We start from the raw sequence: 144,179 nt of genomic DNA, 5'->3' as shown, positions 1-144,179 counted from the left end.
AGTAAAATAAATATGTTTCATTCTCGTCGAACACATTCCTTAGATATTACTTTTTTGCACATATGCTTCACATAGCATGTTCAAGGATCAGCATGAAGTTTTCTTTATCAAATACGAAACAAACAAATAAATAAAACTGAAAATCATCATGATGTGATCTATATATATGAATGTGTATAAGTTAAACAGGAAGTACGTACCTAGCTAGACATCATCCCTATTATTTCTCTTTCTACAAATGGCGCTTAATTTACTTGTCTTGACCCAAAGTTCCTTTGGTGTATGTAGACCAAGGCAAAAATTCCCACACATTATAAAAAGAAATAGTAGAGAAAAAAATTTCATAACCTGCATATCCAAAACTGAAGCTTCTCAAACCGATAGCTGCTTAGAAATCTACCAGCCAACTAGTTGGAGTCACAATTTCATCGAGGTCTTAGATGCAAGTATTCCGGTAAGCATTTGTATGCTTTTGATTTAATTACTAATTAAGACGACTTATTTTCCACAATTAACTGCTTTAGTGCAATTAATACATATGTAAATGGGGTCTTAAATATGCATATAACTTTGATATACTCTATATTTACTAGCTAACTATGTTACCTTTGATTATGGCAAATAGATCAACCTCAAGAGAAAGGTACTAGAGCTAGAAAAGAAACAACGTACATGTATTGTTCATGATGAAAATAGTAGTTTGACTACCTTGCAAGTGCTTGAAAATATTGATAATATAGAAAGGTTGGGCCTTGGCTATCGGTACCAAAACGATATCAGGAAGGCACTTGACAAAATCACGTCGATAAATGGAACTAATGTTGGAATTGAAGATAGTCTTCATGCGGCATCCCTTGGATTTCGCATTCTTAGACAACATGGTTATGACGTTTCACAAGGTACTTCTATATATATTTTTCATAGAACTCATTATCATTAATTCAGGATAAGTTAGAAGGACAAATGTACAACCAAAATGTACTCATTCATCTAATATTCTTTTGCCAATTTTTGTTCATGAATAACTTTAGATTATTTTAGATTTTGTTAGCAGATTCAAGGACAGTCATGGTGACTTCATGGGATGTCTACAAACTGATATCAAAGGATTGCTAAGTCTATATGAAGCATCATATCTTGCATTTGAAAGCGAAAGTGACCTGCACCAAGCCAAGTTATTTGCAACTACACATTTGATAAAACTAAAGGACAAAGAAAAACAAACCCTTGATAACATTAGTCATGCATTAGAATTGCCCTTGTACCGTAGGATGCTTAGACTACAAGCACGGTGGTATATTGAAGCTTATGGTAAACGAAAAGATGCAAATCCACTAATGCTAGAACTTGCTTCATTAGATTTCAACATGGTTCAATTAGAACATATCAAAGAACTTCAAGAAGTATCTGGGTACGTAAAACACGCCTCCTATTATTTCTAATAGTTTTATTAGTTCTCATGGAATGACAAAACACTTTAATCCTTTCGATATAACAGGTGGTGGGAAAATATAGGCCTGGCAAACAACTTAAGCTTTGTTAGGGACAGGCTCATGGAATGCTTCTTTTGGGCAGTTGGAATGGTATTTGAACCTCAATATCATGCTTGTCGTGTTGGATTAACAAAAATCGGCACGTTAATTACTGTCATTGATGACATCTATGATGTTTATGGTTCTCTAGATGAACTAAAAATATTCACAGAAGCTGTTAAGAGGTGTGCAATTCAAACCACAAATTGTATGAACTCTATGCTCGAAATTCTTGTTTATAACTAACATATTTCAAACTTATTTAGGTGGGATTTGAATGCAATTACACATATGCCTCTGTATTTACAAATTGGCTTCCGAGCTCTTTACAACACCATTACAGAAATTGGTTCTAGTACTTCAATTGTACAAGTGGACATCACATCAGTTCTAGTAAAAGTGGTTAGCATACTACTACCTCAATGCATATATTTTTTGTTTTAGTTAAGGAATCCTCGTAATCTTTTTATATATATATGATGATCATTAGTGGGGAGAATTGTTGGAAGCATTCCTTGTAGAAGCCAAATGGGCACATGACAAATACATTCCAGCAGTTGATGAATATCTTGATAATGGATGGCGTTCGGTCTCAGGAGTTCTTTTACTTACCCATGGCTATTTTCTAATCAATTATGATAAGCAAACCGATGTTGTTGAGTCCCTAGAGAAGTATCATGATCTAATGAAATGGTCATCGGTTGTTTTTCGACTTTGCAACGATTTGGGTACATCATCGGTATGTTAGTTTAATTAGTTCTTTAATTCAAAGGGATAAGTATCCTGGAATGTAACAAACTTTGGACGAATGTTTATAGTAGGAAATAACTAAAATTTTGTGTATTGTATGTAAACAACTTTAAAAAATGTTTATTGTATGTAAGAAAACATACGTGGCAACCATATAGAGGTGTCACTTGACTGATTTTAATTGGTTAAATACATTTTCTTACATACAATAAACATTATTTTCTAGTTGTTTACATACAATACACACAACTTTAGTTATTTCCTATTATAGACATTCATTCAAAGTTTGTTACATTACAAGATACTTATCCCTAATTCAAAATGTTCATCTAACTTTATATTTCATTTTTTTTAAATTTTGTATATTGATCTTTTTGGTTAGGATGAGATAGAAAGAGGAAAAACTGCAAATGTGTTATCATGTTACATGCACGAGAATGGTGTTTGTGAGGAAATTGCACGTAAAAAGATAGAAAGTTTAATAGACGAAGCTTGGAGGAACTTGACGAAAGCCCAAGTGGTTTTAAGTAAAGACTCGGCAGATCATCCATTAGTTAATATGGCCATTAATCTTGCAAGAGTTTCACATTGTACGTACCAATATGGGGATGGACATGGAGCTCCAGATGCTAAAGCAAAAGATCGAGTTTCAGCCGTGATAATTGAACCTATTACAACAAGACAAACGGAGCCCCAATATACACTTACATGATAAAAGGACCAATAGTACGAGGAAATAAAAGGAGATAACTTGCTATTTTCAAAAGCTTTCTTTGTTGCACATTTTTTATGTGGAGCCTACCGTACATCAACATGGATATCTATTAAAATAGAATAATGATAGTTAATTTGAGTTCTAAACTTTCTAACTTAATATTATATATAATATTAAAAGGAATGGAAACATAAATAGTAACTCGCCTACGTGACAAGTTATTATTAGTCCATGTAACATAACGTAATATTATTCGAATTTTGCCAAATCGCCTCCGTCCGGTCTTTCTATTAAGGGTTACTTATTGGTTTTTGCACACTCTTTTTCTTTTTGGGTTCTCAAACAGTTTATTGCAACTTTTTTTATGGTCATACCTTGTACCGTTATGTATCCTTATTTGGTTGTTGCACATTTTCATCTTTGGGGTTTCAACTAATATATTAAAAAAAAAAAATTCATTTTTTCATTTTTGGTTTATTGTGCATATTAAATATATGTATTTGTACCTATAAACTTTTAGATGCGTTAGTGGTATTGTTAATATTATGAAAGAAAAAATTTGTTTTGATTGTTATATTATCTATACATTATAATTAGATTAAATAATATATATACATATAACTATTTCTTATTTTTTAATTTTTATTGTAAATGACCTACAGTATATCGTTTTGAGCTCTTTATAACAAATTTCATGTTTGAGTTACATTAAGAATATGTTTGGCAAAGAACTTATGATCTTGGCTTGAGCTTATTGTTTTAAAAAAATTTTAAAGTTTTTAGCTGCTTTGTTTAAATATAATTTTTTTTTGAACGACATTCTAATCTACTCCTACTTCTAAATTACACGTATGTCTAGGATGAAACCCAAGACTCTCGAAAAATCTCTTTATTCCACCCCACAAATGTGGCAAGTGAGACTCGAACCCAGGTGGATCCTAGGGAGTCTTCACCTTCAATTCTTTATTAAGACTACAGATGCAACTTATGGCCCTCTTTTCTATAGATGCAACTTACAACTCTCTCTTCTATAGCTGGTACAACCCATCCTTGAAAGCTTGAAGCTGGCAAACCTTACCTTCAAGGTTTTAGCTTAGCTTAATTGGAATATTTGGGGAAAGAGGAATGAAAGAGGGAGCTTGTTTTAAAATACAAGCTCCTAAAATCATAAGCTAACTCAAATAGTTTATAAAAGTAACATAACTTTTAATACGTTACAAAAGTAAGTTACTAACATTTAAAAGGCGAGCACCTCTTGCGCCTAGGCGCAAAAGGCGGGCGAGGTGCACCTCCAGCGCCCTGAAAGCCTAGGCCCAAGTCGACCATGAAAAAGGCGGTCAACTATGGTGGTCAACGGCGGTCAAAATGGTCAAATGGGTCAAGATTCGACCAAATCGTTCAAGATCCGGCTAAATCGTGGCTAGATCTAATGTTTTCCGGCCAAAATGAGTGACCATAGTCGTTTAAGAAGATAAAAGAAGAGAGTGAAATATAAAATGGGGGGGGGGGAGTAAAAATTACGCTTTTTTTTATATATGTTTATAATAGTCTAATAATTTGAAGTTTTGGTTGAAAAGTTTATATTTTTTGAATGATATTTAGTTTTATAACTGACATCTGATTATTTTTACTATTATTTTTCACTGTATATAAATAAGTTATATTTATTTACTTAGTGCGCTTTTTTTTCCCCGGGCGTGCGCATTTTTTGCGCCTCCCACCTTCGCCCTATTTGGGGTATTTACGCTTTGAGCTCGCCTTCACTTTTGAAAACAATTGAAATTCAATTACAACTGTCTTTCCACATATCTATAATAAAATAAAAGTGTCACTTTCCAACTCTAAATATAAGTTCGACTATCAGCTTTCCTTTATCAAACTACCGGCTCTAATTTCAGCTTGTTTACAGTACATACTTTATGTACAACAAGAGGGATCCAAGAATTTGTGTAAGTGGGGGCAAAGAAAACTTACTCGGTGACTTGTGAGCAACGAAAACAACAGCATAGCTTCAAAACAGCAGCAAGGCCTCAAAACGATCTCCATAACTGCACAAAACAACAACAGAATTAGCCTCAAAGCAGCCACCAAATGAACACAAAACAACCTCAAAAGAGCTGCAAAAAACAGCAGCAAAATAACTTCAATATAGCCATGAAATTCTGCACAATACAGCATTCAAACAGCCGGCAAACGACCCCTCAAATAGCAATTAAAACAGCATTAAAAAAAAATAGCTTTAATACAGCCTCCAAATGACATTCAAACAACCCTCCAAATATCTTTTCTGTCACTCAGTTACTCATTTAATCTATTTGCTGATATTAAAAAAATAAATAAAGAACAATTTAGAAACAATTATTGAAGCCTTTTAAATAGGGGCATGCTCTGTTACCTTTTTTTTCCCTAAATTTTACACAATTTATTTAATATATTTCTAGTCTGCTAACTGATAGAATCATTAATCATACAAATAAAACAACAATTTAGATTTTTAGGATTTACAAAATTATAAATTATTTTAGAATTTCCACATACCTCTTTTCAGTGATTCCAGTTGTACCAACCTTATTCAAAAGCAGAATTGAGGAGGAAAAATACGATCATCCGATCGGTCTTTGTTAGTTTTGTGCTTTTGTTATTGATTCTTTTTTCTTTTCTTTTTTTCCAATTTCTTTCACGCACGCACAACACACATACATCAAACTTTAGACGGCATTCTTAGTTTTATTTAAAAAAATAAGAAAATAAAAAGTAAGAAACTTTTAGGGTGTGTTTAGTTCAAGAAAATTCTTTTGTTTTTCATTTTCAATTTTCAAGAAAACATGGAAAACAGGAAACGCGTTCAAATTGTAATTTTTTAGAAAAGTTTTCCTAAAAAATGAAAATTCCATTTTTCAACTTTTGCACTAAAATTAGAAAACTGTTTTTTTCAGTTTTTGTTTTTACTTTTCTATTTTCTAAACTTTTTATAAACTTAAAATTAGAAAACAAGTGAATTTGAACATGTTTTCTAGTTTTCTAATATTGAAAAATGAAAACTCTATCTTTTATTTTGAACGCGTTTTAATAAAAACTCGAGAATATAGTGTTAGTATGGAAATATGGATTTTTTTTTTTAGATTTTGAAGGGTTGGGCTTGGGCTATTAGAGGACATTACAAATTTTGATTGAGAACACCCTTAATAAACTTGGGCCGCCATAAAAATTTTTACACTAACTACTTTTAAAATTTTATATATATTTTCTTTTATCAAGAAACTTTTTAATTAATTTTGTTAAATCTCTATAATAATGTTGGTAGCCAATAAATTATTTTATTCCTTTATTTCATTTAAAATCTTTTATCTCAAAAACCTTAAATCGATAAATTATAAAAATTATATGGGTGTTCTTAAAATTTCATGCTCTTTCATTAGAGATGTCATTCGATATACTTTCGATGAATTTTTAAATCAAAAGGCGGAGCCCGTACCGTTAAGGTATTTGGCTATCACACTCTACGACCTATCACCTCTATGATATATCATATTCTATAACCTATCAACCCCACCATCACCGCCGCAAAGCGCAGATACTTTATCTCGTATATTAAAAATAGTTAAATGGTGATTGAGATTATCTTTTGTACGTAGGACGTACTGGGAAATATAGATTGGAGTAAAGGAATTTGTGGAAGGTTATTAACTACTACTTATTTAGACATCCTGAACACTTGCATTTCCTTTATTTGGCTCGTTTATGAAGAGTTGGTAAAAAGAAATGTAACTATGAATGATAGACAAATCGATCTTAAAATAAAACGTAATTTTTTTAAGAACTCTTAAATTATGTGATATCTTTCGACCACTTATGATCTTGGTATGCCTTACAATAACCCCCTTCCGCTTGATTTGACATTTAACTACAAATCAATCAATATGATATATTCCCATTACGTTACGTTCTCAAGTTCTTAATTTAAGCTTTTTTTTCCTAAGCTTAGGAATCATTAGAATAGGAAAGGCATTTTTATGTAATCTTTTATTCCATTTTAAGATGGAATGAGAAAATGAATCGCTTTAAAGGAATAGGATTATTAAAGTTCCATTACAAATAGCCAACCAAACACACCTCAGTTACACATTCCATTCAGATTTTCACTCCAGCAGTCCAGCACTCCAGCCTACCAATCATAAATGAACCGGGCCTATTTATCCCCTTTGAACAGATTTTGTCCAGCCCGAATATGTGGCCTTTGGCCCAACCAAATAGGAACCGGTGAGTTTTAGAATCTTAATATTAATATTATATTAATATATACTAAAAGACAACTGACCTAACCTCAATCGACCAATCACAATTCTCAATTTTACCAAATTAAATTATTAGACATGTGACCAAATTATGTTATTTAAAATAAAATAAAAAAACAAATCGATCATAATCCTTTAATTTTTATAAGATTAAATCACAAGCTTCAATTTCTACAAAATTAATTAAATCAACATATGTCGAAATTAATTTAAACTTTTTTGTTTTTCCATCACCAATATACACTTTAATCCAATTTAAAAATAATTCATTTACATTTTTTGATTTTTCCATGATAAATTTACATTTTAACCCAATTTTAAAATAACTGATTTACACATTTTGGTTTTCTATTGCCAATTTACACTTTAACCCAATTTTAAAAAAAAACTTTATTGCATAATGTGTATTAAATAACAGAATATAGCTAAAAGTTAGGTACAAACTCTCAATATCTTATATAATGGTCATTAAACTAATTGTAGTATTGTTGTTATTAGTAGTTTATTCGGATTATTATTAGGATAATCATTGTTATTAGTAGTTGTAATCAAATTATATATAGGAGACAGATTATTCTTCTGTAAACCGAACCCTACAAATAAATTCACAACTCACAAATCATTGAAAACCCACAAACCAACTGCTACTTTTATTGTTCTTAAGAACCATGACTAATGAAAATAGAATTATTTTTTTGCAAGATATCAATGAGAACTTGGTCAATTGTATAATCAATGTTAAAATATTGTTAATCTGGAAGAGTTTGTATAAAAGAAACTTTGCGACACCATCCAGCTTTTGTATGATTTAACATTTAGAGTTAATTGCAAGATTGGTCCCTGTGGTTTGTAATTTAGCAAGGAGAGTCTCTTTTCGAGAATCGTTGCAATAGGGGTCCCTATTTTGAGAATTTTTGCAAAATTGGTCCCTTTTTGACGGATCCGTTAAAGATGGCCGTCAAGTGTGCACGTGTGCCGCACGTGTGGGGGTATTTACTTACTTTCTACCCCACAGGGACCCCATGGCTAAAATGAAAAAACCACAGGGACCAATCTTGCAACTTTTTTAAAAATCCATCACTAAATAATATCTTTTAACTTTTCCAAAAAAAAAAAATAATTTTATTAAATTATTAACTTAAATATAATTTTTAACACTTTTTATCTTTTCATGATTATTTGTTGTTAAAAAACTAAAAACATATAACCACTAAAAATTAAAAGGTATCATTTAGTGATGGATTTTTAAAAATTGTAAGTTTATAAAACTTTTTTAAAAGTTAAAAGGTATTAGTTAGTGATGAATTTTTAAAATTTGTAAGTTTATAAAACTTTTCAAAAATTAAAAGGTATTATTTAGTGATGGATTTTTAAAAATTGTACGTTTATAAAACTTTTTAAAAAGTTAAAAGGTATTAGTTAGTGATGAATTTTTAAAAACTCTAAGTTTATAAAACTTACTTTTTAAACTTACAATTTTAAAAACGCACCACTAAATATTTAAAAATTTGTATAAACTTACAATTTTTAAAAATCCATCACTAAAATAATAACTTTTAGCCAATGATGATTAGTCCAACTGGTCAGAGGCATCCCAGGTTTTACTCAAGGTCTTGAGTTTGATCCCTAGGGATGTCAAATCTTGGGGTTTTTTCCTTCGAATACTTATAACGGCTCATGGTCAACATCTCGTTGTCTAGGGTACATGCAAGGCTTCACCATTATACGGTGAGGTTTCCGTGATGTTGCATACCGACTGAATGTTCGAAAAAAAAAAAACTTTTAAATTTTTAAAAAGTCTTATAAACTTACAATTTTTAAAAATTCATCACTAACTAATACCTTTTTAAAAAGTTTTATAAACTTTTACAATTTTTAAAAATTTATCACTAACTAATACCTTTTAACTTTTTAAAAAGTTTTATAAACTTACGATTTTTAAAAATCCATTACTAAATACGAGATGTTGACCATGGGCCGTGATGTCGCATACCAACTGAATGTTCGAAAAAAATAATAACTTTTAACTTTTTAAAAAGTCTTATAAACTTACAATTTTTAAAAATCCATCACTAACTAATACCTTTTAACTTTTTAAAAAGTTTTATAAACTTACGATTTTTAAAAATCCATTACTAAATACGAGATGTTGACCATGGGCCGTGATGTCGCATACCAACTGAATGTTCGAAAAAAATAATAACTTTTAACTTTTTAAAAAGTCTTATAAACTTACAATTTTTAAAAATCCATCACTAACTAATACCTTTTACCTTTTTAAAAAGTTTTATAAACTTACAATTTTTGAAAATCCATCACTAAATAATACCTTTTAATTTTTAGTGGTTATATGTTTTTAGTTTTTTAACAACAAATAATCATGAAAAGTTAAAAAGTGTTATAAATTATATTTAAATTAATAACTTAATAAAAAAAAATTTGGGAAAGTTAAAAGGTAGTATTATTTAGTGATGGATTTTTAAAAAAGTTGCAAGATTGGTCCCTGTGGTTTTTCCATTTTAGCAATGGGGGTCCCTGTGGGGTAGAAAGTACGTAAATACCCCCACACGTGCGGCACACGTGCACACTTAACGGCCACCTTTAACGGATCCGTCAAAAAGGGACCAAATTTGCAAAAAAATCTCAAAATAGGGACCCCCATTGCAACGATTCTCGAAAAGGGACCCTCCTTGCTAAATTGTACAAACCACAGGGACCGATCTTGCAATTAACTCTAACATTTAATATTTACATTTGAATAGCTCATTTTTTTAAGATATATTTTTACATTTTAACGTATATGTATTTTATTTCCATATACTAATTCTTATATTAATAATGTCATAAAATCCGTGTAGTTGACACGGGTCTAAAATCTAGTTTAAAACTAAGATGATAAAAAAAAAAACTGAGCTAAGAATATTACGGTATTACAAATTTAACACTTCGTAAAGTCTTTGCAACATGTCTTTTTTTAAAAGATTTATAATTTTACTATGATATATGCCAACAGAAATTCTTTCAAAAAAAAAAAATTTTTTTTTAGAACGACAAGTATTCAACTCACGGCAGTGACATCCAAGATTAGCAGTAAGTTGGAAGTTGTTATTCGCACACTCCTGCAGAGAAGCATGATAACACGTACCGTGAGTCTTTTAACATCATCATTTTCTGATTACCTTGACTCTGTAGCACAGACTACGAGTTTGTTTTGCTCACGAAATGTAATTTTATTTCGAAAATAGTGAAATTTTTTGTTAGGTCATTCCCAACGTGCTTTTTCTCACCCTCTTTCTTAACCTTTTTGGCTTTTTCTTAGAAATCATTGGCATCAAAACTTTCTCGCAAGTTTTCTCAAGAAAATATCATAATTACTCAATTCATGAGAAAATAGGCTACGAGTTTGTTCTGATCACAAAATGTAATTTTATTTTGAAAATAGTGAAATTTTTTGTTAGGTCATTCCCAACGGGCTTTTTCTCACCCTCTTTCTTAACCTTTTTCTTAGAAATCATTGGAATCAAAACTTTCTCGTAAGTTTTCGCAAGAAAATATCATAACTTTTCCTTGTGAGAAAACACTAGAAAAAGGGATGGTGGGGCTAAAGTACATTTTCAACCAATAACAAATAATAAAAGGGGTTTGTTCGTTCGTTTTTTTTTTTCATTTTATTCATAAATAAAATATTTAAGAAAGAGATAAGAAATGGGTATGGTTGGTAGTGATATTTTATGAAATATGAAATGTGAAAAAGATAATGTGACGTTGAGGTGGCAATGAAAAAAAAAGGGTAAAAATAGTTAGCGTTGGATAAGGCCTTAGTGTCTTAGTAAATTAGGCAACCCGTCTTCTTAATGGTAAGCCTTTTTCTTTAATTTGTATACCATATTCAATGAAATCGTATTTCTTGCGAAAAGTTTACTTTACACTACCATGCAGGTCATCAAAATTCCTGATACCGCCTCTGGATATCATGGTGGTCGTAGCAATCCTCAAGAAACTAGGTTGTTTTGGCATGCTTCTGGTTTCAAGTGAGGTACCAACTGTTAGAATATTATCACGTAAAATGAACGTATGTCCGAAAAGTATTTAAGCCTACGGGGTCACACGTTCAACACGAATGTAACTATAATTAATTACTATATTAAATGTAATCTATTAATTAATTAGATCACGAAAAACTAACGATTGTCCGTTAAAAGGTTAATGGTTAACGGTACTTAACTAACAGACTTAACGAAGGAGAGTTGTAATTAGGAAACAATTAGGAAACCCTCTAGAATAATCTAAAGGGGGGCCAGTCGAAATAGGAGATGGAGGGGTTTCACAAACCCTAAACTTGGTCATCAAATAAACCTAATCCTATAAATAGAGGCATAAGTTAATTGTTTTCAATACACAAAATCTTAAGGTTTTCTAAAACCCTAAAACCTTCTCCCTCTCTCTTGGCTTCGGCCGATTCTACCAACAACAAAGGGTTTCGGGTTTTTGTTTGGTTTTTAATTAAAGGGTATTGACAAAGGGTTGTTCGGTTCGTGATCAAGTACTAGCATACATACATTCTAACGTTGTGTGTGCGATCGTAGAGAGGTTTTATTTTAAACCTTTTTATAAAGTTTCTTACTTTATTCTCTTCAATTTAAGGTACACATTTTCTTTCTTAGTTAATTAATTAACTACATAGATTTTATTCCGTTGCGTGCTTTGTGATTTGATTCGATAATTTGTTATATAACCCAACAGTGGTATCACGAGCCTACTATGTATGTTTCTTGATTACCAATAAATCAAAACTTGAAGGGTGGTTAGGGTTCTTGATTTTTAAAATTTTCGGCTATATATATATATATATTTAAATTGATTTTGTATTTTGATTACATTATTTAAATAAGAAAAAGGTATTATTTAATATATATATATATATGGTTCAAAATTTTATAGAAAATAAAAAGAATGTTTTTTTAGGGTTCCTAATCCAAGTTTTGATTAATTGCATGTTTATGTAATAAATTGCATGTATTTATATGGTGTACCTTTATTTTTAATGGTTAAAAAGAAGTAAAAATCATGAGATTTCATGCAAATCATTCATGATTCTTACTTAGATATATTGATATGAAATCTTGATCATTAGGGTTAATTATGCTAGATAATTGGATAACTAATTGTGTGACTATGTGAATTTTTCGTGTGATTTTTCTGCTTTGCGACAGTTCACTAAAAAATTCATATCTTTTAATCCGTAATGAGTTAGAGGTCGTTCTTTGAACTGTAGATGATCAACACATAGGGCTAAAACTTTGTAGTTCTGGTCGAAGTCTGAATCGGACCAGAAATAGGTCTAAACAGGTCGTGAAGCTACTGGAAATTTCCAGTGAGCAACTATTTGCTTATATGATAATTGATTGTTTTATATATGTTTAAGGCTTACGCAATCAAGACAACTTGATGTATATCGTCCTCTTCTTTGAAGAGGGAGTCGACTTGGAAATAATTAAACCATAGTGACATGTTTAGGTTTTTGCATATTTATTATAATATAAATTGTGATGCAAAATTGTTTTTGAGAAAATATAAACTTGACTAAGCAATATCGAAATAGAGATTTTTTAATAAAATTGGAGTCTTACAACCTTGAGATACACCGGCTCACTCATTTGAACAAACTCTAAGAGAGGTATAAGTCGGAGTGCGCTAGCCTTCTAAAAGGGCGGGTTTTTAATTGCGTCCATCGCAAACCTTTGTCCTTGCGCTTCTTTGTACGTTCAAATGGAGCTACCGAGCTCTCTTGTGTTGTTAAGACTATAAAAATGATTTTATTAAGTATTATGTTTAGAAGATATGCATGAATCTTCGAAACATAACTTTTTGATCACACATTAAATTGAATGACTCAATAAACTTAAGTCATTTGCCATCCAATTTGTCAAGGACACATGTGGCTGTTGTTTAGTCACTGGTACACAGTGGTGAAATGGCAGTTGCATGGCAAAACTCATTCACTGGTACACAGTGGTGGACAATTTTGCGTGTTCTTAGTTGGACGACTTAAAGCGAGTTAAGCGGTGAGACCTTGACCCGTGGCAAAAGATGGGACAAAACATGACTACAAAGGATCACTTGATGAATCAAGTGTCATACGTAGGTCCCACACTTACTAGGAATTGCACTTGTAATGCAATTACTGATCGTCACTTACCTTTTGAGTGCAATCATTTCTAGCAGATCAACTGATGAAATGGTTGCATGTCAATTGGATCCTAGCCTTAATGAAATTAATTATTTATTTTGTAAACATTGGGTAATTAATTTCTTAAGGATTTATTATCGAAAATACTGATTTTTGAACTTAATCTGTTTTGTAGATGGCAATGAATCCTTCCGCAAACACCAATGCTTTTCGGCAAATGTTTGAAAGAGAAAAGCTTAATGGATCGAATTTCAATGATTGGTACCGTCAACTACGAATTGTTCTGCGAGTTGAGGAACGCATGGATGTCATTGAAAGACAATGGCCTAATGAACCGGCGGCTACTGCTTCAGTAGCTGAAAAAGCTGACTATAGAATTCAGTACACTAGATTCAATGAAGTTTGTTGTTTGATGCTTGCGAGTATGTCTCTCGAGCTACAAAAACAATTCGAACTTTACACTCCATATGATATGATCAGAGAGTTAAAATCCTTGTATGAAAAACAAGCCGGAGTGGAACTTTTTGACCTTGTCGTGGAACTCCATGACATGAAACTTGAATATGGAAAGTCGGTTAGTAGTCATGTGCTCAAGATGAAGAGCATTTTTGACAAAATGGAATCAATGGAGTATGCTTATCATAAAGAGGTTAAAGTTGGCATGATTCTTAAATCCCTTCCTAAGGAGTTTGAGAATTTTGTGCAAAACTTTAACATGCACTCTATGAAAAAGACTGTAAATGAACTCCATGTTATGCTCAATGAATTTGAGAAAACGATTCCAAAGAAGGCCAATGACCCAAATGTTCTTATGATTAGAGGGGGTCAGATCCAGAAAGCTGAAAGATCGCAACAAGCTAGAGGCAAGTTTGATGGTAAAGGCAAGGGTAAGCAAATTGCGAATCCTTCCAAACCAAAGCAGACTCCTCCGACTAAGAAAGAGCATCCGGCTAAAGACCAGAGCTGCCATCATTGTAATGAAGTCGGGAACTGGAAGAGGAACTGTCCTAAGTATCTTGCCGAGTTGAATGTGAAGAAAAAGCAAGCTAGCGACGCTAGTACTTGAATCTGTAATGAATTACAGGGACTTAGGAAAAGGAGGAAGCTGAAGCCCGGAGCTTTGCAGTTGGTCGTAGGCAATGGTCTACAAGCACCTGTTGAAGCAATTGGAGAATTTCATTTAGTTCTTTCTTCCGGTTTAATTATTGTTCTAGACAGTTGTCATTATGCACCTTCTATTACTAGAGGTGTCGTTTCAGTTTCTTTGTTGAAAGACAACGGATTCATTAATGTTTTTAATGATATTGGTATTTCAGTTTCTAAAAATAATGTTCATTATTTTGATGCTATTGCTTATGATGGTGATGAACGTCCATTTTGTGATAAAAACCCCTAAAGAAAGGCTTCATTTCTATGCTTAAATGAGTTAATATTCCAGAACTATCGATACTTAATGAATGATATGTCTTTGCAGGTTCCCGGAAGATGCGAGAGAGGGTAAATTACATCAACTGACTCAAGAAGGAAGCCTATGAAGTTACAAGACACAAGGAAGTGGTTCGGGAGCCAAACGAAGACTCAAGTGCAAGACAGCAGCCACCAGCGCCGCTGGTGCTCACCAGCGAACGCTCTCCAGACCACAAGCGCCGCTCGAAGCTTCACCAGCGGCCGCTCGAATTACACCAGCGCCGCTAGCCCATTAGCTAGCGCCGCTGGCAGGCCCACCAGCGCCGCTGGTCGGCCCAGATCAGTAACCGACTTAAACACCTATTTAAGTCGAACTAACCCTCAAAACCCTAAGAGAGAGCCGGTTCAGCAGCCCTAGCCGCCCAGGAATAACCCTAGATCGAAATTGCAGATTCCAAGAAGGTTTTGGAGCATCTAAACACCTTCCGATCTTCACTCTTGGTCTAAATCTTTCATCTTTATTTACTCTTTGTCTTTGAACTATGTCTTTTATATTCTCAGACTTTGTTATTCCTTTAATAATGCTAGGCTAGTAGGCTGAATACTTGTTTGGATCAATGTGATCATGTAGACGCTTATTGTTTTACTGTGTTTGTTTAGATTCTGTTGGAGTGTGCTTTACTGTTTATCGTAGATCCATGTTTATTAGTAATTCATGTTGCTATTGGTTTTATATCTGAACATATTAGTTTAATTCTTATGATTGTCTATGATCATGTACTAGGACTAATATGCTAGGACAGAAAACAACTAGTCGGTCTATAACTAGAAGTAAAAAGTGATTCACTTGTAACCGAGGGATCCAGAACCATAGTAACTAGGGTGAATTGAACATGAAGCTTAACAATACCAGACGCGATCCTTTGACTTGGAAACGAGTACTGTGGTCACCGGAGGGAATTATATCTGGTCATGGCTTAAGAGCCTGGTAATTAAAAGATGAATTAGTAACACAAACTTTAGGTCATAATACTTAAAACAATGAATCTAGCGAGAATTTGTTTTAAAGGGTAGTGTGAGTCTAGCGACAGCACTACTACTTAGGTAAAGTGAATCTAACGAGAATCTGAACCGTGATTAAGTTTCCAACAGGCTAACAAACCAGTAAGATAGTATTTGGTCGTACCATGAGATCGGAGATGCCAAACAAGTATTTTAATTTAATTACTGATATTCGTCCTTTCAAAACTATTTTCAGAGTAGCCTTTTGCTGCAAAGCATTTGGTTATATTTTCTTATTTAATTGCTAAATATTAGTTTATTAGGAGTTAGTGACAAACCTCCAAACAAACTAGAATTACACGTACTACTAGATTAGGTAACGCAACGCGTCCCTGCGAACGATCCTGTAATTTACCACTGGGCTATACTCAACTGACCGGGTTCGCTGCTCGTTAAAGTGTGTGTTAGTTTAGATAGTTACTTGTACAACATAAATTTTAAAGACTAGGAAATAAATAAAAAATCATACACCCATCAGATGGTATTTATGAAATTGATATGCGTGGTTGTGATTCAAATAATTCAATGTATAATGTTACCAAAAGAGCCAAGACGGACTTGGACTCTACCTATCTTTGGCACTGTCGTCTTGCACACATTGGCAAAAATCACATTGAAAGACTTCAACGTGAAGGGATCTTAAAATTAAATGATGAATCATTTGATAAATGCGAGTCATGTGTTTCTGGCAAGATGACACGAAAACTCTTTAAGTATTCGCCGGAAAGGGCTAAAGATCTTCTTGGACTCATTCATACCGATGTTTGCGGCCCATTTAGACATGTGTCAAGGAAAGGAGCTAGCTACTTCATAACTTTTACGGGTGATTTCAGTCGTCATGGTTATGTTTACTTGCTTAAACATAAACATGAAGTGTTTGAAACATTCAAAGAGTTTAACAATGAAGTAGAAAATTAACTCGGTAAAACCATCAAGATTCTTCGTTCGGATCGAGGTGGTGAATACTTAAGCCAAGAGTTTAAGGATTATCTTAAAGCATGTGGAATTGTCCAACAGCTTACTCCTCCATACACTCCTTAGCATAATGGAGTGTCTGAAAGGAGAAATCGAACCTTGCTAGACATGGTAAGATCAATGATGACCCATACAACTCTCCCATTTTTGTTTTGGGATTATGCTTTAAAGAGTGTTGTACGCATTCTCAATATGGTTCCAACCAAGAAGGTGGACAAGACGCCATATGAATTATGGTATGGAGATCTCCCTAATTTGTCTAACTTAAGAGTCTGGGGATATGAGGCACTGTTGAAGCGTGATACGCCTGACAAACTTGAACCCAGAACTACTAAGTGCATCTTTGTCGGAAACTCTAAGGAAACGATTGGTTACGAATTCTATGATCCCGCCAAAAACACTGTTCGTGTTGCTCGATATGCTGAATTCTTTGAAAAGAAATTAGTTCAAGAGAACAGTGGGAGGATTGTAGAACTTGATGAGACTCAAGAGGAAGATGTGTCACCTTCTGAAGCTCCTGGCAATCATCAACTTGGGAGGGAAAATGTTCAAAGTGATGAACCTCAAGTCGATGATAATGAAGCGATTCCACTTCGTAGGTCCGAAAGGACAAGACGTCCTACCGAAAGACTATGTATGATGGTAGAAGAAGACGTTGTTGGAGATCTCGATGAGCCTCCGAATTTCAAAGCTGCATTATCAGATCCGGAATTTGACAAATGGCTTGAAGCTACGAAGGTGGAAATGAAATCCATGAAAGACAATCAAGTCTGGAGCTTGGTTGATCTTCCACAAAATGCTCAAACTGTTGGGTGTAAGTGGATCTTCAAGAAGAAGATAGACATGGATGGAAATGTACACACCTATATAGCTCATCTCGTGGCGAAAGGTTATACTCAACGTTTCGGTGTTGATTATGATGAGACCTTTTCTCCAGTTGCGGACATTAGAGCTATTAGGATTCTCTTAGCTATAGCAGCGTACTATGACTTTGAGATATGGAAAATGGATGTTAAGACTGCCTTCTTAAATGGTTACTTGGATGAAGAAGTCTATATGGATCAACATGAAGGTTTTATTGATCCAAAACATCCCAACAAAGTATGCAAGCTTCAAAAGTCCATTTATGGACTAAAGCAAGCATCAAGAAGTTGGAATAAGCGGTTTGATGAAGAAATCAAAAAGTTTGGTTTCATTCAAAATCCCGATGAGCCATGTGTATATCGCAAAGCTAGTTGAAGTAATGTTACTTTCCTTATCTTATATGTTGATGACATATTGATCATAGGAAAACACATTCCAATGTTGCAAGATGTTAAATCTCATATTGGAAGCCATGAAAGATTTAGGAGAAGCGACATTTATTCTTGGAATCAAGATCTACCGAGATAGATCAAGGCGATTAATTGGACTAAGTCAAAGTGCTTATATTGATAAGATCTTGAAGCGATTCAAGATGGAGAATTCTAAACGTGGGTCTATACCTATGCAAGAAGGACTTAGTTTATCTGTCAAACAGGGTGCTACTACACCTAATGAGGTGGAGCGTATGCGTAGAATTCCTTATGCTTCGGCTATGGGATCTATTATGTATGCGGTTAGATGCACTAGACCCGATGTGGCGTTCGCGCAAAACATCGTTAGCCGATATCAACAGAATCCTGGTGAAAGCCATTGGACTGCTGTTAAAAACATTCTGAAGTACCTACGAGCTACTAAAGATATGTTTTTGGTGTATGGAGGAAATCCAGACTTAGAGCTCAAAGTGACTGGATATTGTGATGCTGGATTTCAAACTAATAAAGATGACACGAAGTCTTAATCAAGATTCGTCTTCGTTCTTAACGGAGGTGCTGTGGAGTGGAAAAGCAAGAAGCAAACCACAATCGCCATGTCTGCAACAGAGTCTAAGTACATTGCCGCCTTAAAAGCCGCGATGGAAACAACCTGGATAAGGAAGTTCATTAGCGGGCTAAACGTGATCCCCTCAAATGACTTACCCACTGATATGTACTATGATAACACTGGTGCATTAATCATTGCCAACGATCCCGGAGTTCAGAAAGGTGCTAGACATTATGCTAGACGATATCACTATGTTCGTGAGCAAATCGAACTATGGGAGATCAATTTACTCAAAGTTCACATAGATTTTAACTTAGTTGATCCTTTCACAAAAGCTTTGTCTAGGCCCAAGCTTGAAAGGCATGCCGAGGGCATAGGACTTAAATTTAGCTAGTTATTTCATGTAAATCTGTTGTTCGGTATTTGGATAAGGGATGTTAAACAATTTATATTTTTCATAATGAAATAAAGTACTTGATATGTTTGATTTCATTTAATATTAAATTGTGTCCTATATTTGCATGTTTAATCCTTGAATATTTTATTAAATATTTAATAATTATTCTAAATTGTCCATTATCAATTAATTATATGGAAATATAATTAAATTAAGACAAATCTGAGTGATTGGTTATATTCTTGGAATATATAATGGATGGTCCCACCAAACTCACATGATATCCATAGTTGATGCATATCGGACTACCCCACTAACGAATTATCACTTTATGGATCGACGTCATTAAGTGAAATTCGTAAATGGTTACTTTATTGATCCTCTGACTTGAGATGCAAGTAGTTCAGCATGTATGAATCGCACTTACTAGATATAGTTCTAACTCTCCTGAATAAGGGAATACATAAAGAGCTATTTTCAGAAAGCGTCGTGAAGTATGATGACTAACACGTGTAGTCAATACAGGATTTGTTCCTTCAACTTAAAATTTGAAGCATGATACCATCGGCGCCCTCATTAGGACTAATTAAGATGTTTGCATGGTCATGCCCAAATAAATCCAGATGGTTCTCGATTATATTTGGTAATCATTAATTAGTTATTGAATGAGAAACATAATCGTTAAATTATGAAATGACTTTGATCCATATTCATATTTAACAAGGTATCTGAACAAAGGGATAATAAAAGCCTCAATCATTTAAATATACTTTAAGAAACTATACTTAAATTTTTTTCGGGAGCATTGGCGTGTTGCTATACGCTAACCAATGTTATTACCTTCATTCATTACGAGCTCAAGTGGGAGCTGTTAGAATATGATCACATAAAATGAACATATGTCCGAAAAGTATTTAAGCCTACGGGGTCACACGTTCAACACGAATATAACTATAATTAATTAATATATTAAATGTAATTTATTAATTAATTAGATTACGAAAAACTAACGATTTTCCGTTAAAGGTTAATGGTTAACGGTACTTAATTAACGGACTTAACGAAGGAGAGTTGTAATTAGGAAACAATTAGGAAACCCTCTAGAAAAATCTAAAGGTGGGGCGGTCGAAATAAGAGAAGGAGGGGGTTTCACAAACCCTAAACTTGGTCATCAAGTAAACCTAATCCTATAAATAGAGACCTAAGTTAATTATTTTCAATACACAAAATATTAAGGTTTTCTAAAACCCTAAAAATCTCTACTTCTCCCTCTCTCTTAGCTTCGGCCGATTCTACCAACAACAAAGGGTTTCGGGTTTTTGTTTGGTTCGAATTAAAGGGTATTGACAAAGGGTTGTTCGGTTCGTGATAAAGTACTAGCATACATACATTCTAACGTTGTGTGTGCGATCATAGAGTGATTTTATTTTAAACCTTTTTATAAAGTTTCTTACTTTATTCTTTTCAAGTTAAGGTACACGTTTTCTTTCTTGGTTAATTAATTAACTACATAGATTTTATTCCGCTGCGTGCTTTGTGATTTGATTCGATAATTTGTTATATAACCCAATACCAACAATTTTATTAAAAAAATATGGGACATTTATTGAAAATTCAAATCAGACTCCAATTTCACTTTCATAACAATCCATTACACCAGCATCGTGGGCGTAATTTCTTTTCATATTCCTCATAATCCAACTAAATTTCGTTCCATCTCGTGAGGCTTTATAAATTTCATACAAGAATATGTTATTACTTACATTACATAAACCGGCTTCGTTGATTTTTCAGTACATGGCATACTTTTGAGTCCAACTCCGAGCCATGGCTTCATACTTGACCTTGTCTATCTTGTACATATGTGCGATTTCTGGGACCAACGGGTCATCTGGGTTCGGATCTGTCAGCAACGAACATATTGACAACAAAACCTGGATGAACCAATACACAGATTACATGCACTTTAGTATTAGTTAGTCGAGATTCAGACTTTACTGATATATAGAAAGATAAAATAAAATATTTAGAAGACAAATTGGAATTTATATTGTTATTTTAGATGATTATTTCTTATTATATTAAAAATACAATATTTTTTGTGTTAAAATTACGGTTAGCAAATTTATAAATATGTAAAAACAAAATAGAAAAAAACCTTGGATATGGTAAGGGCAGGACTCCACTGATCCTTGAGAATATCAAGACAAATGTTACCATTGTTGTTTATATTAGGATGAAACACTTTGGTCCTAAAGGCAACCTACAAGAATTATCAAAAAAACCATTAGCAAAACTCATAATATTCGCAACTTTTTAAGTGGTTTTTTGCTATGAAGATTGAGTGTACACCTTTGGGGGTTTGAAAGGATAGTCTGGAGGGAAGTGGATAGTAACTTGAAACACTCCACCGGCGTACGGACTATCGTTTGGCCCAATGATTGTTGCTTGCCAATGGAACATATCTTGAGCCACAGGACCAGCACTACATGAGGCGGGAGGGTCTCTTTGCAAGTCCTTGAGCTCTTTTAGAATCCTCCTAGAAGCCATTCTGTGAAACTATGGGGAGTATATGGAGATGAAAGAATTGAATGCAAGATGTTTTGGTGCATCTTATTATGTGTTTGGAGATGGATTTATATATGAGTGCTGGAGAGAGAGTTTGTGGAGAAGGTATATATTCTAGAAATATTTGAGTGAATAACAACTAGGTTATTTAAAGGCCATGATTCTTTTGTCAAGGTAGGTCAAGAGCCACAAGATTCTTTCACGTTACCTCTCCATTACAATAATTTCACATCAAACTACAAAACGAATATTGCTCACAATATACTAAGCGTTTACTTGAATCTATCTATGATCATTCTTTCTTACCGCGGAAGAATATTATCTTATACTACTCGTTTAGATTGATTTCTGCCAACACAAACTGTTTCCATTTGTAATTCTATATATCATTTCAATATGAAAGCAATGATCAAAACACTTGGCTGATTCAAAGTCAAATAAAATACAGCTATTGAATCACTATCAAAAAATTGAATCAAATATGCATCAAGTTCATTTTTCCAATATATACAATTAAACCAATGAGCAGTTTAGTCTGCTGCGGTGCTGCCAACCTTACTCCAGGAGTTTATCCGTCATTTTTTTTACACATATGCATGCTGGGCAATTTTGAAATTACTACTCTGGCAATAAGCATACATCTACTGAATCACTATTGGAAAATTAAATCAAATATCCATCAAGTTCAATTTACCAAACACAAGACCAGTTAAGTCTGCCGCCAACCTCAACTCCAGTGGAGTTGAGGTCGCATCATTTTTTCTTACACAGATATTTATGCTGGGAAATTCGAAATTGACTATTCTGGCAAGAAGCATACGTGTTAACCATATCATCTAACCCTACCACATTGTGCATGGGTGCCAAAGACACCTTTATCTAATGAAAAGGTTGAAACCTCAATCCACTAAAATTGAATCAAAATCTTGACCTATCAAACAGCATATGCTCCACTCAGAAGAAAAAACCGAAAAATCAATTCCAAAAATACTTATAAATCTTTATACAAACACTAGAAAACTTCTATTTGTGCAAGTGACAAGACATCAATACAATGTCCTGCTGGACCATTTAAAAGCCGCCCGTAACTTGGGTCAAAAGTAGGGAATATATGGTGTCACAACATGTTCATTATATATCAATCCAACACCAAGAGTTGAAAATGATAATCTGGCGCAATCATGACAAGTACAGGGTAGGGGAATAAGCTTTCAAAACCCCCTTAACACTAGACACAATTACAAAAACCAATAAAGGAAATTGCATAAGGTAAGGTGCATCATTTGGGCCAACTACAAATAAACAGATCTCCAGGTATTGTAGCATCAAATACAAAATCAAAGAATATAGGAGAAATGAATCCAAGACAATTTCATTAAGCTAACTGGATATCTGGTCGAAAGTATTACATGGAAGAAAAATGAAATCAAAACCTGACAAGGGATCACGGCTGATGGAGACACACGATAAGCTAACTGATGCTTCACATGGATGATCACTGCTAGCCTTGATGACTTTCTATGAAAAAGCGGGAAAAAGACAAAAGGAAAGAAAGGTAAAAACATAGCTAGATAATTTTTGTAAACCCCCATTAACTTTTCCAATCATAATATAGAGCAAGCCTTTTGACCAGCTTTCTTCTTTTTCTTTGACTTTGGAGGAGCGAGGACAACTTTAATTGCAGCATCAAAAACTCCCTTAACATTCTGATAAAAATAACACACACGTTAGCATAAAGAACTCATAACTTTCTATCCAGAAAGAATCTATGAAAACTTGTACATGCCTCCTGTGTTTTTGAGCTACATTCGATGTACTCGGGTGCTCCAATCGTCTTCTTAAGCTCCTCTCCCTGTAACAATTTTAAAGATGTAAATGTCTGGATTAAAGAAAATGTAATCTATTGCTCTAGCTAGAGGCAACTGTTTTAAAATGCTTGCTTATTAATGGATCATTCCGGATCAAACGGGTAAGATTTTTATTCGTAAAAAATATTTAAAAAATTAACTAAAATGGAAATGGGTGAAAAACCATAATTGATTGTGTTATTGATGAACAAATCTACTAATTATTTATTCACAAAAAACAAAAAACCCCTCGAAATTTTTGAACAAAAGGATTTTCAGTTCACAAGACCATATAACCAATTTTTCCTTTTTGAGTTGTTTACCCAACCCACCCAATTAGTCACCTCTACATCAAGCAATCTCAGGCATATGTTTATTGATGGTAACCTTTTACCTGAGCATTAGTTATGGGAGTTGCACCAGGATGGTCTACAAAGAACTGCTTATCATCCCGAAGATCTATAATCCACCAAGATTCAAATGTGTTTCATAATAAACCATATATTCTTAAGAAACAATTCAACTCAAACAACTCCATCCACAAAGATGAACATAAGAGAAAATGGCTAGGAAAGTAAGCATGTCTATTGCATAAAAGAAACTAATACTGATGCAGATAAAAATACGGATATAGCCTTCCTTGCCAAGAGCAATTTATAATTTTGCCCATAAACGTAAGAGATATTCGCCAAGCTCTAAAAGGCCCTAAGTCTTCTTTTAAATAGGGCAGGAACTTGTGGAAAAGATGGTAAGGCATAAGCAAACGTCTTCAACCATCAAGAGAAATATAGATAGAAAAGATTTCTATCTATATGTGGAGTCAAAAAGATTAAGAAGATAGCCTAAGAAAGTACAAGCACAATTGCACGAATGTAACATATGGTAGTATCAAAAGATTTCTCACCTGCACCTATATCCTAAAGACTAGGTCCTCAAGATCGGTGGTCATATACTGAATAAGAAAAGAAGCGAAATATCCAAGAAAACTGAAAATGACAACAAAAACACTGTTTCAAGATACACTTGGTTTCAAGCGACTTTTTCCAGCTAAATGTTATGCTTTTGAATATAAAGAACTTGTTTTAATAGCAATGCCTAGGCACTAGGCGAAAATGGTCGTTTGATGCATCTGTTATTAGGGTGGCAGTGTTACGTCAGGAAACAGTATGTGGTGTTCTATCGGAACCTACTCGTAAAGGCGCCTTTGGAGAATGCCTCATGATTTCCGTTTTCGTAGATTCAAAAGGTCAGCTTGTGAATTTTCTTAATAGAATAATGAGCCTCTGAGTCTTAATGGGCACTTTAAGCCTGTTTTGTAAAATAAAGGGGTGGGTCTTTTTGCCCTAGCATGCAGTAGCACAACTGGGCAAGGAAATTGAATGGCAACATTAACGTGTTTCCATACTTTCATGTCAAAATCTCCTAGTTTCTGCACATAAAAATGTTATGTATAAGTAATTCCTGAGATTGCTTAAAGCATTCGCTTAGTAGAAAAAGGTTTAAAAGTCCTACATATAATTTGTGAGAAAGGGGGGCATTAAATACAGGAGGCATACGACTAGCACCAATGCCTTACCTAGTTGACCCTTGTCACCTCGCAGTGCCTATAATCTTTCAAAACCAAGATAAAGAAGCGACTAAATCTATAAAACCATAAAAGAATCAACCAAAATGTGCATGAAGTTATCACTTCATTTTAGATCATTTACCTTGTGATTATGTATTTCAGAGATATTTATTACCAAAAAAAGAGGATATTGTCAGATAGGGGGGATCATCATGTTAGAATAAATGTATAAGGCCGATGACTATTTCCTTTTAGAGTATTTATCTTGAAATAAATTCGAGTCAGATCTAAATAAGAAATAGACAGCTGTTACGGTTGATAATATCCACAATACAGGAACATCAATTTGTATATCATAAGACAGATCATTTATTCATCAACTTACCGAGTTTGGTCCCAACAAGGACTATCGGAACCCCAGGGGCATAATGCTTCAACTCTGGAATCCACTGTAAATATAAAAAATTAAGAAAACGTTACAGCGACCATCAAGAGAATTTCGAATTAGAAAAAAAGGCTAAAAAATCATTCAAAACGACACAAGCTATTTACCTTCTTAGAAACATTTTCATAGCTAGCCTTGCTAATAAGAGAAAACGCCAAAATAAAAACATCAGCCCCACGATAACTCAACGGTCTTAATCTGTTATAATCCTCCTGTCCTGTTTCCAGTAAATCAAATTCACCCATCAATAAAATATCATTCATTTCCTTAACAAAAAAAACTAAAAAATCCCGACAACGCCCATAAACGTTTTCATAAGTTATTACCGGCAGTATCCCACAAGCCTAAATTGACCGTTGCACCATTAACAACAACATTGGCACTGAAATTATCAAACACCGTTGGCACGTAATCCTGTTTAAAACACGAACTAATTACTCAACCAACATTTTCGGGCGGTGTAAAACACGAAACAAATTCATTCACATTAAATTCGGGGGGAAGACGGAAAAATAAATAAATATACCGTGGGGAAAGTGTTGCTGGTGTAAGAAATCAAAAGACAAGTTTTTCCAACAGCACCATCACCAACTGTCACACATTTTATGAACCGAGAAGCGCTCATTTTTCCAAATCCTCAGATCTTCTCACAAGAAGACCCGACCCGAATCTGAACTGCTAATTTCTTCAATTTCTTTTTTTTTTAATTCTTTTTTTATATTTTACTTTCCAAATCTTTAATCTTCTGATATACCCTTAGAGAAAATTAAAGTTTGTGTAAGGGGGGAAAATGAAGGCAATACAATAACAATAATAATTAGAATTAGAATTATTAGAAGTTTGTGTAAGGGGGAAAATGAAGGCAAACCCTAGGGAAGATTGAAAGAAAAAAAAATAATTTTTTTTTAAAAATTGTTTAATTGGAATGGGTGAAAAAAAATTACAGAAAGAAACAAAATTGGTACCTTTAATTTAGGGCCGGTAAAAAATGCAGATGAAGCGCTCGCTTTGTGAGAGTATGTGGAATGGATGGTGTAAAATAGAAAAATTGATCGCAATTTCTGCAAGTATGAGTGAGTGGGGATGATAATGATTGTAGTAGAATTATACGGATGGTCCTTGTTGTTTGCTAAATGTTACTAGTTTCGTCCAAATTTTTAAAAAATTACACTCAACATGCAAATTTCCAATCGGGTTATCCCTCACCCCATTATACAAACCGTCTCAAGATGTGTATTTTTCACTCGTACCGTTTCTAAGATATGCACACGTTTGAAGATGGACTTTTGGGTGACGGACAATCCGCATGAAAAAGTACACCTTGGGAACGTTCAATGTAATTTTTAAAGATATGGAGGAGATCAATAATTAATATCAATAATATTTAATAAAGGGCAATGATTTAAGTACTTTCCCTACAACAATTTGTAGTCTCTTTCACTATGAAATGTGAATGGTTGTGTTCAAAAATTTTTGTCACTATATGGTGGTCCAATTTTTATCAACTACAAGGAGGTCGCTTGCACTATAAAATGTGACTAATTAGAGGTGTATGCTCTCAAGTATGATTACCACTTTTCCACAATCATTCCGTTCCATTACACCATGTATTATATCTTTCATATACCATTTTATTGAATTTAGAAAAGTTATCTACTTATCTTATTAAGTATAGCATAAAAATACTATAATAGTTTTTTTTATTTTTTAATTAAGGTATAATGTATTATTAGGTGGAAATTCTAAACACTTATGGCCAATCCATCTAGATATTTTACATTTTAATAAAAAAAACTTAAAAGTGATTTGTAATAACGACAATTAAATTACATTTCATTTCATTAAAAAAAAAACATTACTATCTCCATTTCCTACTAAAGGAGCTTAGGTGATGATCTCACCTTAAGCTTAGTTGTCAAGTGCTTAAAATATAGTTTTAAGAGATAATACACATATTATACACATAGTAGCTGATGTCATATGTGTGTTTTGGTATATGTATATGGTATTGAGAGAAAAGAGGTTTAAAGACTTCTCCAAGAAGCTTTATCAATATTGTTTTTGGCTTCTTTGAGAAGCCTTATATTATAATTCAAAAAAAAAGTCTTTGTCTTCATCACATTCAAATCACACTCTCTCTCTCTTACAAATCTGATCTACTTTTTCTTTTTCTTTCTTGTGAAGCTCTATGTCACAAATATATATATATATATATATATATATACACACCATCCGTGTCTATATATATAATACGTGAATGAATTTGGGGAAAAGATTCAGACACCATGGATATATCCGAAAATATAGCCTGAATGAGTTTCAGATCTATCGTTCATACTGTTCATATAGATCTTGTTTGGAAATTAGGGTTCAAGCTCATGGAAGTGAATCAAGATATATTTAAAATTCTATATTTCTTTTTTTGAATTTCTATCCTAAAGAAATTGATGATAAATTTGATACGAATCTTATTTTTTGCAATAGTAAAGTTGTTGATGTGTTAGATTTCTGTTCATAATCTTGCTCACAAATTGTTTGTGTAAATGTCTAAGTGAATTTGTTGAATTTGGTGTTTCTGTAAAATAAAAAAAAAAGTTTGTTCATAATGTGCTGTTAATTTTGGTTGTAGTTTATAGTTATTGTAACACCAAGGTTTTCTTAGGTAATATATGCTTATTTAACTGACGTTTACACTTCATGTTTTTATGCTTAGGTTCCAGGATATGGACAATGAAACTAAAGGACTTATTCCAATGATATGATGGTTCTTTTTTGATTGGCTATGATGATGTGTTTGTTAGATAAAAAAAAAAAAAAGTTGAGGTTATGAGTTCCCTTGGCTTGGCATTTGATCTTTCGTTTTCACATGACAACTTTCTTTGATGCAACCATGTTGAATCAATAGTCTTACTATAACATGTCTGAGCTTTTATAATGTTCATACCTAAATCTGTCTTTAAAAAGTTGAGGGTTTAAGGGATTTTATATGACCTTGAATACCTTAGTATGATGGTAGCTTCCTCTTGATTGGCTATGATGATTTGTTCAGATTCAAAGAAACGTGAGATTATGTGTTCCTTGGCATGGCATTTAAGGTGTGAATGTGACGTTGCTGACACATGCCAGTCCTTTTTGATGCAGCCATGATGAATCATCACTATTGCTTGAACATGTCTAAGCCTTCGTAATCTTAAAGAACATAATAACTGTTTTTGATGCAAAAAGAGACTTTTCTAAGCTTATGAACCTTCTTATTTCTCTTGCACAGGGTTTACTGTGTTTTCATTCGGAAGGCTTTGGAACAAGTCAAATGTATCAAATGAATTGGTTCTTTCTGGTCTTGACAATGATAAATTGTGAGAAAATGGTTCTATGGTATGACCCAACTTCGTTTGCTTTCAAATATATGTCATATATGTAATAGCTTTTTATGCAGATTTTCAAATTTAATTGCTTTAAACATATATATAATAAAATGTAAGTATTTTTTGGTATTAAGATATAGCCAAGTTTGCATTGAAAGATGAAGCCATGTTCTAAAGAATAATTGAATAATAATGAATCTATGGTCCAATGAAGAAATACCAAAATTTGCTTCTTTAAATGTCATAGATTCAGATATTAAACTTTAATTGATAAAAACAGACTACTAACATCTAACGCGTTAAAAACCATCCTTAAAACTTATCTTCACTGGCCAAAGACTCTCTTTGATGAATCCAGGAAGAACAAGATTTGTTTTTTATAAATTTCATTAGGTATGTTTCCATTGTACATGTAACATCCCGAACTTTTAATTAACGGTTGACTTGAGTCGTTAAGTCAACACAACATGTCCGTTAAGTCTCTAAGAGATTTAATGTTTATGTGTGATTAATGTGCATTATGTGTAAGGTTTTAAAGCCTTAATGATTCATGTGTTAATGTGTTTAAGATGATTAATTGTGATTAAAGTGTTCGTAAGTATTCCCATTAGGTTGTTTAAGCCTTAGATGTAAAGATGTGAAGTGAAGGGGCTTGAATGTAAGTTTAGAAAAGTGTGTACAGCAGGTTTAGGGGTAATTAGACCCTAATCCCTGTCATTATTCAGTTCCAAAAACACATTTTTCAAGCCCTAGGTCGTCCCTCCTCTCCTTGATCAATTCTTGTGCGACTTCATACGTTTTCGGGTGTGTTGATCAAGCCTTGTGCATCCTTTTTGTAATCTCCAGGTATCCAAGGTATAATAACATTGATTTTATGTCCTTTCAATCATATAATCAGATCCATAACTGGTCTAGGTTATTAGAAGATCAATTGATGTCAAAAACGTGTGTTTTGATCGATTCGGTAACCTAAAACGTTTAACTATGTGATGCAAATCAATTGGATGTTAAGGGTTGTTTTCATGACATCATTAGAGTCTTAAAATGATGAATTTTGAGGGTTAAAAGTCGTTCATAAGGTTTGGGGTCGTTTGGGGTGTGTTTGGTTAAGTTTTGGAGGTTAAACAATGAGGTTTGTGCAGAATCGGGGCTAGCTGCGGCGCAGCTACTAAGCTGCGGCGCAACTGGAAGCCAGTGACACATAGCTGCGACGCAACTAGGTAGTTGCGACGCAATAGCGACGGAATTTTCAAATGGCCATAACTTTTGAACCGTAACTCCGTTTTTGACAAATAAGATATCCACAGAATCGTGAGAGAGTCTACTTTCTAATGGAAATGTTTTTGAAAGATGATTGTAATTTCAAGTTTCCAGAAAGGTTAATTTAGTGAGTGTATCCCGAGTTTCGTCGAGTTATGTAAGCCTTAAAGTATTAATCGAATGTCCGATGCATCAAGCATTGTCATGAGTCATGTTTATAGGTATTTAGACGTGAGTCATGACCTTAAGTGAGTGGGTATTTATTAGCTCATTATGTCGTTTAATGATTATAGGTAGTCGGAATACTTGCAAAGCTCGGTAACTTACGTTATCATTTCTTGTGCACTCTATTGAGGTAAGATACACTACTTTGACATGCTAAGGGTTCAACAAAAACATAGTTTTCATAATAAACATCCCAAATGGTATCTTGTTTGTTTATGGGTACTCGGGATTATACGGGAGGTGATATGGGCTATGTAGATGCATATAAAAGCCTGAAATGCTACCCCAATGATATGTATTGCTATGAGATGATATAGATGCTTAATAGATGATATGATATGAAATGATGTACGATCTAAGATGATAAATGTTATGCAATGTTGTAATGATATACGATATGCAATGATGTATGACGATGTACGTGATGTAACAATGTATGCGATGTGATGATATGAAATGAAATGCTATGAAATGTGATGTATGATGATGATATGTGAAATGTGCATGGTTACATGGCTTGTTCATCTAGTTCACTAGACTTATTAAGTTGCCATGACACGTGCACGTTTAAGGGCCCAAACGTAAAAGATGATATGTGATGATGTTTAGGTAATGTGGACACCTAAACTATATGTGATGAAAACCGAGCTCGTATATGATATGAAAGTGTTAAGCTTAACCCGTACTTGCCCTTGCCCGGTGAGTGCGTATATGGTTGCTTGGGTGGCTCCTTGCAACATAATTACGTGATTTGAGTACCTCCGGGTGACGTGATTAACCACCAATGTCTTTGAACATACGGATTACTCCTGGATTGGCTTGTCATTCCTTAACGACATTGATGCACTACTGAATGGTGGTTCATCTAGTCGGGTGCGACTTATGTCACACTTAACGAGATGCATATGTTATATGAGACGCGTGACTTTTGTCACAATTATAAAGATGTTCAAATGTGATATCTGATGATACAAAAGATGACTAGGCACATTTAGGATGACCCATCCTAATATGAATGATGTTGATGATATGATATGTAAGTGTGATGATATGTTTGGGGATATGTGCCTTAACGAATTAATATGACTTTTATATAATGTTTTAAATGGACAAACGTTTCATAACTTATGTGTTATCTTACTTAGCTAATTCGTTAGCTAACACTTGCTCTTTTAAAATGTGTTGTGCCCTCAGGTCCAACAATAGTGAGCAGGTAAATGTGAGAAGATGTGAGGCATGGGTAGATGATCTTGAAGCTGGTTATAGTTTACCCATAGTGGCTGCTCGCTTTAGACATTTGCTTATTGTTTAGATAATAATGACTTGTATTGATGATGTGCTCGGTTGTTAATATTAGGCAACCGATGGATTTCCATTTAGACTTATTTTGATGATATGGCTAGTAACACCATTTAATGAATAAACCAAACAGATTTTACTAGTTTGGACTTTTAAAGTTAATTCCGCTTCTTTTAACGCCGTTAGGCAAAAGTTTTTGGAAATCCTTATTCTTAAATGTTGGGTGTTACAGTACATTTGGGGGTTTAATCTATAGCTTCTGAAATCTTTATTCTTTTCTTTCTTATTTGGTTTAGATCTAGAAGTGTTTTTTCTTTGTCGTCAAATGTTACATCTATTGAAGCTTATATAAATGTGTAAAGTGTCAATATATATAATAAGTTGGAGTAGCATTATAGACATTGTAACTTCTTGCTAAAATAGGAACCTCAATAAGATTGAAACTAATAAGATAAACGTACTGAAGCCATTTTGACCATATCAAGTTAGAAATAATGTAAATTCAAAACAGTTGAATCAAGCTGGATTTATACCGAGGATGATCAATACGTTTAGTGGTCTTAACTGATACGTTTAGTGGTCTCATGTTTCATTATTTTCATTCTATCAATGCGTTCTTTTTAATTAGGTTGTTATTTCCTTTGCAGATGAAGCTTCCTAAAGATCTGCCAAATGAATCTTGGTGAAAAACTTTATCTACCCTAAAGATCTGCCAAATGAACTATTTATGCGTTATTTTTAAGTAGCCAAGGTATTCTTTGATTATAATGCAGTGTTTAATGAATTAAAACTATTCTTTTAAAGTAGAATGGTGGAAGTGGCAAGATACGAGACTCGAGTGGGTTGGGTAGTGGGACAAAATAGGCTTGGGTTCTGACAAGTCAATTAAGATGAGAAACATGTTTTTTGGTAAGGTACCTTATGTTTCTCTCTTTTTGCTTGGGTTTGTAGAATTCTAGAATAGCTTAATATGATGGTTGTCCCTTTTGTAGGCTATAATGATGTGTTTAGATTTGAAGAAAGTTTAAGGTTATGTATATAGAAATAAGGAACAACTTGCTACATGGTCTCATTTAGATAGTTGAAAGTATTATATCTACATTTATATAACAACATGCTACATGGCTTTGACAATATATATTTGGTGGATTGAACTAAATGATGAAATGTATCATTTAGAAGACAGTGATAATAATTGTAAAAGAGAATTTGTTTCTGTTATTGATTGATATGAATTACATTAAGCTTTGCCTCAATTTATACAAGAAATTTATGAACTAAATAAGGAAACAAAATCGACGTAATTGATTGCTTGATTGCTAGCTTGCTGCCTACGATGAAAATCTTCTATTTTGGGAAATGATGAATTTGTTCTGATCCTGAATCTTTAATTCTAACACTCCCCCTCAAGTTCAATAGTGGGATCACCAAAATTCAACTTGTTCAAACACTTATTAAATATAATCGTCCCGACTGCTTTAGTCAAAATATTTGTAAGTTGATCTTCAGATCTGACAAATGGTAACTTAATGATTCCATCTTCAAGTTTTTCTTTGATGAAATGTCGATCAATCTCCACATGCTTAGTCCTGTCATGTTGCACAAGATTTTCTGAGATTTGAATTGCTGCTTCATTGTCACTCATAATCTGAATACTTTCTTTCGGAGCAAATCCTAATTCAGATACCAGTTTTTTCAGCCATAAAGCTTCTGCTAAACCTTTTGCTATACCTCGAAATTCAGCTTCTGCACTTGATAGAGAAACAACTTTTTGCTTCTTGCTTTTCCAAGTGACAAGATTACCTCCCACTAGAGAGAAATACCCTGAAGTTGACCTTCTGTTTCCTTTATCCCCAGCCCAATCAGCATCTGTATATATTTGACTATTAAGATGACCATTGGCTTTAAACAATACTCCATGACCAGAAATTCCTTTGAGGTATCTGATAAGCTATATCAGGACGAGTATGTGCCAGATAGATTAGTTTTCCTACCATCCATTGGTACCTATCTTTATCAGCCAGTTTGCCATCTAACTTCATGAACAACTTCTGATTGATAATCATAGGTGTATCTGCTGGCTTACAGTCAATCATCCCTGTCTCTGCTAAGAAATCCAGTATATACTTCCTTTGACAAATGAATATCCCTTGTTGTGATCTTAACACTTCAATTCCAAGGAAATATTTCAGATTTCCCAATTCTTTCATGTCAAACTCTGTACACAAATTCTCTTTTAATTTCTTGATTTCACCTTCATCATTCCCAGTAATAATCATGTCATCGACATAAATTATCAAACACGTCATTCGATCTCCCTTTTTACTGAGAAACAAAGTATGATCAGAATTACTTTGTTTGTATCCATACTTCTTCATTGCGAGTGTGAACCTGCCATACCATGCTCTAGGTGACTGTTTCAGCCCATATAAAGACTTTTTTAACTTGCAAACTTCTTCAGGTTTAAAATTCTCAACAAAACCAGGTGGGGGATCCATATACACTTCTTCTTTTAATTCTCCGTGTAAGAAGGCATTTTTAACATCAAACTGGTGAAGAGGCCATCCTTGATTAGCTGCTACAGAGAACAAAACTCTTATTGTATCCAGTTTTGCAACTAGAGAGAATGTTTCAGAATAATCAATTCCATATGTCTGAGTGTATCCTTTTGCAACCAATCGAGCTTTATACCGTTCTACTGCACCATCTAGCTTATATTTAATTGTATAGATCCACCGACACCCTACTGGTTTTTTTCCTTTAGGCAAAACACATTTGTCCCATGTTTCATTTTTATCAAGTGCATCCATTTCAGCCTCCATAGCATCCTTCCATCTCTTTATTTCCAATGCTTTTTCTACTTTTGATGGAATCTCTTCTGAATATAGCTTTGCTGTGAATGCTTTTGCTTCTTTAGACAGACTACCTCTCACCACATTAGCCATCGGATATCTAGAGTTTCTAGAAAACTTTTCAGGTGAGTATCTCTTTGTAGGAATTCCTCTGGTGGACCTTGGTGGAAGTACATATCCTTCTAGAACCTCAGTACTTATCTGTTCTCCATTTTCCTGCACACTTTCATTCGAGGAATTTGGTATGCTAGTTTCAAGTGTATCATTAGATGAAGAAACACATACCTCGGATACCAGGTTAGGACTCATATCTTCGGTGACACTGGTACTTTGAGGTTGAGGGGACTGTACTGGAGACTGTTCTTCTTCTCGTTGTTCTGTATCTACTGCATCAGAGTTCTCTCCCAAAGTATATCCTAGCCAACTCAGTGTGTCACATTGTTCCTCCCCCTGACCACTGTGTGGCGAGGAGTAGAAATACTTGGTTTCAAGAAAATCATAATTCATAGTGGTGAACATATGACGAGTTTTTGGATTATAGCACCTATAACCTTTTTGAGTTACTCCATATCCAACAAACACACACTTTTCAGCACATGGATCAAGTTTATCACGATACGATTTTGGAACATGGACAAAAACAGTACATCCAAAGACTTTAGGTGGAAGAGTGAGTACTGGTGGTAAGGTATGGTGTTCAGTAAGGATTTTAAGTGGAGTTTTCATTTTGAGGATTTTTGTTGGGAGTCGATTAATTAAGTAAGTGGCTGTAGATAAGGCTTCTGGCCAAAAAAGTTTTGGAACACATGATTCAATTATTAGAGCTCTAGCCATTTCTAATAAAAGTCTATTTTTCCTTTTTGCAACACCATTTTGTTCTGGGCATGTGGACATGTGGTTTGATGAACTATTCCTTTGGATTGAAAAAACAGATTCATTTGTGAGTTCACATATTCTCCCCCATTGTCTGTTCTAACAATTTTGATAGACTGTTGAAACTGGGTTTGGACCATGGCATAAAACACAGTAAACCTATCATAAACTTCAGCTTTATTTTTTAAGAAATAAATCCAAGTCATCCGAATGCAGTCATCAACAAATATCACATAATACCGAAAATTTTGACCTCCAATAACTGGGGCAGGACCCCACACATCCGAATGAATAAAAAAAAAAGGAACTTGAACTCTAGTATTGCTAGGTTTATAGGTTTGTCTATGACTTTTAGCTAAAATGCATGTTTCACAAGAAATAGGTTTATTTAACGGAAAAAGTTTAGGAAACAAAGTATGTAAATAACTAACTGAAGGATGTCTCAGTCTTCTATGCCATAACCATGCTTCCATTTCACTTGTTCCATGAGCAAGCATAACACTTCCAGTTGAATTCACTTCATCAACATAGTACAGTCCCTCTCGTTCAGTGTCACGCCCAATAATCCGTCCCGTCCTGATATCCTGTAAGAGACAAAAAGTTGGATGCATTAGAACTGAACAATTGAGTTCTTTTGTCACATGACTAATTGATAAGAGTTTGTGTGACAAAGAGGGAACATAAAGACAATTTGACAATTTTATGTCTGGTGAGATTTTAATTATTCCTCCAGTTTTTACATCCATTTTTCCTTTATTGGCTGCTTCAATATCAGTTTTCCTTGGCTTGGAGGTTTCTGAAAAATCGGATAACTCATACGTCATTGTATCTGTCACCCCACAATCAAAAATCCATGGCCCATTTGACCCATTATTATTTTCATGGGTATTAAGGGCCTGCCCATTTAGATCTGATGGGCTTGAGTTACTAACAATAAAATTGTTCGGCCCATAACTCGTTTGATTTGGCCCATCACTAGTTTTAAGTTCACACATATTATTATTATGATTAAACTTATTATAATAGATATTTTTTTTATAAAAGGAAAGAGTGGTTTTAGGGAAGCCAGGACCATATGTCTCGATCCCTTTTTCCCTGTTACCTTCCACCACCGAAAATTGTTCCTCTTTTCCCTTTTCTCCGGCCGCCGCTGCTACCCCACCGAATCCGGTTGATCGACGGTCACCACCACCATCTTTATTGGGTTTTGTAGCGGTGGTAGGTTTGATGTTCTTCTCGGTTTTGGCAGATCTGGTGCTCTTCTTGGGCCCGATCCACCAATTCGGGTAACCCACGAGTTCGAAGCATTGTTCTTTGGTATGCCTTGACATACCACACTCATCACACTGAAGATGTGATTTATCACCTGGTTCCTTTTTCTTGCCGTCAAATCGGCGAAAGCTTTTTGTTACAAATCCACCGCCGCCGCTGGTATGGTCTCCGGCGATTAAGCCGAAGGCAACCCCGTGTGTGTCGTTGACAGCTGCTCCCATAATTACTTGGTGAGCAGCTTCCTTTCGAACAGTGGCATATGCGGTCTCGACGGCTGGAAGTGGGTCGACTCAAAGAATCTCTCTAATAATCGGCTCAAACTTCCGATCTAAACCGTTCAAGAATTGGAACAGTTTTTAATCAGATCTTATCTTGGCATATTCTTTGATATCATCTGGACACTTCATCGGGTTGGGGTCGATTCGGTCGATTTCGCCCCATACTCCTTGTAGCAAGATCCAGAATTCTTAAAGGGTTTTATTGGATTGTTTGAGTTCATTGGCTTTGACGTGCAGATTAAAAGCTTGGAGTTTATCTTTGCCGCTACTGTAAGTAATCGCTAATGCATCCCACAGTTGCTTGGCAGTGGCAAACTCGGTAAGATTTCCGGCTAATGTTGGTTCAATATTTTGGATGAGCCACGAGAACACTATCAGGTCTTCTTGTTCCCATGACTCTTGTTTTTCAGATGTTGATTTTTCTGATTGTTTTTCGGTTAGATGTGATAACAAATTCTTTGATCTGCCGCCTATAGCGACCCAAATCATCCGGGTCCATAAGGCATAGTTTGTGCTATTTAACTTCAGATTAATCGGAAGGTTATCGGACAATTTTGGATTTTGAAACTGTTGGTTGGTATTATTTTGTAAAAGATTGGCTAATTGTAATGCCAAATCAGAATTAGAGCCGCCAGCATCTGCTGCCATGGTGGCTATATTCTTGGTTTAGGCGATACAAAGAAGATGTTTTACTCGGTAGATGATGAAGCCCTGAATTGTGGCTTTGATACCATGATAATAATTGTAAAAGAGAATTTGTTTCTGTTATTGATTGATATGAATTACATTAAGCTTTGCCTCAATTTATACAAGAAATTTATGAACTAAATAAGGAAACAAAATCGACGTAATTGATTGCTTGATTGCTAGCTTGCTGCCTACGATGAAAATCTTCTATTTTGGGAAATGATGAATTTGTTCTGATCCTGAATCTTTAATTCTAATAGATAGAACTTACAGTTAATACAATCTGGGGGGATAGAATCATGGGTTGAAAGGGGTTGACATTTTATATCCATTTAGTTAAGTGTTTGATTTGATTAGTCTCTTTTATATCCATTTAGTATAAGTGTTTGATTTGCAAAATAGCAGGATGAATCCATTAGCAAACATTCATTTGGGAAAGGCATTGTTATTGTGAATATTGGGAGATATGTGGGTGGTGTAGACTTGAAGTTGATTGATTAATTTGAATTTTGAACAATATGTGGCTATTTGATTTTAAGTATGTTACATCTAATCTTAATGTGAATTTTGACATAATATTTTCGGCTAGAAGGAAATGTCTCATGATCCCACCATGGAAAGTTTACAAAGTGGTTATGTGCTAAAAACTGAACAAAACACAGGTGGTTTGGGTTGTATGTAAATCTTTAGTTTTGTGTTCCTCTGTTTTTGAATCTTGAAACGTATGTATGTATGTATGTATGTATGTATATATATATATATAACAATTGTATTTATAATTATTACTTGTGTTGTTTATGTTGTTACTTAATTTGGGTTAAACTCTTTGATAATCTTTAGGGGGTATCACCTAGCAAAAGAAAGCTTAAAGGTGGAGAAACTAAAAGTCTAAATGAGAAACTAAAAACATCTTGACATAGTAGAATTTATTTTATTCCCTATGACATTATCGTTATACCGTATATGTAACGGTCTACATTGTTGGTAATTTTAAGTCAGTGCGTAACTTTGATACATCTTCACACATAATTTTTCAGGTTCCCATTTGCGAAGCTTCACAAGAAGGGCATGGCTGGACCTGAAGTCAAAGATGGAAGTGACACATAGGATGATGGCGAGGATGAGAAGGAGGTAGAAGAGCCAGAATATGATGCCAGAAATGAAGATTTCTCAGGTGTTTGAGCTCAGCTATATCAAGCAAGTGTTTCACTATAGGACCAGATTCAAACTAATGAAGTTGTTCCCGTAGAAAAATAATGTTTGATGGTCTTTTTTCATGTTAGTATTGTATCAATTTGGACATTCTTATGATCATGTCTCATTTTGGATGTGCTCAATTTTTTTGTTATTTTCTACGTACTATTGGGCATAGATGTTTAGGTAGTATATTTATTTAATAAAGCTGATTGTATAAATTTGGCTTGCTTTATCAAACGAACCAAAATATATGTTTTCTAAATATTTAAAATAACATACTTTAATTAATTAATAAATTAAAATTTCTTTTTAATTAATTATTAATCATTTTTTTCTAACATTATCTCGTGTTTTCACACGGGTTCTACATCTAGTTTTAACTCTATAGAATAAACTCTTAACATTAGTCTTGCACCTATTACAAAATTTAAACCATAAATTAATAAGTTTTACAATACATCCAAAAATAAGATAGGTCCCATATTGTAATGTAACAAGTCATAAAGTAGTCATCCATATTCCATATTCCCCTTTTTAACATGCCATTTTCTCATACACACAAAAACAAAAAACAAAGAATTCAGTTACAGTGAAAAAAACAAAACAAACCCACATGAAGGACCAGTCTATATTGAATTGAAGGAGGGGTGCTGAAAGTAAGGCTGACAATTTTGACACGAAACATGTTAACACGATACGACACGACCTGTTCTTAACCGGTTTCGTGTTTGACCTTAACAGGTTTCGTGTCTTAACAGGTCCGGATATGTTAAGACCTGTTAAGATTCGTGTCTTAACAGATCCGGACCTGTTAGGACCTGTTAAAATTATACATATATATAAAATACCAATAATTGATATTATGATTTGATATATGATTTTTATAAGGTAAGATGTTTATGAACTTTTGTAATGTAAGGATTATTGTCGGTATATAATAGTTGGAATTTGTAAGAATTTTTGTATCCTTAAGGTTTTTTTTTCAATATTAGTCAAAAATTTTATAATATACATGTTAACAGGTTCCTTAACAGGTGCACCTGTTAATTTTCGTGTCGTGTTCGTGTTTGAAAAAAATGACATGATTAGTTAACAGGTCGTGTTCGTGTTTGTAACACCCCAAAGATTTTAAAGGTAAAAGAAATTAACCCCTTTTTATAGTTTTGACATTAAAGTAATTTCCTAATATTTTATTTTTGAATATGGGGTTAATTTAGTTGGAACTTTAGCAGATAGCGGGGAAAATACCCTCAAAATTTGGAATGGGTCGTGGCACCTTCTGGATGTGCCAGACATCCCTTTTGTTGTTAGAAACCTCCTTCCACTCACTCTTTTCCATTCTCTTCTATTTTCTTCATGCAAGACTAATCTTGTTTCTTTAAAAATCAAAGTAATCCTCTTTAATTCAAGAATAGAAATCACAATAACAATCATCACCAACTTTAGTCTTCATTCAAGAATTTAAAAGATAGGCTTTGGTGATTTTGGTGGGGGTGGCCGAAAATTGAGAAGAAAAAAAAAGGAAGGATTCGTGAATTTAAAATCTCAAGTAATTGTCTTCCATTGTGAGGTAATGAATTTCCCCAATCTAACTATGTCAATTCTCTTGAAAATTAGGGTTCATGAGTGAACCAATTTGGGGGTTTTACTAGAAAAATGATTTATGGTTAATTTTTTCCCCAATTTTCTTAGTTAACCTAGTTGTCATTGAGTTATATGATATGTTTGATTATGAAAATAATGAGTGCATGTGATAAATTTGAGTTCTTGAGAAAAGATGAGTTTTGACTAGTTATGGAATTGTTGATGAAAAGGGTAGATTGAGCTACCTAGTGTGTTTGTTAAAGAAAATGAAACTCAATGACAAATGGGTTGGGTTTTGGGTCTAGGAAGGCTAGTGATTGAGTATGACTAGGTTGAGCTAGTCATAGTTGTGAATGTAAGTTTATACATTTTTTTACGATATGATCATAGGTTGAAGATTGCTTGTGCTTGTTCATTTAGCGTTATTATCTTTGTTGCGGAGGAGGTGAGTATTCTTGCATACCTTTATGTATACGTTGGGCCAATTACCATGAGATGTGAATGTTCCAAGCATGGTAATTGGTTCGGCGTTAAACCCATGTGGGGCATTGGTTATGAGGTCTAAGAACCTCCGGGGTCTAAGAATCCCGAAAGTTGATGTGATATGAGGCCTAAGAACCTCCGGGGCCTAAGAATCCCGATAGATATGATTTGTTATGATTGTTTAGCTTATATGGATCCATATATGTATTGTTTGTATGCAAGGTGAATATGTAAATGTGACATGACGATGCCATAGGTTACATGTGAAAGTCCTTGTACTATGCCCTCCTTCGTATTCGTAAATGTATGCAAGTATATTCACTAAGCCTTTGCTTATATTTTAGATGTTTACCCTCTTATATAGGTAGTTCCGGAGGAAGGAACTAGTGAGTGTTGTTTGAAGATAGTTGATTTAGAGTTTGAAGCGATTTTTGGACGTCTTGAAGGTAATTAGGTCATTCCCGGGCGAATGACGATCTTTTGGTATAGAAGCTTAATTGTCCCTCATTTCTTGGCTCATGGTACATTTAGTTTGGGGTCATGCTTTTGGGTAAATTTCTGTAAATGTTCCAGTTGTAAAGTTTTTGGATAGTTGTGAAGTCATAATTTCGGTCAAAAAGGTGTCAAAGTGGGTAAACGACCCGTTTGATGGAAATCTTGATTTGTGTACTCGTTGATGTTGTAAATGTATTTGAAATGTGTCTTTATAGTTGTTGGAATATTTGAAATTTAGTTTGTGGAAGTTGGGCAAATGAATATTATAGTTTGGAGTTGTTTTGTATGTCAAATGGCTGGTTTTTGCATCAGATTTAGGTCAGAAAGTTCCCACTGAGTCGCAGTGGGAGGTGTCCTAACCCCACTGAGTCGTAGTGGGAGGTTTTTCACTTGCAGATCAGAAAGTTCCCACTGAGTCGCAGTGGGAGGTTTTTCACTTGCAGATCAGAGATTTTCCACTGAGTCGCAGTGGGAGGTGTCCTAACCCCACTGAGTCGCAGTGGGAGGTTTTTCACTTGCAGACCAGAGATTTCCCACTGAGTCGCAGTGGGAGGTGTCCTAACCCCACTGAGTCGCAGTGGGAGGTTTTTCACTTGCAGACCAGAGATTTCCCACTGACTCGCAGTGGGAGGTGTCTTAACCCCACTGAGTCGCAGTGGGGGTAAAAAAAAAATAAAATAAAAAAAAAAAAAATCTTGTATTTTCGGTTTATCGAGTCGGGTTCTTTCAGTGTTTGACCTTAACAGGTTCGTGTCTTAACAGGTTTCGTGTGACCTGTTATGGCAGCCTTAGCTGGAAGCATGCGGCTTAATAAATCATGGTATAGACGGGCGTACGTCATAGTACCGGTCTTGATCCCGACAGTCCTAATCAACAAAATTACTAACACATGATATCGATTGATAAAAAATTTAACAGAATGTAACTAAATCATTTTTGATAAATTTTTTAAATCTTATAATAATTAATTAAATTCTTATTTTTACTGAAACTAGATAAAAAAAAATAACGTCTTAATAAAAACATTAAGGGTCTCATCTTTTGTTACTCGCTTGATAAAAAAGAATTGATTTCACAATGTATCACTTGATCGAATACAACTATTCACACTTTAAACGTCTTTAGTTCAAAACCTAGTTCAATATGTAGTTTTTCTTTTTAAATATTAAACAATCAATAAATCAATAAAAAAAACAAAATATATAAAACAATAAGTAAAGTGTAGTTTTCAACTAATTATTTTATTACTAGATCAACGAGAATTACAAGTAGACATAGAACTCAAACATCTATAGAATCACATTATATAACTGAATACAACTTACAACTCAGTTTACTAATTCTATACAAAATACTAATCCAAACTGAGTGTAGTTGATAAAAATGTACAGATTCAAATATTCTATGATGCAAAGTTAATTTAGTATAGATTAATTGATAAGAATGTACACATTTCTATGATGCACTAAGGCATATATATATATATATAGGGGTGGGTTATTTATAGTACAAGTATTTAAAAAAGTACAAAAAGTACATGTCTAAGTTAACTTACACATGCTTGTTTCTTCCATTTACGACGACCACCACCACCACCACCATGATCATCTCCGACCACCACCATGATTCTCCAGCGACGGCGACCATCTCCGGCGAGACTTACACATGTGTAACTACAACTTACACATGTGTAAGTTAACTTTCTGGCGAGAATCAGGTTCGTTTTCGGGTGGATACGGTACGGGCCAGAGGCCCTCATCCGTTCTAAGCTGACCGTCAAGGGACGCATATGGGAATCGTATGGATTTAATGGGCGACGATCCAAGAGATGGTGACGGTTTGCTACGGTACGGGCGAATCCCTTGATGCCGGCGCCGGCGCCGTGGTTGGAATGGTCGGAGATGATGGTGGTTGGTGGTAGTTATCTCGCGAAGGAAAAAACCTAGAAATTTTAGACCCTAAAATGCTAAAAAAAAGTTGTACTTACACATGTGTAACTCTCGCCGGAGATAGTCACCGTCGCCGGAGGATCATGGTGGTGGTCGGAGATGATCATGGTGGTGGTGGTGGTGGTCGGAGATGGAAAGAAGAAGGAAGAAAAATGAGGAAATACCTTGTACATTTTTAAACCCTTGTACTAAAAATAACTTTCCTCTCTCTATATATATATATGTATTATAATACAGATTTTCTTTTTCATTTCAATAAATATTCAAAAAAGCATGTTATTATTTAATAAAAAAATTGTTTTCTTTTATCCGTCATAGTCATGTAGTCAGAATAATGTAGCTTCAAGGCTCTATAAATGACATTCACTTCTCAGTTGTAAGCACCTTGAAAATTTTCAATACAAGTTTTTTATTCCAATATTTTGGCATACTAAAACTCATTCTCTCCAACTCTCTTTATCTAAATTCCTTATATCCTTACACTCTTAAGTATACTTCATATCATTTTCCTTAAAAAAAAAAACTTAAAAATAAAAGGAGTACTTTCCAACTACATCCGAACAAGCTACAAAATTATATATATATATATATACACACACACTAGGTCTTTTACCCCGCGCGATACGCAGTTGTTTAAAAATATAGTTTAATTAAGTGTTGGCTAAAACTATATATATACGCTAACAATTATTAACAAATTGTTTTTCTGCTTTAATAGTATATATAAACTCAATCTATTTATTATTTATGTTGTTAATTATTAATTGAAACCAAAAATTTTATTTACAAAAACGAAAGATTTTTCACTAACACCTTTGATTAACAACCATCATGAGATTTACCATTAAAAATGGTTACCCAAAATCTAAGAAAAAAAGTATTATAGTTGAGTAACAATAACAATAAAGCAAAGAAATGATAAATCTTACTGTAATTAAGTTGTGCTATAACTAATAAATTAAGAAAAATAAAAAAGACATGCAATAGGACACATAAAATATAACAAATCGGTTAACTTGCATATTGAAAGTGGTGAAGAACAAAATTAAAGAGAAAACCTAAGAAATTTATATAATTGTGTCGATGGGCATTAGGAAGCATATTTGTATAGAAATAAACAATATATTTACCACAAGTAATGTGTGTATTTTTGGAAAAATATTTTTTTAGAAATAAACAATATATTTACCACAAATAATGTGTGTATTTTTGGAAAAAAAATGAAAAAATATATTTAATATTTTTTATAAATATAAATAAATGAAAATATAAATAAATATATTGTAAAAAAATATGGGGATGTCACCTAAGATAAATCCTATGTGGCAATATAAATAAATGAAAATATAAAAAAAATATGGGGATGCCACCTAGGATAAATCCTATGTGGCAATATTTAAGGGTAGCTTTATAATAAGGAGGATGTCTTAGAATGCTTGAATAATTACTGTTTTATTAATTAGATAGATTGGGGAACCTTATTTTGAGAACCCATTTTTTTTAAGAACTTTGAAAACTCTTAAATTATGTATTGAATCACATGTTTTTTTTTCCGTTCACATGTGAAACGTTATAAAAATATATGTTGCAGAAGAAAATTTTTTCAAAACCTTATATATACCCATTTGTTAACATGTGAACGAAAACGTGAACATATTCATTCGAAAGCTCACAAAAGGCTATTTTAATGGTTTTATAAAAAAAATTCTTCTACAACATACTTTTTTATATCATTTCACATGTGAATGAACAAAAAAAACATGTGATCCAATACATATTTTGAAAGTTCTCATGGTTCTTCTAAAAAAATGGTTCTCAAAATAAGAAATATATATATTGTTGGTAAAGCATAGAGAAAAATTGAATTGATGTGACTAATTTATACCCATTACCCACATCATTATTGGCCATTTTACTATATGTTTTAAGTCGTTTTTGTATGCATTTGGCGCGTTTATGGTGCTTGTTAGTGTTTTCAGGCTCTAAACAGGATACGCGTTCATTTGATACATTTTCGGATGATTATTGGCCCGGAAGTGCATTAGGATGATTGAGAGTTGATTTGAGTGGAAGAGACGACAGAGTTTGGCAAGTAATCGAGATTGAAAGAAGTTGGCTCTATACAAGTGTTCACTGCGCCGCAGTGGGGATGCGCTAGCCCACTGCGCCGCAGCCAAATCCCACGGAATTTTACGGACAAATCCCCACTGCGCCGCAGTGGGGATGGCTAGGAGTTGACTGCGCTGCAGTCAGGTTAAGAAGAAAGGAGGCCGTGGAAACGTACTGCACCGCAGTGGTGGTTTGCTTAGCCACTGCGCCGCAGTCACGAGAAGGTCAAAGTCAAGATCACCTCACTGTGTCGCAGTGAGGGAAGGCTCAACCCCACTGCGCCGCAGTGGGTGCACGGGAAAACAAAAGTTGTGTCGGTTTTGCATCTGATGTTGAGAGGGTATAAATATAAACCCTAGGGACGAATTTCAGTTATCTAAAATCCTTTCTAGGAGCTGCTCTATCAGGATTTTTCCTTCTCCAATCAAGTGAAACACTTAGGCGGACTCATCGAAGATATTACGGGCACCCATCTAGATCGTATCTACTTATTGTCTAGCATTTTATTTTCTTCAAACAATTGGTACATCATGTTTCTCTTCTATTTTATTCATTATTGTGAATTGATCATGAGTGGCTAACTATTTAATCATCCACCTTGATGAAACTAGACGGATAATGTGATTGCAATATTTTTAATTCAAAAGGGTTATTTAATTATCGTTGTTCTGTGATCTTGATGATATTAATTCTTTTCATTAATTAATTTCGATATTGGTTGCATATGATTCTTCGTTGGTGGTACCAGTTGAATGTGTATGTGATTTTAAAACGGTTACTTGTCTATAAGTAATTATCACTAGTTCATGGTATGATAGTGAATATCATTTTAAGAAAAGATTAATTTTGTCAACGTGATTGATATCGGTTGGTGGTACCACGTTATTGTCACATAGGTTCAATTGATAATTTGATAAGTCAATAAAACTGATTGTTAGAAGAATTGTCTTGGTTTTGGTGGTACCGGCTTGGGTAATTCAACTAGTAGTTAGGTGATTCGATAATTTGTTCACGGTTGGTGGTACCACGTGAGTAGCTTAATCTTGTCACGATTATTTTTTAAACTCTAGAGAATTTGTTCTTCATCAAACGCAATCACATTTGAAGTCAAGGGAAGTCAAGGTGGATGACTTTTAATTATATTGTCTGAACTGTTCTATTAAATTCATGCAATCATTTTGCAAACCAATCTATTTAATTGTCAAAAGGAAGCAACACCTGTTTTCCAAACTATTTTACAAGCAACTAATCATTTCACAGTCCCTGAGAACGAACTCAGACTTACCTCTTAACTATATTACAAACGATCGGGTCCACTGCCCGTGAGTGCGTAGTAGTGAGTTTTTGGGTAGTTTTAGTTTATAAACTTAAAGCTTGATTTTGCACATCATGAATCCTCACTTTTGATCTAAGCCATTGAAAATCATTATCAAACTAAACTTGACCTTTGAAGCTAAAAGTCAACTTTGACTATTATAAGTATGTTAACTCTTTTATTTTATTTAATATATAACTTTATAATAATAATAATAATAATAATAATAATAATAATAATAATAATAATAATAATAATAATAATAATAATAATAATAATAATAATAATAATAATAATAATAATAATAATGGTAACTATTTAATACATATGATTATCTTTAAAGAGTAATGGTTATTTAAGAACTTACAAATAAATAAAAAGCGCGAAAATAATTTAGGGCCACAACTTCCCTCAGCTTTCTCTCTTTTCAATTAAATAAGAAAATTCATCCAAATCATTCAAAATGTTTTATCTCACAAACCGTAAATCGTTAAATGAATAAAAAGTATGGGTATTCTTGAAATTTCGTTATCTTTCGTTAGAGATGCATTTTGATATAGTTTTGACGACTTTTTATTTTTGTTTTTTTTCCCTTGTACTTGTGTATCTACACATGTGTAGGATCTTTGTTTTCACATTTTAATTAGTAAATAACCATCTGTATACAACAATAAAGGTTAAAGGCGGTGTCCGTTAATCCATGGCGAAGCCATGGTGGTCAAGGGAGGAGCCTGTCAGTCCATGACAGAGCCATAGTGGCTAAGGGCAGAGCCCGTCAGGTAAATTGTAACAACCCTCAATCTCCAATTAGGACTACTTACTTATATTTATTTAGGTTTCGATCCCTAGAGGTTTATTAAGAGAAATTGCCTCCTAGATATTCAAGCATAGTGATAATTGCCCCCTAGTGCAGTGAAATGACTTAGAAATGCCCTAAAGAATAACTATAATCATTCAATACGATCTCAAACTATAAATTAGTTCTAATCAAACTTGGTGAAATGTCAATGAACCAAAAATTTTATTTCAAGAAGTTGAGTTACATAAATAATTGTACAAGACTCACAAGTTGTGATAACAACCAAAAATCTCTATAAATGTCCAACAATTCAAACACAAAGCTAATTAAAGTACATTTGAACACAAAAATATAATGACCATCTTGAAAATAGATTTATAAACTATTATGTATATAATAGTAAGCTTGAATAATAATAAGTACATAAATATATTGCAACATTTGAATAAGTCTTCCAATTAAAAAAAAATATATGCATACAACTTAAACTTATTATAAATATAAACTCTTATAAAATCCACCAATCAACATACAACTAACCCACTTATTCTTAAACTCACACACCCATAATACATACATATACTTATTTGCATGTCTTAACACTAGTTGGGAACTAACCCAACACCTCACCCCATGAGTTAACCAACCCATGTCTTCCCACCACACCTCTTAACCAATAAACTCACTCCATACCCTTAATTTTCTGCATAAGCCACGTTTTTTATGCCCCAAGACCCTTCCTCCAACCAAAAAATAGTTAGATGCTTTGTTTCTTACACTTCCAAGGTACATTATACCTATACTTACACTCTAACTTACACCTTTCACTCCAACACCACTCCTTTCTCTTCCCAACACACACACAACCTCCTTTCTCTCAAGAACACTTTCTCTCCTCTTTATTCTTCATCATTTTCGGCCAAGATTAAAACAAGAAAGACAACAACCAAAAATCATATCTAAACAACAATAATAATAAGGGTTTGTTAAGGGTTAATCAAGGGTTGATTCAAGTAAGGTTTAAGGGTTATTTCAAGCTTGGAAATAAGGTTTATATGGAGCATAAAAGCCACGAAATTTCTGCCCAAAAACACTTTCAAATCCGAGTTTGTCAAGGGTATAAATCTTCATCTCTTTGTTTAATCTATCTTGTTTTTGTTCATACTAAAAGATCTTTATCAAAGACCATGTTTTTCTTTGATTTTCTTCTTGAAAATACACTTGATGAAGGCAAGTTGATAGAATCTTCTTCCTCATGCTCATGCATGTTGAAATCTAGAAGAAATATTCAAGGATTCAACTAGTTTAAGACCCAAAGGTGTTGTCATAGATTAAATAGATTTTAAAGTAATTTTTCCTTTGAAATATGGTCATATTTTTATACATTTTGATGAATATATTTCTGGAGTTTTTCATAAAAATATGTTTTTAAGTTGTTGAATTGAAGATGGATAAAGATTTGTTGTTAAAATGATGAGATGATTACATGCATGCTTAGATTTGCACTAGTTTAATTTGGTTTTGATATGGGGCTTGAGATGGATCTTTTAAGGATGATTGATGAACTTGAAATTGATTGAAATCTGTATATTTGATGTTAAGAGATACAAAATAAAGTAATAATTTTGTTAGTGGGAATCTAGAGGTTAAAGCAAGCAAACAAAACCATTGGTGGGATGCATTAACCAATAAACATTCTGACAGAATTGGTCTTCTGTCTTGTAACGAATAAACTGAACATTTGAGGACATTTTCAAGAAAAACTATCAAAATAAAAGTTGTAGACAAATGAGTTAAGATTAACCTCCAACTGGAATTACTCAAAAATACTAAACCAAACGAAAGATATGATTTTTCTACTGAAACTGGTCAAAACTGTAATTTTGTATGAATATTTTATAAACTTTAACAATTTTTATCTCCTAATCCATAAAGTTCCAGGAGGTCATACTTGGTGGAAAGTAATTCAATGTGTTGTGAACTTAAAATAAAATCATGGGATTTTTCTAACAATCAGAACATCAAGAACTTTTATAAAACTTCTGATGTCGCAAGCAGTGCCTATTCGGGACAGTTTGTGTTTGGATAATTTTTACAGACACCAAACATCATCTAAAAATTCACCAAAAATTCACAAAAATACTAGATACATTTAAGTCACTGTGTAAAAATCATGAAGGTCCAAATAATTCGTCTTGACCCCAAAATAGTAGCTAACATTTCTTAAAAATAAAGTATAAAACAGAAAATTTGTAAGTAATCTTATAAATGGCATAATGGGCTATGTAATGAACTAAGAACCATAATGGGCTAACCCGGCCCAAATAATGAACCCATAAGGAACACAAATCAGTAGGCCCACTTGGCCCAATAAGCCTTATAGCTCAATAACCACTATGACCCATTAAGCACCTAACCCAAATAAGGTAAAGCCCAATAACTAATGTAAGCCCAAAACATTTAAAAGCCCATGACACTTAAGGCCCAATTGGTAATGGCCCATAACACTTAAACGAACTTCATGAACCAAGTAATCGTAAGATAAATCGAGGAATATACGAGTTGAAGATAAGTATAATCAAAATAAAACAAAGATAATTAAGTGAGATTGACATAAGTAATTATGTTAACCAAGCTATATATTGATATCACAAATGTTTATTCACGCCAAAATCGGTTACACAACAAATGATGAATAAGAATAACATAACTTAATATAGCATTTCTATAAGATAACCTAATATATCAAGTGAAACCACAAATGAAGCCAAGTTGCCGAAAATCTAACAACTTATAACTACGCACGTAATTAAAGTAACCTTTTACACCATCAATCGCTACAACCAAAACAATGCGAATGTTAGCAATATACTTGGACCCCACAATTGATAGCAACATAATGAAAATAGCATTTCTAAGTGATGGATTAAGATAGGAACTTACGTGTATTAGTCCTATCGTAGGGATAGTCTTGGCTTTCAAATGTGATTGAGAAACGTGACGGATGTATGATGGAGCGATTGATGGGAAGTACCCATTTTGGATAAGTGAATATAATATGCGGCATATCAAGGTGAGTCATAGCCCCCTTTCAAACTATTTTATGTGTTTAACTTTCGGGGTGAAAAGCATGATAAGTAAAGTTATTTTATATATATATATGAAGTGTTTCTTGAAAGAAAGTTTGATATATGAAATGACTCTTGATAAGTATGATTATGATGTGAAGTTATAACGTATGTTCCAAGTGATAATTGTTATATGATGAACTTGAGTTCTGTCAACCCGTTTTCTTTTCGGTACACTACTATTTACTCCTAAGGGAGGCCTGTAGTTAGATAGTTGCGCAACTAGGAGTCGTCCACCCATCCAGAGCGTAACGGTGGAAGGTTGGTTGCCTTCGTGATGACCATCACTTCCAGTCCGACCATTAGGGTGTTCTAGCTACGTAAGTTTAATCGGTCGTCCTCATGACACGACCCCAAGTATAAGTAAGGCACTTGATTGACAGCTTGTGCAAAGATAAGAAGTATTATAAAGCTTGGACTTGAAAATGGTAGTAGTAGTGGCTCAAGCATTTACTCATCAAAATTATGAAAATTATGCCCTTGTGGCTAAGTGAAATTGATATTAATATTGTTGATAATTGGACATTGTTTGGACATACGGATTAGGTATCGTCCCTCATATGATATCTTGAAAGACGTTGAAATTGGTGATATTGAAATGATTTTGGTAACCGAATGATTTTGGTATGATATACGATTAATCGATTTATATACTTTTTCTCTCATGATGATTTGACAAATGAGAACCTGAAATTTTACTATAGATTCTCTAAGTCTTGATATGACATTATGGTATTTGGAAACTTGATAACATAATATGAAAATTTTGTCGATCATATGGTTTGGATATTTCGAAATGTAATAGTAATCAGTTTTTCTAAGTATTAAAACGGTGATGTACCAAGATTTATATAAAAACCTATGCACTCACCAACTACGTTTTCGTAGTTGACACTTTTTCTTCATGCTTTTCAGGAAATAAGCTTAAGCATTGAGGATTTATATGCTTCATGATTATTTGCATTGCCCTTTGGAGTCAAAGATCAAACCTTGTGATAGGCAATGGAATCCGCCTTGATCATTGTAGTATACTACTTCATGTGCTTGTTATTTGTTTCGTGAACTTAATATTCAAGTACGGTGGACGCATTTGTACTTGGAAATTGGTTCACATGCTTGTACATTTGTAAATTCTTTTATCAAATAAAACTATGGTGAATGTTATTTATAATCCTTTGTTTTGAATACTCGACTTTCTGTACATCTCATTGTTCCGCCTTAGTTGGGGTGTTACATAAATCATTGATCACCGATCACCCCCTATGACCTATCATCCTCTATGACCTATCACACTATGACCTATCACTCTCAATGACCTATCATCCCCACCAGCTAACCTTTATGAATATCCTTAAGGGCGAAGTCCGTTTCGAAACACAATTTTCGTTCAACTTACACATGTGTAGGTTATGTGTAAGTAACAAAAAGAAAATTAAAATTAAAAAGTCTTCAAAAGTATATCGAATTGGATTTCTAATAAAAGATGGCGAAATTTTAAAAATACCCATATTTTTTTTTCTTCTAACGATTTACGGTTTGTGAGATAAAACATTTTGAATGACTTAGATGAATTTTCTTATTTAATTGAAGAGAAAGAAATGTGAGAGAAATATGTGACCCATAATTATTCTTTCGCTCTTTTTTATTTGTGAGTTCTCAAATTAACTCACCCCTATCTTCAAATGGCTTCCTTTGGCATTGTGTGATTTTATTTTGTGATTAGCAGATTTGGCACTACAAGGATCACAATCAAGAGCAATATTATTAGAAATGGGAGTGGTACTGAAAATAAACAACTTATTGAAATTAGTAGAAGGACAGTGAGCTGCTTAAATGACTCCATTGTCACTCGGGTTGTTCTTGGCTTCAAAAGTTGATTGACAGGTTAAATGGGTTAGTTTGGGTCAAATAAATTATTTTTGGGTAACCCGATCATCGACCAGATATCAAAATTATGTCACCATAACAAACAGAAAAAATAAACTATCTTAACCATTAAAAATTTTCTTTACCCTTGAAATTCAAAGTCAAATTTCTAAAAATATAAAAGTCAAAAAATAATAAACATGGCAAGTTATCAAATTTATTAAATATATATATGTTGTTAAAGGTTTTGATATATTATAACAAAAAAACAAACGACAATGTATAACAACATACTCACAAATCACAATTAATAGACAATCATACAAATAAATGAAATAAAAATATGTAAAAAAATTAAAATTGAAGATACACAAATATCCTCCATCGATGAAACCCCCAAAAAACCAGGGGTGGTAGAGGTGGATATACGATGATAGAAGATGGAGACGGTTTCCAATGAAAAATGGTAGTGGTTGAGGGATTGGAAGAATATACACACACGCACATAACATAAAAAGAAAAGGGTCTTATTTACCCTTAAAATTCAAAGTCAATGTTCTAGAAGTATAAAAGTAAAAAATAATAAACATGGTAAGTTATCAATGTATTAAATATATATATGTTAGTTAAAGTTTTTGATATGGTATACCAAAAAAACACACAACAATGTATAACAACATACTCACAAATCATAATCAATATACAACCATACAAATAAATGAAATAAATATATGTAAACTAAAAATACACAAATATCCTCCATGGATGAAACCCCCCAAAACCACGGTGGATAGAGGTGGATATACGATGATGGAAGATGGAGACGGATTCCAATAAAAATGGTAGTGGTTGAGGGATTGGAAAAATATACACACACGCACATAACAAAGAAAGAAAAGGGTACGTCTTAGCATTGGGCGGTGTAGTAGTGGTGATTACGGGTGTTTGTGAATATGCGTGAGAGAAGAGAATATAGACGATTGATTCATTTGTTTGTTTAAGTGAAAGTTGACTTTTTATTTAAATGGTTGAGATCAGTTTTTGTATTGAATTTCAACGGCTAAGATTAAATAACATTTATATTTTTTTCTTTTTGCTCTGGGAGCTATATATATATATATATATAATCATAAAGTTCATAAGGGCCTATGATTTTATTTTAATTACAAAAAAAATTAAAATATTTGATTGTGAGGTGTTCCCCATCTAATTTTAGATGGGGACAACCCAATATATATATATATATATATATATATGGATGTGGCGGGTAGACTTATTTACCCAAAAACAACTCGACTCCGACCCAAAAAACTGAGCTGTCTAGGAAGGAAAGTCGTTAGCTTTAATTCATAAGGCCTAAAACACAGGTTTTTATGGCTCTCAGGTAAGAAAGCCCGACTTGTTAATCGAAAAAGACGGGAATCCATAACTTTCAGATAGGAAAAAGACTATTTTCAGAGCAGTCAACTAGCTAGCCTTAAACCCCCAGCAAGCCATAGGGGTAGGCGGAAGACTTTCTCCTCTCGCTGCAAGAAAAGCCCTTTTATCGATCCTGATTATATGCCGTAGTACCTACCCCTCACCTGGCCTGCGAGGGGCTTCAAAGGCCAATTTTGCGAGTTATTGGGATAAGATTTCACAACCTAACCCATTTTTCTAGGTCGGTTTCATGAAGAAAGATGACTTATACTTTAAGATATATATTGAGTTGGACACCAATGATACAATTGATTGGTCTGTGCGCCTCTCTTAAAAAGATGTAAAATATTAGCAAAAATAAAGATTTTTTCGGATAAGGTCGAGTATATTGACAATCTTGATATATATTAAACTGACTTCATATATGTTACATCAAAAAGTGCACAAAATTTAAGACTTTAGTTTAACATTATGTCCCATTATATAATAAATTTTATTTTTAGATAAAAAATTTACTTGATAACCCAGTCACCGACCGGGAATTAATCTAGTAAGTTTTTGTGAGTTGATGCTCTTAAGACAAACCATCACAGAAGCCTTATATGCTGGGTTTTTCCTTTAGACAAAGTCCCCATCCATCTACAAGTATACGATAGGAAAGAATCCAATGAATTCTATTTTCAGTTTAGACTAGCAAAGAAGTAAAAATAAACTAAATTACTAATTGGGCTTGCTAAAGCATTAATATTGCAAAATTTACATGTAAATGTTCCCCCTAGAATAGCTATGCAGGTCATAGTGCATGTTATTATTATATATACATTTGATACATAGGCAGGTAAAAAAATACAAGCAATTAAGTACAAAAAAAGGGAGGATCCAGTGTAAGGACTAAGGAGTGGGGAAACCGGCAATGGGTCCCGATAGCACAAAAAAATTTAAACCAAATATTTTTAACCCTACGTAGTAAATTTCTCGTATCCGCCTCCGTATAAATCATAACAACGTCTTAAAACTTTATGAGTACCTTTTAATAAGGACTTGAGTGGCCACTAAGCAAGCCTTTATCACTCAATCATTCAAATAAAATTGGGTCATCTTTTTGTAGTTCAGTTCTTTTTTCAACTTTCTAGCTTTCATTATGCAAGATTAAAAAATCTTAATGTAACTTACATTGAATCAAGACTTTTATCTTAAAAAGCTGTGAAAGTGAAAATCTTTGATACAAAAAGAGTCCATGCACTAATGGACCACAACACTAAATGGGGCACTTCGCAGAAAATCCTACTTGTTAATGAAAACTTAAAATGCCAGTACAACGTTTGCTATGACAAACAATTTAAGAACCATTAAAACAAACAAATAACAACATGAAATAACACAAGTTCCTACAACAAAAAAGAAACACTTCCAAAACACTGCTCCTATTACTATTCACAAAAAGCTCATTTCCATCCAAATAATCAAGCTCTAGTTCATTAGCCTCTTCACATCATGCACCTCCTCCAAAATCTTTGCTTGGTTGCAAACCGACTCAAAAGCATGCGTCCACACGTTAGAAAAACCCGTCACCGCTTGAAAAACATGTGGTAATCCCATCTGTAGATTGTTTAATGTCATTGCTCTAGTAACCCCTATAGACTTCTCATATTTGGCTTTCTCCTCCTCTGCTCTCGCCCTTAAAGCTTCCACTTTGGCACGTTTATCAGACACCTTATCCGTCTTTTTACTTAGTGGTCCTGAATATACACCTGGTCCATATTTGCTTTCCAGAGCCCGGAGCTCTATCATTTTCTTCTCGAGCTCCTTAAAAATCGAGTCTGACTTCCTTTTTTGCTTTTGCTCATCACTTTGTTGGACCACTATAGCATGAACAACAGTTAAAAGGGCTTTGATGCCCTCTGAAGCAACTTTATCAGGAGCATTATCGATCGCAAGCTGCCATTCTTCACAAAGTGTGTAGATTGCAGAGTCCTGTTTATTTTGGGACGATGGGTTTTTGCTAAATTGGAAAAGGCTGAGGCGAAGCCATCCGGTCAATGATTGAATATAGTCTCGTTGACTTTTGACCAGATTGCAAAAGGAGAGGTGCCATTGTTGAAGTTCAAGCTCCAGCTGGAGAGTTGACTGACGGTGGATCTCGGTGGTGGCCTCAGTTGATGGGCCAGCAGCGTTGATGTACTTTAGTTGCTGAACTATATGTGTCTGGACTTGATGGCTTTCGTATAAGCTTCTCCACATACACATTAATCTGCACAAAAGTTAAAAGAAAAAACAACCACAAAAGTCAAAACCAAAAAAACTAGAAGACTACAAAAGTCAAAATTAAGAAAAGAATCCTAGCAGTCAATACATGATTCCTGTCCATATCTGCTGACCTATAACACCAGTTCGTAAGTTTGAATTTTGACCCTAGTTGACTAATCCAATGATTTGGTCTCTCTTTATCTCTAACGGGTTAATTAGTCAAATACAATACTAGTCAAAGAAGCTGATCAAATGATTCAAAAAAGTTGAAGTCGATGAACACATTTTTTCAAAGTTACAAGCATTCAAGGCCAATTCATTTTAACTCTTTACCTTTTCAATCCTCAACTCTCATATGCCAAGTACCCCTTTCTTTTACTCAGACAGAACGCTACCTTGAATGGTGTTAGCTAACTTAAATGATGCTAGCTACTCCATTACTAATGTTACATTACTTATTTCAATAATATCTAATACATCATCTATTATGAAACTTTTCAATAATATCTAATACATCGTCTATTATGAGTAATGTAGTATACCTTTAGGCAAATACGTAAAAATACTGTTTCAAGTATAACCAACACTTAATGTTACATTACTTATTTCAATAATATCTAATACATCATCTATTACGAAACTTTTCAATAATATCTAATACATCGTCTATTACGAGTAATGTAGTATACCTTTAGGCAAATACGTAAAAATACTGTTTCAAGTATAACCAACACTTAATCCACCTATTTTGGCACATTATGACTATGCCATCTAATAGCAGGAATGTCTAAATTCTAATGATGTGTATAAATTTCAAAGACTCGTGAAAAAATTCAAAACATTTTGTATACGGGAACAATTACCATATCATCCACAGGAATAAAGTCATGCCCTTTATGAGTCACAAATATAAAATAAACAAAAACTGGCAAATGTATACGAGAAACAAACCCTTTAACAAGCTCAACAAGCTGTGGATAGAGCTCTGACTCTCTTAATTTGATGATTTCTTGCGATATTGACTCAATTGCCTGAGCAGAAACCGTGATTCTCGACTCCAACTTCTCAACCTCTTTTTTGGCCTTTTCCGTCTTCACGTAATCACCTCTCTTCAGCTCTAATTTTCTCAGCTGTTCCGTCTTCCTCTCATGCTCAATCTTTAAACTCTCGGCATTCTAAAACCAAAGACAACAGTTAACATCTTTCAACTCATGAACTACTAAGCTCATTGCTCTTTCTACGAAAACAACATAAAATTACCTTAATCTCCTCATATAGCTTCCTCTCCCATTCATACAGTCTCTCCACCGTAGAACAGTGACTACCAGGGATTGCTACACCATCGACAGAACCAAACCCAGACATTTCATCGCAACCAAAATTCATGAAGCCATTGAACCTCTGGCTTGAGTTCCATGAGCAGAAAAACGGGTTCAAACTCTTCCCATAGCCATTATGTTTACCTAACAACCATTACATTAACTATTATCAAAATTTATACATGCACAAATATAGATATTCACAATTTTTCTTTTTGGGTAAAAGGTTACCTTAGCTAGATTAAATATTCATATTTTAGTAACTCATTCTTAGAATGCTCTTAATTCATTATGCTACAACTTGTATAGCAATGCTCAATTCTCTACCAATACATTGATTTCATGCCTAGCCTTCCCTCCCAAAAAAATATAACGTTGACTTCAATATCAAACCAGTCATTTCGAATATTAAAAGTTTAGATAACAGATTTACATTCAAATTAACAATAAATAGGTCAACAAAAATACATTTGTGTCACAATCATAGTGACCATACGGGATCCCTGTTCCGGCCATCAACCAAAAGTCGAGCGAAATGTGTGCATCCTAACCTATATTTCTGTGGCCATTTCCTAAAGCTACTTTCCTGGCTATCCAAAGATGATTATCCATTGAGGGTTCAGCCTCGGGTCTCATCCTAGGACTGAAGTGGTTAATCTATAAAAACCCTGTATTTTAATAATAGATTATTTACTATTATTATATGATTATTTTTATAGTATATCCTCTATTCCTAAGAAGAGTATTTATTTATATTTATATATATTACGAGTAAATACAAAGATCCTACCAGAGGATGTTTGGTCATGAAAAGTAGAAGTCGGAACTTCCAACAAAGCCGACAGCTTTCCGCCGGAATCCGCCGCCCGGAGAAAATACTCATCCAATTCTTTAATAATCTCCACCAAATCTTTACTCTTAGTCGAAACAACCACCGGCATCTCACTAGGTGTGGCATCAGAAACAGTAATCTTAGAAAACCCACTAACCACGGACGGCGGCGCCGCCACACTCGCCGCAGTGGTCGTCACCACTGTTTCCGTCGCGGCGGTGGTTGATGTCTCTTCCCATTCATCTTCCCGCACTCTCTCCGATGACTGCATAAATGGGTCCCAGAAATCCCAAGTGGATGATGGCGGCGGCGGCGGTGGCGGCGGAAGGGGAGTTGAGGATGTGTTTGTTGTTGATGTTGTTGTTGTCCATGTTTCACATGTTGGACTCATTGGTGGCGGCGGTGGTGGTGGCAGCGGCGGAGACGGTTGTTGATGTGTGGTTTGTGGCGGCGGGTGGTGGTTTTGGAGTGGGGATTCGGCGGTGGCGAACTGCAGTAGGGCGGCGCCGGAATTTCTTAAAGATTTTAAATACATGCTATGTGAAGCTGAGAAAGCATGTCTTGCTTTTACAAATTGTTTCATGTATCTTTTTCTTGCTTTGCATCTTGAAACCATTTCTTTTCTTTCTAATTTTGAATAGTAACACCCCATTTTCTTCTTCTTCTCTTCTTTTTATATTTAATTTTCAACTTTAAAAAAAAAAAAGATTCAAGATTTTAACTAAATCTCATTTGGGGTTTTTTTGGGATTTTATAATCTAACCCAAATTTTCAGAAGAATCAAACCTTTTTTGATTTTTCAACAAAATCCCATCTGGGTTTTTCTGGGTATTTCTTAGATTAACATAAAATCAAAACTTTTTTGATATTTCTACAAAATCTCATCTGGGTTTTTCTGGAGTTTTCCTAATTTAACTAAAAACTTCAAAAAGATCGAAACTTTTTTTGATTTGTCAACAAAAATACCATCTGGGTTATTTTTTATAAAGAAAATACTCTATACAAAGTAACTTGCCATTGCTATAGTAATTTTGGTATTTTTTGAAATTAAAAATAAAAGATAAAAAAAGCTGAAATATTTAAAGACCACTTTTCTAGTACTTAAAAGAATAAACACTTCTTTGCATACAAATGTTTGAATGCAGAGAGAGAAGAAGAAGACCAGCAGTCTTGAGAAACACAGCAGTGGACATATTTAAGTTTAGAGAAACCGCAAAGACGAAAATGCCCCCTAGTGATATAAAGATGATCTCTCACATGCATGTTTCAGAGATTATCTGTTTGAGGTTTGTTGGAAGGATTGAGGACAAAAAGTGCATGACAAATAACTGAATAAGCGAGGAGTTTAAGGGGTAGTTTTGGAAAAATGAATTTTTCAACGGGTGTTTATTTCGTTTGTTTGAGAATGTTGGAAATGATTATTTTAAATTTTAATAAATGAATTTTGGATTTTTGTTGAAGGAAATTCCTTAACTTATCCTTGTCAGCTTATAATTTCCTTACTTTTTAATTTGAAAAGGAGAATGATATTCTCATAATCAATCCTTTTAATATATTTATTTGTTAATACATGTAATCCATTAATTCTTTTTATTAATGTCACTTCCTGATTTTTCATATGTCACAATCCTATTAATTAAGAGAATTGATCATTACCCTTTCGGAAACAATTAATCTTCATAATATAATAACCTAAAATCTTTTTAACTTTTGGATAAAGACATGTGAAAAACTCTGGAAATAAGATTGTGAAAGAAAATTAATGGTATACACATGTCACCATTTAAAGCTATTAGGAAGATTTTTAGGCTAATTTGTTATGAGAATAAATCATTTTCTTTTTCCATATTATCATCTTAAAAATTAAATTGATTTTAGGCTTATAAATTAAGATGATTAACTACTATTTTTTGCAAAAAAAATGAATATAAGGTTGTTCATTTAAGCTTTAATTGGGCAACAACTCACACCTTTAAATTATAACTGAGGCCTTATCTATATCCATACTCCTTATTAAAAATTATCCACCCTTGTTGAAAGTTTACACAATTTGGGACATGCAATTTTACTTTTTTGCCCTTGGTCATCTCCTTACTCCAACAATCTGAATTTTCCAACTCCCAATAAAAATGACCAATTAATGATATATTACACTATTAGTCCTTATTTTTTTAAAATATCTAAGTTAACTCTTTACATCAATTACTTTTACATCAATTATTTACATCACTTGACGTCACCTTTACCACCAACAGTCGTCCCCCACCACCACACCGTCGCCACCCCAAACACCACCGCATAGCACGGGTACCGTGCTAGTCTAATTTTAACGATTTACTTAAATTTCTCAAAAAAGTATTATATTAACCTTTCAAAGATAGATTCCAACACAACAAAGGCCCATGAATTTGTTCAATGAGCAGCCGCGACCTCTTATAAAGACCTAGTGTATATATATATATATATATATGGTGGTTATCAAATGAGAACGAAATTAAAATGAGAACACTTAAAAACTACATTTTGATGCATTAAAAGTCCATAAAATTGACATAGTGCATAACTAATTATCATTATTTAAGTGTTTAACAACATATTGATCTGTCAAAATCGAAAAAATCACGTTTTTTATTGGATGTATCATTTTGATAATATGCATCCAAGATGGATGCACAAAACAAAAAACGTGATTTTTCGATTTTGACGGGTCAATGTGTTGTTAAACACTTAAATAATGATAATTAGTTATGCACTATGTTAGTTTTATGTACTCTTAATGCACCAAAATGATATTTTTAAGTGTTCTCACCGGAGTGTTACCCTATATATATATATATATTGAGATTACCCGTGTATCGGACGGACTTAAAGACTAGCATTTAATATATATATTACATTAAATTAAAAATATGTAACTTTTTTTTTTGAACAGCCAGTCGATATTCGACATCAATGGACATCTCACTGTATAATGGCACGAAGTTTGTATAGCACGAAGGACACGTGGCACGAAGTACACGTGGCACGAAGCACAAAGTCACGTGGCACGAAGCACGAAGTCACGTGGCACGAAGCTGTATGACTTCCACGAAGTACACGTCGCACGAAGTACGAAACACAAGTCACGACCTAAGTCACGAAGAGTGGTTCGCGCTGACGTGGCACGAAGTCTGCTGGGTGACGTAAGCACGAACACGAAGTTCACTTCGTGCTGACGTATGCACGAAGTAACACGAAGAAGAGCACGAATTTTCAAATTAACACGAATTTCAAACGAAAATTGCAATCAATAGCTCATCAAACGATCTTAAACCTTCTGGTAATCAACCTTAGGGCTCTGATACCACTTGTAAGGTGCCCTATTGTTGCGTGGATCGTAATAAGATGTGATTCGTTATGTCAAGAGTGTGGAATCCTCTTGAGATAACTAGATTGCTATTGCCTTTTGTTAATTAATAAGTAATTAATCAACCCAAGGAGATGCACAAGGCCTGTGGTTCGTGTAGAAGAACACACGAAGGAACAATTAACCTTAGCTCGTAAATTCGTGAATAACTATCAAGGATTCGTAAATCATTAACCTAATTTCGTAGATTAGGTCTTCTATTTATACTAGTTGATATTGGGTTGTGTGGGCTTCGACCTTAATCGCGTAATTAAGCCCGAATTAACAATAAGTCAATTCACCTTGTGCTGACGTCAGCACGAGGGTAATCCTTCATGCTGATGACATCAGCACGAGGGACGTGCCTTTGACTCTTTGTTTGACTTCGTTTGGCTCGTACATAACATCGAATCATCGTTTAAGTGTTCTACGACACTTATAAACCTTGATTCTATGTTCTTGTACCTGCAAAACAATATATAACACACAAACACAATATAAAACACAAACAGATATAATATTGAAGTTCAAACGTAATCATTAAATATCAACACTTCTTATTTAAATGATTACACACAAGTTCCTAAAAACATAAACGATAATCAAATCTATGTTGCGATTGTCACAACGAATCTGCATCTACAGACTCCCCCTTGAAGATTGCAACTAGATCTCTTTAAAGTCTTCGAACTTGAACTTCAAAGCTATCCATTAAACAAAAGTCTGGTGCTATTCGCATGAATTCTCTCTTGTAAACAATGAGCGAGAATGTTGCGATAGCGCCTTTCCTCAACTCTCCAAAAATCCACTACTGAACAAGGTGTATCCAAAAGTCTTCTTTGATCACCTCTTGACAAGTTGACAACCTGCATCGGATCATACATGCGTAGCAACATCTGTTTTTGTGAATCATCAACAAACATCTATGCTTCGCCTGACTTGATATTTATCTGCCAAAATGTCATCTCTGTCAGCATATCTTGATCCCATCTGATAGCGGGAACCTTCTTAACACATTTAATCCTTCTCTGGACAAATCAAAATGTGCTATCTGGATTCTTAATCTTCTTCAAAGGTGTTGGCTTTATCAACCTTTCTTCTGGCTTCAGACCTCTATCACTGAAATACTTAATTCTTTCATCTCTGAATCTATTCCAGTAGAAATCTGCAAGTCCATTGCTCTGAAGATTAACGAACCAGCGTCTTCCCAAATCTATCATGTCTGAATCACTAAGAGAGTGGAAGTGTCTTTGACTTATTGACATGTACTGGCAACCCTCCTTTCTCTTGATAATAAACAATTTGATTCTGTGATCATAGAACCAACTTTGTATCACTGAGAAGTATTTGGGTGCATCCTTGTGTGAGACATATTCCCAAAACAATAATGGTTTATACGCATCACGTATCATCAAACCAGTATGTCCTCTATAACCTGGAATTAGTCTATTAATAATAAACTCATGATCTTGCTGCACCGGAGGTATATTAAATCTTCCAAGATCAACCTCTCGTGTAGCATCTATATTCCAGTATAGATCAAAAATATTGTCATGTCCTTCATCAACTATGTTTGCATATACAACAAATCTCAACCTTGCAGCATTCTTAGGTTCATCTGGACTATCTCTGATTGGATTGAGATTGAGATGTTCTACTTCAGCTATTGGTTCAACTTGAATGACTTCATCTTCATTAAAGACACGATCAAAGTCATAAGGTGTCTCAAGCAACCTTTGTCTATCAGCTTCCGAAGTAATGAACTCTCCTTCTTCCAAATCTTCATCATCGATACATTCTAGATCTTCTTCACCATCAAGATCGTCCAATGCACCTATCCTTTGAAGCTTATCTGCAATTCAAACGATTTACATATACAAAGATAAAGAACATAAATCATAAGTCAAGACATAATAAAATAGTATAAATACATAAAATAAATTAAAATAAATAATACTATATCATAAATATAATGCAATAATTACGTTAATATTTATCTTATAATCTTTATCTATTTTAACTTACAACAATAATATTATATCATAAATATAATGTAACAAATACATTCATATTTATCTTATAATTATTACAAAAACAAAAATAAAAATCATTAGCACTAAGGTTTATAATCCGAATCTGAATCCGAATCTGACTCTGACTCTGAAGATGTATGAGTTAACCCTGACTGTTCTTTCATTTGATCCCTAAGTGATCCTGGATCATAATAATTATCATAATCCATAATCTCTGCTCTAGCTCTCATATGAGCTTGTGGATCATAACCCAATCTCTTTTCTAGTCTATGCACAATTAATGGGTGCAAATCTGACTCTGTATAGGCATTGGTAGTAGAATCAGTCTTAGTTGACTCACTATCCTGAGTAGATTTTCCTTTGCTAAGATTTTCTTTTTCTTTATGATTATGAGGATCATTCACTATCTCCCTTTCTATTCTATCAGAATTAGAATCGGAGTTACCTGAATTGGAATCTTCCCCATCATCATTGTTATCTGGATCATCAGGATCTGCATCTGGAGCGGTCATCACAGCTTTGCCTTTTTCTTGAGTCCTAGAAGTACTAGCACAAGTTGTACCAGCAATCTCTGACTCTCTTTGTCTTGATGACTCCCCCTGAACATCTGCAGTCTCTGTATCCATAGCATCATCAGCAGCATCTTGACCTTGACCTTGATCTCTATTCTCTGGCTCACCAACAGATGGTTGTGCTTGATTAGGACCTTGAGCTGGATCTTGATCTTCATGATCATCATCTCTTGACTTCCTTGCTAGCTCATCCTCCTTACAACCACTCTTGTCTCCCCCTTGAGCCAAGAATTGGTCAAGTCTAGAACCAAGAGAATGAACAAGAACTGTCATCATGTCCATCTCTTCCTGATGCTTAGCTGACTCTCCAAAGCTGTAACCCTCATCTCTAACATCTTCTTCTCTGAAAATAAACGACTCAGCTGCACTTGAACTGGAGCAACTGGACGTGATGTAGAAGCAACATCAGATGTAGAGGCCTGAGGTGGCATCGTAGCTTCAAACGAAGGCATACGAGCACTGAAAGTTCCTGTGGGAGGCATCTGTGGTCTTTGCAGAGGAGCCAACAGACGTCCCATGACAGTAGAAACAGGAACTGTCGCCTGAATAGGAGCAGATGAAAGCCTAGGAGCAACAAGTGTCGGCTCTGACTCTTGACGAACTATAGACTCCGGAGCAGTAGGAATCGTAACAGTTGTAGCCTCAGTAACAACTTGTGCGCGAGAACCAATTCCTCTTATTATAAACTTTGGTCTTGACCTTCTCTCCCCAATAACAACACCAACAGCAGAAGGAGCAGACACAGAAGCAGAATCTCAGAGACAGAAGCTCTTAAAGCAACCAATGGAGTATCACCAACAGAAGATGCATGAGACCTCTCCATGGCTTCATTATAAGCAGCAAACTCTTTATCAACTTCAGCTTGAGATCTTGCATGTCTTCTTCTTCGCTTTGGCAGTCTTTCTTCCCCTTCTTCATCTTCTGAATCCTCAACAACATTAACCGGGACTTCAGAAGGACCCACATCTACATCAACTGGAGCAGAGTTAGAAGTAGAGACTCCAGTAGATGGTGGTACAAGATTTGTAGGATCATCAATATCCTCCATGAGAGCATCCATATCCGAATCATGCTCTAGATCACCAACATACAGAGGAACATCATTGAGTCCCTCAAACTGATCAGCTCGTTCTTCATGAGGATCTTCTCGAGCCTGATCATCACCACCAGCAGCAGCAGCAACGGGTTCTTCATCTTCCCAACCTTGTCGAGGTGTAACATAGTTAGGATTAATCAAATGTCCGAACAGAGGTGGATTATCAACCTCAATCGGAACATTTCTTCCCGACACGTGCTTCATACTTTCAACAAATGCCTTATAAGTAGGACGACCTAAATTGAACGTAGGACCGTCAAATGGCAATTCAGCTGCAAAGTGACGAATTATGATCATCACAAATCTTGGAAACAAGTAAAACTTCTTGTCGGTTCCAAATGATCTCATTTGCCTTTCAAAATTTTCAAAAATGTACTGAGAAAAGCTATATGGCTTGTTCAGCACCAAAGCAACCAACTGAGATGCATTCTGGATGTTCATCTGATCATGACCCGTACTCCGATGACTCATAGACCTCAACAAATAGTAAGCAAGGAGCTTCCATTTGCCGCGAAGATTCTTCCTAAAGTATGGGTGTGTAATGTTACCAGCATAGCCCATATGACGTAGAGCACCGTCACAGAATTCTTCTGTAAACTCAGTAGGACCTTGCTCCATGTCATCAACACCTAAGCGTAAAATAGTCCTTAAGTCTCCAGCTGAGAACGAAATAGAACGTCCTCCAACAGTAGTTCGAATGTACAAATGATCACCCATCTGCACTGATTGAGCTGAGTTCCAAAACTCCTGAATGAGACTTATTACCAACGGAGGGTTCTCGGTCAACGCAAAGTTAATGCGCCAACGTCCAAAAAACTGGAGAACACCGTGAAACTCTGCAGTGCAACCCGTCTGCGTGATGCTAAAATCGAGTGCAACATAGTGTTCCTTAGCGAATACACGAGCGTTATCACCTTGTCCAGCCATACCTACACAAAAACAGACAAAAATGACAAGTAAAACAAAAGTTAGAATAAACAAAACTAAAAATTAGGCTTTTGGCTCGTCTGCTTCGTGATGACGTCATCACGAGGAGGATATCCTTCGCCGTGACGTCAGCACGAGCCAAGCATGAACCCAGAACACGAAGTAAAAACATCTCCATTTGATGTTAAAATTGATCAAAATCAATGAATAACATCAACTTGGACTTGTTGTACTTCGATTACATGCCCAGAAACTGATTTAAATTCGAATTAATTAAGCACGAAGTGAATGTTCTTTGTGCTTCGTGTGAATAGTGACCGAACCATAAATACTTCAATTAATCTTGATTTATCAATTGTTTACTTAAATTTCTGTTAAATTTAACATGTTTAAACGTCAATTAATCTAATTTTAAGTCCAATTTAAGTCCAAATCATCAAAAATCAAAGATCTAATTCGTGGTTCGTCCGAGTTACTCTTCACGCGAGGTACCAATCGAAAATCGGACATTATAACGACTTAAATCTTATAAGTTTTGAAGTTAAAACATCAATTCACTATCCTAGATTATGAAATTACCAACAAATCTGGATAATAATCAAGAAAAAGGATGAAATCGATCGAAAGAAGTGCGAATGAATAGTAGCACAAAGTTCTTGTGATTTACTTAGGGTTAATTTCGAGTAATTGGTAATTAATGAATAGTAATAACCCATATATATATATTCGAATCCACATGGGCCGGGCCGAACACGAAGTTCGTGGGCTTCATGATGACGTCAGCACGAGGCATGCTGACGTCAGCACGAGGTGATTTTGAATTTCAGTTTTTAAACCAAATAAGCTTCATTCCTTAGCCAAATTTCGCGAATTTTTCAGAAATTTAAACAAGGAAAAATTCCAGAAATTCCAGAAACATAAACCTGTAGATACTCGTTACTAAAAACATGTATCTACTCGAATATGCTATCGTAAATCATCCGTACTAACTTGTCATCACAATAATGTATCAAATAAATCGTACATTATTATCTTGACATAAAATCGATCATTTCTTCATTGATGTTTAACTCAACAATGCAAATCATTTTAATGTAAGTTTGCATTACAATATATCAAAATATCATATCAACAACCTATCACATTACATCTTCGGTTATGATCTTGATAATACAATGGTAACCTATCATTCTAAGTCTTAGGTTAAATACAAGAAAATCCATCCTTGTAACACAGATCTTGTAATTTCTGAGCAACTTTTATTGTCCGTCGCAATGCAATTCCAATAAGCAAGCGAAAACAATTTTGCTTTTAATCACAATCTGAAATTTTTGATGCCAACTACATATAAAATGAGTTTATTATCTGTAACCTGCACACTTAACAAACTTCACAATGCATCAAAAACAGCAATAAAAATATCATAAATATGTAAAACAACCAAAAACTTAACCTAGCAATCATTACAAGATCTAAGGCAAGTCCAATCTTTGTCAAGCATACTTATCAACCACAAACAATTGAAATTTCAAAAATTTACTTGAAACACATTCAAAAATTTTTGATGCCAACTACATATAAAATGAGTTTATTATCTGTAACCTGCACACTTAACAAACTTCATCAATGCATCAAAAACAGCAATAAAAATATCATAAATATGTAAAACAACCAAAAACTTAACCTAGCAATCATTACAAGATCTAAGGCAAGTCCAATCTTTGACTTTTCAATTTTCAAAACATTTCATTTTCTAAATTAAACAACTTATGTATTAATTAGAAAATCCATCATTTATACCGTAAGCAACAAGACTTATATAATTCACTAAGAATTATAACTTTTAATGCTTATTAAATCTCTCCTGCAATAAGAACTAGTTTGACACACAAACTGACACTTATTACAAGAATAAAAACAAAATAAAAATAAAAATAAACTAAGCTACTTTATTTATTTACAAGAAATTTTAAGTTTCTGCAGATTAGATCAGATTAACATTTACATAAGTCTGCAAGGGAGAAATAATTCTCTTATTATTAATTATGAACAGTGATTCAACCACGATTACCGGTATATTTGTCCTCTTAAACACTCGGTACTTCCAGTTTCCTTTGAGTTATGACACTTTCGACATACCACCCTGGCCAAGGGCAGTCACCATGTAACCCGAGTAGCCTAATATGCCATTAAATAGTTTGCAAACTTATGTGACCCACATTCAGATATACTTCCGTAATCGATACAAGCACTAAGATAACAAATATTCAATATATATTCAAAAACATCCTTAACAAATCATGAGACACTTTTTAGATAACAGAATTTGATTACTTTGTGATTTAACTTATTTGCTTTTGCATTTCATTATTTATAAGGAACCCGTGATTTTCTATGAGACCCATGTAGCGAACTTTCTAACAACCTATCCCAAGTTGGAAGCTTTAGGTAGGCTAGGCATACAAAGACACCCCGAGGACGTACTTGTTTCAAATCTTAAAGACCACATTAGCCCCTTAATGTTCATTCATTTCTTTTGCATAAACAATATCACATTTAACTTTCATGCTCATGGGTTGTAGAGGTTTTTGCCTATACATTGAACAAATCCTATAGTAATGCTAGATCTTTCACAAATTTAAGGACTAGATCAATTCATTACTGAAAAGCAAACATTCTCAGCCATATATCTGAATATGTTTCCCACAAGAACATTGTATAATTTAAGTTCAGATTAAGGAAACCTTGCTACTTTGTGTCTACCAATATATCCCAAATTGTAATCACCGAACTAAGCAGTTATATTACGATTAAGCAGACTTAAAAGTTAAGTATCCTCACTTCTAATCATCTGACAGCATTAACTTAAATCTCTCCATATTTTTGTCATTTTCTCATTTTTTACATTTTTATGGTTTTTTATGGCACTAAGAACTTTTTTTGTATTTTTATGATTCTAGCTATTTACAGACACAAACTTACAAAATTAGTTCTTTGAGAGATTTAATATGAATCAGCATTCTTCATCCCATTGAGAAGAATTAACTTCTCAAATCGAGTCTTATCAAATGCTTTGGTATACGGATCAGCTAAAGTATCATCGGTTATAACCTTTTCCAAATGAATTAACTTCTTTTGGGCACAATCACGCAAGAAATGATGTCTAATATCAATATGCTTGGTGACCTTATGCATGACAGGGTTATTTGTAATGTCTATAGCTGACTTATTGTCTATTCTAATAGGAGTATCAAGAAAATCCATACCGTAGTCACGAAGTTGTTGCTGAATCCACAATACCTGGGAACAACAGCAACCAGCAGCCATATACTCTGCCTCACATGAAGACTGAGCAACACATGTCTGCTTCTTGCATTGCCACGATACTAATCTTCTTCCTAACAACTGACAACCTCCAGTCGTAGACTTTCTGTCATTGTTACAACCGCCAAAATCCGAATCAGTATATGCAACAAAATCAAACGTTCCTCCCATTGGATACCATAGACCAAGCCCTTGGTTTCCCTTAAGATAATGTAGAATACGTTTTGCTGCAGTCAAATGTGACTCTTTCGGACTAGCTTGAAATCTAGTGCAAAGACAAACAACGAACATAATATCTGGACGCGAAGCAGTCAGATACATCAATGAGCCAATAATAGCACGATAATAAGTTGCATCCACAAGTTCATCTTTCGGATCAAGAACTCCTAAACCATGATTTTGCTGAATAGGAGTACCATATGTCTTGGACTCTAGCATTTGAAACCTCTCCAAGATGTCATCGACATACTTAGACTGGTGAATAAAGAATCCATCTTTCCTTTGATCTACTTGTAGTCCGAGGAAAAATTGTAATTCCCCCATAGCACTCATTTCAAATACATTTTTCATGCTCATTTCAAACTCTTTGCACATCTTTATATTAGATGAACCAAAAATGATATCATCCACATAAACTTGTACAATTAGATAATCTCGCTTCTTCCACTTGATAAACAATGTGCTGTCTATCGATCCTCTTATAAATCCATTTGTCAACAAATGCGTCGACAACTTTTCATACCACACTCTGGGTGCTTGATGCAATCCATAAAGAGCCTTATCCAAACGATATGCTCTTCTTGGATAATTCAGATCTTCAAACTCCGGTGGTTGGTGAACATACACTTCTTCTTTAACTTCACCGTACAAGAAGGCACTCTTAACGTCTAACTGATACACCTTTATACCTTTGAAACTTGCAAAAGCTAAAAATAACCTTATAGCTTCAATCCTAGCAACTGGTGCAAAAGTCTCGTTATAGTCATATCCTTCTCGTTGTGCAAACCCCTGAACAACCAAACGTGCTTTATTTCTAGTAACTATCCCTTTGTCATCTCGTTTGCATTTATATACCCAACAAGTTCCAATCGGTTCTTTACCTCTAGGCACATCTACTAACTCCCAAACTCCAAGTTTTTCAAATTGAGCTAATTCTTCTTGCATAGCTTCAACCCAACATGGATCTTGAAGTTCTGCCTTAACATTCTTAGGTTCTACTTGTGAAATGAAACCAGAATACAAACACTTAGTTATCAAACCAGTGTCTTTCACTTCACAGAACAAACTAGTTAGATCCTTATTCAACTGATTTCTAGTTCGAACAGGTTCTGTAGCATTACCAAGAATATTTTCAACTGGGTGATCCTTATTAATTCGATATTGAGGAACCGAATCAACATTAAGACTTTCTCCTAAATTTGTTCTAATCTGAAACTCAAGAGAGCTGAAATCATCTTCCGATTCTTCAGAAATAGGATCATCATCAGGCAGTGTAACCTTTGATGGAGTAGGTGGTGTAGTGTTTGCGGGTTCATTATTGTCTGAATCTAGTGTCTTATCCTTGTCCTTACCACTTTCATCAACATTAGTAGTAGACTGGACGTTGGTTGGAGTAGTATCGACATTTCGAGTAAGTGGAAATGTAGGAGTATTATCCATGTGATCTCTTAAAATAATCACATCATCAACTGTCTCAGGATCTAAATAAGAATCAGGACCATGTAGTGAACTAAACACACCATCATAATCGAAGTTTTTGCCACTTCCAGAATGTATAGCGGGCTTATGACTGATAATCTTGACATTTGTTCCCAAATCAACTTTGCCGGTCTGTTTGTTGTAAACCCGTCGAATTGATGTTCCCGGTTTATAACCCATGAGAAATCCCTCTTCAACCTTTGAATCAAACTTTGACTGAGGTAGATACTTCAGGAAAGTACACGGTACACCAAATGGTTCAACATTCTGTAAATTCGGTTTCTTCTTATGTAGAAGCTCATAACATGTCTTATTATGATGCTTAACTATAGTAACCCTATTTAAAATATGACAAGTTGTATTCACCGCTTCCGCCTAAAACATAGTAGGAAGCCCTGAATCTGCAAGCATAGTTCTGGCTGTTTCGATTAGAGTCCTATTCTTCCTTTCAGCAACTCCATTCTGTTGTGGTTCATACGGAGAACTGTATTGATGTTGGATTCCCTTTGACAAACAAAAGACATCCATCACATTATTTTTAAATTCAGTTCCGTTGTCACTCCTGATTCTCTTAACACGAACTCCATAAATGTTTTCAGTTTCGACAAAGAAATTTATCAAAATCTGCGGAGTTTCATCTTTCGATTTAAGAAAGAATACCCATGAGAATCTTGAGTAATCATCAGTAACCACTAAACAGTAATACATCCCACCGATACTTCTTACATTTACTGGACCAAATAAATCCATGTGAAGTAACTCGAAAGAATTGGCAATAGAATTTTCTTGTTTCGGTTTATGTGCAGACTTTTGCTGTTTACCTTTCAGACAAGGTACACATTTATCTTCCATTCCAAACCGTTTCATAGGAACGCCTTCAACCAAGCCATGTTTGACAATGTCATTCATCTTTCGGAAATTGATATGTCCCATTCTTCTATGCCATAGTAACGATTCAGATTCATTTGCTTTTGATAACAAGCAAACAGACTCCTCTGGATTATCAACACCTAACACAAGGCCATAGATGTCTCTCTTCCTAGGAGCTTTCAGCAGGATCCAGTCTTCAGGAATAACATATCCTGGTTTCAATACAAGTGCTTCTTTCTCATTAAAATGGACAGTGTTACCCTTGTCACAAATCTAAGAAACACTTAATAAATTATGTGATAATTGTTCCACATAATTGACCTTTTCCATCGTAATCTTCCCATTGACAACATCACCTTGGCCCGAGATGTTGCCGCCCTTGGGACTAGCGAAACTAACATACGAACCATTTACATCTTCATAATTGGACAAAACGTTCTTGTCCCCTGTCATGTGCCGAGAGCATCCACTGTCAACATACCAAAGACTGATAGGCTTCCTTGGTTCTCCCTGCACATTAGACGATAAGATGGTTAGTTCTGAATGGAACCCAAACCTTTTGAGGTTTAGGTTTTCCGAATTCATCTCTAATGATCAATTCGGTCCAATATCCATCGCTCTGTAATGGAGCCTTGGATGAAGATGGTGTCACAGACTGTTTCTTAGGTGAAGTGAAACGAGTCTTAGGAGGTGAATTCCTTGGTGAGTGAGTACCAAATCTAGGTTGACTCCCTAATCGATCATAGAATTTAGACGAACTATTAATTCTAACTGGAGATCGATTTTGTTGAGCCATCTTCCTAGGTGAATTACTCCTTTGAGGTGTATGAAAATGACTCGGACTTACACTACTAGAAGTAGTATTCTGTGAAGGTCCCTGTCGTTTTGGAGTCTTAGATCTATTGACACTAATCCTTTGATCTGTAACAATAGACTCTCCATATGACACATTTCTAAGTAACTTAACATAATTCTGTGCATTTTTATTATCAGGATGTCTTTTTGCAAACTCCTCATAATAATCCCTTTTATATGCACTCATAAATTTTGGTGAAACTACTTGTTCAACTAGTTTACTCTTCCCTTTAGGATTAGGAATATCACTAACATCCTTTGACTTGACTTGACTGTCATTCTTAGGATTCTTGACCTTCCTATTTGGACATTTAATAGCTATATGGCCTTTCTCACAACAAGTATAGCACTTCTTTACTTGTTGTTTTCTAGATTGACCATTTTCTATTTCAGGGATTGGTATACCATACTCCTTCATTTCATTTATGGTATCAAGCGTCTGTATTGCTTCTTCCATGTTTGTTATTGGTTTAAAAGGAGCATAATGTCTATCCTTATATGGAATTTGTTCAGCTAACCATTCTTCTTTATTTTCCACGCACCAAACTTTATCAATTCTTGATTTATGTTCAATCCTATTTATAGATACTTCTTTATCATAGAAAACTGTATCACAGTCTTTCAAAGTGTAGTATACTACTTCATCTGGATTAAAATCTAATTGAGTTTGTTGGTGACCTTGTAGAAGTAAATCTGAATCTTTAGACACATTACTTTCCTTTTTAAGGATAACATTTTCAGCAGTTAAACTAGTTGAATTTTCTTTTAGTTTCAATATTTCTTGTTTTAAATCTGACACCATTCTACATACGTCAATTATAGAAGATAAAGAACAAGATACCTTCTGATCTGCAGCCTTACAATCTGCCATGTATGCAACAAAGTCTTCAGTTGTCATACCTTCAGGTATCACGAAGTTCTTCATCTGCTCTTCAATGCTCTTCATGGAAATGTCATCAACAGGATTTGATGACTCTTCCTTATCTTCAGATGCTTTTACTGCAGTCATTTGTTCACTCTCAGATCTTACTGTCTCAGCAACATTACACATATTCTTCTATACTATCTCAAATACACTTTCTTCACTTGAGTACACAGCATAATCAATCGTTGCAGCTACCTCATCATATAATTCTACCATGTAGGCATGATTAGAGGTATCATCAGATTGTGTATCCCATTGATAAGTACCATCTGGATTTTGAACAACAACAGCCTTTGACTCCGAAAACGGTGACGAAACTGGCTGTTGTGGAGTAGCAGGATATGTATTCATTCCTTGCGTCTTATGATTATTCGGAGTAATACCGCCTTGATTGTAATTTTGACGACCAGCAACGGTATTATCAATCCTCTTAGGTCGTTGACACTCTCTTGCAAAATGACCAAATCCATCGCAGTTATAACATTTCACCTTGGATTTGTCAAAGCCTTTAGTGCCATTACCTATAGGTCTCCCAGTTCTCTGAGTGAATCTTCTGACCTTAATAGTAAGCATAGCAAGCTGCCATTGTAGATCCATTTCTTCCAAATCATCAAGATCTATTTGATTGTAATCCTCATCAATTACTGCGGGATCAGTAACCTTTCCTCCAATAAATGCTTCATGAGCATTACAAAAGGCTGAGTAAACACTCATTCTTCCTTCTGCAGAACTCATACTCATTGGCATAGAATGAAAAGATTGTACATTGCTCTTGACATTTGAATGTGTATTGTCATAAGCAACATATCCAGCAATACCATCAGCATGTACTATTGGTGTAGCTTCTGCACCACTTAGAAATGCATTGTTTCCTGAGCTAGAACTTGCTAAATGAACAGACTTAGCATGATATAAGGATGGATCTTGTGTAAAATCCGAGTGAGTATCTTTAATCCTTCTCTTCATGTCTCTGTTCTTCAGCTTGGAGACTACCTTTTCAAAATCCCATGTACTGTATTCCTGATCATCTTAAAGTTGATGAACATAATCAGTCCATGTCTTAGGCAGTGAATCCAAAAACTTATCAACTAGCTCAGTTTGAGGATAAACAACTTCAAAGTATGACAACTCAGTGGTCAAATGACTGAATCGAATAATAATCTCGTCAAGAGATTCCCCTTTCAGTCCATTAAAGGCTTCATACTGGCGTTTGAGAAGCTTGATACGGTTCTTCTTCAAAGTTACATCTCCCTCACAATATCTTTCGAGAGCATCCCATAAATCCTTTGAAGTAGTGTATTTTTTAAACAAATGTACACTATCTTGAGGCAAGGCCATAGTAAGAGTAGACAATGCCTTTCCCTCAACAGCGTATCTTTTACGTTCTTCAATAGGCATATCAGCATAAGTATACCTACTGATCACTCCGTTCTTCTCATATGAAGGCCAATCAAAACCTTGAGTTATCCCTAGCCACATTTCCATGTCAGTGAGACGAATGTAGTCTCAAAACGTCTTTTCCACATCCAATAATATTCCATACGGAAAAGCTTTGGAGGTGTATTACCTCGACCAACCTCATGATCGTGCATGATCATCTGGCTGATAAGTAGGGCATTGGGTGAGTTTGCGGCAGCTGGTAAAGTCGTCATTTCGAATCTTTTGACTTCAAGTAAAACGAAAAACTACTTAGTTCGTATAGCACGAAGTACACGTGGCACGAAGTACACGTGGTACGAAACACAAGTCACGACCTAAGTCACGAAGAGTGGTTCGCGCTGACGTGGCACGAAGTGGACACGAAGTTTGCTGGGTGACGTAAGCACGAACACGAAGTTCACTTCGTGCTGACGTATGCACGAAGTAACACGAAGAAGAGCACGAATTTTCAAATTAACATGAATTTCGAACGAAAATTGCAATCAATAGCTAATCAAACGATCTTAAACCTTCTGGTAATCAACCTTAGGGCTCTGATACCACTTGTAAGGTGCCCTATTGTTGCGTGGATCGTAATAAGATGTGATTCGTTATGTCAAGAGTGCGGAATCCTCTTAAGATAACTAGATTGCTATTGCCTTTTGTTAATTAATAAGTAATTAATCAACCCAAGGAGATGCACAAGGCTTGTGGTTCGTGTAGAAGAACACACGAAGGAACAATTAACCTTAGCTCGTAAATTCGTGAATAACTATCAAGGATTCGTAAATCATTAACCTAATTTCGTAGATTAGGTCTTGTATTTATACTAGTTGATATTGGGTTGTGTGGGCTTCGGCCTTAATCGCGTAATTAAGCCCGAATTAACAATAAGTCAAATCACCTCGTGCTGACGTCAGCACGAGGGTAATCCTTCATGCTGATGACGTCAGCACGAGGGACGTGCCTTTGACTCTTTGTTTGACTTCGTTTGGCTCGTACATAACATCCAATCATCGTTTAAGTGTTCTATGACACTTATAAACTTTGATTCTATGTTCTTGTACCTGCAAAACAATATATAACACACAAACACAATATAAAACACAAACAGATATAATATTGAAGTTCAAATGTAATCATTAAATATCAACACAAGTTCTTATTTAAATGATTACACACAAGTTCCTAAAAACATAAATGATAATCAAATCTATGTTGCGATTGTCACAACGAATCTGTATCTACAGGGTTTATCGGGTTGATAGGTTGGACCGAACTGATTTATTTAATATGAAAATAATCAGGTACAGAAGAAAACTGGCTAGCAGATGGATCGATGAACTCCGAAAACATGTAACTCAGATGGATGCATGCATGTAAACACATTCACAACTTACATTACATATTAATCTTTAAAATCAAATACACGAGTATATATAATATATATATATACACACAGGGTAACACTCTGGTGAGAACACTTTTAAAATAAGAACGGTGAGAATATTTTAAAACATTATTTTGATGCATTAAAAGTCTATAAAACTAACATAGTGCTTAACTAATTATCATTATTTAAGTGTTTAGCAACACATTGATCCGTCAAAATCGAAAAAATCATGTTTTTTTGTGTGCATCCATCTTGGATGCATATTCATTAATCAAATGCATCCAACAAAAAACGTGATTTTTTCGATTTTGACGGATCAATGTGTTGTTAAACAATTAAATAATGATAATTAGTTATGCACTATGTCAGTTTTATGGACTTTTAATGTATCAAAATGTAGTTTTTAAGTGTTCTCATTTGTTCTCATTTTAATTTGATTCTCATTTGATACTACCTTATACAGATACATTTGTACATGATGACATATCGACACAAATGAATGAAGAATTAATCACGTATTCACATACTACATTAATAATGATAAACGAAGGCTTACTGTTATTCACTTAATTAGTTGATCTTTCTTTTCAACGGCAATAAAGATTGTTTACGGTTACTGAAAGTTTGAAACTTGAAGAAAAAGCATATCAAAAAAGTTTACGTATATAATATGTGATATGCTAATAAAAAATAATTATATCTAAATCTTGTTTTCTAAATAAGTGGAAGATCCCACCAAGGCACCAAACATTTATACATGATGTATAGTAGTATTTACTCGATTCGGTCTAATTCTCGGTTTTCTCGGGTTATATACGGAACCGAACCGAGACCTAAAAAAGTAAAATATACGGAACCGTGGACCGGACGTTACCTTTGGTTTGGTTCGGTTTCGGTTCCATATCGGCCCAGTTCTTCGGTTTTCTCAGTTTGGACCCCAATATGAACGCCCAATTTGGGTGAAAAACCCCTCACATACTAATATTTTAATATTTTAAATAAATACATGCCCCCCCATGATTTTTACCTTTTAAAAAAAGGTATGTGAGGGGTTTTTCACCCAACTTGGGTGCCTAACAGCCTCATATTCCCTCCCCCCTATATATATATATATATAGGTTTTAGTTAAATAAAACAATTATTAAAGTAAAACAAATACTGTAAACAATAGGTTTTTTCTTCACTGAAAATCATCGTGCATCATGCAAATTATCGTGCATTAATATATATATATATGGGAAAAGGGAATATAAGGCTGTCCGGCACCTAAGCTTAGGTGTGGAACCCCTCACATACTAATATTTTATTATTTTTTGTTTAATGAATAAATGCATGGGCCCCCATGATTTTTATTGATTAAAAAAACAATATGTGAGTGTTCCACACCTAAGCTTAGATACCCGACAGCCTTATATTCCCATCCCCTATATATATATATATATATATATATGTATTGTGTGAATCTTCATAGATCACTTTTACTTAATATATGTTTTACTTAACAATTTCATCACTCAATGACCTTTTATGTAGACGTGGTCTTACATGTCCCCTGACCACTTTTATAGTTTTATGAGGCCAGCTTAAGATCTTCTCTAGTTGAGGAGAAGATAGGTAACAAAACAAGATAACCTTATAAACACATGTGGATGAAATTAAGATGAATTTGATATTGATATATAAATAAATAACTTGTTGGATCTCTGGTGGCTGTTACAAAATCTTCTCCTTCCCTACTTCGGTTTCATGTAAATTGTACATTTGTACTAGTATAGTATGTATATATACTGTGAAGAGGGTACAGATACGAGGTTTAAGGAGATAGTTTATATACTTTTAAAATTAAAAAATTAGCAAAATGGCCCATTAGCTCAGTTGGTTAGAGCATCGTGCTAATAACGCGGGGGTCGCAGGTTCGAGACCTGCATGGGTCAAAGATTTACAAGGGCTGTAAAGACTGGGACAATAAACATAACCGGAACTGCAGCCTTCATAACTGACAAAAAAAAAACATTTCTATGCATAACATATGGAGAATTTTGGCATACATAATACCATTGGTTGCATCTTAAGTGAGTTACATGACATTCAACATGAGCAGCGAAGTAGTGAAGCAAGTCTCCCCCAATTTACTTACGAGTTACTTCATCAGAAGTATCTGATAACTTCAAGTATCCCGTGTAAATTCAGTTAGTTTTCTTTCTGTTTTAGCATGAAACATTGAAAAGGAAGTGCCAGAATGAAGATTGCCTGAAATGAAGGGGAGAAACTAAAAAGTACTAGTAGTTTATATTTGGTGTAAGTTTTTTGAGTCATTTATGTATTCTAGTGAGTGATGATTGTCTTTTACTCAGAAATTGCTGTATTAGGCGCATATGTAAGGCTGAGATGTGGGAAACACTCACATCCTATGTACTAAAACGTTTTTAAGAGTAATATATTCAGCGGCTGTAAAAACCTTTTACCCGAAACAGAAATAGATTTTCATTCTCATGAAGAACTAACGAGTTCTTTTCAACATATTGTGTATCAAAAGCTAAATAAACAACACTAGAAAGAACCTGTTAACAAACAGAGATTGAAATAAATGAAAAATGTCTGTAAGGCTTATACAGCCTTTGATAGCTTTTGATACGAGAGGAAAATAAAAGACTGCATTGTGTTTAATTGTGATAATCTTACAAAACGAGCTAAAGACTCTATTTATAGAGAAAATTGAAGCTTTAATTTACGTTTGTTTTGATTTTTTGGTTTTGAGTTTGACTTGAGCTACCGCCTTCAGACTCGGTAGCCTTTTTCTTGAGTAGATCTTTTTCTTGCGGCCTCAAGTTGAATAGTGGGATTTCTAATATTCAACTTACGTTTGTTTTGATTTTTTGGTTTTGAGTTTGACTTGAGCTACCGCCTTCAGACTTGGTAGCCTTTGATTTGAGCTATCGCATTCAGACATGGCAGCCTTGATTTGTGCTACCGCCTTCGGACATGACAACCTTAATTTATGCTACCGCCTTCAGACATGGGAGCCCTGAAGAAGACGGTAGATCAACAATCAAATCAAAGCAAAGGCTACCAAGTCAAAAGGCGGTAGCTCAAGTCAAACTCAAAACCAATCCAAGTTTAATATTGGTGATCCCATTATTCAACTTGAGGAGGAGTGTTAGATAATCTACACAAATCAATTAATGGATTAGAACAAATCAACTAAAGGATCGGATCAAATCAGCATTTCCCGGAATAAAAGATATCGACTTTGGCAGCAAGAAAAGGATCGGCTCATATCAAGAAAAAGATCAACACAAATTTAATTCCTTTGATTTATTACCTTAATTAGAGCATCGGTTCTTAGTATAAATAGAGGTTTCAACTCTTTGTAATAATCATCACAATATAACAATGTAGTCTTCAAATATCTTTGTTCTTGTTCTTGATAATAGATCTTTTATTATCAATTTCAATTGTTATCAGAACCTTCGCCTAAACCATCTTGAGCAACATATTCATTTGAATATAAGCGAATTTGAAGAAATCTTCATTCTTTGAACAAAACCTCAGGCAACTCTAAGTACTTGATTGCTGTCGGGCAAGAACGTGATCTAATTCCCAATTTTCTTGGATCTTGATCTCTTAATTCCCTCTGCGGTAGTTGGCTGAATTTTAACCAAATGTGATACATAAAGGGGCTGGGCACCTCTATTAAATGAACTCTTGGTAGTACTTAGTTGCTGGTATCTTAGCTTTCTGGCCTGTCAAGAAACCAATGTCTGAAATAGCATTCTCATCAGCAAACCCATCTTAGGTTTTGGTCAAATTTAAAGTTGGTAACGATACATCATGTTCTTTACAAGCTTGAGGCTGCCAAAGAGAAGATGAACTAAAGAAAGCATCAAAAAGTTTCCTCTGTTCAATCCTATGACCACCACGATTGATCATTTCAGAAACGTTAGTCCAACCCTCTTGGCAAGTCCGCCATGGTTCCACTTGGAGGGAATTTAGCCTCACAAATTTCACCCTCTTTCATCAAACATATATTGCTATCTAGTTGTTTTGTTGCATCAGAGCCCACCCAAGATTTCCCTGAAAATATTATATAAAACTTGTAGGTTTTGAAGTGTCCAATTGACCATAAAGTTATATGAGTTTGATCAAAGTAGTTTCCGTATTGCCTCCTGCTCGATAGATGCTTGGATTGAGAAATGCAGTTTTTGTTAGCTTCCCATTAAAAGCCATCCCTTTTTAAATCGAGAACAACTTTTGCATCAGCACTTCAGCAGTCCAATTCAGTCATCAAATTATCAACAACTCTGCAGATCACATTTGCAACTTTGACCAATCTTGTCCGAGTAATTGCTTTCATTCAGCTTGTTTTTGCTCTAACCAGAAATAGTATACATGAAGGAAATGGGTCAAATGGGTTGAAATTTTCTTTGGGTAAAAGAGAGCCCAGTAAATATAAATGGTTCGAAATATCATAAAATGAATCCTCTTAAGTCAAAATTTTTAAATGTCGATTATTATTAAAAAAAAATAAATCTTTCTAATAATATTTTGCACACTAATCATTTAGCCCCCTCCTAATAGGAACTCACTTCTTCCTCACTCCCCTCCTTATAGGAACCCACTTCTTCCACTATTCATCAGTTTTCCTCTCTCCTAGACACCACAAGAACACTCTCTCCTTATAATCCCGACTTCTTCCCCTATTCATCTATTATTTTATTATATCTTTTTTATTTTTCACAAAATTAAAAAAACACAATTTAATATAATTACAACATTTTACATTACTTAAAAATAAAAGACAACACAAAATAAAAAAAGACAGTACTTGATAAAAGCACGATATACATAATAATGATACGATTACTCTTCATCTTCATCATCTTTTATTGACATTTTTCCTATGCCACAGTGAGCGCTTTCGTCGAGCCACCACTTGTCGTGTTGCAGGAATTTGACTTCCCACGTAGTTTTGTCTTCCCCGCAATTGTTGTGGTACGATTCGGCTCAAGTGCATTGGTCACCCAACGTGTGACTGCGCTCAAAACATCACGGAGCACCCTCTTGACCCTTTTAACCTCATCCTGCAGAAACAAAGAATATGTCCTTCGTGTTTTGAGACCTTGCGGCCTAGTGCTTGTATTGCCTCAACCTTTTGCTCGCATTGTTGCCTTTTCTCCCTTAGATAACCCATGACCCTAGAAAGGTTAGTTTGAAGGAAGGTGTCCTCTTTGATATCAGCCATGGTGTTTTCATCTCATCTTCGGTCAGACGAGGTCGGTGGACATTCTTTTTTGATGATGAGGACGCCATTTGGTTAGAAAAAGTGAGTGAGTTTGTAGAAGAATGAAAATTGGAATGGTGATGAAACTGAATTGTGATCTAGGTTGGTATTTATAAAGTGACAACTAAACTAGCCGTTCAGGGATTGGAAGTCTAAATGTTTTTAAGATTTTGGCCGTTTGAGGAACTCAAAGTGTAAATATTTTGAATTCGAACGTTGGAGGGACCGAAAGTGTATTTTTGAACGTTGAAGGAGCGTCTTTTACTTTACCTATAAATACTGGCTTCTTATCAAACAATTATGATCAAATCACAAACTTTTATACATCTTAAATGGCTTCTTCATCAAATGTCCCTAACCGAAAACCACCAATGATTGTCGATCAAATGCAAGAGAGTATCATGGTTGATATCCTCGACCACCAAAGGTTCAAAGAAGAACCTGTTGCAGTTGGTTGAAAACTAAATGCGAAGAAGCAATGGTGTCGAGAACAAATCGATTATATACAAACCGGGTATTGTATTGATCTTGAGTGTCAATACTTTACTTATTTAGAGGGGAAGATCGACCAGATTCAAATTTCTTTGGAACAACTTACTTGTGCGGTCATCACCTTGGACCATTTGATCATAACTGCCAAAGCAGTTTATGATATGAAGAAATAAGTTTGTCTTTTAATAATGTGTCTCACGAACTATTATGTTGTATGTTTTTCTCTTTATTAAGTTTGTAATGTTTTTAAAATTAAGAATACACTTCTGTTCTTGTTAAATCATCAAGTAGACATATTTTATTAAAATACTTAAAAACATTACAATACTAAAAGACAAATACATAATTCAAACTACTAAAACACACTTAATTAAACTACTGAAAACACTTCATAATTCGGAACAATTAAAAAGGAACCATGAGAAGCTCCCTGAAGAAGTGCTCGTATCTGAAGCCCCTCCCATGCTTATCCCGATATAGCTGATGCGCCATTGCATAATATTGCTCATCAGAGCCGGTCATCTCCTGTGCATTCAAGTGCGAGAATATTGCCTCAAACTGCTTATATTCCTTTCGAATTTTGGTCCAGTGACCTACTAGTTGAGCCTTGCTTCGTCCCTGTTGAACATTTCAGTAACGTCGTTCCAAAAGGATTCGCCGGGATTATTCATTTCACACCTACCCGTAATAGGGTCTGGTCTCCTCAACATACAACACCTCGACAAATAAAGATCTTCTGATTGAGTCCACCCACTTCTAGACATTGTTAATGGAATAGTTTCTGGAAAATGGTTTATAGAATAGTTTGAGGATGATGAAAATGAGTTGAAAGAAATAAGTTGTGATTTGAAATGATAGTGTGAAGTTGAGAATAAATAGGGGTTTGAAAAAATAAAAAACAAAAAATAAATAAATTGTATAAAAAACAAACTAGCCTTTTGGTTTAAAAAAGGGGTAAAAAAATCTTTTTTTTGTTTAGTTTAATCACACTTTCTGGCCCCACACACGCTCCACACCTGCGTTCAACTTTGGAAGAAACCACCGGACACCGCCCTAGACGCCGGCCGTGCTACCAGCGTCTAGGCACGGTCCGGCGTTGGTCGTGCGTCGGACGTGGGTTAGATGTTCTATAAGGATGGGCCTTATGAAAGAGTTAAAAATTTTGGATGTAAAGTGTTTCAGATGAAATATATCTGACTGACCCATGATTATTGTAAGAATAAAATTACATGCATCAGTATCACCAGTTACCTAACCCATGATTCTGCCACCCAACTTTCGGTCAAAAGAGTGCGTTTTTTTTTCCAACTCTGTAACGATCAAGAAGGATGTTATCAAGACACTCTTGGGCTTGATCCGAGCATCTTCACTAAGTGATATAATCAATACAATGACTTCTCTGGCTCGATTTGTTGCTTAATCACAAAGGCCATGTCTATCAGAGCACTATTCACTTTATCGATCTCTTGCATTAATGGATGCCGAAAATAGTGGTATTGTTTTCTCCTGATCTTTCACAACCAACTAGATATATAAACAATAACTTAACAAATCTGTAAAAGAATCTAGTTGTAGATAGTCTTTTACATGAAAATTTTTGGCACAAGGAGTATCCCCTACTAGGACTTTGTAAGTCACATGAAATGGCTCAGGCTGAATTAAAAGGAGAGTCAATGATTTACCGAGATTGAATGAACCAAATTCCGTTCATGAGAATCCATTGCGAACAAACCGACAAAGGGTGATTTGCAGAGTTATATGAGAAAGAATAACATTGTTTTTATAATTGCAGTTTAGTCTATAGCAACTGGACAACCAGAACTTGATATTGATAACCTTATAAACACATATGGATGAAATTAAGATGAATTTGATATTGATATATAAATAAATAACTTGTTGGATCTCTGGTGACTGTTACAAAATCTTTTCCTTCCCTAGTTCGGTTTCATGTAAATTGTCATATGTACTATTATATATGACTGTATATAACTATATATACTGTGGAGAGGATACAAATACGAGGTTAAAGGAGATAGTTTATATCCTTTTAAAATTAAAAAGTTAGCAAAATGGCCCATTAGCTCAGTTGGTCAGAGCATCGTGCTAATAATGGGGGGGTCGCAGGTTTGAGACCTGCATGAGGCCAATTCGGCTTTTTTTCTTTTATATAAACGGAAATAGGTTTGTTTAAAACCATCAACTTGGGTATTGTTATTGTTAAGTTTATATACTTTTAAAATTAAGAAACTATCAAATTGGCCCATCAGCTCAGTTGGTTAGAGCATTGTGCTAATAACGCGGGGGTTGCAGGTTCGATACCCGCATGGGCCTAATCGTCCTTTTCTTTTTAATATCAACGGAAATAGGTTTGTTATTTTTGGATGTAGATGATTTATGAAACAATTCAACTTGGGTATTGTTGTTGAGTTTATATACTTTTAAAATTAAAAAATAGCAAAATGGCCCATTAGCTCAGTTGGTTAGAGCATCGTGCTAATAACGCGGGGGTCGCAGGTTCGAGACCTGCATGGGCCAAATCGTTTTTTTCTTTTTAATATAAACGGAAATGGGTTTGTTATTTTTGGATGTAAATGAAACCATTCAACTTGGGTATTGTTATTGTTAAGTTAGTAAACCAATGAATACCCACAATTTTCTTCCTTCCATTTAGCTATTACAGTTATACTAACACAAGCTATTTATTAATATAGCCTTAATGTACAAACATAAATAAACCTGTAAAGCTTTTAGCTTTTTGATGAAATGACGTAATCGGGGATTTTACCAAATGCTGCTTATTATTTGCCTGTTCACAAGCACAGCTTATATTAGAGGGAGTTACTTTATTTCACAAAATGAAATCAAAGTTTCGTATTGTGCCACTTTCACATATTTATGGTTGCGTTCTTGACCTTCTGGGGCGAGCCAGGCACTTGGACGAGACATATAAGTTAATTGTCAGTGAAAAAGTTGAAAATGATGAGGTTTTGCTGAGGAGCTTGTTACATGACTGTAGAGTGCATAATATTGTTGTGATGGGCAAGAAAGTGGCAAAGATTCTTATGTCGATACAGCCAGAGATGAATCTTAAAACATATGATAACTGTGAAGATTATGTTGCATCGTCTAGTATATGTGCTTAGGCTGGAAGGTGGCAAGAGGTGGCTGCAGGCCTGCAGTCTGGGAGGTGATGATGAATGGTAAACATATGCAAAATGTCCTGCTATTAGTACTATTTTCGCTAAGTTTGTGAGTATTAAAAGAATATACAAGGGAATGTAATTATGTAAAGCCACGAGGATAAGAATAATATAACCCAATCATTACATGTGTATCAGAAGCTAAGAAAACAACACTTGAAAGAATCTATTGCGTATTTGGTAAACCATCTTGAAGCAACATATTCATTACGTATTGGTAAATTGAAGACATCCTTGTTCCACGAGTTTGTAACCACAGACCGATGAGAATCGTGTTGGCAGAGCAGAGTCTGATAAGGATAATCAGAAATTGAACACCATAACATTATCTTTCTTGGGCTCTTGGACTGAGAGAGATGGAGATATATGATGAAAAACCTGCAGCCTCTTATAAATCTATTCTCCAACAATTTTCGGGTTCACTGATTGACCCCAATACCTCAGGCAATAATCGGACTTTTTAAGTACTTGCTTGCAGTCCGCTACTGAAGGCTTGACTACACTAACAGGGACTTTAGCCTTTAGAGCGCACCCAAGATTTTCCTACAAGATTATCTAAAACTAGTAGATTTTAAAGTATCCAAGTGACCAGAAAGTCATATGAGTTTCTTCCAAGTTGTTTCAGAATCATTGTTCTTACAAGTAGCCTAGTTGCCTACTGCTCGATAAATAGTTGGAACTTCTTGGCTTGAGACGTGCAGTTTTTGTTAGCTTCCCATTAAAAGCCATCCCATTTTTGAATGGAGAACAACTTTTGCATCAGCAGTCCAATTCAGTCATCAAATTATCCACAACTCTGGAAATCACAGATGCATCTTTGACCCATCTTTTAATTGCTTTCATTCAGGTTGTTTTTGCTCTAACCAGAAAAAAAGTATACATGGAGGAAATGGGCCGAAATTTTCTTTGGGTAAAAGACTTTAAGCCCGGTAACATAAGTGGGTCGAAATATTTTAATATGAATCCTCTTAAGTCAAAGTTTTTAAATGTCGATAATTGTTAAAATAATATACTCTTTCTAATAATATTTGGTACACTAATCATTTATGAAAGAGCTAAAAATTTTGGATGTAAAGTGTTTCAGATGAAATCAATCTGACTGACCCATCTGACCATCTCAACCTGTAAAAATAAAACTACATGTAGTATCACCAGTTACCCAACCCGCATCATTCTGCCACCCAACTTCGGTTTAAAAGAGTGCGTTATTTTTCCAACTCAGAGGCGATCAAGCAGGATGTTATCTAGACAGTCTTGGGCTTGATCCGAGCATCTGCCACTAGTGATTTAATCAATGCAATGACTTCTCTGGCTCGATTCTGTTGCTTCATCACAATGGCCATGTCCATCAGACCACTATCCACTCTATCTCCTGCATTAATGATTTTTAGGATGCCCAAGTTATTGGTATTGCTTTCTCCGGATCCTTCTCTAACAACTAAATATATCAAAAAAAATTCAACAAATCTGTAAAAGAATAAAGTAGTAGATAGGGTTTCTCATCTCAAGGTATTCCATGAGGAGGGGGTTGGAGGTCCAGCGATTTGTTGGTTAAAATTGCCTCCAGCATGTCTGAATCGAAACTAACTTTACATAGAAAAAAAAAAGGTCTCTTACTTGAAGCTTTTGGCTTTTAGTGTCTCGAAGTTTTTTGACTTTGAGTTTTGACACAAAGAGTATCCCCCTACTAGGAATTTGTGAGTCACATTAAATGATTAAATGGCTTGGGGTGTACTATAATAAGAGTTAATAACTCACTGAGATTCAATGAACCCGAATCTATTGCCAACAAAGGGTGATTTGCAGAGTTATATGAGACAAGCTATAAAAGACTGGGTGACCTTTTTTGTATGCAAAAGAAGGTATTTTGAATATCTTCACCATAGGTATGGTCACATGACGGGTATGATATGCTAACAAGCGTAATCCAGCTCCGATCTTTCAGGTTATACTACTAAGACATCTTTGTTTAATTTTGAACTTCTAGAAAATTAAGTCTAGAATAAAAAACTATTCCTAATGTATATTGCAACTGAGAAGCGTCTATTTAACATTGTTTTTATGAATGCAGTTTAGTTTATAGCAACTGGAGAACCAGTTTTCTCTGAAACCGGTCAAACTGTTGAAAAACAAACAGTAGTGGTTGGAGAAAATTTGAATATATGGAACCAGTCAGGTCAATATTTTAACATGTGTGTTTCATGCCTTACCTCGCTTCTCAAATATCAGTTCAACACTCCAGTAAAGAGATATTTGCACTTACAAATTTCATATATTATAGCCAACTGGGTACACCGTCCAGTCTACATACTGTTCAAACTGGCTGGACTACCTAATCGGGTGGCTGTTTACATCTATTTGGACATTTGTTTTGAAAGAGTGGCAGTTATTTCAATACCTATCAGCAGACAGATTCCATGTAAACATGTGAAGTTTATCAAAACATAGCAATTTTATATGACAGCAAACTTAGAAATAACAATAAACAGAAGTCTTACAGTCATTTTTATAGCAACAGCATATTATAATTACATGGGCATATATCATCAGAGACGGACATACCCATTAAACTGAACTCTACTTTCAGAGGTTTACAATCCACCAACCATCGAAGTATAACAAACTACAAACTGAAGCAAGTCTGGCCAACATATAATACAACCTTATAGTGCATATTAATATTAAAAATATACAGGCAAAGAGAACCCATCAGTAGATAACAACTCTCAACAAAGAAAACAAAAATTCACTATACAGATATATAAATAGTCTTTAATTCAAACCCACAAAGAGCAACCTGTAAAAATTGATACATGAAGTAATGATTGCAACTACAAGGCACGAAAACTGTCAGTTTTGTCAAGTCGTGCAGTGCCCGAGCTTGATGTCTCCCCCATTGCATCTGGAGATGCAGTTAATTGGGATGTCTCCCTCTTTAGAGAAGTTGGCATCCCCGATATCTCCTGCAACAATGTTTAGTCCGTCAAAACTTCTAATTACCGAATAACCTACTGATGGCCCTAAATCAAAAAAGACTACTAGTGTCTAAAGACCTTAGGATTTGAATATGGATGCACCCATTTTGATTGGCCAACAGATTTGGATAAGTTTAGAGTATTACTCACATATTTCCTCAATTTGATGAAATTAAAACGAGTCATATTTTAATATACCTAGAAAGGGGAACATACATACAACTATACAAGCACACAATTTTCTAGCAAACAATCAAATATAATCCAAAGTGCATGTTTTATATAACCAAAAATGTATAGCAAGCCTTAAAAGTGTATCTTGTATGGCAAAAACCACAAACGTAAGTACCTTCATCAAATGCAATCTCATGTCACAAGGCCGGGCTTGAAACCCAATACACGCCATTACAAAATTGGAATACTGAAACGTAACATCTGCAGCGCTTTGCTTCTTTTGATTAATCTGCAGTCAAGGTTTAAGTTTCCATAAAACGACAAGGACAAGAAATAAGATAAATAATTACAAATGAAGTTTTACAACACCTTGTAACCCAGCAACACAACTTAATAACTTCTTAAAACGGCTATACGGGAACAATAATATATAGCCACTAAAGATGTAAAACACACGAGAAAACAACGCTGTTTCATGAGCATATCTAAATCGTATCTGTATCGCTCTTTTGCAGATATGGGATTTTCTAACAGGGCTAATTACCTCACACTCAAAGATAAGCTTTTTTTAAAAAAAAATTTAACGGCATTCTATTCTACTTCAACTCTACTGTCCCATACAAATATAAACTTTTATTAAGTAAAGGTAGCTAAAATATCAAAATTTAACTAATTAATAATAATTGTATTGATAATGATAAATACAGATGCATAAAGAATTTAGGGTTTTACAGGTAGCAGATACTAATGAAATTAAGATGAATTTGATATAAATAAAATTAGGGTTTAATTAATTAGAGACATACCTCATAATCTTCATTCATTATTGATAACAGAAATAAATAAAAATATGAATAAATTCTTGGATCTCTAATTCTCTGGTGGTTGTTACAAAATCTATTTCAATCCCTAATTCGGTTTCATGTATTGTGAATTGTAGTAAAAGGCCATACAGATACAAACGGGTTAGAGTAGAAAGCGTATAATAAATATAAATATAATTTTAAAAAACGGAAGCAAAATGGCCCATTAGCTCAGTCTGCATGGGCCAAATTTTTTTGTCCTTCTTTTTCATTATTTTTATTATTATTATTTTTTGTCTTTTTTTAAAAAAAGCTTATTTTTAGATGTAAATAAAATCATTCAATTTGGGTACTGTTATTTTTGAATTAGTAAAACGAACGAATACCAACAATTTATTTCCTTCCACCTAGCTCAATGACGATGGAAAATAAAAATCTTGCTTGTTCGTTTTATGTTTATAAAAAGTTCGATAATTTGCGTTTTTTGGGTTTATTCATCGGTTTTCAAAAGTGATCTATGACTATATATAGCCTTAAAAAGTTTGTTTAAAGTTAGGATTTATGCATGATGACTTTCTATCATGAACTTGTATAAGCTTGTTTACCAAATTTGATGTATATGGTTGTTTGATTGCATTTGTGTTCATTTAGCAACTTAATGAACAAACATAAACGAACACAAACAGACTCTCTTCATTAATCCGTTTTGTTTGTTCATTTGTGAACAAAGTTTGTTCGTAAAAAAGACAAGATATGTTTGACCGACAAAAATTTTGGCACTCTTGGTTAAAGTTAAACATAGTATTAAGAATAAACTTACGTTCGTATTTGATTTAATTATTTTAATGCTTTAGATGCAGCTTCGTATATGATAAAAAAGAAATTGCTAAATACAACCCTAAGAATTGACGTACATAAAAAAATATACCTTTTATATCAAAAGAGTGTGTTGCATTTTATATTAAAGGTACAACTATTTTATGTGTTTTAACAGCATGTAAGGCAATATTTAATAAGACCCAAATGTGAGCATTTTGAAAGTATTTTAACGTTAGGTTATCATCATCTTAAAAAAATTTTAAAAAGGTTTTACTATGGTTAACTTAAATTTTCTTTTTCTTTCTATAAACATATTAAGTAAGATTCGAACCTGATGGAATACTTCAAAGTCAAAAAGCTAATCAATAAGCCACCAACTCTATTGGCATCGTCATCCTAAATTTCATGCATCTTATCTTTATAATAAATGTTTCAACCATAAAAAGATGATGGGTAACAAAATTCAGAGTCACAAACTAACCAACCATCTATTTCCATACTAAATTCTAATTATTTTGCCTAAGCCTTAAGAGGAGGGATAACGATCTATTTCCATACTAAATATACGGTTTGATGGTTTGCATACAAATATCCCAATGAAACATAATACGAGAAGCTATAGCTTGGGTTCATACACTGATACACATCGTTTGACCAGTCTTTTAAGATGGCTCAACTTTAGTATTCTTTGGGCAAAAACAATTTTTGTCACCAGAACCCAAACATTTGGTCTTCAGAAGCCGAGTCGAAATCATGCAAACACAATGAAGTCAGGACTCATTTTTAACACGTAGCACAAAGTATTAAGACTATAAGAGGCAGCTCAACAATTGATCCTCTTGCCTCAAGGCAAGCCAACCGTTGGCTGGCTTGACTCAAACATCATAAAACTGAACATGGGAAGTTGTAATCAAAATTCATCATCTTCAAACCACAGAATATAATGCACTAATCAATAGGTCGATGCATGCAATCAGAAGCATTAATTAAAGATCCTTAAACTTCAAATGGAACAGATTCCGTACAACTACCATACAACTGGGGAAAGAACACGCCAAGAGACTTCAACAGACATACATGTATCCAAAAGATCAAACTCAAGAGTTCTAAGGAACAAAGAAGACCAAGTAAGCAATTGGGGATGAACTTTAGGACAATCATGTTTCCTTAGCAGGACCTTTTTTAGCAGCCTCAGCAGCTTCCTTTTCTGCTTCGATTTCTGCAACAATGGCATCGATTTCAGCTTCATCCAGTTGCCTTAGTCCCTCCTTTGTCATCACTGCAACTTCTATGTTCTTTCCTCCACTCTCAACAACCTACGTTTATTGATATTAAAATTAATTCAAAACTTGCAAAGTTAATTAAAATAAAAGGAACATTATGTAAACCTAAATGCATGAAGTGCGATTGAGCAGGGAGTAATATAACGCTTACAAAATCAATTACAGTAAATACTCACATGATTGAATGAAACTTCCAACAAAAATTTAAAATTTCTCACATGGCTTTCAATTGGTATCAATATAATAAGCATCAAAACTATGAAACAATATAATCAACATCTTCTTCGGGTTTAGAATTTCAAGATGACGTCTAAGTAACACTCTCTCCCTATGGATTAACCAATTTCTAATAAAAACAAGAGAGAAAGAATGGTGTCAACAAGCAATACTCGTAATACACAGCAACCAACATCAAGCATTTGGACAATCACATGTTGAGCGGGTCTCATGCTTCTGAAAACTAGCCACCGTATTTCCTTAATAATGAAAGGGCCTTATTAACTAAAAACCCATTTCATAGATATAATAAAAGTAAAAATTTCCGACTCTCCAACAATGTATGAGTATGTATATATGATTAACAACTCAAGCACCTAAGGGATAACTTGAATGAAAATGAAGCAGGCTGGTGCAGCGTGCAGCGCAAATCAATTAGGAACTATAAACCAACCACCCAACTCCATCTACATTAAACTGTAAGCTTTATATCAGGCTCAATGTTAAGCTATACTCACTAGGTAACATGTATGTTAGAAGGTAAAGTTGATTTGTAACTATAGATCAAACAACAATTTGACATATTATATTCTATTTATCTTTACATCTTTTGTTCCCATCTCTACATAGTTCATAGCAGATCCTGCTAGAAATCGATTAGTACGCTTGGTCATAGAATAAGCAACAAGTAATCTAATATAAAAACTCTGCCACTGCTCTGTTGTTCCTTGTGAATATGTATTATACTCTGCTAGATCTCTTTATTAAATGAATTAAAATTACACAATTCCACTTTTTTGTAGGTCTTTGGCTCTTCCGAATAAGTAAATATCTTACTTGTAATACTGGGATGCGCCTGTTTCTATCCGTATTCATTTTTTGTTTGCAAAATGTTTGATATTGATTGGGATATTGTTTCCTTACCTTAGGCTTTGATGCAAATAAGTTCCAGGTTTCCTATAATACAAGCTCACTCTTTTCACTATTAGCTTCTCTAAGGTACTCTCAAATATACAACTATAACCAACTCCGCAAGATCTACTACAAACATCCAAATTCAAAATATGGAGCTCTTTGCCTGGTTAGGATGGAAGTCACTTTAAGAACAAGGATGCGGTACTAACTACTAAAAATTAATTAGAAAGAGCAGAAGCCTCAGCACCTAGTTCAAAAAAATGAATTCTTGAAAGCTGAAACACCCTTCTTTTCCTAATATCCTATGATGACGTCTTTAATATTCTCACAATGTCTGATATGATAAAGTGAGAATGCAAATGATTATACACCACCTTGTAAAGTAGGCATGCCGAGAAAATCAACTTATCTGATTAATTAGAAATGTCATAGTGCACCACCAAATACTCGAGAGAAAGGAAAATATCATCAGAGTTTCTAAAATAACTCAATGAATATTTTCATCTAAATTAAAAAAAATGCCAAATTGTGATCACATTTTCTCCCTCCATTGAATATAAGAGTTCATACATGAGCTCATGGGTCGAAGTATGTGACTATTAACATATGATCTGATCACGTGGCCAATTATACATTACCTTACAAAAATGTAATATGCTTACTGCTCAATATTGAAACACTAAACACAATTGATTTAGATTCTCATCAGTGATATGATTCTGGGTGACATATGAGATTAACATTAGCACTAACGCTGTAAGAGAAATCCTCATGATAATAACCCAGATTTAAATAGTTGTGGATGAACAATCTACTGAATTTATAGACTCAAGTCATGGTGGCCTCTAACATGAGGTCATGCACCCAGTAAAGAAGATACGAACATTACCAAAGATATGAGATAGACAGTTGATCAATACTTACCTCAAGTAGAGCACGTATGGCAAGTTTAACAGTTTCTTGGCCAGAGGTCTCTTTGTAATTCTTTTCTAGAAACTCCCTCATGGAATTGGAGTTCCGGCCAGTGGCATTAGCTTTCCACGCAGAAAAAGTTCCTGAAGGATCTGTCTGATATAATGCAGGAACCCCAGTATAGGGATCAAAACCTACAATCAAGGTTGAAAGCCCAAATGGCCTGACACCACCACTTTGTGTGTATTTCTGTTGAAGCCCCGCAATGTAACGAGTGATATACTCTACAGTTACAGGATCCTCAACTGTAAGCTTATGGCTCTGACACTCAATCCGTGCCTTATTAATAAGAACACGAGCATCTGCCTTGAGTCCAGCACAAGCCAATGCAATGTGATCATCCAGGTTCACAATTTTCCTTACCGATCTGCAAACAAAACAGAAAATGAGTCACAAAAGGATGAACTGCTAGAACAATAATCCTAAAAAACTACACTCTGCAAAATCAATGGTGACACTGTTTCGCAACATGCTAAAAACAAAACCTTGATCGGGTGATATCAATTTACTCTATTGTCCAAAAACATGCGAGAACATGAGCAGGAAACTCGTATGCAATAAACACTCTTGGAGATAACCGAGACAACTTATTTGAAAAGGTTATTAATTTTTGATAAAACCCGTTAAGTACTTTAATACGTCAAACTATCTAAATGAAAATAAGCTCATCTGCTTATTTTAGGTGTGTCTGGATTAGCTTATTCTCTGAGCTTATCAATAATCTCGTTTCTTCCGGCTTATTAGCTTCTTTGAAATTTCAAAAATCCAATCAGCCGGAAAAAAAAAAAATTCCATATTAAGGTTCAGTCGATCACCTACTTTAGCTTATAAGCATAAGTAGTTGAGTAAATTATTTGATGTTCTATAACTTATCACTCTCGTTAAATCTAACGGAGAACGAATATAACTATGTGATTGTAAAAGTACCCAAATTTAAGGTTCATTTTGGCCACTATAATTAATTTACACAAATTTACATGCTTTTTATAGATTAAATAATTCTTACTAAAATAAATTAAAAAAAAACTACTATTTAGACTCAAACAGCAGTTACATTTTGGATCACAATTAGGGTTTTCACAAATGATAAAAATAATTAATTAACCTAATAATAAACAATTAATTAAATAATATATAAAAGAGAGTGTAAGTAAGTAAATAAACCTAGAGTCTTGAAGTTTAACGGTGGATTTCTTTTCAACGCCAAGGACGATGGTGTCGGTGCCGCGGACACCTACGGCGGCGTTACCTTTCCGGACGGCTTCCAAGGCGTATTCGACTTGAAAAAGATGGCCGTCCGGTGAGAATACTGTTATAGCTCTGTCGTATCTCGCCATTGATTTTTGTTATTTTTAGTATTTTTTTTTTTAAAAAATTTTTGGATTTGGAGTAATTGATTTCAGAGTTTTTTTGATCCGGGAAGAAAAACGGAGAGGTGTGTTTAATAATAAGAAAATTTCAGGGTCGACTTTGGGAGCAAGGCAACTTTACAACAAACAGACATAGGCAACCCTCAGCTTTGGACAAGTTTTTATATCGACCCTCGAACCTTTTTTTTTTTAATGGTGGTAACTTCTTTTTTTTTGTTTTAGAACAGCAAAGTTAAATGTTAATGATTCAAACTGCGACATTGAAGGCAAGCAATATGCTGAAACTTAGATACCGCACACTATTACAGAACAAGAGTGGTAACATATATACTCACACACTCAAAAAGTAAATATCCGCAATCACGTAAAAACAAGATTCGATTTTAGTTTTCTAAGTTAATATTTCATCCGCCAGTTCTTCAAAGAGCCTGATTTAAAAATAGGTTGATTTAGAAACAATAATTTTATTTTTAAAAAAAGATCAAATTTTTATTTTGCATCAATATATAAAGATATTGTGGATCCTGTTATATAGGTAATTTGGATCTTTGAAATTTAGAATAATACAAAACAATTGTGTTCCCATTTAACATGTCAAATTCTTATTAAAGCTTCCATTATAAACTATACCGATAAATACTTAGGTACATAAAAAATAATTTTTCGTTTCAAAGAATATCATTAAAAAAATTATATTTGGTAAACTTATATTTACGATGTGGAAACAGGGGTACGAAAAAGATAAAATGAGAGGAAAGAGAATTTTCTTTGATGACCTAACGGTTAAGCGTCTTAAAAATTTCAGTTGAAGGTGACGGTGGAATTTTTAAGAAGTGGTCATCAGGAAATCATGTTAGATCGTGTATGTTTGATATAAACATGTGTCTTTCTCAAATGCTTTAAATAAAAAATATTTTTTAAATAGTTAAATGTAATGATTCAAATTTTATATATTCAAGGCAGAAGAAATGACCACGACCACACGGTGATGTTCCGTTACAAGTTTGGTGTCTTAGCCGTGTGAAAGGTCCAAAGTCAATGGGTAGACGATGAAGCAAGTTCTTGTACTTCCATTACAAGTTTGTTATGTTTTTTTAAAATCTTTATGTTTTTATATAAAATATATGATATGATGAGCTATGATTATTTTTATGGTTATAATGTAATTATTGGGCAGTGTTGTATGGAACTTAAAGGCTGTTAATCTCGACCCACACGAAATTCAATCCAAAAATAATTAAGTTAGGTTTGTGAAATCTCGACCAACCCGTTAACCCACCAACTTGATTTTTCTCGGGTTGGGTTCGGGTTGACCATTGGGTTAATAGGTAAAATAATTTAAATTTATATAATTCTTTTAACAGGTTGACTCACCAATCCATTGGACCCGTCAACCAGCAACCTATGAACCATTTAACCAAAAATCTACCCACCAACCCATATGACCTATAAATTAACCCTCCAACTTGAAACTCTACCCGCCAACCTGAAAAGTTTCAAATTGGTGGGTTGGGTCGGGTTGACAGACCATGGATCATGGTTGAAATTTCTGACCTAAAATTTTTAATGGGTTGGTTATGATTAGAGATTTTCGAACTGAAACTATTGTCACCCTAAGACCATTTATAACCATTCACCTATTTCATCAACATTTTTTCTTACCACATCAGTATCACCTTCTCAAATTTCAACTACTTATTTTTTCCTCTCTCCTCCATATATCATTTTATTCTTCTAATTCATTCAAAATCTTTTATCTCAAAACCATACATTGATAAATTATAAAAGTTATATGGGTGTTATTAAAATTTAATGCTCTTTCATTAGAAATGTCATTCGATGTACTTTCGACGAATTTTTAAATCCGAGGACGGAGCCCATACGACTAAGGCATTTGGTTATCACACACCTATCACCTCCTATGACCTATCTCACTCTATAACCAATCACTTCCACCATCTTACCGCAACAACAGACGAGTACCTTATCTGGTATAAATAAAAATGAGCCTCACATTTTATCTTTTTACCTGATCATCTTTCTCCCTTCACTTCTCTGACTTACATCTTTTAACCATTTAGCCTTTTTACCTTAAGTTTTCACCTACCTTTTTCACTTCCTTTACAAATGGTCTAATAATGGAACTGATGTGGTGTATTGTGGTGTGAACTGTGAACCACTACTAATAACGTATTAGTGGCCACTTGGCCTGGATGGAAGTACGGGTATTTGTTGTGAGAAGGAAATCAATTGTGACATCCGTTTCCTACTGCACCTGTTTACCTCCATGAAACACTACAATTAAGTACACTTTTTCTCATATCAATCATTAAATAATCTCGGTGGTTCGAGCTTCATCTATAGTTACACTAAGAGAAGTGAGTGATTGTTGAGCTTAGTCAAAGTCCAAGATGGCATTCTCTAAACCCAATAACAATCGAATTGCAAAGAAGTACAAATCAGTTTATTTATTTACGAGTATTTATTAATAACATTGTAAATTTTAATGTTCAAGGTAATTTAGGAACTGTTGCTGATAGCCATTATAAAGGTGTATTCGTGCATCAGTGTTTGTTTATTTATTTTTTTTGCTAGAAAAAAAAATATGTGATGTAGGTCTCTGTATCAAGTTATTCATGTCAGTTGTTAAACTGTGTTTTCAGTGCATCATTGGTTGTTATATCGTTGCGCTAGGAAAAATGTGACGTAGGTTATTGTATAGTGCATTGGTTTTATATGTACTCGTAGCATTAGTCATACATGGTTTTGATTTTGTCAGCCATCAGATCTTGTTTCAGTGCATCGGTATTGTATGTAGCACTCGTTGTAAGTGTCGATATATATAAATGCATGTGAGATGAAACCAAGTCAATGTGGATTGTTTTAGACAACTTGTATGAACTTACCTATATGATGAATTTTTTTTTGGTAGGTGTCTATGAAATGAAGCAAAGTCTTTCTAAGTGGGGACCTGGACCTGGGTCCTGGGATCATTCTCAATTTAATTGAATTTATTTTGATGGGGACAAAATTTGGATTCAAGATAGTTATTTTTTTTATAATGGAAAAGATCGAAAGCTACCCTTGCATCAAAAAGTTTTTAGTTTAAATTGAACTCCCACATTCTCTTATAAACTTCAAAGTGAATTTTGTTCTGTTCTTAATCAACCAGTATCATGAGTGAGCGTTTTTCTTTCTGTTATTTGTATTCTTGTTACTTGTGCTTCCTTGTTGCTACCTTGTTTCAATCATGCTTATCGAATCAAAATTTTGATGATGTATTATGCTTGAAGGGTGAGAGGCAGGCACTTCTCCAGTTCAAGGATGGCCTTGTTGATGAAACAGATCGACTTGCTTCTTGGGTTGGTGAGGCAAGCGACTGTTGCAGATGGGCTGGAATTGTTTGTGACAATTTTACTGGTCATGTTCATCAGATTCATCTTCCTGGATTTGATGGTCATTGTCAGCCTTCATATATCGGAATCTCCCTCGCTGGATTTGCAAGAGAAGTAATTGAATACAGAGAATCTTTAAAACAGGTATTGAGAGGGGATTTGAGTCCCTCCTTGTTGCAGTTGAAGCAACTAAGGCGTCTCGACTTGAGCTGCAATGATTTTGAAGGGATCCAAGTTCCAAGCTTCATTGGGTCGCTTGCAAACTTGAACTATCTTAACCTCTCGAATTCCAATTTTGGTGGAATTATACCTCATCAATTGGGAAATCTTTCCGAATTGCATGTCTTGTCTCTTGGATTTACTTTTTTTGTGCCTGGTAAAATTATATCAACCAGCATGAGTAATATGAAGTGGTTGTCAAGTCTCTGTATGTTGCAGCATCTAGATATGAGTGGTGTGGATCTCAGCGAAGCAACCAATTGGCTTCAGGTGATTACGAAACTCCCTTCTTTGGTCGAATTACATTTGTCTAATACTCAACTTCCGAACATATATCCCCACTATTCTAGTCTTAACATCACATCCCTATCGTTGCTTGATCTTTCTTCTAACAATTTTAACAGTTTGTTGCCACAATGGATATTCAGTATAACAAGTCTAGTTTCCTTGGATTTAAGTTGGTGTTCTTTCCTAAGCCCTTTACCTAGTAATATCAATAGCTTTCACAACTTGACTTCTCTCAAATTGCTTCATGTCTCGGGGAATGATTTCATGACTTCTCCGGTAGTTTTGAAAGAGATTTCTAGCATAGGTAGTAATCTTATTTCCTTAGATATTCATTCATGTGGGTTTTCGAGTTCAAGTCTCAGGCCCCTTCAGAACTTGACTTCTCTTCTTAGACTTGGTCTCTCATATAATTATCTGAATGATGCAATACCTAGATCATTATGCAACCTTTGTAAGTTGAAAGATATTGATTTGTCAGGTAATGATTATTCCAATATTACTATAACATACCTTCTTGAAAGTTTATTCAAGTGTGAATCCCCTAGGTTGGAGTCATTATCCATATCCAATTCCAGACTTTCTGCTAGTTTACCCGATCAGCTTGGCGAAGATAATGTTACATGTACAATTCCTAATTCCATTGGGAGATTATCATTTCTTAGGTCATTAGATCTTAACGAGAATCAAATTTGCGGCTCTATTCCATACTCAATTGGACAATTAACATCATTGAAAGTGTTGCATCTTTCAGTTAACAGAATAAGTGGAAGGCTTCCTGACTCGATAGGACATTTATCATCATTGGAGGTGTTGCGTCTTTCAAGTAACATATTCAGTGGAAGCCTTCCTGACTCAATAGGACGATTATCATCATTGGAAATGCTAGATCTTTCAAATAACCGACTGAATGGTAGCCTTCCTCACGGAATTGGTCAACTTTCAAAGTTGGGTTATTTGGATTTTTCAAACAATTCACTGAATGGTGTTGTTACAGAAGATCACTTTACCGAACTGGTGGCTTTAAAACATCTTAGTGGAACAGGAAGCAACATAACTCTAAGACCACGACTTGCAACCTGGATTCCACCTTTCCAGTTGAACTATTTGTATCTGTCATCTTGGGTTTTGGGGCCTCAGTTTCCATTGTGGCTTCAATTACAGAGGAATTTACTGGAATTAGACATAAGCAATACACGCATTTCCTCACCCATTCCCGCATCATTTTGGAGGTTACTCCCCAAATTAACCTTTCTAGATATATCACAAAATCATATTTCAGGAACATTTTCAAGTAATATCCCAGCAACACTTCAGATACTTGATTTAAGTTTTAACGAGTTTAGGGGAAAATTACCCTCTCTCTCAAATGGCTCTGAGCTCTACTTTCTTGATCTATCAAATAATTTCTTTACGGGATCATTACATCATCTCTTGTGTTCAGAAATTTCTGATAGTCTGAAATTGACTACTGCTCTTAATTTAGGAAATAATAGTTTGTCAGGTGTCATTCCCGAGTGCTGGGAAAATTGGCAAAATTTGATATTCTTAAACATGGAGAACAACAACCTGTCTGGCTGGATTCCAGCAACTTTGGGATTGTTGTCTCAACTAATGTTATTGAACTTGCGTGGGAACATGCTCTCGGGGAGATTACCTGCTTCTTTGATGAATTTGACAAACTTGGAGATCCTTCAGCTAGGTCGAAATGAACTCGTTGGAAGCATTCCAGCGTGGTTTGGAAGTTACGCCTCTTTCTTGAAAATTCTCAATCTCAGATCCAACAATTTTCATGGAGATATTCCGCACGAGCTTTGTTACCTTCAGCGTATTCAGATCTTGGAACTTGCAGATAACAATCTTTCAGGAAATATTCCCGGATGCTTCAACAACTTTAGCGTCCTTTCTGGAAAAGAAGTTAGTTTAAGTGGTTCATTTGTCTTCTTTACATATAACGGCATAACAACTACCGCTAGTGATTATTTGGTTATAAAAGGACAGGAGTATGCATATAGCACGATTCTTGATCAGATGATGATGTTGGACCTTTCAAGTAACTATATCACTGGACACATCCCAAGTGAGTTAATGACACTCCAAGAGTTAAATTCATTGAATCTATCAAGAAATCAATTGACAGGAAGGATCCCAGAAAAGATTGGAGACATGAAATCAATTGAATCTTTTGATGTATCACTGAACAAGCTTTCTGGGGAACTTCCTATGAGCTTGTCAAGCTTGACTTTTTTGAGCAGCTTCAACGTATCTTACAACAATCTCTCAGGAAGAATTCCATCAAGTACTCAGTTTCAGACTTTCCAAGGGTCCAGCTTCTTTGGCAACAAACTTTGTGGAGTTCCTCTTACTAACCGTTGTGCGGTTGAAGTACCCGCAGTTGAAGTACCCGATATCCAAGACCATAAAGAAGACAATGGATCACAAGGCATGGACTGGGGGTTGATTATTAGCATTTTGATTGGCATCCTTGCTGGTTTTTGGATCGTGGTGGCTCCTTTGATAGTTAGTAGGTCATGGAAGATTGCCTATTTTCATTTCTGGAGTAAACTTGGGTCTATAGTTTGTGAAGTTATACACAAGTATTGTAAGCTACAGCATGTTATGTAGCTTCCAAGCGATGAAAATGCAGCAGTGTTCTATATACTATGATTGTAGGTTTTACTCTGAAATTGTAAAGCTGCTGTAAATGAAGTTATCAAGTTACAAGCTTGTATTCACTATCGCTATTTTTTTTCCCCTTATTTAGCAAAGCTTGTATATATTATATTCATGATGGTCCGTGAATTGTATTCGTATCAGTATAATGTATTTGTTAGGAAACTGTCAATATGCATTTGTGGTTTTAGAACTACACGATGTCTAGTTTAAGATTTTTTAGTTAAGCCGAAACCCATCCTGACATGCTTCTATAACTTCAGCATCGTGTCTCGAAGGCATTATAGTTGAGTTCAGATTGTAGTATATGATGTTCCATTTCAGCATTCTGGTGTTAGCTAAACAAATAAATGTTGTTTGTCCTCACCTTACATACATATAGCCATATACATATCTGATAACCCTCAACTATCTGATAACCAAATTTCGAGTATAATTCCATATTAGATAGGACAATTTTTCTTTTCTTGGGCCTAAGCTTTTGTTCTTTTGACTTATGCTTATTTATTAAAAGCATTGTTCTAATACTCGGTCGATTCGGCCGAGAACTCGAACTCGAGTCGGGCTCCTCCATGAGTCCGGTTCGGCTAAATCGGACTAAAACTCGGTCAATATTCAAGAATCGGGTCAAGCTTGGTCAAACTAGGCTGAATCGGTCAAAACTCGGCTGACTCGAGTCAAAACTCGGCCGACTCGAGGGTTAAGAGAAATGCCCGAGCTTGTCATTCTTGAACTTGGAGAAGAACAATCTGTCAGGTGGGATTCCAACAACTTTAGGAAGCTTTTTACCCCGGCTGCAAGCACTGAAATTGCAAGGAAAGAAGCTGTCATGAAGATTACCGATTCTTTATTGAACTTGACAGGTTTAGAGATCCTTCAACTTTTGAATTTATCGGGAAACCAACTGACAGGAAAGATCCAGGCCAACAATGGAGACATGAAAGCACTTGAAACTTTTGATTTATCACTGAACAAGCTTTCAGGGAAACTTTTATGGGCTTGTCAAACTTGACTTTTTTGCTTAGTTTCAACCTGTCTTGCAATAATTTGCAGGACGAGTTCCAACAAGTACCCAGCTTCAAAGCTTCAATGAGTGAAGCTTCTTTGGCAACAAACTTGAGGAGATTCTCTCATTGGTAGTTGTTAAGAGTTGTACCTGATACAGGACCTTATACAGACGATATAAACAAAATTGGATCACCTGGAGCAGATTGGGCATTGGTTATCTGCATTATGTGAGGATTTATTGTTGGTTTTTGGGTCCTTGTTGCTCCATTTGATAATTAGCAGATGATGGAGAATTGCATATTATCATTTCTTAACGAAAAAGCCAGTAACTCATTCGCAGTTATGCAATGGTTGATTGGTGAAAGAGATATGATATTTTTTTAAAAAGGATTCGGTTGTTATAGGAACCAGTTGCGATTATAAAGACACCAAGACTCGAAATAAAATGAAAACATGATAATTAACAGATATATATCAAATCATAAATTAAGGGATAGATCCTTCCATTGCACTCAGTCTTTCTCCTGACTTAAAAAGCCTGCAGATCCATCTGAATTGGTTAAACAACTAATTATGTCATGCTTTATAATGAGTAAATGTTATACCTGTCATGACGAGTGATGGTGAAATGGAGATAGAAAATCGAGAGTATGAATTGATCTAAATGGTCAAATATGCGTTTACTATCAAAAGAAAGAATGAACCAGTGATACTCATTTCAACAAAGAAATAAAATGAACAATACATATCTGAAACCCTTCAGTATTCATAGAAAGGAAAACAAAACAGAGTGGATGACATGTTTCTATTGCGTAAGGTTGTTAGGTTTAACAATCTTGTGATCAAAACTGAAAGAAGCTCATGTATGCAACAAAGAACCACAAACCCCTCGACAAACTATAAATACTGAAGCAAAATCTGATAGCCGTGTATGACACGCACACGGCTAGTGCTAAAATCTTACAAAAAAATTGCCAACATCTAGAGTATTATTAATCTAAATGTTTTTCTAAACAATATTCTATGTATCTATCTATTTACAACTTAGTTTCATCTACAATGAATAAATATGAAAAGTGTACGTAATAGAAAAATGAACCTATCAGCTAGCAATTAGAGAATAGAGCAAAGAACGCACCTTCTACATCTGTTCCACAAATGAGATAAATTGTTAGACTTCAGATATGATATGAATGTGTACTCTTTTTAGTATATATTGATTTACAGTATTAAATATAAATTTGTGGCGAAATCCCAGAAAAAACGTACTTTGATTTTTTTGGCGATCTTTTAGATGCTTCTTTTGCTTGTATTTCTTTAAGAGCTTTATTTCTCATCTCTTCAGTTGCCTTGTGCAGACCAGATTTTGTGAGTGCAGAAGGTGCTATAATACTTCTCGGATTCACCGCTGTTCTAATTTTAAAAACTGTCCATGCTGCTCCTATAGCATGACCTGCTGCATCTAGGCCTTCATTTGTTGCCCTGGCTGTTTGTTCTCCATATCTAAAGACACAAATTGAATCGTCACATCTTTGATCAAAACATCCAGATAAGAATCAATAAAAACAGGAAAGTAGAATTACTAACTATCGTAACATTAAATCAATTTGACAATTTAATAATCAGAAAGTTTGGACATACTTGTGGGCTACCAGTTCAGTTGTGACAGTAGACGAAGTTGTCATCACGTTCTTTCCAGAAACTTCAAATGCTTCACAAACCTTGCCTGTGTGCATGATAAAACATGCATATCAAATTAGTTGAAGTTCAAATTTGGCAAAGCTTTGATATTCAAGCAGAACCAGAACACATATTTCACTCTGATCGAAGTATTATCACATAACCATTTGAAATCTACTTTCTTGTTCTATCATAAATTTCAAGAAAGAGAGAAAAAGATAGAGACTGGAACAACCAAATTAGAATGACAGGGGTTGATTGTAAATAATAATTGAATTTTTTGGAGGAATGATAGTTTACCCAACCCATTTGTGGAAATAGTCAGTCAACAGGGAAAATTGCAAAACTAGAATGACAGGGTTTAGGAAACCCGGTTCATGCCTAAAAACAGAAAGACCGGGCTCGGGAAACCCATGTTGTCAGCTGTGCGTTGGATTTGCAGGAGGTGGTGATCTGCAGTGGCTATATGCTCTTGAGCAGTCAATGCCCAGGTTTGTGAAACCCGGGCCTTCCATGTCATACACATGCACAGGGGGTGAACAACCAAACTTACGAAACCTGGATTTCCGTTTTGGGTATGGACCAGGTTTCCAAAGCCTTGTCAATGGGCATACTACTTCTACAAACCCACTTGCTGACCTACTACTACTAAAAAATGTTTGAACAAAACAACTATTTTTCCGAAAAGTGCAAATGATAGTAGGTTGTTAGGTCTGCATCTCTTTGCCTTCCAAAAAGAAATACAGACTAGAGCAAATTATATAATATCTAATTTGCTAACAGGCGAATCAAATGTATGCCATCTCCATGTGAAGCATATCAGATCAATGGTAAAAAAAAAAAAAATGCTATATAAATAACATTTCATTTAGGACTAGTCAGCACCAATGATCAAGTCTAATGTAACAGAACACTTACTAAATCCATCTATAGTGGCAAGTGCCATTTCTCCAGGCAAAAGTTTGAAGAACTTCTTGCCAAGTTTAGAGTTAGCAACAGAGCTTGAGAAGTATCCAGAAACCTTCAGAACACCAGAAAGAACCCCCCCTGCAACTTTTTCTGTCATCTTTGTCATCTTCTTGACCCTACAATAATCACCCATTTCATTAATCCTCCAAATATGCAAAAAAGACTCTTGAAGAATGCACTTTCACAACTAAAATAACTCAAACTGGCTTCTAACAAGATACATTACAAGGATACATTACAAAGATTCTTTCTTGGATTCTAAAAGATAAAAGATATCATGGCAACATTTATGCGTGTGCAATATACAAATCTATTACAAAACCACTGATAATTGTCAATCTTCATCGCTAGTGAAAATATCTAAAAGCCAATAATCAACATTGGAACAATGTAGTATGTGGCATAGTAGCATAGAGTGATGTTTTTGGAAATATGGTTGTTTCTCTCCACCCATTTGTGGAACTAGTCCGTCAATAAGAAGTTTGCAAAATTAAAGACTGGGCTTGGGAAACCGGTTTATGTGTTGTATTTGAAGGTTCTAGGTTTGCAGGAGGGTGTGGGTGGCGTGCAGACAGTGGCGGATCCACCTTAAAATGAGGGTGGTCCCATGCCCCTCCTCAAGTTTGCTTAATTGTTATAAATTTTTCGTAGTTTATATCAAATAGTTCTATGACTTCTATCCTATGTTTTCAGTTGGTATTTGTTATTGTTATAAAGGGTCTCAGCCCAAGATAAAAAAGAAAAGAATTCTAAGCCCACTTGCTAGTTGAAATATCTGGAAACGGTTCCCTCTTTTACTCTTTCATTTCTTGTAGTACTGTAGGTTAAAAACTTAAGATAGGTTGAATATAAAATAAATCACCAAAAGCCTTATATTTTATATTTTTATCAAAAGTTCTTATATAACGCTTTGCATTTTATAGGGATGTTTAAAGAGGTCTTTTGTTTTTATGATTCTAAATTTTTAAATAATTTAACAAATGGACTTTTGACTTTTATTTTGAGTTTTTTAAATAATATTGATATTGCTTTAAAACTAAAAAATAGTTTTAATCAACATTTAATTAACTAATGGGCAAATATTATTTAATTATGCATATACTATATGGACTATGAAGTATCATTGTATGACACGATATTTTAATTTTCTTTTTTTATTTTTTAAAATTCGTTAAAGTATACGTCGTTAATGATTGGTGCCCCTTGCGAAAAAATTGTCTGGATCCGCCACTGCGTGCAGAACTATGAAGGACCGTGGTGGTTGAGGTAGTGAATGCTTGGTCAGTCAATGCCCGGGCCCTCAACAAAACCTGAGCTTTTGGTTGGGCATGGACCAGGTTTCCAAAATTCAGTCATGCTACATCTACAAACCCACTTCTTGAGCTACTCCTAGCACAAAACCTTCCCAAAGAAACTACTTTCCTATTTTCCTTAAATAATCCACACAGGGCACAAAGATAGAAGCAACAGTGTGTCTAGATAATATCTATAGTATACGCTGTATACAATGTCGAGCGATATGCATATAAAATAAGCATATGTACCTTTTTATTCTCTTTAAAGTTTTAGGACTAACTTCCCTTTCACGACCACGACTCATTTTCGTCTTCAAAACCATCTCACCCCGGTTTAAGCCATCCACAGTAACATCACCACACCATAGAATCCCCTTAACAAGATGTCCTGAACCCACAGCAATCAATTTTGCAGCGGTCCCACTATAATCCTCAACATTTGGGGCCAATGTCGTCCAATAAGCACTACAACCCTGCTCCATCTTTTCCTTCATAGAACCCGACATCAACTCAAAAGGACTTATCCTTGCCGCCATTGTAACATCCAAAGCTCCTTTACTCTCATCCACTTTCTCCACCGAAAAACTAGTGTACTTCTCCAACAACTTATCCAAATCTCTCAACAACGTCTCTTGTCCTTTTGAAGCAATTGTTAACCCGTAATTCAACATATCATGATCCTCATCATCATCATCATCATGATCATCTTTTTCGTTCTCTTTTGGAGCACGTATTGAGAAAAAGTAATGGCAATTATCTAACTTAACACAAACCACGTCTCTAGCTAACGGCCATACAACCTCATCACCCACACGAGCAAGAATAGCGATCACGTTCTCACCTTGACGTAATTGCACCATCGAGTAATGACCCATTGCTAATTCCACACTACGATTTGTATCTATCAAATGCAGGATTGCCCCAGGAACAGTAATCATAGTTTCTTCATTAACTGATTCGTGTGACGGTGAATTTGCATGATCAGGAGAGTCGGGGAAGAGATTACCGGATACGTCATTCATTTCGACGTCTGGTTGATTTGGGTTTGATGACGAGGGTAATGGGGTTGGTTGTGGGTCGATTTTCTGGTACATTGGGTCGGAATTATGGTTTTCTGATGCCATAATTCTGGGTGATTTATATTTTAAAAAATTTATGATCAAATCATGATGTTTATAGGAAATTGAAGATCAGATCAAAGATATGTTAGGGTTTGTAAGAAAAACCGATGTGTAAATGCGCGCGAATGAAACAGTTTGCGTTTCCCCTGTTTTACCTTTTTCATGTTGCCCCTGGATGTTTTATAGAATGATAGTTTTGCCCCTTCCGTTTTTGTTGTTGATGTTTTAGACTCCGTCCCTCATAACAGATTAACAATATAGGTGATGATTCTTACATTACTTTCTTATTAGATGTCGCTACCAAAATCTGTTTTACGCATAAAAGAGATGGTGTATGATTCACCTCCCTAACAATATACGTAATGGGCCTTGTAGCAGCGCAATGTGCTAGTTTCTTTTGCTGTATAAGATGATTTTGGGTTGTCAACTTGTCATTGATAAACTATAACAACATTAGATTATAACTTTATAAAATGTAATCTAAATTGGAATGTCACGTTAGTGCATGGCCATCTCCGAAAATGCTTAAAAACATCATGCCCAAGGCAAAAAGAAGAAATAGGCCCCTAAAATTACACTCGATAAAATCACTGAGTATTACTAGCACGTTATCCGCGCAATACGGCGACGATGTGATGGTGACTGCGACTGTTGGTGGTAGATGAGACGTCGAGTGGTGTAGATAATTGATATAAAGGGTTAATAGAGATATTTTAAAAGATGAAGGATTGATAGTGTAATTTAATTATTAATGTTAAGGGAGTAGTATAGATGAAAATATTTTAAGGGGTGCTAAGTGAAAATATTACATATTTTTCAACATTTATAAAATTAAAATGTTATTTTCTTTAAATATAGTATAGAAGTATAGATAGTTTACATATAGCAAATAAATTATAGTCATCATTGTTAATAAAACATATAGCAAATAAAACGTTCACATACTGCCTATGCCAACATCCGGCAATGTGTTAGGGCGCGTTTGGTTCGCAGATTCTGCTACAATCTGATGGAATTTGAATTGAATTTCATTCCTAAGTGTGTTTGTTTGTTCAATGATGAAGAAATAACATTCCGTTGGAATGTAAGCATTCCCTCATTTGATGGAATCTCCATTCCATGGGGAAGGGGAAGGAATCTCATTCCTTCCGTCACTTAAATCTTCAAATATGAAAAACATTCCATCAAATTTCATTCCATCAGATTTCAATTCTTTTAACAGATTCCATTCATTCAAAATCATGTCGTGAACTAAACGCGCCCTTAGTGTCGCATGACGTTTTCATTGACAAATAACCTTTATGTATAGTTTTGTCATTCTTACCCTATATGTCAACAAACCTCATATTTCTTTAGGTGTGTAAGGTAAGAAAAACCCCCAAAATACCACATGATTCAATTTAGTCATTTCTTTTGATTAATGTTTTTTTATTTGATACGGAAAACAAACAATAATACTACCTTTTTTTTTGAAAAGTAAACTTCTATTAATAACTCACTCCGGTAAAGCACCGGCAGTATATATGTACAAATAATTACACAAGCTTGAAAAAACACCAATCGAACCAAGATAACCTATCATTTTTTGTTCTATTATGGAACCACAAGAACCCCATGGACCTGATATTGTGAATAATGTTTCTCTCGTTACTACTAGCGTTAGCAAACTTAATCTCACATCTAGCCTTACAAATGAACCAGCAGCTCGCCATGATGATGCCTTTGATAGCCAACTTTTCGATATCATTCTTCCTTTGCTGATCATGAAACACCAAAAGATCCTTTACGTCGAAGATGAAAAATGGGGATGTATTGCACCAGCCCTGAACAAATTAAATGCCAAAATTTGGCAGTCAACCTGCACTTGCAAAAGAGATGTTCTGTTGTCTCCATATCCTCCCCACAGAAAACGCACATCGGGTCCTCAACGAAACAATTGCGGGTTTGAAGAGCAACAGTGGTGGAATTCTATCCATTGCCGCCCCCTACATGAAGATATTACATTTCTTAGGTACCCATTTGCACCATTCGAACACGAACCTGCCACTATAATCTTGATTGCCCGAAATGAAATCTTTCACATTGCGTACAGTCAACATATTGTCCTTACTGCCTGACCACACCCATTTGTCCGATCTGGAGCCCAACACCACACCGTTCAGCATATTCTCAAGATTGGCCAGCTCACCCAACTCCTCCAATTTGGACGGATTTTTGGTCCATTCCCACACTCTGTTTGTATATCCCATGCGCATATTAATCCTATCAGCCACCCGAGCCTTTTTGTTATTCTCTAATTTAAAAAGATGAGGGAATTTCGTTTTGAGAGGCTCGTCACAAAGCCAATTATCGAACCAGAACTTAATGTCTTCGCCATTGCCCACGCTCCCTTTCAGCGGGCAGCTGATCCCTTTGCCATCAACCTTATCCGATTCAAAGCACTTAACAATGTTGTTCCATGTCCGGGTAGGTACTTGTTCACCGGAACTTGGTGCCAGCCTCTCTTTGTGTCATGTATAGCCCCGATCACTCTTCTCCATAAGCTGTTAGGCTCGTTTTTAAACCTCCACAGCCATTTAGAAAGTAATGCAAGTATCCCTTAATTTACTTTGGCCAAGACCACCCATATCCACCGGGGAAGCAACCCTATCCCATGCCACCCAATGTATTTTCCGACCCTCGACTGTGCTACCCCACAGAAACCTTCTTATACGAACCTCTAAACATTCAATAACCTTTACCGGAGCTTTAAATAGAGAAAATGAATATGTAGGTAAACTCTCTAAAACAGATTTAATAAGTGTTATTCTGCCAGCAATCGATAAACTTGAAGCTTTCCAACGAGACAATCTAGCCTCAAACAATAATACTACTTAATTCATACAAACAGAATTATTTTATAAATATTTTATTAAGAAAACACGTGATAAATATAAACCAACCAAACAGGTTCCTAAGTCTTAAATGAGGCACATGTCTGCTACCTATTAAATAAATGGATAGTATTTTAAATTTTAAAAATTTCGTATTTTTTATAATTATATTATTTAATGTTTATATTATATTTTTATTTATATATATATGACTATATAATCGTTTTTGATCCTATGGTGTAAGTTTATATTAGTGTTTGTTTTTTTAAATATTATATTTGATGTTTATGTTAAATGAATTTTATGTAAACTATAATTTGATTTCTTTTGAAAAACTAAAATTTATAGTCTATGTAACAAGAAAGAGTTATGGTCTGAAAGAATAAATATTAGATGTCACTTATGTAAGAGTTGTGTTGTCGTGTTGACACTCACAAACACTTATTTTTTCCTGTTTTCTAAGAATGTGTGGGAAGAAATAATAAAAGACACCATCTCCAAAGAGATATCTATAGATTGGATGAATATTATTAATGAAATGGCTATAAATTGTCCAAGCAATGCCGTTAAGAATGTAATAGGAACGTTAATAATAAGTGTCACTGTTAACCTGATTTGGCAAGAGATGAATAATAGATTGTTTAGGGGGGAAAAATAAATGAAAAAGCAATAATAAGATGTATAAGTGATGGAAAAATGATCTGTACTGTAAACTTTACCTAAGCTTAGTTACTGCCACATTAAAAAAAGTTACAGATTAAACTTTTGAATTTGATAAAATACATAACCTCTCCTGAATTTGACATAAACCCTCTTGCTTTACCTAAGATAGGTACTACATGCTTTACCTAACCTTTTCTCATAAGTGAGTCACTTTTGGGCTTGAAAGTTAAAAATATTACCAAAGTTGTGGAAGGTTATAAGCAATGAGAAATTCAGCCTTGTAGAAATTGTGAAGAAAAGATGATTTTGGACTGGGTAGGTAGTGCTTGGCAAAAGGAATAACAATCTATTTGTATTCAGTAGAATATATTTTATTTTATTCAAAATGGGATAACGGCGCAACTTGTTGCTTACTTACCCATTATTCATATGTAACTTGATTTTTACGTATTTACAAACATATAAATAAAATATAAACAAATATATAATTCACCTTTTAAGAGAAAATTTTATTTTTTATTTTATGGTTCATTGCACGATTATAATTCTAGTTTTATTAGTTTAGAGGAGAGTCCACTAAAAAAAATATGATAGAACGAAGTGATCAAACTTGCAAAAACTAAATCGAGACAAGGACCAGATTCAGAAAATGCGTAAACCAAGAGACCACATTTGTAAATAAGTCTAAATTCCTCTTCTGTTTTATTTTTCTTTTTCTTTCATCAAAGGTAGGTTATTGGAAACAGACCATGAGAAATTAGGGCCTAATCTCATGGAAGCAAACTCAAAGCAGCTACCACTGCCGGATGCATTCCTTCAGTTTCTAAAAGAGAACGAAATCGACCCATCTATTTATTATACCTCCAATTCTCATTTTACCCCTCGTTATGTTAGGTATCTCTCTTCCTCCTATTATTTTTTTCATTATTTTCTCTGCTGTTCTGTTCATTAGTAATTCACTACCATATGAAACTTTTATAATTCTAATAAATAAATAATAGTAGTAGAATCTCGATCTTAAAAACCTAGAAATAAACAATAGTTAAAATAAACCTAATTCCTTTTCTAGACTAACATACTCCCCCAAAGGCCCAAACTTTTTTTTTTTTTGGTTCTCTCTTTTTACATTCTTATGTATATGATTTGTGAAATATATGAAGATTAAAGCCTGGATGTGAGGATCAACTCGAGGCAATTGAAGCCGAAATTAAATGTAAGCTCGAGAAAGTTGAATGGCTGCCGGGTTTTTATTCGTTACCACCAGACATTCAGATTGCTAGCTCAAAGGCATACCAGGAAGGAAAGGTAATATTACCACCCGAATTGAACAAGTTCATAAATACTTTTGGTTCTATGTAGCTTGTAACGTTGTCGAGATAATTTGAACGGAAGTTTGACATCTCCAAAATGGGCCTCAAACTACAAACTTAATGGATTTTTCGTTAACTTACACATGTAACGTTAACGGTTTGTAGCTTCTTTACATCAAATGAACATTTTGAAAGTTTTTTTAATACAAGAAAAATTTGGCCAAAATCCATTACATTCGCATGCCTTAAGCCCTAACATTTTTATATGCTACATTTCTATAGGGACTTAATCGGTTGTTAAAACTTAAAAGTAAGTTTATTGACATTCTTATTTATTTGTAAATATAAAATTTAAGTATGTTACTATAACTTTTCCATCTGTAACAAGATTTTGAAAGAGCTAATTTGCTTGATTGTATTGAGAATCATCGTCTCATGCTATATATATCCAACACTGATAGAGTGGAAATCACAGAAGAAGGAATTCCGAGAGGAAGAAGAAGTTTATCAATTCAATATCTGATTGTATTCTTGACATATGTATTTATATATATTGTATAATGCTCCAACCAACGTAACAAATCATCTAACTTGTCACTTTCCGTCCCTCTAGTATCATTTATTACACTAATAGCTAGATTATATTTTGATATGTAACAATACTTCCCTCTTAAGCAATTTTTGCCCTCAAAAATTGGAATCTGGAAAGGACCAGTTGAGAGTAATTCTTCATGTTCCCCACTTGCTATTGTCACCAAAAGGACTATGATACATATTATAATCTGATCATGAATTGCATTAGAAGCCCAATATTTCTCAACATGATCAGTAAATAGCGCTCCAAACAATGGGGTAAGGTAGCCTGCCTCAATCCAATTTGATGAATATTTTTGAGGCTGTATCACTGTCTTGATCGAATTTAACTTGCATTTGAGCAACACATTAGCATTCATTCCATGAAATGCTAGCTTTTCAAGGCTTGCGGTTGCAGTTATGAAGAAACAAGCCGTCCAACTTCTAGTTTTAAAACTGTCAGCAGTTCCATCCTCTTCTTTAATCACAACTTTTAACCTGTCAGCCGTTCCATCATCTTTTCTAATCACAATCTCTATATTATTGATATCCCTATCAATCTGCGAACTGAGTTCTTTGGCAGCTTCCATGTTTTGAAAAGTTTGTAAGGATCCCTTCTGTTTTGCATCTTCATCATGCAAATGGTTATCAAGAAGTCTGGAAGAACTTACTACATTTCTATTTCTACCATCCAAAACTAACCGTGGTCCTCTAGTTTCCTTGGATAGGACACCTATTTTTCCAGAATCATCCATATCATCCATGAGCTCCATTCGATGTTTCTTGTAACATTTTATTCTTTCCCTCAAGAGTGCGCCATTTGTTTCCACTGGAAACTCAACCTGTCTTCGATTTAGATCTTCTTGATTGACTGGCCACACTATCTCATCCAAACTTGTAACATCCAGTTCCCCAAATCTATTAGTCTGCACATCTTTATTTATATAAGCGTTCATAAAGTATCCCCTTGATTGATAATCACCCTGTACCGTTCTCCCAAATTTTGACGATTGGTGATAGACTTTCTTTGGAGGAGGTCCATTATTAGAATAATATGAAATAGCAAGTAATTCTTCTCGCGTTGACAGTCTAGTAACAGCCTTTAGATTAGCAACTAAAACCTGCTCAGCTATGTCTCCATTCCCACCCCTCCTGAACAAAACCTTCATGATACCAAATCTGGTAGCATTCTTCCCGACATATGACACATTTGTACGTCAGATGATTATAAAGTTGAAGTTGTAAATACCTTATGTCACTCATTCTCTTATAATGACAATGCACCAGGCGATGACAGATTCCACAACAAGCTATGGGTGTTGCTTCCAATTTCCCGAAAACCATAAAACCAACAGGACCATACTTTTTCCTAACACAACCTTTTACATCCTGATCAACACCATTACTCTCCATTGCTGCATTCATATTAGCAACAAATTCATTCTCAATATGCATATCCTCTTTATTACTAATCAGTCTATGTTCTTCATGATCTTTCCCATCTTCTTTATCAACACAATGACCACCAATATCCTCAAGAAAACTACTTTCACTGCCAACCTTCTCCTTCAAATCATTACTACCAAAGTACCAATAGGTCCATACAACACAACAGAACTTGACACTACATGCATCTCCTTATTGACCCTCACAAAACACCTCCAACCTGGTTTCCATCAGAATGAATCCTTAGAAGACTGATCAAACTCTATATTACTAAACACAAACATCCTTTTCATCCTGTCACTTTTACTCAACAATCCAAAACTTGTAACAGAAACAACAACATCAAGCCTGACTTCCTCTATGCTCTTGAGAATTTTTAATTCATTGACAATTCCCAGAGTAATTACTACACCATCTAAACAATGAAGCCATCCCGGTTTCCAACCAAAATTGTGAATAACCACTCCCATACCTAATACTCCCTTCTTCAAAGATTTTTGTCCCCAAAATCGCATACATACAACACACTATCTCTGAAGATGTGGAAATCTATAACCACACCATGACTTAATCCTCCAATTTCAGCTGTAATATATCCAGAAACAACATTACTACTAGCATCCATTTCAACAAGCACATTATGATCCATCATACTAGTAACACCATTTTTATACTCATTAATCGCTAGCATCACACTGTTTTACGCAGGAATTTCACTTAAAAGAGTCTCACAAATAGATATATCATTATATTGAGCCTCAATTTCAGTCCTAATATCATCATGAACTCTTTCAGGAATTTCATCAAACATCTTGTAGGCATTAATCCCATTTTCACGTTCCCTTTCAGTTTTATTAAAACCAACCACTACATCTTGAACAAGATCCTCACCCATTTTGGGAATTTCACCATTCTTAAAAAACCCATTGTCTTTCATTATCTCATCAAGTCTTATTCGAAAATCAAATTCCAATTCTTTTTTGTAAAACGAGGATGTAGGATCAAATGGTGAAAATGAATCTCGTAAACCATTAGCATCTATCTTCATAGCAAGAGAAATCACATCTTCAATCCTATTGCAACTATATTGATGCCAATCAACAAATGTATCCCTAATTTCAGGTTCTAATCCACAGATAAAGAGATATACACCATATAAATCACTAAATTCCTCAGAAATCTGAACTCGTTTGAACCAATCTTGAAAAACAATGCAGTAGTCAAAAATTGTACCTATTTGTCTGATGGATTCTATCTCCTCTATCATTGTTCTTGAAGAATCAGTATTGCCAGAACATTGATCTGAATTCTAGACTATTAAGCGAAATCTTGAAATCTGATTTTTGTTGCCCTAATTGCAGATTCCAAACCCACAAAACTACAGAAGTTTTTTTTTTTTTTTTTTTTTTTGAATAGGACACCGGAGAACAAAGAGTTCACTGGAGATAATCTCACGAAAAAGAAGGCGAACAAGAGTTCCAATTGCTACTGATTTTAAGGAGAAAGGGAATCAAGTAGTCGCCGGAATCTTAATCAGAAACCTAATCGGAGTCGGAACCGAAAGCATGCCGGAGGATCGGTGGCTCTGATACCAATTGATAGAGTGGAAATCACAGAAGAAGGAATTCAGAGAGGAAGAAGTTTATCAATTCAATATCTGATTGTATTCATGACATATGTATCTATATATATTGTATAATGCTCCAAACCTCCAACCAACGTAACAAATCATCTAACGTGTCACTTTCTGTCCATCTAGTATCATTTATTACACTAATAGCTAGATTATATTTTGATATGTAACAAACACCATTTTGTAATGTTGGCCATTTGTAATTTATATTTTGTTTCGTAATCAGATGTATGGAATTGATGCAGCATCTGGAGCCGCTGTTTCAGCTCTTAATATATCACCTGGTGATCATGTTCTTGATCTTTGTGCTGCTCCAGGTAAAATATGTGATTTTTTAAAGGTTATGAGTTGTATTTCCATTTTCATTAGTTAATTGCTGCGTAGTTTTTGAGGTGGGAAAATGGGTCGATCGGGCAGCTTGGGTAATAGATCAAATGGATAAAATTTGTGCAGGTTGGGAAATCCACCCCTAGCACTCTCTTTCCCAAGTTTTATCTTTCTGTAAATGATTTAGAAAGTTGTATGCATTAAAAGCAACTGTGTTTTTGACACATCTAACCCATTTCTTTTAAAGCTTTATATTATTATTATTATTTTAGTTAAATGTATATTATTTGGCCTGACTTGTTGGCTGGTAGAAACAAAACACAACTGAAGTGACCCGTTATAAGTAAATGGATTGTGTTTGCTACCTCTGCATAATTCATTTGTCCCTTATATCTGTATGCAGGTGCTAAACTTTGTATGGTATTAGAAATCCTTGGAAACTCGGGTTCTGTAACTGGTGTTGATGTGGCCAGACATCGGTTAGCTGCTTGTAGAAATTTGATCCAGAAATATTCACTTGGAGATCACTGTCGTCTATTCGTCGCTGATGGAGTTTCATTTTCTCTAATCCCTATCCGGGTTCATTCTGAGTTTACATCTTGTAATACTTCTTGCTCATATATTTTTGCATTTTTCGAGTCTACATGTGGTATGTATTTCTGGGTTTAAAGTTACATTAATTGTAGTGGACAACAGGGAATTTGATATGGATGGAGATGATGTTTTATACAAGGAGTGGACATCTAGGAGGCCATGGAAGGAAAGGAAAAAGGCAGTTAAAGAACGAGAAAAGGGCTCTATGCAATTGATTCAACACAATCAAGATCCGGAGATGATATATTATGGTCGGCATTCCGGGGTTGTTGGTTTGAGTAAATCTAAATTGTTTCAAATTGTTTCTAGCCACGATATATCAAGAAATGGTTATGATAAGGTAGGACCTTTCTGTGTCATATTATTTTTTTTACCTTTTGCTGTTCAATCGAGCTAAGGTTCTTTTTGAAACTTAAAAATTCAGGTACTTGTGGATGCAGAGTGCACACATGATGGTTCAATCAAACACATACAGAAGTTTGACAACTGGGGATGGTCAACTCTAGAGCGGCGTGTCTTGGATGCAGATAGAACCGATGATTTGACTGTTCTTCAGGTAAAACTGATTATCATAATATACTCGTTCCTTTTGATATAAAATTTATCCCATCTTACAGAAGACTCAAGTTTCACATCTTTAATCCCATGTTTGAGCAATTGGCTTGATGCAGTTTGGGCTTTTAACGAATGGTTTCAAATTATTAAAAGTGGGAGGCTACCTTGTTTACAGCACTTGCAGGTAGGTCATGCTACCACTTACACTCTGAGTTTCTAATTATCGGTACCTTACATTTTATTGACCAAATGTTGACTATCTAATATCCTTTGTAATGCTCTTATGAAATAGTTTAACTTCTGCTCAGAATGAGGACGTGGTTGAGAAATTTCTTTCACTGAATGTATCTGCTGGTAATATGGCCTTTTCTCACCCCCATCCTGTTCGTTATTGATTATATTTTTGCTTAGAATGGAAATGAGCTTTTATCTGCTATATGCAGAGTTGGTTGAAATAGACGGGTCCAAATCTTGGCCTTGCAAGAGTGGGCGGATACCAAAGACTTTGCGTTTTGATCCACTGACTTCTAGAACTAGTGGCCTTTTTGTGGCCAAGTTCACAAAACTCGCAATGTAAGTAAAGTTTTTCAGTGTTCATGAATCAGATGCACATGAAAGAGGATTATGGAGGCGGTACCACAAGCTCAATATGTTTGCAAGCTGCACCTGTTAACGACTTAACGCTTGAGGAAAGCGTCTGCTTCTCATCAAACATTGCAGAAGTAACGTGAATTTAGGAAAATATGTACGAATTTTTAGTTTTGGTATAAATGTAGCTTTTTTGTAGTTCAAAGAGTTCTGCTTACAAATCGCAAGCACAATGATTGGTCAAATTTAGAAAAATGTACAATTGAAGGCTACAGTTTTTGCCGCTACAAGTTTTAATTATCACAAATTTTAATACTATTATTTGATTTGATTTCGGCAAAATGTGAATATAAAGACTAAAAGGAACTTGTGCCTTTCTCAAAAAGATGGATATGACCCAACATATAAAAAGTAATAGTAAATCTAAAGAAAAATCTTTTATTAAGATTTCAATTAATTCTCTTTTGAAAAAGTTATGCGAAGAGGATCAACCGTTGAAAAGAAATCTTTTTCTTTTTTCTTCAAATATAGTACGAGTATATCTTTTAACGTTCGGGTAATCAAATAAAAAAAGGCATTTCAAAGCTCACAAATAAGTGAGTGATAGACAACACTCTGGTAGTCAAAATCTATCAAAACCATAAGTTTCCAAGGGTTAAGGGTGCAGTTGACACTTTGTATCGGCTCTTTGATACCTTATTCATCGGCAAGTGTTGACACTTTGCATCGGCTATATATATCGGCCAAACTAGGCTGATGTATGCGAATGTTGGGAGTGTACTTTGTAACAATTTTTTGGTTGTAGTGCCAAATTTACCAATTTTTGGCACTAAACCCTTCCCCTAACGAAACCTCTAAAAACGACCCATTGCGATAAAACCCATCTTGAAAATCTCAAATCCATTATCTTCATTTTGTCAATCGAGTTATACGTCATTGGCGAAACAAACTAAAATTTAAAATTTTTGGACTAATTCTATACTATTCTAAAAGATCTAGGGACCGAAGTTGTAATTTAACTTTCTTTTTTTTTTGAACGGGAATTAACTTTCTTTCAACCCGATAAATTCCGATTAGACCCGACCGACCAAATTTAGTTTTGGGTTTAGCTTACAGACCAGGTACTCTCGACTCTCCTAATAATTTTTTATTTTTATTCAATCTATTCGTTATTATAGATAATATGCATAATTAAATAAAATTTACCATGGAAGTATACAATGAAGTCAAACTTTATTAAACATATATATATATCCTCCAACCTGTTCGACGAAATGCCTCAATGAACATGCTAGGACTTATTAGTTCACCACAAGCGTTATTTTCATTGTACTTTTACAGGTGAGCTTTTTATTATATAAATATATGGCGATTAGGGCATTAACTGTGCCTCTGCAGTTCAAGAAATGTGATATATTTGGCGAAAGTTGTTTGAAAATAATTCCGATTCATAGTACAAGTAAGTTAAGTTACGTGCATTAATAAATCAAGTAGTATGTCTTGAGTCTTGACAGTTGGATGCTAATTGTGTTACTTTTTTTTTTTAAAGTTGTTCGTATAAAGCCGATGGTGATTGAAGCAAGAGCTAGAACGAGGGTAGAAAGTCCAAAAGTTCGGAATAGAAGATTACAAAAAAAGGTGAAATTTGTTTTACGCACATTTGTTGAACAAAGATGAAAATTTATTTTTAGTTGGGCTAAATTGTGGAATTTTATTAGTATCTAAACACGATCCATATTCTCAATTTCGTTGAGTTAACATTGACAATGACTTTGTGTTTGGTTGACTAGTACAATGGTACACAGAAGAAACCAAGGCTTTCGGTATTCTGTTCAGAAAAGCAGTTGTATGCTATGCTTGTTGATGATCAGAACAAGAAGTGCTTATTTTATGGCAGCACTCTGCAGCAATCAGTCCGTGATAGCCCTACATGTACAACCATTGTAAGTATCTTAGTATTTCCAATATCAAATTTTTGTATATACACTATAAAGATTCCTGTTTTAAAATTCCCTGCAAATGTGAAAATATTTAGCGAGCAGCACAACGCGTTGGTGAAGAGCTTGTAAAGACGTGTACCGATCTGGGAATTGATGAAATCTCATCTTATGATCGGAATGGGTTTTCCCGAGGCGCAAGAATGGAAGCATTTGAGATTGCATTATCTTCTCATGGGTTTTTGTTTCGGTAGACTTGTATCTTATTTGAGCCTGCAACATTGTAAAAAAATTAATCAAATTTCTGCTTTTGTTAGCTCTATTGGCTTGTCTGTCATAGTATGTTCAAAATGGTAATATTAATATTTTTATGTACCTCCTCTATCCCCCACGAGACTTTGCTAACATCACTTTCTTAAGTGTCCCAAGAAAATTACTGTGTTTATTTTCTAGTAGGTTCAGTTTTTACAAGTATGTGATTGCTTTCAAACATCATTTGAAATAATTTATAGTTCTAATTTGGGCATACAAGATCTGTTTTGTTCAATAGCAGAGAAGGAGACCAAGTCATCGGTCATGTAGAGATTGATTCCTATTAGCTCTCTCAGATGCCGGGTTAACTTTTGGAACATCATGGATGCAGAGAGCATTTAGTAGATTGTCTACAAAGTAAAGTGAAAGATTGATGGATTAAGATAGAGTATGGATTAAGGTACATTCTCTTCGGTACTTATCACAGACTAGACAAGTTGCGTTTCCGAAGAAAAGTTTTTTATATCGAGATATCGATATGAAAGTCGAAAAAGAAAACCACTTTCATATCTTTCATGTATGTCTAGACTCTAGATGTCAAATGGGACCCTTTATCTTAAAAATGAATATGCTTTTATTTATCTTGCTTATCATCACCTTTTTTGTAGTCTATCCTTACTCTTTATACAGCTTCACATGCTTAAAGTTTAATGACATCATTTAATTATTTACAAATTTTAAATTTTAAAACATTTCGTTTGACTATATAAACTTCAAAAGTAGTTACTATACATTGAGAGGAAGTGTAGTTGTATAAGATTTAATTAATGGAGATATGCATATAGTTTATGCTACTTGCTGCAAGCACTCATCACATGCTTTATTGCAACCTTTTCTCCATTTTTGATTATCTTAATTTATCTTTCAACTTTCTTTGTCAGTTTGCAGTACTTTTTAATATGATTTCGTAAAGGTCATGTTCGTACTATAAGATAGTTGTTGAAGAGGACAGAATATCATCCCTGAAGCCATATTTTTCAGTCCCAAAGATGATGAGCCTAATTGGATGAATCTGTAGTGGAAGATAACTTGGTAAGTAAAGTATGAATGTTGATTTGTAGGATATTTACTTGAGCAATTGCAAAAAATATCGTATGTACGAAAAAGAAAAAGATTTCTTATATAGATAACATTAATTATGTGAATATGATTAAACGTCTTATCTAAAAGCTAAACAAATTGATAAGTGATACTTATAACAAACAATAGCTGTGCCAAAAAGGATTCAGTGGTGGCCCAACTTTTAGAACAAACAATACTCGTGAGATACAAGAACTGGAGGCTTCAAATATACCCTATAGGTTTTCATATGATGCAGACACAGGGCAACCATTGAAGACCAGACCTTTTTGTTTATAGAAAATCAAGACAAAAAGAGGCCACCACAAAAATGGGCATAACTTTTGCTAGAAGGCTCCGTTTTGGGCGTGTGACCAGTCAAAACGACCGCAGAAACGAGACGCATCAAGCTGCAAACCGCCAGTCGACCTTCGAGCCCCGAAATGGCCTTTTTCTATGAGTTTTGGACCATTTTGTATGTTTTTCGGTTTTTTTTTGACTTTCTTTTGGTTATAACTTTCGGCCCACTTGTATTTTAGGGCCCATTCGAAATTTGCAGCTTTATTTATATGTATCTGGACATGGGGAAATGATCAGTTTATGATAAATCAAAAATTCATTTTTTTCCTATTCACAATGTGTGTTTAGTGTGAGAATCCAGATTATCGGTATTCAATCTGAGTCAACGATAATTTGAAGAATTGTTTTCCGGGTTTCTTTGAATCAACGGAATCAATTAATTATCTTAAATTTCCGTCTGCATCATCATAGGATAAAAGTAAACAATCATATTATTCCTTCACAATGACACAGCACGAACTGTAGGAGCCATAGCTAGCATCCTGAGATCAAAGTTGTTTGATGTTTGAGGTAATTCTGGTATCAAATCGTACACCAATCTTATGTTCACTTCAGCTGTTATTTAGAGTCGGCTCTGTAGTCCCAATCGAGTTTCAGTAAACCGAAACTGGTGACAAAACTTGGTAATTGGGGGTCTCAAAACAGTTGATGCAAAAATGGAATTGAAACATAATATTTATAGTATTACGTGTACTGTTTCATATAATTAATGTATAGACTTTTGGACAATGTTTGTCCAGTGGTAAGGAAGTCCCTATGTGAGGGTTTGAGTTTGGGGAGACGGAACTTTGAGTTTGAGGGCGAAGTTTTCCCCTAATATGTTGTCGTGCTTTTGGGCGGACTATTAGGTGGTTTTTCCCCCTACTAGGTATTGGCGAGGGGCTCTAGCGTGAACCCGGTAAAGACAACATAGTTTAGATCTTCCGTATATTCGATTTGCACCAGTCGAAAAAAAGATAGAAATAATAATTGTTTATTTTTTTGATACGGGCCAAAGCGTGGAGGAACAAACCCTTTTTTTCTGGAGGCCCAAAACAGTATGAGTAAAGGGCTTTACTAAAATCAGAATAATTTGGGTTACGTGGCTATATATCACACCTGAAGCCGAAGCCTGGAACAAGGCAAACGCTGTGGCTAGATCCCGAAGAAACTCTGAATTTTATGAGTTATATGCATTTTTATGTTTTTATTTAAGTTTGTTAGATTTTGTTTGCCTGCTAGTTTTCAGTGTGTTTGTCTTTTTAGGCCCATCTGAATTTTGGGTCTATTTTACGCTTCCATTGTGATGCTGGAACACTATATATGAAATTTCAATTTTTTCCCCAGACCACAAAATCTGTATGTGAATGAAAATCACCTTGATTATCGGTATTCAGTTCATTGAATCAGTGATAATTAAAATAATTGTTTTTGGCATTTCATGTGAAGTAATCAGGTTCAATTTGTGTATATCTCATTTAAGTCTATATCAAATATTATCCACATCATCGTAAGGTTGTCATAAAAAAATGGCGTATATAGGACACCATCTTAGTTAGCCTAGTAAGCGATTGCGAAGTGAAGTGAATCGATATCGAGAGACCAACACGTACATGACACACTATCAAAAATTTTTATCCGACAACAAACATTCTATTGCTTAACGTTGACACTTGCCCAAACACACGTCATCACAACCGCCGATAGTTTGACAACAGGACCTTATCTAACTACCAAACATTTTGAGATAATGGGCCACATTCTCATGATTTTGATTTCTTGTCTGATAGATATAGATGTATTATTTCCATGTCGACCATATCTTATGCTGACTAGGGCTTTCACCCTTTTTATGGATGTGTTCATGCATTTTTTCTATATCTGGTAGACCGTAGGTGGCCATATGATGAGGTGATTTTAAAAAGGAAAGTTGATATCAGGATACACTTTATTGTATAGAGGATGCAAATTTATAATAAGCAAATGCATGGAGATATGCACATGCAATCACTCATCACCATTGCTTTTTGCACTCAATTTTCTTTTGTTTTTTTTAGTTTATCTTGACCTTCTTTGTCATCTCTATGTAATTCCACAAAGTCCTTGTTATTTTAAAGGCTTGTTGAAGAGGCAGAGGGCCCTTGTGAAGGTTTGTTTTGCAATTTGCATACCAAAGGAGCCTATTGATTGGATGATTTATCCACTAGTGGAAGATGATGATGCTCCTGTTGACAAAAACTAACGAGATATGGATTTAGCCACTATGCCTCAAGTATAGTATCTAACTATATACTGTATTTAGTATGACTCAAAAATTTAGAGTCCATTTTATATTATTTGTAGAAAGTTGAGTCTTTGGCTATGATGTATGTTGGTTAAGTATATATTACTCTCAGTATTGGCCGTTTCTTAGACTTTTTTTTTTCACACAGGTGGATTAAACTAACTTAATACCATGGCTTGAGTTGACAAATTAACACTCTAGACACATAAAAAAATATTTCTGCTGATTGTAAAGAGTGTGGATATAGCTCTCCATAGTACAATGGATGCTCAGGATTCTATCGATTCTAATGTCAATCGGTGCATTTGCTCTTCCTTAACCATGCCTTTTATTGAGTCATACTCAACCGTCTGATCACTAAATTTGTCCGCTTTTAAATTTTTAAAAACAAATTTTACGAACTTTGACCATAAATTTTTTTTTTTTTGTGTTTTATAATAATTGATCAAAGTTATATGAATTATATATGTTTTAGATGTGTCTTCTATTGTAATAACTTTCATCAACTATTATATAACACGAATAAAAGGTATTTATGGTTAAAGTTGTTAAAGTTTGACTTTGAAATTTTAAAAGTGGACAGATTTTGTGGGACAGAAGGAGCACTATACTTGAGGCAATAATAATTATAACAATAGTTGATAAGTATAGTTTTAAATTATATTGTAATAATAATTTCAATAGTCTTAATAATCAAATAATAATTATCAAAAGATATAATTTTATCAAGAGTAGAATTTCAACGGAACTTCAAACTTTTCTTGCATTTTAGAAATCTTAGGGGTTGTTTGGTTGATAGGAATTCAAAAAAATTCAATGGAATTGGAATTCAAATTACATTCCTTACCTTGTTTTGTTGGATTATATAAGGAATTTGAATCTAAAACATTCCTTTAAAATCCTTTAAATGCAGAATTTGGAATTCCTTCATATATGTGATGGAATGTTTTGAATTCCTTTGAAATTCACAATATAGACCAAAACACCCTTCCTCTCATCACTACCGATCATCACTTTCACTTTCGTCATCATCTTTCCGGCGAACTCACACCATCGTCACCATCGCATTACATTCACTGAGGCACCACCCCCAACAACTCTCGTTGAAAAACAGTGAAGCTCAACAAAACGCACCAGATCTACCAACCAACGATGGTTACCTTAAAGAGAGAGATTTGATAACCAACGACCTACCTGCGGCCCTTGCTTTTCTGGCCGTCACCGTTGCTTAAGATTTACGGCATCCCTATTGAAACTCGAAGGGTTTTTTTTGTGTTAAACAATAGTATGCTTGTTAATCATCTTTGTGGATTGGAAAATGAAATCGGTATATATCGATTAAAGAGTTTGTGGATTGGAAAAACAATAGTGATTCTAAAGTGAGAAAAGATGGGGAAATTAATATGGAGGTGAAAGATATGTTCAGGTGAAGTAAAAAAGTTTTTGAGGAAAAGTAAATTATGACTTTTTGTTTTTGGTATACATGATGGATCGATCAAATTATCTGTTATTTATTTTTTCTTTTATTATTTCTATCCAATTATATTATGTTATTAAATAAAGAATAAACTTGTAAATATTTAATAAAGGGTAATTTGGTCATTTGTTATATTTAAATTTCAATTCATTTAAATGAATTCTGTCAACCAAAAACACAACATATTTTAAAACTTTCAGATTCCAATTCTTTTAAAATTTCAATTCATTTGATAAGTTCCAAATCCTTTGAAAACATTCTATAAACCAAACGCCCCCTTAAATTTCATCCTATAATAGAATTCGAAATATTTTAAATTTCATTTTCTTGCAAACTAGGTAATGAAATTTGAGTTCCGCAAAGATAAAATGAAATTTAGATTATTCTAGTTTCATCAAATTCTAAATTGGGTAGTTAATACTCTCAAAAAAATCTAACCCATATAGAACTAGGGAAATGATCCGTACTGTAGAATTTATCTAAGCTTAAGTATCATCACATTAAAAAAAGTTACAAATTAAACCTTTGAATTTGATAAACATACATAACCCCTTTGAATTTTACATAATCCCATGTTTTACCTAAGATAGGTACTGCATGTTTTCCCTAACCTTTCCCTATAAAACTAGCATATTTTTTTCTAATAATCATATCCCATCATTAGTTAATTACTATCAGAAAATCGAAGTCCCAAATGAGACTAACAGTTTCTTTTTATTCCTTTAATTAGGTAAATATTCATCGTATTGTGGAAGTCCCAAAAGTGGTTTCAGTTGTTAAAGTAAGAGCCTTTATATATTTTGATTTGGTTGCTGTTAACCGGATGGCGATGCTTTAATTAAGGATATGGATCTTTTTGCTTTCAATTTTTTCTTTCTTTTTCTTTATTTCTTTTTATTAATTACTGTATATTTTTTTGCCAGTGCGTAGCAGATAATTAGCAACTTGCAAAGGTATTTACAAAAGCTAATTGGATATTTTATATACTTAAACTTGGACATATTATGTATTGGTACATTATATATTTTACTGCTAAGATGCAATTCAATTGCTTTATATCTGTATACACAATCACACACTACTGTATATGTTTACTCTTTACCTCAAACTCTTAACTCTTAAGATTCATGAACCCTCTCACCCTCTATCATGCATGCAGTGTGCACTCTTATTAAAATATATAATTAACTTCTGATTCATATTAATGTACAAGTAAACATAACATTGAAATTAATTGACTCTGATGATTCTAGACTAGTAATCAATTATAAAATTATAAAAATGATGTATGCAAAAGTAATACTACATAGATAGCCAACGCAATAAATAAACAAGGACTAATTATTGTGACTGCATTTGAATCCCCTGAGCCAGAAGCAAGACGTGCATACAAATCCAATAATGCCTCTAATGAATCTTCACTCATATTGCTTGCTTTTGCTTTAATGCTTCCACTGTAAATATATAGATCATCGTTGACTAAAGTCAATACAAATAGTATAATATTATTATTATAAGTTTATTACTCGTATTAGAAAGATAACTAAGAGGATGTAACGTTATGTTATGTTGTATGAAATAGAAAATATTTTTACCTTCGAAATGAGGGACAAAATATGATGGTATATTCATCAGCAGCTACACACGTGAAAGTACTCGTGGCATCGTCGTAGGCGTAGCTATACGACTTTGGACACGCCGATTTAAACAGTTCCGAGTAAGGAGTTGGGTGACAAGACGCAGGCGAATCAAAGGCACCTTTACAACAATACTCGGGTGTACCAAATGTTTCACATGCACTCCTACACCCTCCACCATCGGCCATCTTAAGCTCACTTGGACAACGTCGGTTCAAATCATCGACACAACCTGTAGTCGAACAATCACCCGACCCACCACTCACTTCCACAATCATCTGGATATTATACCCGTCAACAAGGCTGACATCATAAAAGTCCTGGGTAGCTGACCCGGACCCCAGAGTAAACTCTGCCAGGGTGGCTGGTGGGGCCGCTCCTGCCCCGTTGCATTCTGTTTGTCCTGACCCACAATCCCCTGTGGCACACGACCCGTGGCCAGTCCCATCAAAGTTGCACCCCGTTCTTCCCCAGAAGCGGCCCGACCACCCTGGTGGAGCTTGTAAGGAATGTGATTTACCCTTACCGAGCTCGAATCCCGTAGATTCAAGAGCAGGGGTGCCCAGAATCCCGGGCCAGACAGTGTAGTCACACTTGTTTGAAAATGTGAAAGTGGTCCCAAAAACTCCTGCAATATAATACGTAATATAAAACTAGTATTATTACCCGTGCGTTATCTTAAAACATATTACAAAATGTAAAACCCATATAAAGAAGTAATTAGGAACAATACCAAACAAAATCATATACGTCGAACATTGATTTTTACCTTTCAGAGTGAAGAAAAGGAGAAACCTAAGAACAATACTGGAGTGACGTCCCATATATATATATATATATCGAAAATGTGAATGTAACTTATATAGATAGTGGTGATCAATTTGAAAATGAACCATTCACTAAAGAAGTAGCAGAAGTTGAAGAAACAAAGAGAATGGATAGAATGAAAGAATATTGTGAGTGAGAAAATGAAGGGGGGGATGTTGAAGAGTAGAGATTGGATGATACTTATAGCAGTTGAAGAATGATGACATGCGTGTATGCTGATACGACGCAGTGCGTTAGTGATGTGGAAGGACTCCTTTTTACTACTTTTCTTCTTTTTCTTCTATTTGCAGATCAAATCTTGACTATTGTACCTTTTGCTACAGGCTTAACTATTGATCGACTAGTTATAGATTTTTTTGTGATTCGAAATTTTTAATAGTATTCGACAAAAATAACAGTACCCAATCCAGTCGATCAGCTATGTACGTTATAATATGAACATAGGTTTTAATTCAAATAAAACAAGTATTATTAAAATAAAACGAATAAGATAATCTTTTTCTTTCAACTAAAATTGTGGTTGCTATCGTACTTGGGTCAAAGTATGTTAGGCCACATTTTTGCTATTCTTCCCTACTTTAAATGTAGCCGGGCCGGTGATACACATCAGGCAAGTATATCTTCCTATGTTAGTATTTTCGACCAACAGATATGGTAACTAAACCCTTTACACTTTCATACTTTTACTTCTTTTTGACTGGAGCTCCTTATGAAAATAGACTCTCGGGTAGAGGTTCACTTACCCCTTTACCCCGCTCAGGGATTGAGTCTTGTTGTTGTTGTAATATTGCTCTAATAATCTTAATACATCAGAGTTTATGATCCAATGCTCAAGAATTGATCTTATTTGTTTTACCCGAATTATGGCAATATATTATATTACAGTACTAACTTCTGCTTACGTTTCTTCCATCTCCTATCAACTAGCTTTATGATATCATGATTCAATCATCTACTTTACTTGATAGAGATGGTAATGTGCAAGAAAAATCTAGCAAAGCGGTAAATTCTTTTTGGATATGTCATCTTTTTAATGCCAACGCTAGTGGTTTACTAAAATCATTTTGGGCCTGATTATTGCATAATTCACATCATTAATGCGTCTGTCGACGCTCTAATCAAAATAGAGATTGGTTTTAATAAAAGTTTGGTCTCAAAAGGAATAAATATCTAATACGAGTAGGATAGAATGCCTTTAGAAAAATCATCAGTTTCTATTTCAAGAAAATGCCAATTTTTGGACTACGGTTCGTCTGCGAGCAAAGGGACCTGGCTCACATGTGAAAACTATAGTGGTGCGGGTTTGATGATCTTTCAAGGTGCCAAAATCATGTCAAGTCAGGATTATAAACTTTACAGAGAGGGATGATAGGTATCCAATATGACATTGGGATGGGGTTACTCCTTAACTTTTTCGTTTGATAAAAATCATTATTAGAAACCTTTCAGAAAAAGGTAAACCTTTGCTTTAATGAAAATCAGGTTGTATACATTACGATTAGGTGATGATCCATACATTAGCTGCAAATTAAGCTCTTAAATCTAAAATCAGTATATAGAGTCACATATAAAGATCGTGTATGGTGGCTGCCGCATACCAAGTTAATCCAATTACACGTACAGTCAACTTGAATATGAAAAAAAAGCAGGCTAAGTCCACTGAATATCGACAGGGTAATATCAAAAATTATCTAAGTTACATAGAATTCAAATTCGATATATGGAACTACTATAAGTATCAGGAAATCCAAACTCGAACAGCAATTAATAAAGAAAAAGATATATAACCCATTCAAACACAGCTTGAATACAAAGTAACCACACTTGGCCCTAACAAATTATTAACCCGCAAAGCTAAAAGAAAGATAAACAAGATAGAAGAACCGAATAAGAATTTGTGTATTATGGATGGAACACTGGGTCTGTTATGGGTCGGATGAAAATCAGGTTTGGAATTTGCAACAAGTTTAACACGTTATTAATCTGATATCAATCTCCAATCAAGAATAGTTTGGACAATGTAACAAGAAATCTGCATATGTTGAAGAGACAATAAACAATAGCCAAAATCATACCACAATATTATTTCATAAGATTGTCACACATATATATTAAATCAAATTAAGAACAAAAACAATTAATAAGATACTACGTACGAATCAAGGGTCACTAATGTAGATTTTTGTGTTACAATATTTTGTCAACTACAGGGGTGGACCTTAACAGCCATTATACGCCCATCTTTCTCAGCAACAAAAAACATGACCCCCTGACCTTTACGAAGAGTTCGGTAACCATCCACTTGGATCTGAGATTGGTGAACGAACAAGTCTTCCGCGGCTCCATCGGGCCTGATAAAACCGTAACCACTGCGACCATAAAAACTAACAACTTGCCCTGTTTTCATAGGACATTCCCTTACATTGTGCCCCATCACACCACACTTTACACACTTGACGACGCTGCTGCAGTTTCTACGAAGATGCCCAACACCGCCACAGTTATAACATACCCCGCCATTACGTTTCTTGCGGGACTTCTTTACGTCCAATTTTTCACCAGGGATGACCTTGATAGCCTTTGTACGCCCGTCTTCCATCTCAGCAACCGAAAACATAACCTTCTGACCTTCACGAAGAGTCCGATAACCATCTGATTGGATCTCAGAATGGTGAACGAACAGGTTTTCCTCGGCTCCATCGGGTTTGATAAAACCGTAACCTCTGCCACCATAAAAGCTAACTACTACCCCTGTATTACTCATACCTTCAGCCATTAATTAATTGGTAGCTAGCTGCGGGCGTACGTTCTTAATTAAACCCTATTTAATTAATGGATTGAAAACACTAAAATTTGTGCGTCCTAAAAGATCTTTGAGATCGTGTATATATACTAGGAGCAATAAACCCTTTTCTACTATTTTCCTTGCGTACTTACCATAATTTGTTTTCTAATGTATTCATTAATTACTTGATCATCAAGTAAGGATGCTTCCTTACGGAAGTACAATTTAAATTTTATTTATCGTAAATGCGTAAATTTTATTTAGTTATCTAAATATCAATTATGATTCTATGAACTAGATGGATGCCCACGCGATGCAGCGGCAATGTCAATATACAACGCAAATACTTTTTTATTAGTTTTTGAATCCTCTCGTAGTATATTGTGTAGGCTGTGAATCCTCTCCTGATATGTTGTATACTCATTCTGAGGGCTTTTTAAAGTGTTGTCCAGACAAAGTTTTTTGCTTCATACAGCAGTTGGCAACTTGGCATGCCATATAACAGATTAGTGTTTAAGTTTTCTATGCATCTTTATTTGCAATACACAGGAAAAACAACATTAGAACAACATTTATATTCATATGTAAGGAATGTTATTTGTATAGATATTCTAGAAAATGTGCAATTAAAATAAGAAAATGAAAAGTTTTACCAAAAATAAGTTTGCTAATACCGAAAATTATATCGTTACTAAAACTAAATACCAACAAAATCAATCACAATCTTTACCAAAATTAAATTAAAGGTCATAATTTGGTTAGTTTGACTTTAAAACAATCACCCCTACTAAATTACTCCCTACCAAAAAATTTAGAAAAAAAAAAACAGAACGGAAAATACAGCTTTAAATTTAATGAAAACAATAAACTGAAAATAATTAATAGTAATACCTCCTTGATTGATACATCCATTTTGATATTATCAAGAAGAAAGAAAAAGCCACCTTTTGGAGATATGCAAATCAAATAAATATGAAGAAGCAGATATAAGAAGTTAAAGGCAATAAAAGGTATATAGATTAAGGATTTTAAACATAAAGAAGAGAAAAACCCAATTGATGAACCCCCAAAAAGGAGAAAACCAAGTATCCCTTTCTGAAGAAACCCGCGTACAAATATCCCTTCTTGAAGAACAAACCATGGCTGCTGATGGGATACGGTTTGCTATTAGCGATGGTGGCTGGTAGATTATGTATGTTTAGAAAATAGATAGAGGGCGGAGGGATTCGATCTGTGTGTGGGGTGATCGATGGTCGCCTTGATTTGCAGTGGTGACTGTGTTTTTGGTTTAGGGGATAAAATGATTTGAGGGTAGTTACGGTAATTTAGCCTATCATATATGGAGATAGTGTAAATGTAAAGGGTAAATTTGGTATTTTAAAGGTAGAGTGGTTGAAAAAAAAAGTCAGTTTGCTTTAATATGGAGTATAGATAAATAAGAAGTACACGTATGTTCCTCAAAAGCCTTGGGAGAAGGTGCTAACATTTATCAAATTGATATGTAGAATTTTCTAAAGTTGAAACCAACTTTAGTAGTAAAGTCGAAGATATTTTGATCTTTGGATTAAAATCAAATCACCAGATCCAAATATGAATTTTTGATTTTTTGAACATTAATTTTAATTCAATGGTCAAAGTTCACAACTTTACTATAAAGTAGTCTAACTTTAGTGTATTTCAATCCAGATATCTTAGGTTGACAATATTGAGTCGTAAACAATGTGGTCTCAAAAAATGCAAAAAGTTGCAGAGCTGGAAAAACAAAAAAAATGTGCCCCAAATGAAAGAAGATCATGTTAAGCTTAATTCTATCGGGTTAATATAGATGCTTATTGGCTAATCAACTCGGGTCACCCTGGGTGATTTAAAAATTTTAAAACCAAAATACTATAATCAAGTCTATATAGTTTTTGTTTTTAAGACATTTTTTTAATGAGTTAGTAATTAGTAGTCAATAGTTTATATTCCAGACATTATAATGACATTCAATTGGGCAGTATGCGAGGACTCGAATCACGCATGTCTGAAATAAAACCCAAACTCTCAACACCCCCCCCCCACCACCCCCACCACCCACCCCTTAGTGAATTTCCTGAAGGTCTAAGACCAATTACCAATGAGCCACCAACCCATTAGAAATAACAATTCAACTAATACAATGATTAAAAGTTACATTAGATTGCAACATATTGATAATCTTCTACGCCTGGCCATATAATTAGTAGTTCTAAATCAATATTTTCTAGGTCGATCTTCTTTGAATGTATTTTATTAAGGTCAAGAAATAACTGAAAGGTAGTGTAATGGCACCATTTAAATTTTGAAGTGACATAAAAATAAAAGAGGTCGACATCAGATTAGGAGGGAGTTGTGAAACCATTTGCGCCTCTCTATGATTTGTCAAGACACTATAAGGTTGCGTTTGCTTCACATAATTTGAAAGAATATAATAGAGTTGGAATTTAATTTTATTCAGTGTGATTGGTTATTCAAAGAAACAGAAATCTCATTCCGTTGGAATTTAAATATTCTATCATTTGATGAAATCTCAAAATTCCAATTTTATTCTTTCAAATTCTAAGGTCGCGTTTGGTTCGCAGATTCTGATAGAATTTGATGGACTTGAAGAAATTGAATTTCATTCTTTAGTGCGTTTGGTTGTTCAATGATGAAGGACTATCATTCCGTTGGAATGTGAACATTCCCTCATTTGATGAAATCTATATTCTATGGAGATGGGGGAAGGAATCTCATTCCGTCCCTCACTTAAATCTTTAAAAAATAGAAAACATTATGTCAAATTTCATTCCGTCAGATTATAATTCCTTCAATAGATTCCATTCTTTCCAAAAACATTCTGTGAACCAAATGTGCCCTAACTTTTTAATAGATTCCATTTTTTTCAAAAACATTATGTAAACCAAACACACCTAAGGCTTTTGCTCCTTTGATACATTGTTGCACATATGCATTTGAAGTAAGCAATATTGCCATTCCTTTCCTTATACTCACTCCGTCCATTTTTAAGTGTCCTAGTTTGACTTCAATGTCTTTTTCTTTTAACTTTGACCGTAAATATCTTTGTATGTACTTTATAACAGTTGATGAAACTTATATCATTAAAAAGTACATCGAAAACTCAATCTATTCATCTATTTTATATCAAGTGTTGTATAACACAACAAATTAAAAGATAATTACGGTCAAAGTTCAAAAAAAGACTTTAGAAGTTAAAATAGGACACTTAAAATGGGACGGATGAGGTATATTTTTTTAACTAAATGAATATCAAAACATTCATAATTATGAAACTAATAACAACCGTTAAAAACAATTATGAAACGAATAACAACCGTAAAAGAATCAGTAAGGTGGTGTTTGTTTGGGACTTAATAAATTCAGTCATGACTTAATCAAAAACACTTAATCCATTAAGTCATCAAAATTGTTTGTTTTCCCGACTTAATAAACAAAAAACAACTGTATTGACTTAATCCATACAGACATTATTTATCCATTCAGTCACTTAATCAATTCAGTCACTTAATAGTTAAAAAAACAAACAGGCCAAGTTTATCGATCCAAGTAACAACAAATGGCATATAATTGGAAGCTACCACATGCAAAATATAGAGGTGGTAAAATAAACCAAACAATAGTCTGAGCCCTTGGATAAACCTTGTATAGAAATTCTGCATTTAGTCATGAGATTCTTGTGTCATCAGATGCCAATCAGATCCTTTACAACCTCACCATCACTTGAAGATCTAAATACAACGGTTGGTCAATGAGAAAGAAAAAATTCCTTTACCAAAGACCAAAGTAGTATAAAAGATTGTAGAGAGCTTGTAGCAGTGGCGAAGCCAGGATATGGGGTTTTGACTCATTGGAGGGGACTATATACTATATAAACCTCGGAAAATATTCGGCCAGGCTATAGAAAATTCGTTGCATTTACGCCTACTGGGGGAGGCTTGGCACCTCCTAGCCCCCCTTGTCTCCGCCTCTGGCTTGGAGCACTTTGTTCTGCCATTTCCATATCATCCAAATAAGAATTATAAACGTTCCATGAGACACCTTTTTAAACCTATCTGTTTCCTGCTGTAGCACATGAATTTTTAGAAATTTACTTCTAATTAGTTTGTAATTATAACATTGCTCAATCTTTATATCAAGGATATAACATGTATAACGTGTATGCAATTGGCATTATAATGTTTTGGCATCCCATTTAACAAGATGTATTGGACTATTGGTGTAATTACCCAAAAACTGACAAAAGACATTGAAATAAAAGATTGAAAAGGCTTATATTACTCACATCCTGGATCTCAAACGTAAATATGCTTAAAAATATCTTGCTGTGAGGGTAATGGCTTACATGTAAAGTGTAGCTATGTGGGTTTGATGATCTTTTAGGGTTAAATTTGTAATCTGCAACAAATTTATACACATTCATCTGATATATATAAATCTCCAGTTTTAACCAATTAACAAGAATATAGTATGGATAATTTTTCGCGTCAATATAACAAGAAATATGCATATGTTAAGAGAGCATAAACAATAAGCGAAAACCACACCGCAATATATTTCATAAAACTGTCACACATATTAAATCAAATCAATTAAGAACAAGAAAGATTGAGTAATCTTTTAAAATACTACAAATCGATCAAGGATCATTAATATAATTTTCTGTGTTACTATATTTTGTCAACAGGGGTGACCTTAACAGCCGTCCCATTGATCTCAGCAACCAAAAACCTGACCCTCTGACCTTTACGAAGAGATCGGTAACCATCTGTGTGGATATCAGATTGGTGAACGAACAAGTCTTCCCCGGCTTCGTCGGGCTTGATAAAACTGTAACCTTTGGGACCATAAAAGCTAACAACTACCCCTGTTTTCATAGGACATTCCCTTACATTGTGGGCCATCACACCACACTTTACACACTTGACAACACTAGTACAATTTCTACTAAGATGCCCAACGCCATCACAGTTATAACACACACGATCATCAACCCCGCCATTAGTTTTGCCATTACGTTTCTTACGGTTTTTCTTAACGTTTATATTGTCAACAGGGGTGACCTTGATAGCCTTTTTACCCCCATCTTTCAACTCAACAACCGAAAACTTAACCTCCTGACCTTCACGAAGAGTCCGATAACCATCTGTTTTGATCTCAGAATGGTGCACAAACAGGTTTTCCTCGGCTTGATCGGGTTTGATAAAACCATAACCCTTTCGACCATAGAAGCTGACAACTACCCCTGTATTACTCATACCTTCAGCCTAATTTGTGCGACTAAACCCTAATGAATAGATTGAAAACACCAAAATTTGTGCGTCCTAAAAGATCTTTGAGATCTGGTATATATACTTGGAGCAATAACCCTAATTCTTTTGGTTTCTCCTATTTTCTTGCGATAGTTAATTTAATTTTCTAATTTTTAATTATTTACTTGATCATCAAGTATCGTTAACGAAGTAAAATTATTTATTGTCAATAGGTTATCCAAATATATCAACTATATATGAATAACTTTAACTCTTCTAGGACTTGGAATAACTTTTTCTACCTGATAGAAATCAAATTTAATTTGGTCTTAAATCTTAATTGATATACGGTCACAATAATGATCGTCTATAATGGTACTGCTTTGAAAATTTCCACCTAATATAATTTATAGTTCTCTCAATAAACTTTTGCAACTTATAACCCGATTTTGTTCTTCTCACCCCTTATCATAAACTTTTTAACTTGCTTTTGAGTTTTCAAGCACAATGTCAACATCTTAAACCCAGTTTGCCATTTCAATCACCACACGCAAATAGCCATAATTAACCATCTCACACACGAGAATGCAACCCTTGGCGGGCCATTCGAACACAGCTTGAATACAAAGTTATTACACGAGAATGCAACCCTTGGCGGTAACAAATTATTAACCGAAAAGCTATAAGAAAGGAAAACAAGAATTTATCTTTTGTGGATGGACCACTGGGTATATGGGCCGAATCGATTGTAATTGGCAACAAATTTTACACATTATTAATCTGGTATCATCTCCAATATCTTAACCCATTAACAAGAACAGTTTAGACAATTTAATTTAGAATCAATGTCACAAGAAATCTGCATATGTTGAAGAGACAATAAGCCAAAACCACAACACAATATATTAAATCAAATCAAAATAATATTTTACAAAGCTACAAATCGATTATAAATTTGAGTTACAATATATATTGTCGACAGGGGTGACCTTAACAGCCGTCATACGCCCATTGAACTCAGTAACCGAAAACCTGACCCCTTGACCTTTACGAAGAGTTCGGTAACCATCCACTTGGATATCTGATTGGTGAAAGTACAAGTCTTCCCCGTCTTCATCGGGCCTGATAAAACCGAAACCTTTGCCACCATAAAAGCTAACAACTTCCCCTGTTTTCATAGGACAATCGCTTACAATGTGGCCCAGCACACCACAATTAAGACACTTGACAACGCTAGTACAATCTCTAAGAAGATGCCCAACCCCACCACAGTTGAAACATTCACGATCATCAACCCCGCCATTAGTTTTGCGATTACGTTGCTTGCGGTTTTTCCCTGTATTACTCTTACCTTGAGCCATTAATTTAATTAATTCGCTCGTTCTTGATTAAACCCTAATTAAATAATGGATTGAAAACAACCGATTTGTGCGTCCTAAAAGTTCTTTGAGGTCGGGTATATATACTAGGAGTAATAACCCTAATTCGATTAGGATTCTTCTATTTTTCTTGCGATAGTTAATTTAGTTTCCTAATTTAAAATTAATACTTGATCATCAAGTAAGGATGTTTCCTTACCGAAGTAAAACTTTATTTGTTGTAAATCCGTTAATTTTATTAACATATGCATATATTAACAATGAATAAATAATAAGTACACGTATGTTTCTTTAAAAATCTTTTTATTTAAGACCCCCTTTTTTTTTGGATAAATACTTAAGATTATCACTTAAGTCACTGTTGGGACTAGGACGTGAAATATTAATTAATTTAATTGTTTTTACATTAATATACGAGACTAAATGTCCGCACGTTGCGGCGGTATGATGGTAGAGTGATAGGTCATAGGTTGTGATACGTCATAGGTTGTGATTTGTCATAGAATGTGATAGCCAAATGTCTTAACCATACGAACACCATCATTGAATATAAAAATTCGTCAAAAATATATCGAATGACATCCCTAACAAAAGAGTATGTAATTTTAAAAACACCCATATATTTTTATAATTTATCGATTTAAGGTTTTTAAGATAAAAGATTTTGAATGAATTTGAGATATATATGGAGCATAAAGAATAATGAGTGGTTGAGATTTGATGAAAGAAAAAAAAATGAGTGGTTGAGATCTATTCTCATTCTTTTTTTACTTAATAGACTTAATAATTAATAACTTAATATATTAAGTCAAATTTCATGTTCTTTTTTTGACTTAATAAACAAAAATAACCATCCTATGTCTTAATTAATACATTCAACCACAATATATACATTCAGTCACTTAATACATTCAACATTTAATAACTAAAAAAAACAGGTCCTAAGAGTATTATTAATAAGTAATAGAGATATTTTGTGATTTTCACTTGTGTAAAGTTGAAAAAATAGAGAACAAAAGCTTTATAATATAGTAGAGATAACCACACTAGTTTCAAGACCCATACGTGATGTACGGTTTGTTATAACATATTATTAAAATGTTTAACTTTTATCATACTCTTTACGAATTAAAAAAGGTTGGTAAAAATTAAAAAATAGTCTAATTATTAAAAAGATTAACGGCGCAGCTTGTTGTCCATTTGCCTTGTAAAAAACTAAGTAGAATGGATTAAAGATAAATGAAAGAGTTTTTTTCATTAATGAATATAATTTTTTAGTAAATTTATGTCCATCTCTTAAACTTTATAGAAGAGAGTGAAATTGAAAAAACGTTACATGATATATTCACTGGTATTGCTACTCGGTTGACCATTAAAAGCCGAAAATTGAAAACTTGAAAAATTGGTATAATATGGAACCATACGGAATATTAACTTGTTTGGATTAAAGAATAACGAATTAATTTTTTTTCTTTTATACATCTTATAATTCTTCACAAAAGTAGCAATTGTATATGTAGTAAATCATTAATTAGTATAACATTTATGCACGGCCTTATGAACATGAACTGTCTCTGCTTGCTTTTTTATTCTTTTTTAAAATTTGTATTTTAATTCTCAAGACTAACAGGTGGTCGCATATCTACATCTAAACGTTCATACTTGATTTTCCCCCCTTTTTTGGCATGCTTTTACTTAAACGTTGAGTTTTTTTTATTTTCTTCATTTGGTAGTATATTCATTGGTAATTTTTTTATAAAAAATATTTCGCATAAAAAAAAACACCTAATATTTGTTATCTCCAGGCAAAGTTCACGTAATCCATGACTAATAACCATATCTACCTATAAGACTGCCCATTTTTTTTCTTTTTAAATACTTTTCCTTAACGTTCACCTTTTATTTATTCTTTATTCATTGATTACTATATTAATTATTTTTTAAGGGTTCTTCTAAAAAACAATTGATATTTGCATGACCAATGACCAGGTAACCACATAACACTATGATGTAACATTATTTTTAAATAATCTTTTGAACCACTTTTTGTTCGAGGTGTTGTAATTTTTTAGTTTTATGATACGCTTTTGTAAATTGTAATGTGCGTTTATCTTTACACATATATCAATGATCTTATACACATTGCAAGTCGTATCGTCATATTTCTCGGGGCAACGCCCGAATATATAAAAGAAATAGTCATTCTATTTCTGATATCAAGTGTTGGAACTGCAATGAAAATGGTCACTTCAGAAGTCAATGCACTAAACCACCCGCGGACAAAAATGAGTTACATTCTGCTACAGCCGCATCTGATTCTGATGATGCTTTAATTTTATGTGTTGAGGATGCAATTGAAGCATGGATTATGGACTCGGGAGCATCGTTTCATGCCATATGGAGTTCAAGAAGAATGAAGAATCTCAGACTGGGTGATTTCGGTCAGGTAAAACTTGCAAATAATAAATTACTTGATATTACCGGGATAGGGGATATTGATTTGAAAACAAGCTTGGGTACCGTTTGGACATTGAAAAATGTTAGATTAATTCCAGAATTGAAAAGAATGTTGATTTCTGTTGGGCAATTAGACGACCAGGGGTACGGTGTCTACTTTGGGGGTGGACAGTGGAGGGTTGTCAAGGGTAGTATGGTAATTGCCAAAGGAAAGAAACGGGGTAGCTTGTATATGGTTGAAGTGCCTGCAGGGAGTGCTAATGCAGTTTCCAGAATGCCGAGTCTGTCAAAGCTTTGGTATCAACGACTCGGCCACATGAGTGAAAAGGGGATGAAAATGGTTGTCGCTAGAGGAAAACTTCCAGAACTGAAGAAGGTTGAATCTGAATTTTGTGAACCGTGTGTTCTCAGCAAGAAAAAGAAAGTATCCTTTGCTAGGACAGAAAAAGCTCCAAAGTCTCAGAAGTTAGAGCTTGTTCACACTGATGTTTATGGACCTACTACAGTTGCTTTAGTGGCCGGAAATCACTACTATGTCACCTTCATTGACGATTCAACACGCAAGGTCTGGGTAAAATTTCTTAAGCATAAATCTGATGTTTTTGATACTTTTAAGAAATGGAAAATTGCTGTTGAAAATGAAACTAATTTGAAGGTGAAGGCTTTGAAGTCAGACAATGGAGGAGAATATGTCAGCAAGGAATTCGTTGATTATTGTGCTAAACATGGCATTCGGATGATTAATACAGTCCCGGGCACACCTCAGCAAAACGGGGTTGCAGAAAGGATGAACAGAACATTAAATGAGAGAGCCAGAAGCATGAGGTTAAATGCAGGGTTACCAAAGATGTTCTGGGCAGATGCAGTCAATACTGCTGCTTATTTAATCAATCGGGGTTTATCAGTACCGTTGGGATACAAAGTGCCACAGGAAGAATGGAAAGGGGAAGTTGTGAAATACAAACACTTAAAGATATCTGGGTGTAGTGCATATGATCTGGATCAAGACAGAGACAAGCTAGATGCAAAAGCCAAGAAATACATTTTCATTGGTTATGGGTCAGATAAGATGGGCTACAGGCTTTGGGATTCAGAAAGCAGAAAAGTAGTTCGAAGTAAACATGCCACTTTTAATGAGTCTGAGTTGTATAAAGATTTAACAGGATCAAACTCAAAGGTTCAGAAACAGCAAGTAGAGTTCGAGATAGGAACTAGTAACCAGAAAGCTAAATCGATCGCTGAACCGGCTACAGAACCAGAAAATGTCGACACAGAGTTTGAGTTTGATAATAGTGGAAATAATGAGGAAGCGGAATCCTCTGATAGTGGGAGTTCAGTTTTAGATGAAGAACAACAAACACTACAACCTGACCAGAATGATCATTTTGTTAGGAGATCCACCAGACTTAGAAAGCAGACTCAATTCTATGATCCTTCAGCAAATTACATTCTTTTGACTGAAAATGGTGAACCAGATAGTTACACAGAAGCAGTCAAGGCGAAAGATAATCACCAGTGGGAGAATGCAATGAAAGAAGAAATGAGCTCTCTTGAAAAGAACAAAACTTGGGTTTTGGTAAAGCTTCCGTAGAGTAAGAGAGCATTACAGAATAAATGGATTTACAGGGTCAAAGATGAACACGATGGGTCTAAACGATTCAAAGCTCGTTTAGTTGTCAAGGGGTTTCAACAGAAAAAGGGGTTGATTATGATGAGATCTTCTCCCCAGTTGTGAAGATGACTACCATCAGGCTTGTTCTCAGTATTGTAGCAGTAGAAAAATTGCATTTAGAGCAGCTAGATGTGAAGACAGCTTTTCTACATGGTGACCTAAATGAAGACATTTATATGGCACAGCCCGAAGGATTTCAGGTTGTCGGAAAAGAAGACTGGGTATGCAAATTGAAAAAGAGTTTATATGGTCTGAAACAGGCGCCTAGACAGTGGTACTTGAAGTTTGATAACTTTATGGAGAGGTCCGGTTTTAAAAGATGCTAGATGGATCATTGTTGTTACTTCAAGAAATTCAAAAACTCTTATATCATTTTGCTATTGTATGTTGATGATATGCTGATTGTTGGAGCTGACATGCATGAAATCAACAAGTTGAAGAAACAGATGTCCCATGAGTTCGAGATGAAAGACTTGGGTCCAGCCAGACAGATATTGGGAATGAGCATCTCCAGAAACAAGAAAGACGGTTCTCTAACCTTGTCCCAAGAGAAATACATTGGGAAAGTGTTAGATCGGTTCAAGATGAATGATGAGAAGACCAAACCGAGAAATACTCCATTGGGATCTCATTTGGTCCTTACCAAAGATAAATCTCCAAAAGATGAAGAAGGCAAAAGAGAGATGGCCAAGGTTCCATATGCATCAGTGGTTGGGAGTCTTATGTATGCAATGGTTTGCACCCGACCAGATATTGCTCATGCCGTGGGGGTTGTCAGTCGATTCATGTCTAATCCGGGGAAAGATCATTGGGAAGGGGTTAAGTGGATTCTTCGTTATCTGAAGGGTACTCAGAATATGGGGTTGTATTTCAAGGGAAAGGATGCTATACTCAGAGGCTATACTGATGCTGATCTAGGTGGTTGTAAAGGTACATTTAAGAGCACTATCGGGTATATCTTTACAGTGGGAGGTACAGCAGTAAGTTGGATGTCCAGACTTTAGAAAAGTGTAGCTTTATCTACAACAGAAGCCGAGTATATGGCAGTTGCAGAGGCAAGCAAAGAACTAGTTTAGTTGAAGACTTTTCTTGAATAGTTAGGGAAGCAACAGGCTGATTACTCATTGTATTGTGACAATGAGAGTGCTGTTAAATTGGCGAAAAATCCAGTCTATCATGGGAAGACGAAGCACATCGGGATGAGGTATCATTTTGTCACAGATCTGATCGGTGATGGCACTATCAGTCTGAAGAGCATCTCAGGTGCTAGTAATCCAGCAGATATGTTTACCAAATGTGTGGTGCTGGAAAAGCTGAAGCTATGCATAGCTTCAGCTGGCCTTCAGGTTAACTGATGAGAAGGCCGGGGGTAACTAGGGAGCATTGAAGAACAGGAGGGGTTCTTATTACCGTGTATAGAAGAGACTGAAGTTAGTGCAAGTTGGAGGTCCGAAGACACCAAGTGGGAGATTGTTAGCCGTATGTTGTCTTAGGCCCAACTAGGGCTGCACAGAATTTATTTTATAGGGCAGAAGGCCTTATTAGATGGGCTGCTGTACAGCCAGCCTTAATTAATTTATGGGTCGGTTGTTGTCTATCTTGGGGAGCAAGTTTGCTAACCCTAATTCTGTAGCCTATAAATACTCATCTCTTGTACAGATTTTATTATCACTCAATAAAAAAGAAAAACCCTAGTTGCCCCCCCCCCCCCCCCCGTGGATTAGTTCACACACATACCGTGTGTGAGATACCACGTTAAATCTTTGTGTTCTTTATTTTCTGTTTGATTTCCAGATTTCAGTTGTGTGTGTGTGTTTAATCAGAACCGAGTTCCTAACATAATGAACTTGAAGCTTTATATAGAAACAATACCTGGGAAATTACTGATTTACCTAGTGATAGAAAAACTATTGGATGCAAATGGATTTACAAAATCAAATATAAAGCTTCAAGGGAGGTTGAAAGATATAAAGCTAGGTTAGTTGCTAAAGGTTACAGTCAAAGAGTGGACTTTGATTATGAGGAGACTTTTAGTCCTGTAGTTAAAATGGTTACTGTGAGATGTTTGAT

At 34.6% G+C, this 144,179-nt stretch overlaps 12 protein-coding genes, 1 long non-coding RNA gene and 3 other non-coding genes across 19 annotated transcripts in view; 7 read left to right on the top strand and 9 right to left on the bottom strand.

Moving 5' to 3' along the window:
- The window catches only part of LOC122586433, a 6,010-nt gene extending 339 nt beyond the window's left edge, over positions 1–5,671 (bottom strand). Inside the window, exons 1-4 of the long non-coding RNA XR_006321991.1 lie at positions 5,536–5,671; positions 4,972–5,045; positions 201–348; positions 1–102 (exon numbers count right to left, since the gene is read on the bottom strand). The exon at positions 1–102 is cut by the window's left edge and continues 339 nt beyond it. This is a non-coding gene — a long non-coding RNA (uncharacterized LOC122586433). The remainder of the gene's footprint in view (positions 103–200; positions 349–4,971; positions 5,046–5,535) is intronic.
- On the top strand, positions 190–3,139 carry LOC122586432 ((E)-beta-ocimene synthase, chloroplastic-like). Its single transcript, XM_043758422.1, has 7 exons — positions 190–454; positions 626–899; positions 1,042–1,411; positions 1,499–1,717; positions 1,799–1,934; positions 2,023–2,271; positions 2,665–3,139. The coding sequence occupies exons 1-7, from the start codon at positions 239–241 to the stop codon at positions 2,992–2,994; spliced, it is 1,794 nt and encodes a 597-aa protein (XP_043614357.1). The 5' UTR covers positions 190–238; the 3' UTR covers positions 2,995–3,139.
- A 15,076-nt stretch (positions 5,672–20,747) lies between the features above and the next one.
- Positions 20,748–21,818, bottom strand: LOC122586729 (ubiquitin-conjugating enzyme E2 28-like). The gene is made up of 3 exons (XM_043758718.1): positions 21,521–21,818; positions 21,327–21,431; positions 20,748–21,102 (listed from the first exon to the last, which is right to left on the bottom strand). Exons 1-3 carry the CDS (start codon positions 21,716–21,718, stop codon positions 20,959–20,961), a joined length of 447 nt encoding a protein of 148 aa, XP_043614653.1. The 5' UTR covers positions 21,719–21,818; the 3' UTR covers positions 20,748–20,958.
- A 1,274-nt stretch (positions 21,819–23,092) lies between these two features.
- LOC122586727 (rac-like GTP-binding protein ARAC1) lies at positions 23,093–26,652 on the bottom strand. 2 transcript variants are annotated; one of them, XM_043758716.1, is made up of 8 exons: positions 26,561–26,652; positions 26,122–26,350; positions 25,922–26,009; positions 25,703–25,812; positions 25,536–25,599; positions 23,978–24,042; positions 23,523–23,588; positions 23,093–23,442 (listed from the first exon to the last, which is right to left on the bottom strand). In XM_043758716.1, exons 2-8 carry the CDS (start codon positions 26,218–26,220, stop codon positions 23,341–23,343), a joined length of 594 nt encoding a protein of 197 aa, XP_043614651.1. In that variant the 5' UTR covers positions 26,221–26,350; positions 26,561–26,652; the 3' UTR covers positions 23,093–23,340. The 2 variants fall into 2 exon arrangements, with proteins under 2 accessions (XP_043614651.1, XP_043614652.1); XM_043758717.1 differs by having other exon boundaries at positions 26,122–26,340; positions 26,561–26,650.
- A 28,540-nt stretch (positions 26,653–55,192) lies between these two features.
- LOC122586726 (protein ALTERED PHOSPHATE STARVATION RESPONSE 1-like) lies at positions 55,193–59,342 on the bottom strand. The gene is made up of 4 exons (XM_043758715.1): positions 58,407–59,342; positions 57,558–57,760; positions 57,249–57,472; positions 55,193–56,301 (listed from the first exon to the last, which is right to left on the bottom strand). Exons 1-4 carry the CDS (start codon positions 59,098–59,100, stop codon positions 55,521–55,523), a joined length of 1,902 nt encoding a protein of 633 aa, XP_043614650.1. The 5' UTR covers positions 59,101–59,342; the 3' UTR covers positions 55,193–55,520.
- A 19,463-nt stretch (positions 59,343–78,805) lies between these two features.
- TRNAI-AAU lies at positions 78,806–78,879 on the top strand. Its single transcript has one exon. It is a non-coding gene; the product is annotated as a tRNA-Ile (tRNA).
- A 6,099-nt stretch (positions 78,880–84,978) lies between these two features.
- On the top strand, positions 84,979–85,052 carry TRNAI-AAU. Its single transcript has one exon. It is a non-coding gene; the product is annotated as a tRNA-Ile (tRNA).
- Positions 85,053–85,182: 130 nt separating this feature from the next.
- Positions 85,183–85,256, top strand: TRNAI-AAU. Its single transcript has one exon. It is a non-coding gene; the product is annotated as a tRNA-Ile (tRNA).
- Positions 85,257–88,574: 3,318 nt separating this feature from the next.
- Positions 88,575–90,040, bottom strand: LOC122589578. The gene is made up of 3 exons (XM_043761882.1): positions 89,877–90,040; positions 89,246–89,359; positions 88,575–88,884 (listed from the first exon to the last, which is right to left on the bottom strand). The coding sequence occupies exons 1-3, from the start codon at positions 89,892–89,894 to the stop codon at positions 88,753–88,755; spliced, it is 264 nt and encodes an 87-aa protein (XP_043617817.1). The 5' UTR covers positions 89,895–90,040; the 3' UTR covers positions 88,575–88,752.
- A 1,616-nt stretch (positions 90,041–91,656) lies between these two features.
- Positions 91,657–95,520, bottom strand: LOC122589391 (proteasome subunit alpha type-7). Its single transcript, XM_043761685.1, has 3 exons — positions 95,243–95,520; positions 94,031–94,445; positions 91,657–92,008 (listed from the first exon to the last, which is right to left on the bottom strand). Exons 1-3 carry the CDS (start codon positions 95,413–95,415, stop codon positions 91,850–91,852), a joined length of 747 nt encoding a protein of 248 aa, XP_043617620.1. The 5' UTR covers positions 95,416–95,520; the 3' UTR covers positions 91,657–91,849.
- A 3,104-nt stretch (positions 95,521–98,624) lies between these two features.
- Positions 98,625–101,972, top strand: LOC122587661 (receptor-like protein EIX2). Its single transcript, XM_043759830.1, has one exon. The coding sequence runs from the start codon at positions 98,625–98,627 to the stop codon at positions 101,970–101,972; it is 3,348 nt and encodes a 1,115-aa protein (XP_043615765.1).
- A 2,089-nt stretch (positions 101,973–104,061) lies between these two features.
- LOC122587660 (protein EARLY-RESPONSIVE TO DEHYDRATION 7, chloroplastic-like) lies at positions 104,062–108,096 on the bottom strand. The gene is made up of 5 exons (XM_043759828.1): positions 107,222–108,096; positions 105,627–105,793; positions 104,670–104,754; positions 104,298–104,531; positions 104,062–104,175 (listed from the first exon to the last, which is right to left on the bottom strand). Exons 1-5 carry the CDS (start codon positions 108,094–108,096, stop codon positions 104,142–104,144), a joined length of 1,395 nt encoding a protein of 464 aa, XP_043615763.1. The 3' UTR covers positions 104,062–104,141.
- Positions 108,097–112,372: 4,276 nt separating this feature from the next.
- Positions 112,373–118,989, top strand: LOC122586469 (ribosomal RNA small subunit methyltransferase B). Its single transcript, XM_043758455.1, has 9 exons — positions 112,373–112,523; positions 112,790–112,934; positions 116,818–116,908; positions 117,322–117,519; positions 117,605–117,852; positions 117,937–118,068; positions 118,184–118,251; positions 118,360–118,421; positions 118,511–118,989. The coding sequence occupies exons 1-9, from the start codon at positions 112,402–112,404 to the stop codon at positions 118,642–118,644; spliced, it is 1,200 nt and encodes a 399-aa protein (XP_043614390.1). The 5' UTR covers positions 112,373–112,401; the 3' UTR covers positions 118,645–118,989.
- A 682-nt stretch (positions 118,990–119,671) lies between these two features.
- Positions 119,672–122,594, top strand: LOC122586471 (50S ribosomal protein L18). Of its 3 annotated transcripts, none has more exons than XM_043758459.1 (7): positions 119,672–119,776; positions 119,997–120,114; positions 120,205–120,293; positions 120,446–120,598; positions 120,691–121,304; positions 121,786–121,936; positions 122,264–122,594. In XM_043758459.1, exons 2-5 carry the CDS (start codon positions 120,021–120,023, stop codon positions 120,844–120,846), a joined length of 492 nt encoding a protein of 163 aa, XP_043614394.1. In that variant the 5' UTR covers positions 119,672–119,776; positions 119,997–120,020; the 3' UTR covers positions 120,847–121,304; positions 121,786–121,936; positions 122,264–122,594. The 3 variants fall into 3 exon arrangements, with proteins under 3 accessions (XP_043614394.1, XP_043614393.1, XP_043614392.1); XM_043758458.1 differs by having other exon boundaries at positions 122,223–122,594; XM_043758457.1 differs by having other exon boundaries at positions 122,114–122,594.
- A 4,640-nt stretch (positions 122,595–127,234) lies between these two features.
- Positions 127,235–128,657, bottom strand: LOC122586470 (thaumatin-like protein 1). The gene is made up of 3 exons (XM_043758456.1): positions 128,470–128,657; positions 127,659–128,328; positions 127,235–127,517 (listed from the first exon to the last, which is right to left on the bottom strand). The coding sequence occupies exons 1-3, from the start codon at positions 128,594–128,596 to the stop codon at positions 127,337–127,339; spliced, it is 978 nt and encodes a 325-aa protein (XP_043614391.1). The 5' UTR covers positions 128,597–128,657; the 3' UTR covers positions 127,235–127,336.
- Positions 128,658–136,019: 7,362 nt separating this feature from the next.
- LOC122587659 (cold shock protein 1-like) lies at positions 136,020–136,607 on the bottom strand. Its single transcript, XM_043759827.1, has one exon. It carries the CDS (start codon positions 136,605–136,607, stop codon positions 136,020–136,022), a length of 588 nt encoding a protein of 195 aa, XP_043615762.1.
- Between the last annotated feature and the right edge of the window lie 7,572 nt (positions 136,608–144,179).

This window comes from Erigeron canadensis, chromosome 2 (genome assembly GCF_010389155.1).
Source record: "Erigeron canadensis isolate Cc75 chromosome 2, C_canadensis_v1, whole genome shotgun sequence".
In the NCBI taxonomy this organism is placed as follows: domain Eukaryota; kingdom Viridiplantae; phylum Streptophyta; class Magnoliopsida; order Asterales; family Asteraceae; genus Erigeron; species Erigeron canadensis.
This window is presented reverse-complemented; position numbering and strand designations above follow the sequence as displayed.

Excerpts from the sequence above, each read along its gene's own strand:
- LOC122586470 (XM_043758456.1), bottom strand. The coding sequence starts at position 128,596 with ATGGTTCATTTTCAAATTGATCACCACTATCTATATAAGTTACATTCA. Across the intron at positions 128,329-128,469 it reads CCTTTTCTTCACTCTGAAAG|GAGTTTTTGGGACCACTTTC; the intron begins GTAAAAATCAAT and ends ATTATATTGCAG. Across the intron at positions 127,518-127,658 it reads TTTTGTCCCTCATTTCGAAG|TGGAAGCATTAAAGCAAAAG; the intron begins GTAAAAATATTT and ends ATATATTTACAG.
- LOC122589578 (XM_043761882.1), bottom strand. Across the intron at positions 88,885-89,245 it reads TGAGATTGCATTTGATGAAG|GAGATATCGGGGATGCCAAC; the intron begins GTACTTACGTTT and ends ACATTGTTGCAG.
- LOC122586432 (XM_043758422.1), top strand. The coding sequence starts at position 239 with ATGGCGCTTAATTTACTTGTCTTGACCCAAAGTTCCTTTGGTGTATGT. Across the intron at positions 900-1,041 it reads TGGTTATGACGTTTCACAAG|ATTTTGTTAGCAGATTCAAG; the intron begins GTACTTCTATAT and ends AGATTATTTTAG. Across the intron at positions 1,718-1,798 it reads TTCACAGAAGCTGTTAAGAG|GTGGGATTTGAATGCAATTA; the intron begins GTGTGCAATTCA and ends AAACTTATTTAG.
- LOC122586471 (XM_043758459.1), top strand. The coding sequence starts at position 120,021 with ATGGCGATTAGGGCATTAACTGTGCCTCTGCAGTTCAAGAAATGTGAT. Across the intron at positions 120,115-120,204 it reads AATTCCGATTCATAGTACAA|TTGTTCGTATAAAGCCGATG; the intron begins GTAAGTTAAGTT and ends TTTTTTTTAAAG. Across the intron at positions 120,294-120,445 it reads ATAGAAGATTACAAAAAAAG|TACAATGGTACACAGAAGAA; the intron begins GTGAAATTTGTT and ends TTGGTTGACTAG.
- LOC122586729 (XM_043758718.1), bottom strand. The coding sequence starts at position 21,718 with ATGGCTTCTAGGAGGATTCTAAAAGAGCTCAAGGACTTGCAAAGAGAC. Across the intron at positions 21,432-21,520 it reads ATCCTTTCAAACCCCCAAAG|GTTGCCTTTAGGACCAAAGT; the intron begins GTGTACACTCAA and ends TAATTCTTGTAG. Across the intron at positions 21,103-21,326 it reads CTGCCCTTACCATATCCAAG|GTTTTGTTGTCAATATGTTC; the intron begins GTTTTTTTCTAT and ends TGGTTCATCCAG.
- LOC122589391 (XM_043761685.1), bottom strand. The coding sequence starts at position 95,415 with ATGGCGAGATACGACAGAGCTATAACAGTATTCTCACCGGACGGCCAT. Across the intron at positions 94,446-95,242 it reads GTTAAACTTCAAGACTCTAG|ATCGGTAAGGAAAATTGTGA; the intron begins GTTTATTTACTT and ends TTTTGTTTGCAG. Across the intron at positions 92,009-94,030 it reads CCATACGTGCTCTACTTGAG|GTTGTTGAGAGTGGAGGAAA; the intron begins GTAAGTATTGAT and ends CAATAAACGTAG.
- LOC122587661 (XM_043759830.1), top strand. The coding sequence starts at position 98,625 with ATGAGTGAGCGTTTTTCTTTCTGTTATTTGTATTCTTGTTACTTGTGC.
- LOC122587660 (XM_043759828.1), bottom strand. The coding sequence starts at position 108,096 with ATGGCATCAGAAAACCATAATTCCGACCCAATGTACCAGAAAATCGAC. Across the intron at positions 104,755-105,626 it reads TGCCACTATAGATGGATTTA|GCAAGGTTTGTGAAGCATTT; the intron begins GTAAGTGTTCTG and ends TCATGCACACAG. Across the intron at positions 104,176-104,297 it reads AGATCGCCAAAAAAATCAAA|ATGTAGAAGGTGCGTTCTTT; the intron begins GTACGTTTTTTC and ends TTTGTGGAACAG.
- LOC122586727 (XM_043758716.1), bottom strand. The coding sequence starts at position 26,220 with ATGAGCGCTTCTCGGTTCATAAAATGTGTGACAGTTGGTGATGGTGCT. Across the intron at positions 25,600-25,702 it reads ATGAAAATGTTTCTAAGAAG|TGGATTCCAGAGTTGAAGCA; the intron begins GTAAATAGCTTG and ends TTATATTTACAG. Across the intron at positions 23,443-23,522 it reads GTAGCTCAAAAACACAGGAG|AATGTTAAGGGAGTTTTTGA; the intron begins GCATGTACAAGT and ends TATTTTTATCAG.
- LOC122586726 (XM_043758715.1), bottom strand. The coding sequence starts at position 59,100 with ATGGGGTGTTACTATTCAAAATTAGAAAGAAAAGAAATGGTTTCAAGA. Across the intron at positions 57,761-58,406 it reads TCATGACCAAACATCCTCTG|GTAAACATAATGGCTATGGG; the intron begins GTAGGATCTTTG and ends AATGGTTGTTAG. Across the intron at positions 56,302-57,248 it reads CTTGTTGAGCTTGTTAAAGG|ATTAATGTGTATGTGGAGAA; the intron begins GTTTGTTTCTCG and ends ACTTTTGTGCAG.
- LOC122587659 (XM_043759827.1), bottom strand. The coding sequence starts at position 136,607 with ATGAGTAATACAGGGGTAGTTGTCAGCTTCTATGGTCGAAAGGGTTAT.
- LOC122586469 (XM_043758455.1), top strand. The coding sequence starts at position 112,402 with ATGGAAGCAAACTCAAAGCAGCTACCACTGCCGGATGCATTCCTTCAG. Across the intron at positions 112,524-112,789 it reads TTTACCCCTCGTTATGTTAG|ATTAAAGCCTGGATGTGAGG; the intron begins GTATCTCTCTTC and ends AAATATATGAAG. Across the intron at positions 117,853-117,936 it reads CAAGAAATGGTTATGATAAG|GTACTTGTGGATGCAGAGTG; the intron begins GTAGGACCTTTC and ends TTAAAAATTCAG.